This window comes from Dipteris shenzhenensis, chromosome 1, assembly GCF_047967505.1.
Source record: "Dipteris shenzhenensis isolate YYH24624 ecotype China chromosome 1, Dip_SZ_1.0, whole genome shotgun sequence".
In the NCBI taxonomy this organism is placed as follows: domain Eukaryota; kingdom Viridiplantae; phylum Streptophyta; class Polypodiopsida; order Gleicheniales; family Dipteridaceae; genus Dipteris; species Dipteris shenzhenensis.
In genome coordinates, this window is record NC_141596.1 from 70,192,693 (window position 1) to 70,312,012 (window position 119,320).

At 41.6% G+C, this 119,320-nt stretch overlaps 2 protein-coding genes across 3 annotated transcripts; one reads left to right on the forward strand and one right to left on the reverse strand.

The window, feature by feature from the left end:
- The first annotated feature begins 3,344 nt into the window (after positions 1 to 3,344).
- LOC147906302 (Nucleotide/sugar transporter family protein) lies at positions 3,345 to 25,252 on the forward strand. 2 transcript variants are annotated; one of them, XM_087377838.1, is made up of 13 exons: positions 3,345 to 4,183; positions 4,282 to 4,451; positions 4,592 to 4,677; positions 8,399 to 8,448; positions 8,579 to 8,646; positions 8,847 to 8,971; positions 9,429 to 9,441; positions 9,575 to 9,759; positions 9,960 to 10,046; positions 23,878 to 23,972; positions 24,160 to 24,302; positions 24,418 to 24,482; positions 24,807 to 25,252. In XM_087377838.1, the coding sequence occupies exons 1-11, from the start codon at positions 3,510 to 3,512 to the stop codon at positions 24,275 to 24,277; spliced, it is 1,671 nt and encodes a 556-aa protein (XP_087233964.1). In that variant the 5' UTR covers positions 3,345 to 3,509; the 3' UTR covers positions 24,278 to 24,302; positions 24,418 to 24,482; positions 24,807 to 25,252. The 2 variants fall into 2 exon arrangements, with proteins under 2 accessions (XP_087233964.1, XP_087233960.1); XM_087377834.1 differs by having other exon boundaries at positions 24,819 to 25,247.
- Positions 25,253 to 39,803: 14,551 nt separating this feature from the next.
- PECT1 (phosphorylethanolamine cytidylyltransferase 1) lies at positions 39,804 to 76,876 on the reverse strand. The gene is made up of 9 exons (XM_087377848.1): positions 76,296 to 76,876; positions 75,635 to 75,870; positions 70,748 to 70,929; positions 62,151 to 62,222; positions 58,631 to 58,698; positions 58,359 to 58,479; positions 58,150 to 58,215; positions 40,317 to 40,439; positions 39,804 to 40,050 (listed from the first exon to the last, which is right to left on the reverse strand). The coding sequence occupies exons 1-9, from the start codon at positions 76,658 to 76,660 to the stop codon at positions 39,979 to 39,981; spliced, it is 1,305 nt and encodes a 434-aa protein (XP_087233974.1). The 5' UTR covers positions 76,661 to 76,876; the 3' UTR covers positions 39,804 to 39,978.
- Between the last annotated feature and the right edge of the window lie 42,444 nt (positions 76,877 to 119,320).

Sequence of the window (119,320 nt, forward strand, 5' to 3'; positions counted from 1 at the left end):
AGCAAGCAATAGTTGCCTCTACAAGTCAATACGGAGTCTCTGTCATCGAACGGAACAGGGAAAAGCTCAAAAAACGACTTTTTTTTTGAAAGCTCTTAACAGGCTCTCAAAACCACTTCACAAAGCCAAAGTGACTTTTCCAAAGGTTCCTCCAAGGTCTCTGCATACTCGGATGCAAGTAAAGTCACCCACAAAGCTTCCCACAAAGCTTCTCCTTCCTCCCACAGAGCTATTGAGCTTCAAGCATTCACGCACGCTCAGCTGGATCATCCGGGCTCTGATACCAGTTGAGAGTGCTCTCAACGGAAGCAAGAACGGAAGAAGGAGAGAGAGAGATAGAGAGCCACACAAGTTTGGTGGGTGCAGAACCACCCTAATCTTCTTTTTCATTCATTTATATATGTGTTTGAGTATTGTACATAACCGGGGTAAAGGCACAGTGACCTTTAACCCCCACAGATGTCAAGACAATTTTCTTGCATGGGGATCTGCATGAGGAAATTTACATGGTATAGCCGGAAGGCTTTGAAGAAAAGGGCAAAGAGAATTTGGTTTACAAGCTAAAAAAGAGTCTCTATGGCCTTAAGTAAGCACCTAGAGAATGGTAACAGAAGTTTGATGCTTTCATTTGGTCCTAGGGTTTCAGAAGAAGTGAGATTGACTAATGCCTCTACACTAAAAGGGCTAAGGATAAGAGCCTGATACTCTTGGCACTTTATGTGGATGATATGCTATTGGCTAGCAAGAATACTTATGAGCTAGATACATTGAAGGCCAAGTTGCATGAGGCCTTTGACATTAAGGATTTGGGACTTGCAGGTCATATTCTTGGTATACGCATCACACGTGACCGGAGGGAAACTCCTTTGGCTTTCATAGAAGGAGTATGTTACAAAAGTATTGCAGTATTTCAAAATGGAGGGGGGGGAGGCTGTAAGTACTCCATTTCCTCCATATGTGAAAGTGATTCAGGCAGATAGTCCCAAATGAGATGAGGAGAGGGTCATGATGGCCAAGGTTCCTTATGCATCAGAGGTTGGGAGTCTTATGTATGCTATGATAGCTCTATGATAGCTACTAGATCGGACATTGCATTGTAGTGGGAGTTGTTAGCCGATATATGACTAATCTAGGAAAGAGTTGTTGGGAGGCAGTTAAGTGCATCATGAGGTATATGAAGAGTACCAAGAAGATGTGCATCTACTTTGGCAGAGGAGAGATGTGTGTACTTGGGTACACAGATTCAAACTATGCAAGGCATATGGATAGCAAGAGATCCACTTCTGGTTATGTATTCATCTTTGTAGGTGGTGCAGTGTCATGGATGTTTCACGCATAGAAGTGTGTTGCTTTGTCTACCATAGAAGTCGAGTATGTTGCAGCCATAGAGGGTTGCAAGGAGGCTATATGGCATGATCAGCTAGTGGGAGATTTGGGGATTCATACAGGTGTACCCACATTGCATAGTGATTCTATGAGTGCTATTCAACTAGCACATTCAACTAGCACGGAATCCGGTCTTTCATGCAAAGACCAAACACATTGAGTTTAGCTACCATTTCATCAGGGAGGTACTTCTCACAGCGCTTGTTAAGGTTCATAGAGATGATAACCCTGCACATATGTTGACAAAGAGTCTACCCTAGTCAGCAGTTTGAGTATTGTCATGTATTGATGGCCATTGGATAGTATGCTCACTGGCTGTTCTCCCTTAAAGGCATATTGGCTTTTAATTGGGAGGTTGTGGGGGTTAAAGGCCAATGTGCCTTAACCCCAGTTATGTACAATACTCAAACACACACACACACACACACACACACACACACATACACACATATGGATGACATAGAAGATTAGGGTGATCTGCACCCACCAAAAACTTGTGTGGCTCTCTTATGTCTGTCTCTCTCTCTCTCTATCTTCGTCTCTCTATTTGTCTATCTCTCTCACCCTCTTCCGTTCTGCTTCCATTGAGAGCGCTCTCATAAACAATAACTTATTTATGAGCCATTCACAGTTTCACAGTACAAGTGAGTTTGTACTTACACATGCATATCTTAATCTTTGAGACAAGCATGTGACTACTAGTAGGACCAACCAGATATCTATCGTCGAATATACAAACAACGTGAGCCATGTACTTCTACTCCACACACCTCATGACTTGCAGCTATGGAAATGACCCATCCTTGGAGGGCGGAGTATGTGCACTGATGAGCATGGATAGGGCCCCTCCATCCAACAGTGTGTTCTGCCCTCCCACAAAATGTGATACCCATGCATGCTTGAGCACCGCAAAATGCAGATCCATCGGCAAAAGAACGACACCCCAGGCAGCTTTCATGTTGCCTTGCTTATTGCACTACAGGGTTGAGCCGAGGCAAGAAACAACCCAATCCGGTTATGATCGGACCACCCGCTCTAGAATGCACCCATCCAGAGCAACTGACAACCCCCAAGATCAAATCCTTGAGGCGTTGGAACCACTCGGGGTCTATCACACAAGGTTCACCACCCTCTATAGTCGTAAAAGCCATAATGTTGTTCGTGAGTGATAGGAGGCACCCACACAATCTTTGATTCATGTAGGACTAAAACAATGGTACGATACTAGGAGCACACTCATTCGAGGTTGGAGGTTTGTGCTTGAGCGCAAGCAATAGTGGGGTTGGGGGGCGCACATGCACAAGGGGGAGAATTGTGCACATGCATGCAAGGGGGGAAGGGGATGGCCATTCTGCATATGCACACAAGCGACAAGGGGCACATGCACACAATGGGGGGGAGTGGGAGTTTTGGGATGGGGTTGGTGGAGAGCAACAAAAAAGAGCACATGAATCCATTTTCTAAGAACTATGCCAAAAGGGCAAAGAGGCCATTGGAACTTCCAAAGCATTCATTGATTTTCCAAGCAGTGGGGAATACAGAGAGAATTATCTTTACCTAAAATGCAATAAAAAATGGTGCACCAAAAAAATAATAATTAAAAACATGATGGTGCTATGTGCAACAAGGTGAATACTTAATAGTATTCAACAGGCCTTCCCAAAGTGACAGAGAGAGAAATTGAGGGGGGAGAGAGAGAGAGAGAGAGGAATATTAAAAAACAAAAAAGATTTCGTGCATGACAAAGAAGTAATGAGACGTATTGAGAGTTCTAGAGAAAAGTAATGAGGATTGTCAATTATCATAAGGGAAACCAAACAACGGTCCAATCACAAACAAAAGGACATTGAATGAAGCAGTATGTGGACCAATGAGCTTATGATGACATAGTTGGGAACAAAGGTTGAGATTCCACATAGAAATGGGGATTTTTTAAAGGCATGCAAGAGTCGCGTTTCACAATTGTTATGGGTTCAAGGCATTTAAAAAGAGATTATTATAGGGCATTCAATGTTGTGAACTTGTGGTCAAACAAAGCAGCTGAGCACTGTTAAGTAACAGATTCAAGATCGCAATTGAAGAGCTTCATTGATATCACCTCTTTCCTCAAGTTATCGTCGGCCATGACCAGTGTCGACGATCCTTCCGACGAGTATCCTTTCTTGGATGGGGAGCTTTCTTTCTCTCGTTGGCGTTCCAACGGCATCTCTTTGCCTCCCCCTCAAAGTATCCAGGTCGCTGAAGAATCTACCGTCGATTTTCAGTCGCAATTCGCACATCCGGTGCAGCAGGCAGAGTCCGGCAACAGTTTTATATCTGAGGATAGAGAGGGAAGTAACCTCAACGACAGGAGAGGCGTCAATCTGACAATTCTTCCCAAGCTTCTCTCGCCCGATCAGATTCGCAAGAAGTTTCTCGCACCTACGACGGCATCAGAACCTTCAGGGCTGAATTGGGAGTTTCCTGTTTCGGGTGGAGTGTTAGTGTCTGATGATGAGTTTGAGAGGGACTTCGGATTTGGATCCACAGCTCAAGAGCGATCCAATCTAAGTAAACAGGAAAGAATATTTGGAAAGGCGAGTATGAAAACTAGCGCAGAATTGCATCTTAGAGAGCACATAGGCAGGAGCTCTTCGCTAGACGACAGAGAGAGCTGCGGATCTAGCGAGATGTCGCTTCAAGACTTGGTAGAACGGCAGGAGCACGACGTTATTCCTACAGGACCGCTCTTCACTACCTTACTCAGGACTATAACTCTTATTTTGATATGGTACCTTTTCAGTACCGGTCTCACCATGTGAGTACGTGTTCCCATTTTAGGCAGTCTTTCCAAAATCGCTCTTCCACGTCTTTCTAACACCGTGCTTAAATTAAATCTACACTTTATCATATCAGATACAACAAAAAACTTTTAGGAGCAAAGTTGTGGGACTTTCCAGCTCCTTTATTGATGAACACAATCCATTTTGCTTTGCAAGCGGTTGTGTCATCACTTATATTGCGGTTTTGCTGTCCATCACTGCGGCCAACAACCCAGATCTCCTGGAAAGATTATTTTATCAGAGGTAATGATTTCATTAATCGTGTTGCCCCAGTCCAAGAGCAAAGGGAGTGGGACGAAGGATGAATGAAGTTCTTTTGACTGTCAATGATATCTGCTTCCACACATGATCGATGTTTTGATCAAAATCTTGCGCTCTTACAGTGGTTCCAACTGCAATCGCAACAGCATTGGACATTGACTTGACCAACGCTTCGTTGGTGTTCATCTCAATCTCGTTCGAGACAATGGTGAGTCGTTAGCAATTGCTTGCAAGGGCAACAAAGAGTGCATGTGTACACATCTTTTCACATTGGACGTCACCTTCACATTTACTTAGGTATGCTTGTGCGTAGGAATGTAGACAATCTCTATGTTTATTCCCTCCCCTGGAATCCTCTCCCTATAAACCAAGGTTTATCGCAGCTGCGAGGTGTTTGAGTTATTTTCTTCAACCAACTGTCCATGAGCGTCGGAGAAACCTATTGAAAGAGAGGCCAATATCTGAGTATATTTATGTTGGATTTTAATGAGTCAGTGTGAGTTGTACAAGTCCAGGTTTTTCAATTGCTTTCGGAGTGTAGAAGAGTAGAGCACACTGGGCTCAGGTTGAACGTTTGATTATTACGAATAGGAAAGCTTGTTTTATAAGCTTTTTTGTTATACCGATAAAAATGCTAGATGCAAAGTTCTAAGTGTAGATACATTTGGTCTTTACTGGCTGAATCGGAAAATTAAGCCTTTGAGTTGAAACAGCAACAGTGCACAAAAGTTTAGATGCCAGAGGTGTGTATTTTTGGCTAGGGATTCATTATTCTAAAAAAGCATTGGTATTTCTCTGGACAGTACTTGTGCTATATTCTTTGCAAACTTAAAAAAAAAAAACTTTTGACTTTTGAAATCATCTGCTGTGTTCTACGTAATACTCTCTACATCTTTGGGATTTTGACTTTTGTATGTTCAAATCATTGAAGACACGGTGCTCATGAGGACATCTAAGCAGTTTTTTTTCCAATTTTAGCTTTGTTTCATGACCTCTTCTGCAAGGGCTCTCTCTGTTTGTGCCCGTTTCTGTCACACTCTTTCTCTACTACTTTTTCTTCTTTACATGTACATGTATGTACAGAGATCTGCAGGGAAAGAAAGCATATAAATATATTTTGAAGACAGAAAGCAAATAAGCAAATAGTAAACAGTAGGCCATAGCAGCACCTTTCTCAGGCACATCAATGTGTATATTCCAGAGACTCGCAAATTTTGCAGGGAAGAAATTTATCATTTGAGAAACACCATCATGAATCTAGGAAGAAAACATAGAATTAAGAGGGTACAACATTGAATTTAGAGGAGATTTCAAATGCATTGGATGCATTAGAGGGAAAAAGTAAATATGGGGTACACAAAAGTGGAGAATTTGAACAGAAATTAAGGAACCAGACAGCAGAAGAGGCCAAGATGTAGACAATAAGCTGCAAGACCCTAGAGGAGGAGCTGACTTGAATATCTGGCCAAACTGGAATGGAGGAGGAACGTAAACAAAGAAAGAGTTGCCAGTCTCAAGATTGTAGGCTTAGAAGAAAAAATAAAAGAGAATCTTGATGAGACATTGAGATGCATAGTGGATTCTTTCGCAAGACCATGCACATCATCTAGGTTTAGTGGCAAAAAGCAAAAAGCATTTAGGGTGGGAGGGCATCTCATAGAGAAGCGTCAGGCCATTCAAGCAAACAAAAGGTCTTAAAGGATAGACAACATCTTAAGGGGCAAACTTCAGGTAAGCAAAGATGTAATGAAGAGCCAACGCGTTTAAAAAGGGCAAGACTAAAGAAGGTCGGCAAGATGGTGTACTTTGAAGGTTAAAGCTGGAGATAGTGCAGAAAGATGGCATATACAGCCATGTTTCCAGTTGTATGCACTAAAACAAAGATTATTTTTTATCTTAAAAAAAACAAAGATTATATTTTTCTCTAATGACCTTGACCTGCACCTTAGTCTGCTTTGATTGATAAAAGTTATTTGTAGAAGATTGATTGGTGATGGATCCTTTGTTGCTTTTTTTAGCTATCTTTGGTAAGGTTTTTGTCTCATCTGTGCACAATAGTTGGGTACAATTTAGCTATTTCTAGTTCCTGCCTGTAAAGGTGTGATATTCTCTTCAAATGGGAGTCGTACTGCTTTGCTTGTTCATTCCAAAAGATTCCAATGGTCAGATTCTTGATCCATCTGTTTATTCTTTCATAGAGTGTGTTGCTTGTGTACTGATTGCACCACGGTTCGCTGGCCCTAAGGTGCATGGATAAGCTGACAAGTTATAATTTAAGGGACAAACACTGATGTATTATCTTTGTTCATTCAAGCATCGGGCTACCTTTGGTAGCTGATCATGTAAGCAGAAATACCATAGCGTGTAGCCAAGGTATGCAAGCCAAAGCTTATGATGTTCGTGAATAAACTTGGGCACTTTATCTATTCTGATTTTTAAAATAAGAACCACTTTTTTTTCCTATCTATTTGGATTCAAATTATTGTCAACGAACAGAAGTAAAACTAGAGATTGTAGCTAGTTAGTACAATCAGCCATCTCTTCCAGTCACAGCCATACATGCTACAGGGTTGAGAATAACTGCACGACGGTTTTTGCTCTGTAGGAGAATCATGCGCCATGTTTGTTGATCAATAGCTTGGCGCCAAAGGAGTCCCTGGGGATGTATGCATTGCATGAAGGGTGGTTTGTGAGGGCAAAAGCTGCTCATTAAGTCTGAGCATTTCCTGGATCTGTCCACAATGTTGTGTTGGAAAGGTCACCTCCCCATCTGTAAGCCCCCATATGATGAGAGCGTGGGGGAGGGAGACCTAGGGCAGGACATGCCCAGAGGAAAGAACACAGAGAGGGGGCTGCCACATGGGCAGCATCTCACAAGGTTAGGACAGCAAAAGGGGCTGCCACATGGGCAGCAAACAGGCTGCCATGTGGGCAGCACACAGCAGGCTGACAGAGGAGCATCATGGCAAGCCAAAAGGCGCCGGCAAAGGGCAGGTCATGGCCCTGTAAAAGAGGCGCACACGTGGCGGCAAGGGCAGACTGGAGGCGCCTGCGTGGCGGGCTGTCTGGCAGGGCAGGGCAGACCAGCATACCAGGTCGGCCACATGGAGGCATGATGGAGCAGCAAAGGAGGCTGCTAGTAGGCAGGGACCTAGCTTAATATAGGGATGAGCCCTTGCCTTGAGAGGAGGGCCATAGCTCTAGCGTTGTGGACCAAGGGCCCTCGTAATGAGAGCCCTTTAAGAGCGGTTTTCCAGCAGACTGGTTGGCCTGTTTGGGTCGGCCAGAATGATGCTGCTGGTCGGTTTTTTGCCAAGCCCTTGGGCCTATAAAAGGCAGGCCTTGTGGCCTCATTTCACATCCTCTGGAGCAGCACTTCAGGGAGTAGGAAGCAGCAGCAGAGCAGCACCAGTTGGGTCTATGACCAGGAGGTGAACTGGGCTGAGGAGCTGCAGACTTAGCTCACAGAGGGCTGCCTACCTAGGCTGACACACAGGGCAGCAAGGTTGAGAAGATCATTCTGGACGGAAAGTCTACAGACGCTCATGGTGGAGCACGCGGCTCGAGTCTAGAGATAGCCGTCAGATAGGAGGAGTACCTTGTGGTAAGATCAGAGGACCACACCATTGGTGGGACTCTGGATCTATCTCTTTTGTATTGTGTCCATAGCTTTGGACGGAAATATATTATTTGGGTGTTTTCTCTATCTGGCTGATTCATTGTCTATTGATGAGTCTGCACATGTATCCTATGCACATAAGTTTAAAAAGTTTGTGATTCCACACCCCACACCAACTGTGTGAGCTCTTGGGCTATTCTATCAGTCTTCTGCTGTGCATACCCTCGGTTGGGTGATTTCTAACATGTTGTACCGCTAGGCGATTTTTCCAGTCATTGTGTAAAATTGATGATCTGCTGTTTCTTTGCAGGGCAAATCTGCTGCTCCTGTCTTTCTCCTATTGTTCGCATTTGCCTTCAAGTGAGTCGTTTTCATGCTGTTGTAATAAGAATCTCTTCTTTGCCAATGATTCCAAGTATAGTCTTGTGAAGCTGCAGATTCATCTGCTGTGTTATGTATGTGGTCTGTGGCTTTGGCTTTTGTTGGGCAGGTTGGAGACTCCCAGCTTAAAATTGTTTGGCATTATTGTTATTATTTCAAGTGGGGTCTTGCTGACTGGTAATGGGGTAAATTTTGATTCAACCTATTCCATTGCATTCAAGTGTACTTCTTAGGTTAGATTTTCAAAATCCAGCAATGGTCCTTGCAGTGGGGTTTGCTATTGTCGGTATATTATACATTTCTGTGTGATGATATTTCATGTGCAGAGGACAAGGAACCAGGATGGATCTACATTAAATTATTGTTTTTGCATACAGGATTAGGATCTCTATCACATCTAAAGGCAGAGGAAAGAAAGTTCGAGCTGTTTGGTTTTATACTTGTCATACTTGCTGCAGTCATGTCAGGGTTTCGGTGGACTGTGACACAAATCTTATTGCAGGTTGCACACTAGAATTTTCTGTACTTTCATAGCTGTCTTTTGTGTCCCTTTCAAGTCTCTTTGTCCTCGCTCATGATTACAACTAGAATCTTCTCTTCTCAGTATACCTCCAGAGCTGTTTTTTGGGGAGCCTGTTTAATTTCTTTTGTCTACATGCAGAAACTTGTATGTAAATTAATTAGTTCAGCTGTTGTCATCTGGGTGAGAGAAGAAATACACAACTCATTTCTTTCCAAAATAGCTGAGAGGTTCAAACTTCATATTGTCCAAAAACCAAACAAGCAGCATGAAGGACGATGCCATTTTTCTTTATCTATGATTTTTTGGCAGTTAATGCTGAGGTGCTTCAGGATGCTTTTATAAGTATAATGTCAACAGGCGTTTAATTTTTACTAATATGTTCATTTCGAGGCTTCGTGTGATCTATAAAATTGGAGGTTCTTGGGGATGGTGACAGAAAAGGGAGTTTGGTAAGCCATACATCAGTTTACATTTGGTTTCTGCGATGTGGCTATAACTTGTCCCAATAATAATATTACGGCTGTGATAAGGCTGTTCACATGAACTAATTGAGGACTGGATTTCTTTTGATGTTTTTTGCAGGTTTGGACAATCCTTTGGCTGTTATGAGTCATCTTGCTCCTGTTATGGCAATCTGTACTGCTGGTTTCTCTCTTGCTTCCGAACCTCTACACAAGCTTGCTGAGCACCCTTTTTTTGATACATATCATGATGCGGTTGTAAGCTCCTTGTTGTTGCTCCTTGGTGGAACTTTGGCTTTCTTCATGGTACCTCTCTTTTCCACAACTGTCTTTTTAGATGTGTATGAATCTGTACTCGTCCCTATGATGGCTCAAAATTTAGGAGTCCGATTAACTTGGTTAAATCTGTAGGTTAAGTGAGTCAAGACATTGGCAGTTTTCGTTTTTTATTTGTTTGAAGCACTCGCTTTTAATTGAAGTTATTTTGCCCTCAATGCACACTGCAGGTCCTGGCAGAATACTTTCTTATCTCGAAAACAAGTGCAGTTACACTAACAGTTGCAGGGGTTGTCAAAGAGGTGGTCACGATCGTGGTGAGACTTCAGACAATATTTAGCTGATGAGTTGTTTTGGAATGGATTGGGTGTCGTACATTGTGCATCATCATCATCTGAGAATCTCAGATGCATCTTTGTGCAGCTGCTTAGTAAACGTGATGCCCTTTTTACCAATCATCTAGGTTCAATCAGTTTTTAATTGGATTCAACTTTCTGTTCATGTTTATAGACAGTAATGGAATTGATGATGACATATCCTTGATTAACGTAATAAACACACTGTTCTACATCAGCAGCTCTTAATTTGCTTAACATCGCTATACATGAGCTCAAGCAGGTCTGGAGGACGGCAGCTAAGGTATAACCTGCTGAACTTTGATGATGTTCTCAAAGACTCCTGCAAAACAGCTCCACGCTTAATTGCAAGAGGCGGTAGGTGAACGGAATGTTTGGGCTGCAGGAAATGATTGAACACAATTTTTTTTTGTGGCACTTTAGATTGCTGCGTGGGAAACCTCAAAACGAGGTAAAAACCCACCATGAAGTACAAAAAAGAAAAGTACAAAAGTAACACCTATCTAGAAGAGACAGGAGGTGGAGAGAACAAGAACCCAAAAGGAAAAGGAGGAAAATATGAAATTACATGCCTCCAGGTGCGACATAAAGACAATATCCTCCAATGCGATCCCTTGTTGTACCAGAAACCATTGAGTGAAGCAGTCGTGCCATCAATAAAATGCAATTTCTTTTGACCCTTGTGATTCTGTTTGACATAAGCAGGAAGACAGAACCATTGTTTTACCGGGTCAAAAACTTGCTGCAGCATAGGATGCATATCCTCAAGTGAATAAGTGCTTTTGTGATGAGAAACTACCTGAGTATCTTGCTCTCTCAAATCCACATTTGGTAGCATCATCAACTATATCCAAAAGAGAGATGTCCACCTGCAGCTCAAAAGACTGTGACTCAGTAATCAGACAGGCTAGCTGAGACTCAACTCCAATTAGAGGAGACCGCTGAACTAAAGAGGGATCCTGGGTATCAGAAGCATAAACTAGAAGGTGTGGAAACATTGAAAGAAGATTCAGGCATAAGTGTATCCCGCATGGGATAGACAAAGAGCTCTTCACCTTGGCAGATTGACATGAGTTTGAGGGGCAGCTCTGAGCAAAATGACCAATTTGTCCTTGTCTACTCTTTAGCACGGATTTGGGAAGGAAGCAAATGCGAAATAGATGTGCCAAACCATATTCAATATCCAAAGATGAAGGTACAGGCCATAAAATGCAAATTCCATGCCAAAGACTAAAAAATACCACTTTGGAAGATGCTGTACTCTCCTCAGAAGAGCTGCAAATATGCAGGAGGAGAGTACTAGCAAGGCCTTCAGAGTGACCTAGACATGACAATAACGTAGGAATTCTGAGCTGGTTCGAAAAAGGGATCCCAAGGCATAATGTAAGCAAAATAGCCAGCATCATGTACCCTTTCCATGCTGACCAATTGATAGACCATGTCCACAATTGATACAACGAGCATAATAAAAACCCTTGCCAAGGGAGAAAAAAAGGTCCAATTTATTTATGTTGAAAATGGGGAGAGGGTGAGAGACACTCAATCACAGGTTAGAGACGAGCTGAGGCACGAACTGATGTTGATAGATTGTGTAATCATAGCAAGTACATGGCCTCATTTATAGGCTGGGCAAGCCTTATCTTCCCACACTGACACCTCATAGATGAGGTCACACACAAGAGAATCTAGATCCTATAATCTAGGGGAGGAATCACACCTACCACATGAGGTGGCACAAGTGGCCTCAAGACTCTTCACACTCACACAACTGTAGGACACTCCTAGGACTCTAGGACCACACACACTAGGACTCCGATTCCAACAAACCCCCCTTCGGAGCTAGGGTGAGAAACTATGACATCATCCAGACTGTGCATCCCAGGCAATCTCAGAGGCAATCTCAGAGGCTAACAGCTGAGCATAATTCAGAGGTTGAACCAAGCACTCTCATGATCAGAGACTCAAATCTGAGCATGGATGCATGACCAACTCATAGGTCTAGGGAGTACACCAACATCCTGGAACTTGGCCAGGCCTGATAAAGGAAAGACATAACAACCCCCTGTCTCCTAACTGGGTACATGGAAATAAGTGGAGCCTTTTATAGGACAAGGCACACAAAATGACAAATTATTACATCATTTTAGGGGGACTACCCAAGGTAGAGTACCTAACACACATGACTCTAGAAAGCCCACTCTTCATCTATCACCTCATGGAGGGATAGACCAGAAACAGCAACAATGCAGGCTTGTTCCTCGCTCCGCAACCAGATTGGCATGTTCTTTGGCTTGTACCTTTGCCATCTTCTTGAAGCAACAATCCTCTGGATGGCCAAGCTTCTGACAGTAATTACATTTAAGAGGTTTTCCTTTCTTCTTGGGCTTATTCTTGAGAAAGAATGCTTTGCCAGATTCAAAGGAAGATTCTGCTTTCTCTGTAAGTCTACGGTCCTCATCAATGAGATGAGCTACCATATCTTTAAAGCTCATATTGCGGCTGACTCTTAGGACAGCAAGGATCTCATTGTACTTGGAAATGTCTTCAATACTTGAGAGAAGTACATCAACTTGATCATCATCTTCAACAATGGCTCGGATGGCAGATAATTGTTGGAGAATTGACCCAAGATTGCTCAAGTGTTCATTGAGGGTTTCAGTTTCCTTCGTCTTGAGCTTGAAGAGTTTTTGTTTGAGAAAGACTTTGGAATTATTGATCTTATTTCCAAACAAATTCTCTAATTTTTCCCAAATGTCATTTGCAGTCTTATCAAAATCCACATGGTGGATAAGGTTGTCAGCTAAAGCTAGGCCAATGATAGCCATTGCTTTATCATTTTGGTTCTCCCACCAACTGATTCTAGCATCATCACTTTGGGGTTTTGGCTCCTTGCCATTGGTGATATTCCATATGCCTTCTCGCATAAGAAGAAGCCGGAGTTTCGTCTGCCAAGTTGGGAAATTGCTCCCTGAAAATTTCTCGATGAACGAGGAGTTTGGGAAGGTCTTAGCTGTTATTACAGCCAGTGTCTAAATCCCTTACAATGTTTACTCAAATTTTGCAAAAAAAGCCCCAAATTTTACATAGTAGAAGCTTCAATTATGCCAAAGGAAGTCGCGGGATAGAAAAGCCCTAAATTTTTGGGTTAGGGTTGCTGCAAAATTAGGGTTTGCAGAAAATTGGGGCTTTTCAAAATTTCCTAGAGCATAGTGTTCAAGCAATACTAGGGAAGCTTCAGACCATAAAAGCCCCAACAAATTCACCCAAAATGAGGCAAAATTCTTGAAAAGCGCAATTTAGGGCTTCGGGCTCAGAAATGGGCTTCAAGGTCGGGCCGAATCCCCTCCAAATGTGGCGGCGATTTTGACACGGGCAGCTGTGATTGAGTTGTGGCAGCTGAAAGACGACTCCCGGGCAGCAAGATACTTCATGGAAAGCCCAGGTTCGATCAGCCATTCTCGTGATGCCATTCTCTTCCAGAAATATATGCGCCTCATAAAACAAGCTGCGTAGAGAGGTGACGTACGTGCAGCATAACTCCGAGTTCACAGCAGGGAAATGGACCGGGCAGTCAAGCTGAGCAAAGGCGGAATTGTTTGCTAAGGCGTGGGCAACACAGATCAGCACGGAACCAACATAGGATGGTCTTCGATGTAGATTGAGGAAGCGTGAACTGCAAACCAGAAGAGCTGCGTTGACGTGCGAGTCGATGGCCACGACCCTCACAAAGTCGTCAATCGTCGGTAGATGCAAGACGCCGCCAAATCATCGCACTTGTTACAAGACACGGATCTCGACACCTTTGCAGGAGCTGTCGCAGGTCATTGGGGCAGAATGCTGCTGCTAGAGATTGCGCAGATCAGGGGCGGAAGGAGGAGAGCTGAGAGGCGGCAGCAGCAATGGGCAGAACTGAAGCGGCCATCTGGACAGCAACGTGGAGATGGCGAAAGAGTGGCCGAGCGGAAGAGAGAGGTAGCGGGTAGAGGAGTTAGTAGGAAAGAGGTAGTATCAGCGTGGGTAGGATTACTGCCGCGACTTCGGTATTCTTGAGGTTGATGGCGCAACAAACAACATCAACTCGATGAACAACATGGAGCTGCTCAATCGAAGAGGAATGCCATCAAGCAGGAGCTTCAACCTGGCTCTGATACCAACTGTTGAAAATGGGGAGAGGGTGAGAGACACTCAATCACAGGTTAGAGACAAGAGCTGAGGCACGAACTGATGTTGATAGATTGTGTAATCATAGCAAGTACATGGCCTCATTTATAGGCTGGCAAGCCTTATCTTCCCACACTGACACCTCATAGATGAGGTCACACACAAGAGAATCTAGATCCTATAATCTAGGTGAGGAATCACACCTACCACATGAGGTGGCACAAGTGGCCTCAAGACTCTTCACACACACAACTGTAGGACACTCCTAGGACTCTAGGACCACACACACTAGGACTCCGATTCGAACAATTTATTCCAATGGTTGCTGTCAACCAAGCTCGTAACATAGAGGTAGTCATAATTTGCACCATAAAATAGAGGCAGATACCATGCTGTTGCATCAGAAGAGATTTAGGAGGGACAAAGACAAACTAGAATTCTGAGTTTGGAAGACGGACTCCTCACAGAGATGATATAGGAGATCTAGCTGCAGAGACGATGAAGGAAAACTCACGATATCAAAATCTTGCGTCTTATTAGGTTGAGTAGAAGCAAAAAACTGATCGGTCCTCTTCTTTTTGCGAGAATGTTGCAAAAAAGATAGTCGGATTTGATGCAATTGACAGGAGAGTAAAAGGAGCATGAGGGTCAAGCGAAACAGGAGAGGACAAATTTATGGAAACAGAAGGAAGTGGGAGGTTTGAGACAGGCTTAGACGAATTAATAGAGTCTCTAGGAGCATGTGGGTTCGTAGTAAGGCTTGTAGACATAGGTGCTGATGAAGAAGGGGACGAAAGAAGCAACGAAGTAGTGTCATCATCCGGCGCCATCTTGAAACCCACACTCACACTCAACATGCACACACGTACGCCCGCGCACACATTTTTTTTAAGTAATATCCAGTGCTGTATTTATATGCTCATAAATTTACAAGATGGGAAGTCTCCAAAAATGGAGAGTATCCTAAAGATCAGAAACATAAAAAGAAAAGCTCTATGCAAGAAGCATGAATATCACCCTCATGGCAGGCATCATATAAGGATTGCCACAATGAGGCTCGGAAATATTCATATGACTTGTGAATCTGCCGACCTAAGTATGCCAAATTATGCGCACTCCAGATTGTCCAAAGAGCCCAATATCTCACCCAAGAGAGAAATAGTGAGTATTGAGACAAAGGCCTCATAAATCTGCCAAATAGCCAAAAATGTTTCCCAAATCTGTGACTCGGGAAACGGAGCCGAAGATGATATGAAATTCTCCCGAGGAGGTTCCTAGAACACGGGCAGTGCCAAAGTAAATGAGGGACAGTCTCTGAACGAGCCTAACATCTTAAACATGTGGATGGTACAATGGGACGTTTGGCAAGTGTGACTCCCACTGACAATGTGCCTGTCATGCATCTCCAAAGAAAAAGTCTTTGTTTCAAAGGCATTTTACACTTCCATAATATCTGAAGATTCGTCCGCCACCATGAGAGGGGCTTCCTGATATGCCACAGAGTATTAGCATATTGCTGAATCCATGGAGCAGGCTGAAGAAGCGTGTAGGCTTTGATGGAGGTCAAGGCAGGTAGAGGAACAGGATGAGAGCATGTAGCAGAGGGTTGCAATTGCCAATCCAATAGCCTGTCTGTGTCAGCCACAGGGGGAACAGGTAGAAAAGGATGTAACAAATCAGCAATTTTCTTCCATATCGACCTATGGTGCATTCCCAATGCATAGGAAGCAGTGGCCTGAGGAAAGGATAAAGCATAGCCCTGATTATCCACCACATCATGTATGTATCTAATTCCCAATTTCATGAGATTGTATGCCCGAACAGGTTCCTGTAAAGCGAGTGGAATGTCAAAGATGGCACTCCAATGAATACTTTCTTTCCTCATTGAGTTTGTTCCCGAGCAATTATCAAGAGCCCATTTGACCTTAGAAAGTACTTGTTTCCAGTCAAGAATCAGAGCAGTAGAGAAAGGACAGCAAGGTATCTTCCCTACAAATCTCCCAATGACAACCTCCCAATGATCAGTAGTCCAATGACCATAAGCAGAAGTTCTCATGTTGACACACATGGATGCTATCATACAAGTCCATGGCTGTTGTTGGCGGAAAAAAGTATGGAGCATAGTCGCCTTTCTTGCAAGTACATGATATCTTATATTGAGGATATTAAGTCCACCATTCATCCTAGGAGAGCACACCATTTCCATCTTCATCAGTCTCAATGCTTTCACAGCAGTTTTTGTCCTCCATAACATTTCCATAGCTTGAGACATAAAGGCTGAAATGTCTCTGGAGGACCAATGCAACAAAGGCAAAAAGAACTAGACATAGGACATTACAATGGACTGTACTCTTCTGAGCCTGACATGAAGTGGCCAAGTGTAAATTTTCCAGTATTCTAGTTTATGTTGAAGTCTTTGGAAGAGTAAACTGCATTTGCTATCTTTGGACCAAAGCCCAGCTTTGTCATGATTTGAGAGATAAATCCCATTGAGCAGTGTCAAATGCCTTAGCAATATCTACCTGCAATACGAGCACATCTTGATGCGAGTACTTAGCATATTCAATTGCAGTCAATGCATTGGAGATATTGTCATGGATTTGTCTTCGCGGCACAAACCCATACTGATGAGGATGAAGGCCGGCATTCAGTATCCCGTGAAGCCTATACACAATCATTTTGGCAATGAGTTTGTAAACTACAAGCATCAAAGTAATAGGCCTCCAATATGACATATGGTCACACAGATGTTTTTTGGGTACAAGTTTGACTATGCCATGCTTCCAAGAGTGTGGTAACTGATTTTCTTGCCAGGCGACATTGATCATTTGCAAGAGGACATCTTTCAAATCATCCCAAAAAGAAATATAAAATTCCACCGCAAGGGCATCCCAGCCAGGGGACTTGTATTTGCTGAGGTGGAACAATGCATTATCAAGTTTTGTATCAGTAAAAGGTCTCTCCAAGGTAAGAGCATCATCCATTTCCACTATTTCAGAAACATATTGGAGGAATTCAGTCCTCGCATCAGTCATTTGATTTGATGGGGAACCAGGAGCAGAGAACAATTTCTAGAAATAATTTTGGCATTCATCTTGGAGATCAGAGAAAGAGTGCGTCCAAGAGCCATCTAGCTTCCTTACCCTTAGACATGAGTTTTTCTTTCTAGTAGCATGCAGGCCCTGGAAAAAGGCTTTTGATGAGCAGCCCTTATCCATGAGGGGCTTCATTCTTGCTCTAATCTGCCATTTGTGCAATTTCCTCTGATCATTAGCAGTTAATTTAATCCGGGCATGTGAAAGGGAATCATTTTCCGATTCAGAGAGAGGCCTTAAATGTGAAAATTCAGTCAATTGTTGTGCTGTCCTTTTTGCCCATTTAACCTCATTCCTCCATTTAGTCATATGCTAGTTTCCATACTCCCTAATGACATTCTGTATACGAGAGACAAAGCTGTCCCAAGCATAATCTATGTCCTCCTGGGCATGCAAAGGCAAGGGATGAATTGCAAATCTGATCATTTGCTGGAAATAGTGATGTCGGAAATAAGCCTGATTAACATGCAACAATCTACTGGAAAGGGGTGGCAAATCATCCAGTGGCATACCAAGGTGCAGATTCATCCATAATGGGGTATGATCTGACAAACCCAATGAGAAATCTATGAGGAGATGAGGGCTAAAATCTGCATATTGTTGTGGGTAAAACAAATACCATCTGTCAAGCCTTGCCCAGTATGTAGTAAGTGCATTATGATGAAAAGTATATCCAAGCACTGACCCTTGGAGAAGCAGCCGTAAATCTTCAGCCTGCACAGAAAGAAGCATGCTATCCCATTTCTGCCTTTCCAATGATAGCATATGAGATCTTGAAGTAGTGTTATTATCTCTTGGCAGAGGGGAATTATTAAAATCTCCACAGATGAATGCATTAGATCTCCATGGATATTTGCTTAAAGAATCCCGTAAAGAAGCCCTCATGGCAGAGGTCTGGGAGGCATAGACTGAGGCAAACTCAAGAATATCACCATTGATATTACATTGTATGACCATCCATCTGCCACTGCTGTCATTGAAGGCTAACTGAGGCTCCAGCTCATGTCTAACCATTATGCATATACCTGAGTAGGTAGTGGTACCAGCATAGTATATGTCATAACCGCCAAAATAATCATGATGACCAACCTTAGAGTGTTGATTATGCTCTTGCAAACAAACAATATCTGGCTGCATTTTATGTACATAATTCCAAAAAAGCCTCCACTTTGAGACATTGCAAAGGCTCTGTACATTGTATGTAAAGCACTTAAGTGTTTGATGCATGAAAGAGGTATATACAGTAAAGTATAAGTATAGAACAAGATGTAAGAGAGGCAAAGCCTCTGCCTGCATGGGCTGCGTTCCCTCATGATCCATGAAAGAGATAGCATTCTCCCCTTCTTCAGAATCACATATAGGGATGCACTATGGACTCTATGGAAGGAGGGCACGGGAAAGACTGGTTTGTACGGAAATACGGATAGGCTGTACGGACGCACGGAAGGGTCTTCAAGGAAAAGTACGACAATGCAAAAAGGTACGGGGCTGCTTACGGAGCTGCGCGGAGGACAACCAAACCTTACGTAGGTGTTCGTACTGACGTATGGAAACCGTACGGCGACCGCACAGATGTACGAACGGAAAGGGAGGCTACGCGGGATCCCTGGCGAGGCTGAACAGCATAGCTCCTCTTCTCTTCACGTGCACACACACTACGCCCGCGCGCGCGCACACACACACAAAGACATTTTCACTTTAAAAAAAAAGTGAAATCCATTTGTCATTATATTACAAAAACATACCCATGGAAAGGGCCAACTACTTACAAGCATCAGAAGATATCATTCTATGACAAGAAGGCAAGACTATCTAGATCCAACGCATGAAGACAATAATAAAATGATTTGCCATATGGATGCCCAGAAGAACTGATATTTAGTGAGGGAGGGATCATTGTTACGGTCCTTCCATAGAGTCCATAGTGCCCAGTAGTATAACGAACCCAATAAAAAAGATCATACCCTAGGGGCCTTGCTGGTTGAAAACCTTCAATATGACCTAAAAGAAAGTCCCACTGAGTAGGCTGCTAGTAACCAAAAGCAGGGGTGGTGATTTGTAGAAGCAAAAGCGCATCATAGCAGCCCAAGGGTGATCACCATGTAAGAATTGTAGCATCATTTTCCCCTTATGAGCAAGAATATGCACATGAATATTAAGAATATTCGGCCCCCCATGCAACTTTGGCGAACATAACTGCTGTATTGGAAGCATGTGTAAGCTTTTCCTTCCATGTTTGGACGCCAGAAAATTTCCATGTGTAAGCTAAGTGCGCAGACAATTTCCCCCGGCCATAAAAGACAATGTCAGTCTTTAGAATGCAAAGGCAACAAGCAAGATTTCTGAACATTCACATGAAGGCCAGCAGCCAGCCCATACAAAGAGAGGGCTTGCATAAGTGAGGAAAGGTCTCTCTCAGTATTCTGTGGCATGAAAAAGGAATCATTTGCATATGCCTAAGCAATCGTAGGGCGACTTCAGGAATCTCCAAACCATGTAACATGTTAGTCGCCACCAAATGATCCATATATTGAAGCATGGGATGCGTGGCTATTGCATACAAAATATCACTAAGAGGACAGCCCTGGCGGACTGAACAACGGAGGGTCCAAGATTCAGAGAGATCCCCCAACAGTATGCAAGCAGCTTTGCTGTCACTATAGAGCCAATAGACAATATGCTGCATTTTTTGACCAAAACCCAAGGCTTGCATGGTCTGCGCACTAAAATTCCATTGGATTGTGTCAAAAGCCTTGGCAATGTCAACTTGCAACAAGAGGACATCCTGCTCCGTGTACGTGGCATATTCGACACCACACACACACATGCACAGAGGTCTCGAGAGATCTAATTGCAATCAAGTAGCGGCTCTAGGATGTCATTGGCAAATTGCAATAAGAGAGGCCTAACAACATCAAGAAATGGCTGCTATTTAATTTCTTGAATTCAAGGCTTTGGTAGAAAATAATGTTGCAAGAGATGTTGACCTTGCTTCCTCCCCCGGCTAGCTCTTGCTCCCCCTCCGAGCTTGTCTGCTACCCTTCTCTTCCTCGTCCATGTGCATCCTGTCCTCTTCCGCTAGCCTTCCTGTTGCCCTTGACCTTCACTTGCTGCTGGCCTATCTTCCCCCTTCCACTCCAGCAGCATATCTTCCCCCTTCCACTCCTGCTCATCCGCCTCTCACCATTGTCTTCTTTGGTGTCCCCATCCTCCCCCTGTTTGAGTTCTTTCGCCAGCCCTTTGTCTAGCTAGCCAACCCCCAAGGGCTACCCCAAAGCACTCTGGGCTAGCTTGGTTAGGGGTTTCTTGGGCTGTTTGTGGACTAGCTCGTCCACAAACTGTTTCTTGGGCTGTTTGTGGACTAGCTCGTCCCCTCTACCACTTCTTCCTGTTCAAATCCCCTTGAAGGGCAGCCCCTTCCTTCGGCTCCTCCTAGCCCTTGCATTGCCAATTGGGCAGCTTGGCCGCTTCATGGCTATAGCCCCTTGAAGCTATTAGAGATTGCTCCCTCACATGTGAGCCCCATGATGAGGAGGTCAACGAGGCAAGTGAGATTATATTTAGTCTTCAGAGTGAAGCTGAAGTAAGAAAAAAGTAAAGCAGAAGTATGAGGAGGCACTTGCTCTTCTCAGCGATGCCAAATGACGAAGCCATATTTTGGTCTTCATACAAAAGCCAAACTATGTAGGTTTCCCGAACTTTGTTTCGGAAGGTAGGAGCCTTGTATTGGATCCGGAGAACATATAAACCTATACACATTTTAAAGACGAATCAGGCATTGATTTGGGGATGACTATTTTGCTTAAGTCAAGAGCTAATCACCCTCATCCTAATTGCCAAAGAAAAATCAGGCACCAGTCAGGGACTAGAGCGATCCCCAAATCGTAGGTTGGCAGCGAGGGGAGCTTGCTTTTTATAAATAGTGGCAGATGTGTGATAGTCGGGGTTGGCTTAAGTTGGCTAGAGTTTAGAGAGACAAAGCTTAGCAGCGTAACATAGTCGTGTAAGTTGTCTTCTAGAGCCAAGAAGAAGAGGATTGGAGCGATGTGCTAGAAGTCTTACTGTGAGAGTCCTTGGTAAGGCGAATTGCAGTAGCTCAGGGAGTTGTGAAGTTGAGCGAGCACACAATTTCCTATAGAGTCAGTGTAGCTCCTTGATAGATGTAGAACTCTTCCGGCCTTTTTTTTTAAAAAGGCAGAGAAATTTGTATTTATATTAACAAAAAAGATTTATATAATGCTGCTCCATAAAAGCCAGGAGGGTCTAAAAAAAAGTGATCTGGTAACATCCAAAACAGCCCTGTAGCATATCTATGTATGACATATGCCAGGAAACTCAAAATCACCAAGAAAAAGAAGTCTTCATTGAGTTTCTTCCTTGACGGGTAAAGAGGGGGGATGGCTTGGTTCTGTAATCCCTGCATAAATGCTTTGCAACTATTGAAGGTCGTGTGATGTTCATCCAATTCTTCCTGCAGATGTGCCAGAGCATCATTGAAGTTGAAAATATCCTGGTCAACGAGCAACTTAGCAATGTACAGGCATATTAGTAGACAGCAATATGAATTACTCATTTCTCAAAAAGGGAGATATTTCTGCTGAACCATTGAGAAAATTATCAATAGCATTGACAGACTCATCTTTAAACTGAAAAAGCATTTTTGGCAATCCAAATAAATCATAAAGCATGAGCTCTTAGAACAAACCAGGTAGCATATGGCATTTGGATTGAATCCCCCAGAAAAATTACTTTCCAATTTATTGGTTCACCCCCCCCCCCCCTCCCCCCCCCCAGGCGCGTCTCCACCTTGGGCAGCCCCTCCTCTCCTCCTCCTTTTGCCCAAGTCTGCAAACCCCCCCCCCCCCCCCTCCTTTCAGCTGAATTGAATTGAGTAGTAGTAAGGGGGGGCTGTTCAATAGGATGTCCGTTATGAGCGGCTTCCCAGCTTAGGGGGCTCCCTTCAAAAACAGTCAATTTATCAGCAAATTCAGCTTGGGAAAGGGAGACAAAGATAAGGACAATGAAATTGAAAAACACAAGAAGGAAGAGAAGAATCACCAGAAGCAGCTGAAGCTCAAGGATGTAAACAGGTGCCGGACTTAGAGTGGATAGCACTGCTTTGCATAAGAACTCCACCACAACAGCCTCCACCTCAGCTATATCCTCCACAGGGGGCTCGATATCGACCTCCTCTCCTGCGACCACAAATTTAGCACCAGATTTGTCATTCACGTCATCATCATCTTCAGAGATGACATACACAGGCCCACTCTACTCGTTCTTTTTCTCACCCCTCCCTCTCAGCCAGCCACCTCTTCCAAGTTCCGCCTTAGACTGGTATCACCTCGCCTCTACCTTAGTCATCATTGTACCTCACCCAGCTTATTCAGTCACCATCGACTGCTCAGCCTCACCGTTCTACATTTGTACCACGTCCCTTTCAGTTTTAGATCCCTCGAGGACCCGAGTTTCCATGAGCCGATCCACCGGATGCTTGGGAGTCTCTCCTCATCGAGGTGCACAATATTCAAGCCTGTGAGGTGTAGCTGACCCATTTCGCACAGGAGCAGGCCCGCTTCACTCAGGATGAGGTTCATGTAGGAGCAGATTGGGGTCATTCTGGAGCAGGCTGGGCTCATTCAGGGGCTCAGATAGGATATTCACAGCGTTAGAAAAAGGTTACTGCCTTACATACCGCCTCAGGGAGTACTACAATGGTGGAGGCACAGATTGCTAGCATGCAATTTGTAATCGAGGAGACATCTAGATGGGTGGATGTGGCCAAACGAGAGCCTGCAAAGGCAATTGTCTCAGCCACTCTCATGGAGCAGCAGAGGGCCAGTAAGGTCCTCAACATCAGAGTTTGTGGGGTCCCTCGCTCTGAAGCGACACTGATAGATGACACGGTCACTTTTGTGGCTACCACCTTGGGGGTTGCAGAGCACGTGGTCGAGAGAGCCTGACGAGTGGGGAGAGACTCCAACTGAGAGAAGCCCCTCTTAGATTCCACGATGCTTAGACTCAACTGGCAGCATTACGCCATTGGTCGGTCCTACGGGACCACTTGTCAATCTCCATGGATGAGGCACAAGTTGTTGGCATTTCTTTATCAATTTGTCTGCCCTTACATAATGTGTTTCCATATCTGTGTTAGTTGCGTCATCATGATTTTTTTGGGGGAATCATGTATCATTGTGGTCATTGGTGTGCTTGGTTTTCTGAATTTCATTTGGGTCGTGTAGTACAAGATTGTTCTGAGCTAAGTTCAAGCTCGAATTGAATACTATTTAACTTGTCTTCTCTCCTTGTGCTATCAAAACCATCATCGGCAGCAGTTGGCTGTATTCCATCTGCTGAGCCCAAAAGATCATAGAGCATATCTTCATTTTGTGTAGTGATTTAGCAAAGAAGTGTGGATCTCTAACCTGTTTTACGAAAATTTTCTGAGCTTCTGGTGCTGTTCTATGTTGATTGACTTAAATGAAAGTTTTTGTGATGGTCACAAGTTTGTGCTCATAGAGTGTTTTATAAATCAGGTGGCAGTCATTTTCCTTGGCGACCAATTTACAACTGTGAAGGCAGTGGGACTTGTTGTCATTATGATCGGTGTTAGTTGGTTCAATTGGTTCAAGTAAGATGGATCGATAACTCCTTATTCTCTTTAATCTTCTCTGTATGTGTCGTGATTGTGCAGTCGTTTTGGTGTTTCAAAGATCTTATCAAATCATTGCTCGTTAGCTGGAGTTTATGAGCTTCGATGAAGCAAGAATAAAGTCCTGAGATTGTCATTCTTGTTGTGTTCTATTTTGTGCTAACAGGTATCGAAAGTTGAGGGACAGCAAACATATGCACGAAGTTGAGGGTGAAAAAATTCCTGTCCGCTATGTACCTTTGACTGACAAAAGCAAGGATGGTGAAGAAATGCATTCTTTTTAATCAAGGGAGTCCTTGAAGGATTGAGGTACTGTCTTAGTCCACCTCCTTGAAATATAAGATTGTGTAGAGGCTTTAAAAGAGTTTTCGATTCAGACAAATTTCTAAGAATTTCTACTGGAATCCTTCATTTATTTTTCCAGCATTGCTTCCCAAAGGAGCTGGCTTGCTGTTTTAAAAGTTTCTTTTGATGTCCTTTTACAACTTGGTAAGCGTCAAACCCCAGCTTTTGGTTCTTCTAGTCCACCAAATATAATTATATTGGTGTGCAGTTCTCAAATGCTTTTAAGGATAAAGATGTAAAGACAGTGCTCTTTCTAGGCATGCAGACTATTAGGATGAATCTGTGCTATGTGCGACTGGCATTCTGTGTCTTTATTAGAGTATCATAATAGTATTTTGTTTTGATGTACAGGTCTGTTACGTGTATTACCTGAAGAATGCCTGCCTTTATCAAGTCACATAGATATATTCACTTGTTGATGAAAATAACCATTATTTTGCCCAATTTGGAATTTAATATTGATTGTAGACTGTCTTGCAGTTGTATCTGTATTCTGATTCCAGCTCCATGGGAATGTAAAGTCCCTCTCAAGCTTAGGGCACATGCAGCCAATATTCAACTGGCCTCTCATGCCAGTCAATGCCAGATATTCCAGTTATTGCAGTTGTGGGCAGAAATTGCATATTATTATGATTGGCTTGAATAGAGAGAAAAAATCACAAAAGCTTGATTGATTTTTGTATGTAGACATTTTTTAGTGCGGCCAGAAAAAATGTGGCATTTTTGTGGAAAGGTCGGGGAAACAAAAATCAACGAGAAATTCAGTCAAACTTTTATTCTTTATCGGTTTCATATCACGATTGCTTGTGTAGTTCCAGGAGATTATTTTCTCTTGCAAATTTTGAATATTGTTCTTCTATGTTGGTGCCAGAAAACTTTTTAGAGTCTTCTGATTACCAATTGAGTCTATCTTTCTTGCGCTCATTATATGGCCTATGTTGTGGAGTGTATTAGATCTTCTTAATGGACTGGAACAGTGAACACTTTGTTAATAGAACGGATGTAAAGCCATAAGTTTAATTTTAATACTGCAGTGCACTGGCAGAAGAGGAACCAGCGATGAAGTATGCATACGATTGGATATGGGCTTTGATGATAATTTCAATAGGAATTATGATTAGTGGGTGAGTTTATTGAAGCATCGTTATGTTCTAAAGTTTATAGCTGCAGAACGTGGCATGTTGGGGCTGTGCATAGGAAGTACACAAAATCAAAGAATGAACAGTCAAAAGTCTTTAACTTTTACAAAAGAACTTGAAAATGCAAACATCCATAGGTATAGATCATCCCCCCAACAATCAAAATCTTGGGACATTTTCATATTGATGTTCGAAACTGATTCATAGTTGAGTATGTTCTCACAGTCCTTAGCACATGCAATTTTGAAGGACTTTCAAATGGCCATTGCATATATCATGGCGCTTGATGTAGAAATACCTACCATGAAGTGAAATGGCTTTTCAAAATATTAGCCCACGATGCACAAGCCTTTAATGATGCTTCAAAAAGAACCTCATGTCTTGAGATCCTGGAAGTCAACCTTTTTTTTCAATATGCCCCTAGGGTGTCTTTGTAATGCTAATCAAGTGTCGAACTCCATTTAATTGTGTCAAATTTTAGAATACGAATGAAGGGATGGAGAGTGTCAAACAAGCATTTAGGGGACCATTGTGGTGAATTGGCAATTTTTGAAGTGTGAATTTTGAGGAAGAGAGATTGTTTGAGGATCTTTAATGTGCCATGAGGTGAAATGGCTCCCATAACACACAAGCCTTTAATGACGCTTCAAAAAGATCATGCCTCAAGTTCTTGCAAGTCGGCTTTATTTTTCAATATGCTACACCTACAAAACATCAACAAAAGCATTTATTACATGGACTTGCAGCGCACTCGAGAGATTAAGTCTCTTTATTCATGTGATACCAACGAAAGTACAAAGCCTATTTCATACAATGTCACATCCAAAGGGATTAACCTAAGAACATAAGAAGTAGAGTATTAAGGTATAATTCCAAATGGGCTTGCACTTTGTTTGTTTTAGTAAACAAACTATCCAAGGCACCATCTTTCAAAGGACATTTCACACCAGTCTTTGCAAACAATTTGCTACTTTTCAAGTTGAATCGAATAGCTGATTGAAAAATTTGTTGACTTCTAGCTATTTTGACTCTCCATGTCTACCCGTGCACACCTCTATAAGAGCTGATAGACTCCTCCATGATTAACAAGTGTCCACCTACACCTATCTCTCATCATCCACCACCATTTAAAAATGCACATTAAAAATCCTCAAATGAATTACAACACAATCTCTCTTCCTCAAATTACACACTTTCAAAATTGCCAATTCACTACATTTAGTCCCCTAAATGCTTATTTGACACTCTCCAACCGTTCATCCGTGTTCTAAGATTTGACAAAATTACAAAGACTCCATATTGTGACCTAAAGTGGCTAAATATTGATTTTCATGTTTTGTAATCTTGGATAAATCTAAAATGATGATAGAGTGTCCTTTTCTTAATGCATCCGTGGTTCTTAGCTCATGTGTAAATGATATGAAAGCATTTGAATTTGGTGTATGTGCAAATCATCATGTTTTAAAATGATAAGTCCATAAATTAATTCATTAAACACGTTATCATGCAATCATGCATATCCTTGTTAAATTAGGAAAAATCATGCACGCATGCGCAAGTGCACGCATGTATTGATTGTTACATAGTATAGGGTACTTTGCCAAAGTTGTAATGGTAAGACTTGTGGTTAGAGTGTTGAGTCGTAACATCATCATATTGCACATTGGATGCAATATAAACTTGTTTCTCGGGAGAACATAATGCTCTTTGCATGTGACTGATGAAACATGTGCCATTTATGCATGACAGGAGCTCACATGATCCCTTCTAGAATAATAGACATTGGTATGTGCGAAGTTGTAGTACAAATATGTCTATATTATCTTTTTTTGGATAACGGATAAGGTACATGCATGTGTGTCCTTGTGGATGTGATAAAGCTCTATGATTATGATCTTGGTACACATATGGTAAAATATGTTGCATGAGTTGTAAGCATTTCATTGTGTTGATTAAAGTTAAGGATGAATGACCATCCTTTAGAACGGGTAGAAGTGGTTGAAATATGCCCTTGATTTGTGGCAATGACGACTATTAATGACGGTGATTGCAATTATTTATGTTCTTTCATGGGCACATACTCGCTCAATTTTATTTTATTCCTATTTGTTTTGTATTTGTTTTGGCCCATGGAGGCTAATTAACCTATGTTTGTGCATGGATTTTTTAATTTTGTGTGTAGGTTAATCTTTTAAGCCTATGTCTAAGAGGGGTACACATTATATTGAAATTCAAGAAGGAATTTGAACCCATAATCTTGTGTTCCACACACTTGAGCTCTACCACTAAGCTATAGAGTAGTATAACTACTCTAAAGATAACTATAATATTGTAAATGGCCCTCCTCCCCTTCCCCCTTTTGCATGTCCCTTTCTCTTTAATGCCCCTTTCATAAGCGGTTCCTCTACCCCTCCCCAATCTCACTTAGCTCCTTCTTTAATGCCCCCTATGCTCCATTATTCTTCAATTGAAACTCCTCCCCTCCCCCTTTATCCCTTAGTTCAATCATGGCCCTACCCTCTTCCCTTTCACCCCTCTTCTTTTCTCCACAACTAATTAATAGGAATTTCCCATTTTTCAATGTCAAGGGGGACGTACCTGCTTGGCATTAAGAAAGTGCCGACATTATTTTTTCTTGTTACCAAAGGCTCATGCCTTTGTTCGGAATTATCTTAACTTGCCACTATTCGACCAATCTCTTCTTGGAGAAGTCTCACCTCAACTAGTGGTGGTGACGCAAACATGTGTATAATGGGAATATGGTTTTTTTCTTGGAAAGTCACCCAAATGAGTGGCGATGTTAAATTGGATAGTAACTAAGGTGAGGGCAGCCTACGTACGATCTTTTTTTTTTTTTAATTACTTGTTCATTACTCCTATAAAATGCTTATTGTTGGTAGGATCAAGTTGCTAAGGACATGCGTATGGTATACTTCTATTGTTTATGGACTTATTCATATCCTTTCTTTCCCACATAATAGTGCATGGCATTGAAGAATGTGGCCACTACTCAAATACAAGGGGAATTATGCATCCCCAAATACATGAGACTATGAATAGGCAATGCTTGCTTCATGGACCTACTTTGACTATTGCTTTATTGTTTTACTTTAGCAAAGATGTGGGGCCCAAAGCTAGACACTAGGTATGAATGGTCCATAAACTTAGACTTTTGCCTATGAGGAGAGTCGTTTCTTAAAAGACTTGTAACCATACAGATGAGACCAGAATCATGCATGGGTGATGCATTCTCTTTAAACTACAATCACTTATTACATTTTTCTCTTGATGATTGAGCAAAGCCATAAAGAGTTGTGGTCGTAACCATATGCATTCTAAGGATGGGGTATTATCGCTTATGTATTGTTTTTATAAGATCGTGGATGATATTGAAGGCATTGATACCCGAGTACCAACTCTACAAGCTACTACTAACTCTACAAGCTACGAGTAAGCTACTACCTTTACTCACAGGTTGGTACATGATAATACTATAAGGTCTACTACATGATGGACCATGAAAATTTTAAAGTAAAAATTTTAAGTCCACAATGATAGTTACCATTATTGGTTGCTTGTGCTAGCTAGTGGTCATATATAATTCCTTAATGACTTCATTCAAAACTGAGGATCAATAGGGTGCTTGTGCCCCTTTGTGGATGGTCATATGGTGTATGCAATGTAAAGCAATACACTTTTTCTTTTGTTTTTTAAGTTTTATTTTCTTTCACTTTTTCAATTTTCACATAAAGTGGTCAAGATTTAAGTGCCATAAAAGCACATTGGTGGAAGCACATTTGGAGATTCAATATGTGCATTCTTGGGACCGGAGTTTGCAAAAACATCCAGCACAACAAGACTGCCTTTAATCCCACTCCTCATTTACAGGCACATTTGAACATGCTTCTCCCCCTAATTTTGATCACACTTCGGCACAACAATGCCACCCCTCCTCCCTCCTAGGGTTTTCAAATGCACTTCATCCCCCCATCACCATCGAGACTTGATTTTGCAGGATAGGAACCATCTCCAAAAAGCAATATCGGCCATCTGCAAGCCAGGTTACTAAATGGCCACTATCTCAAAGAAGAGATGAAAGGTACACCTTCGCCTCTCTCTCTCTCTCTCTCTCTCTCCATTATTGCTATGAAGTAACAAACTCTTGCTGCATTGTTGCTATGAAGTAAATATTTTCTGTATGTTTGATTAATTTATTTTTCAATAGCTTGCATTCAATGCACACACCAAACATATAGTTTCCTCATAGTAAGACACAATTCTACCAACCCAAGGAGGGTTTCCATAATGAGTAAAGGTTGAGTTTGGTCAGGAAAAATCCACGTTATTTGACAAACACACAATCCTATATTGGGCAGGGTAAGGTTCAGTTAAGGACTTTGAGGCCAATTTGTATAAGGAGATGGTATGGTTGCACCAGGACATGTATTTGTGACCACCCTCAAACAATGAAGTCTCCATTGTTCTTGCACATGATTTTGCATTGAAGCACTGCAGAATGGCACAGTGTCCTTCCAAGAAGGATAATTGCACGATGGCATCAATAGAATTAGTAGAGAGATTGTTAGAGGTAGTTCAACGATGCATTAAATAATATTTAACATCTAGTAGGAGACAACAATATGATTTTTAGAGTTAAGAGGGTCCACCAGCTGGTTGTAGCACATCGGATTGGTTTTAGCCAATCACAGTGAGTTTTTGTAAATTCATAGGTTTTTTATATACCCTTACAATTTGTTGGATAAGACAGAGATGTACATTAAGACTAGCGAGAAGATATTTGAGCATTGCAAGCTATAGTATGTCAAAAGACTCAAATATAAGAATGTGTGTTGCTAAAAAACAAACATAGACTTTGGCCTATCCTGGCAAGATTTGAATGACCTAAGATGTGGTCATGTTGGCTTATTGCTTCATGGTGATAGATTGCATCAAAATACTAAAATAGATTTAATTGTTATCTATATAGAGTCATACACTATGCAAGAAAAGTATAAAAATAAAGAATGACTCCATTATAGTTGAATAATGCATACATTACTTTATCACTTCTTAGAATATTAGGATGAGCTCTATTTTAGTTAATGTTACTACATAGAGTCATACTCTCTTATGGATTCATCTTGATATATAATAACATTATGAAATGAATGGTTTATGTGATAAAGTAGAGTATGACTCCATTACACTCAAATAAATAGATATTGTAAGTTCATCGGATTCTCAAAATGTTTTCATCTTAATATATAATAACTTCATGGAGTCAATGGTTTTTATGCATCTCAAGGACATTGAATAATGTGTGACTTTTCTTGTACAAGGTGATATCACAAGTGACACAGGTGGGAAAAAGGATGTTACCATTGAGTTGGATGTCAATAATATTATCACTCTATTGCTAGGTCTTTAGCTATTCAATCAGATTCTTATGAAACTATTTTTCATTCTCTTCAGATTGCAATACATTGTCAGGAATGGGCTCCTCTCATAAGCCTATTGACATTGATCAACGAAACCATCATGAAGATTCACAAAATTTGGCACTTGACAAAGAGGATTGGGCAGGAGGTTCTTTGATTCTGGATTTGGAGGAGATTGTTGAAAAGGAGCTCTAGGAGTCCACTATATTGCAAGAAAATTCCTATAGCTCCATTGAGGACTCCTTAGCCTTGGAACAAGTAAGCAAAAATTTTCAAAAGAAGTGAAAGAATGCCAACATTGCACAAAGGAAGAGCATGCATGAATGCAAGCATTGAAGAAACATTATATATATTTGTAGATATAGTCTTTCTTGCAAGACATAAGATTATGTAAGAAGCAAGAAAGATTATATATATTTGTATATATAATTTATAGAAGAAGCAAGAAAGAGGCGTCCTTGGCCTTGTAATCGCTAAGCAAAGAAGTTCCAAAAATTGGAAGAATGTTAGCATTGCACATAGGGAAGAAGGTGCATGACTGAAAGATTACATGTATTATTTTTAATTACATCAATCAAAATAAGATATTGCAATATTTTCAAACCACAACCTCCTCTCATGAGGGGAAAAGAAAGCAATCATATTTTGTAATTATTGGATGAAGATTTCACTTATCTGCATGTACTTGTTTGTAGTTTGCAATAGAAGAAATTAAAGGGGGTGTAAAATATCATTAACAATAGTTTAGTTATAGGACAATAAAGTGTCCTAAGCCATAAAAATGTCCAGCTGGCCATGTTTGAGAAATCTGCACACTGAGAGACCTCAACAACAGAAGCGGAATGGAAGAGAGTGAGAGAGAGGGAGAGCCAGAAGAGAGAGCCACACAAGTTTTGGTGGGTGCAGAACACCCTAATCTTTTATGTCATCCATATATATATGTGTTTGAGTATTGTACATAACCGGGGTTAAGGCACAGTGATGCGCGAGACATCCACGACACTGCACCACCTGCAAAGGTGAACACACAACCAGAAGTGGATCTCCTGGTATCCACATGCCCTGCATAGTCAGAATCTATGTATCCAAGTACACGCATCTCTCTTCTAGCAAAGCAAATGCACATCTCCTTGTTACCCTTCATGTACCTCATGATGCACTTAACTGCCTCCCAATGCCTCTTTCATGGATTAGCCATATATAGGCTAGGCTAACAACTCCCACTGCAAATGCAATGTCCGATCTAGTAGCTATCATAGCATACATAAGACTTCCAACCGCGCTGATGCATAAGGAACCTTGGCCATCATGGCCCTCTCCTCATTTGATTTGGGACTATCTGCCTGACTCATTTTCACATATGGAGGCAATGGAGTACTTACTACCTTCCCCCCCTCCATATTGAAATGTTGCAACACTTTTGTAACATGCTCCTTCTGTGAAAGCCAAAGGAGTTTCCTACTCTAGTCACGCGTGATGTGCATACCAAGTATATGACCTGTAGGTCCCAAATCCTTCATGTCAAAGGCCTCATGCAACTTGGCCTTCAATGCATCTAGCTCATAAGCATTCTTGCTAGCCAATAGCATATCATCCACATAAAGTGCCAACGTCTATCAATAAAGCATCCCACAAGGCAATCTGGGCCTATCAGTGCATCCCAAAAAGGATTGCAATGCCTCAAAATGGCTTGTAAAGCATCCAATGCAAACCACGAATGAGCACACATGGCTCAGACTGCAACCAGAGTGATTTGTATAAGATATATCCAAAAATCATGGCCCCACGGCAATGATCGTAAGTGAAAATAGAACATGAGATGCCTCAAAACATGGGAGTCATTGCATAATTGGACTCAGCAAGACAATCTACAAATATCTCTCTTCTGCTGGGACTCCAAAATCCCAACTGATGAATGGGAAATGGGGATTTAACCCTTGCAATCGACCTATAATCCAAAAATCAAAGGTTTGAACCTTTGAATAGATTTTTTGATAGAGAAAAAGACGATTCGATGCCTCAGAGAGACAAAACTTCTCCAAATCTCCACGAAATCACGCAAGAGCTGGCAGGTAAGGGTTTATGGGCCTCTAGAATGCAATGGAATAGACGATTTTGAAAACTTTGGTCCCAATCATCGGGTCCCAACACACAGACCAAAAAACTTTTTTGCACAAATAGACTTGTTTGTAAACACTACCAAAGTGTCAATGCCGCCTCCCTCCCGCATCCTCTCCTCCCTGCCTCCTTCCACCCCTCCCTTGCCTCCTCTCGCCTGCAGACCGCCCCTCCCCACCATCCCCTTTTGCCGTCCCCGCCTCCTCCCTCCGATAGCCTCTGCCTCCACCTCGTTCCTCCATGCCTCCCTTCCATTGCCTCGCCTCGTCTCGCCCCTTCCAGACCCGCCTTCTCCTCCCACTTCCCTCTCTCCGCCGGCTCCTTCTGCCCATCCACCTCCTTGCCACCTCCTTCCACCTACCCTCGCCCGCATCCTCTCGCCTCCCTGCCTCCATTCCTCCTCCACCCTGCCTCCATCCGATCTCTCCCCTCCGCCCTCTTCTCCCCCATCCCCTCTTCACCCCCTTTTGCCTTTTCCTCTTTGAGGGCTCTCCCTGTCCATTGGTAGCCAACTGCAAAGGTGTGTACCTGTTCCGTTGCCGTAGTTGGCCCGTGTGTTTTTTCCTTCCCTTTGGGCAACGGTGAGTGGTTTGTTTGTCTTTTTGGAAGATTTTCTTGGTGGTGACCCTTGGTCTAGCCAGAGGGGCTCTATGGTAGCACCCTCGAATCCCACAACTGTTAAGATTCTTCTTTCCCCAATCGACAAGCAACATGTGAAGCATGCAGTCTGGTCACTTTAGGACAAGGCACTCGTGGGCAGAATTGTGGGCCTCACTCCTACAAGGAGACAGGGTGCGAGAGTGGATCCAGGCAAGCTTGGCACTAGAGGGTGACCACATTCACGAGGTCACCATCTACGAAAGAGGAGTATTCCTCATCCAGCTAAGCTCCCCACCGACACTACCTCGACACTCATGGAGCAGAGCCCCATCCTCCTTGGCTCGCACCTGGTGTACCTCTTTCCTTCGTATCATGGCTTTACAATGGAGGACATGGACACGACACACCATGTTCCTCGTTTTCTGATTACGCTCTGCTTCCCAGGGCTCCCAAAGGAGTATCAATCCATCCTCCCCTCCATTGGTCGGGCATTTGGCACCGTGCTCGAGTCCGCCAAATTCAACCGCTTCAGTGGTAGCAGATGACGCGGTCCCTAGGATCAAACTGGTGGTTGAGAGTCCATAGTCCCTTCCAGAGTTGATCCTACTAGAGACCCTCAAACGGGGCACACTTCGCCAACGAGTGGATATTTTTAGGTTACCAGGTGAGTGTCTTTGTTGTTGCAGATAGATGGATCACCTAGCCGGAGATTTCCCTCGTAAGCCAAGGCTGATCCCCTTCCCCCCCCACCCCTACAAAGTAGATAGAGTCAGCAAGCCAGAGCCCCAGACAGGAGCAACAAGAGTCTTAGACCCCCTGAGTGACCCCCTCAAAAGGGGACTAGACCTAGGTTAAAAAGAAAAAGAAACCAAGCAAACAAGCCCACAAGCATCGCAGGTAGAGGACTAGACACAGAGGGAGAGATAGGGATTTTTGAGCGAGCCCTTATGTGGAGATCCACCTCCCCCAACAGAAGGGGCCACTTCCCAGCTAGAGGATCTTGCCGTGACGGAGGTTTAGCATCTGCACTCACCCTTGCATCAACAGTGAGCCCTAGGAGCTCCTGACGCTGCAATGGTGGAAGTTGTGGATGTTAGCCCGACAGCAGCTGAGGAGGAGCGAGTCTAGAGCCCTAGGAGCCTGATGAGCAGAGTAGTAGGGGGGGCCTGTGGTTGCCCCTACTCCCCCCCGCCCCCCTCCCCCTCTAAATCATGCTCTCTCTCCACTTCCCCCCCTCCCTCCACATGGGCTCCACGACCATGCTCGTAGTCAACCGCAATACCTGACCCTTCAATAGGTCTACACCTAGATCATCTAGGTGACCCTCAACAAAGCTTGTCATTACCCAAACACATGTAAAATGACTATCACTTGGTCAACTAAAATGTTCAAGGTGTCATGCTTGGACAATTGAGGCATCCAAGGTAGCATAGGATATGTTCTCAACTTCTTGAGAGTCCAAGTACACTTTCAAAATTCTTACCCTAAGAAACTAGGTCAATCAAAGTTTCCATTATAGCAATGAACCTGGTCATGCCTATGTACTCAAAATCAAAGACATCAGCAATCAATCCTAGAGAAGATTGTGAGACCATTAGAGATGGTCAAGTCATCCTCAATGGACTAGGTGAAGGATATGAGAACCTAGTGTAGATTATTGCTATTCAAAACCAAGTTCCATCACTTGAAGAAATACAATCAATGTTATTTGGTGACAAAGTTAGCACGCAAGCCATTCTAGTAAGGAAAAGTAAATCCAATGAGCTAGTATTTGCAACCTCAAACATAGGTAGAGGTAAAGGTAGATCATCACAAAGAAGGGGATATCAACATTAAAATTAGCATCAACATCAACAACATAATCATGGAAATCATAAGCGTTAGTATCCAAGAAAGAATCGTTCAAATAGGGAGAATTTTCAAGGAAGAGAAAATGCAGCCAGTAAATGTCAAACATACATGTCAAACATACACTGCAACTCCTTTCAATAATTTTGCACATTATGAAAGATATTGCCCAAGGAAGTAATATGACCAGAGGTATCTACATTAGCAATAGAGAAAACTTCTATGAAAGAGGAAATCATCATGGCAGAAATCAAAATACTTGAGGGTGTGCAAAAGACCATGCACATCAAGTTCCATGGTACATTGATAGTGGCGCATTATCTCATATGACAAGACATTAAGAATGCTTTACAATCCATTACAAGGAGCCAAAAATATTATCTACACTACAAATTACACACCGAATCCTATTTAAGGGAAAGGAATAGTCCCTATAAACAATTTTCTTAAAATGAAAGATATACTTTATGTACCTAAACTTAGCAAGAATCTTTTGTTAGTTGGACAAATGATAGAACATGACTATAGAATCATCTTTGACAAAGATGAATGTACAATCTCAAGACAAAACTAGAGGAAATCACGTAGTCGCGATGAAAGAAGGACGCTGATTAAGAATGCCTGCTTCAGTACTAGACTTGCATCCCATGTTAACTCAACATCAACTTTCAGCAGTATGGCACAAGAGATATGGACATGTCAGGTTCAGAAGTTTGAAGCAATTGAGAAACTAGAATATTATCATCAACATTCCGAAACTCCAATTTCTTGGAAAATTTTGTGGTTCATCAAACAATCAAGAGCCAACTTTGGAAGAAGCACTCTAGAGCAAGAGATACTCATGATTTAATTGCTAGAGATGTTTGGGGTTATGTAGAAACCCCAACATAAATGACACATACAAGGTTGATGAAGAAGAGCAAGAATTGTGAAGAAGAAGGCCACTAATTGAGGTGATCTATAAGAGAATGCAAACCACCGCCCAAGTTGGCATGTATTCCAAAAGGCAAAGCAATTGAAGTTGAAACCACAATTTATGCTCTTATGACTACCATCATGGCTATAGAAGAAGAGCTAGTGTATGCAGTTGATACGCCAAAATGGCAAACTATGAAGAGCTAGTGTATGTAGTTAACAGGCTAAAATGGCAAACTATGATGAATGAGGAAATTGACACTTTGTACAAAACAACAGTTGGAATTACGTAACTGCAACTTGGAAAGAAGGCAATTGCAAACAACTATATTTACAAAGTCAAATACAATCTAGATGGCAGTATTGAGATATACAAAAGCGAGACTATTGCAAAAGGTTTTCATAGCAATATGAAATACCAACAAGATTTCATAAGATTTTTTGTCTCTCTATCCACACTAAAGAGATGGAATGTGTATCAACTAGATGTAAAAAATACTTTTCTAAATAACTACTTAGACAAAGAAGACGTCATGTTCAAGTCCTTCATTCCCATGAATCATTCCTACATCGCTCTTGCAAGGATAAAACCATGGTTTTCACCAATGCAATGATTGTAGAAATTTCCATCCCTTCATCACGAGTGTTCATACTATTGTGGAGGCTCCTTTAACAACACTCTATCACAATGCAAGAGGGTGCAACTATCATTGGATATCAATAAATTTGTGCGATGACATACGATTCAGGAGGCAAAGATTGGAGTGTAGAACTTTCTTTGACCAAAAGCCATATGTCGATAATTTTCAAGGTTTTTTACGAAGATAAGAATGCCTTCGAATGAATTGCAATGATAAAATTTCTTTCTTTGGCAAGAGTACTCTTGGATCATAAAAAGAGAAGCATTCTTAGACTTGACTCGAGGAAAGTATTTCACTCAAAGATGGGGAAAGGTTATTTATTGAAGAGGTGAATCAAATAACAAATTAGCGTGTACATGGAGGCAAAATTGTGGTTGCATTTTCGTGTGATGAAATAAGATTCGAACATTTCTCCTCGATATGTTCAGATATTTTCGAGTTAGATACTTTGAGCTCTATAAAATGATCCACAAATGCATCCTTGAAGATTTCATAAGAGAGGCTTTAACTCATCAAAAAATCGAAAAATGTAAAATGCTTTCTTTCACAAACTAAAAATTAGAATGGGAAAAAATAGTTTGGAAAGGGTTCAAAGAAAACTTGTCCCCCCTTTGCATTTAATGGTTCCTATCTAATGTAGTTGAATTTGTCAAATATATCACCAACCAATAAGCAACAAATAAAAAGACCATAGAACCGACTGCATTTACAAGATTTGATACTAGAGAAGGATACGGAAAAGAATCTACCGTCTGAGTGTATAGAACCAACTGCATCAATAAGATTTGATATTAGAGAAGGATATGGAAAAGAAACCGCCGTCTGAGTGTGTAGAGCATTATCCAAAGTTAATTAATGTGCCCAAATCATCAAAAAACAACCATTTTGCAATTGGCAAAGATTGGAGAAGATAACTTCGTTAAGGTACTCATCATGTCTTACACTTGTAATCATAAAAGGAGTCAAATGCACAAGGAAACTTTGAACATTATAGAGGCTTGGTAGACATATGAAAAGATAATATACCAAATGACAAAGAGAGAACAAAAAGGAAACCAATAAGAACATAGATGGTACAGTAATTTAGCAATGATAACCAAAAACACACTAACCAAGACGTTATTTATGCCTTTTAGAACAACTTTGGCACAAAAGAACAAGCTTTGGCACAAAAAAACAAGAGTCAAATGCACAAGGAAACTTTGAACATTGTAGAGGCTTGGTAGACATGAAAAGATAATATACCAAATGACAAAGAGAGAACAAAAAGGAAACCAATAAGAACATAGATGGTTCATTAATTTAGCAATGATAACCAAAAACACACCAACCAAGACATTATTTATGCCTTTTAGAACAACTTTGGCCCAGAAGAACAAGCTGATGCTTTGCAAACACCATGTGATGTCAAGCAACTAAAAGCAATTCATCATCGAAACAGCTAGACCGGTTATATTGGTGTTTCATCATACATGACATTATGCAAAAAATGCTTTGGGGCCTTAAAGCTTGTAAAGATGTAAATCCGACGACTTTTGCAGCTAATAACACACCAAATTCAGCTAGAGGAAAGAAATTATTTCAATGGAAATGTCGAGATGAAAAAGGCACCCATAAAGCCAAACTAGAAACAAACAAAGAAGACACCTATGCACCATAGCTAAATCAAGCCTATAGGTTATTAGCTTCACTCATCCTAGCCAACCAATGAAATATTATCAAATTGAACCAAAATGCATGTGCTAGTATGCACCATCCAAATGAGCAAATGAAAAAAAATAGTAAGATCAAGCCCTGGGAAAGGAACACAGTCTTTTCATGAACTCATAAAATAAATCAGGCCTCCAAAAAATGACATTAAGAATAAATTAATATTTTGTGATCATGAGAGTTTGCAAATGAGTTGCAACTTACATTATTGCAACGTATAAAGGGTATTCCTTTTGCACTTCTATATGGCAATAGATTGATATAGCAAAAAGCAACGGCAAAGACTAAAAAGGTGAACAAAGGCAGCATGCAAACTTTTGAAATCAAGGAGCTTGGAATGCCATACTATCATTTGACAACAAAATTCCGACACCCCACAACTTCAGGTCACAATAGACAACAATCTTGTGACCTAAAGTTGTAAGGTATCAGAATTTGCAAGGGAAAAAACTGGTGGTACAATCAATAGGGAGCAATATGAATCTACAAGCATATAATAAGTATGCAATAATTATCACAATGAATGTGGAGAGTGAATTTCCAGGTAACTTTTGCAACGACCTTCAGACCAAATTTCTCCAATGCAGAAATATAAAAGCAAATGGCACCAATATTATGATTTGTAAGCCCCGACTTCAAGCTCTGAGCTATACTGGTACTTTTTCCCTACACATGCTTCCTGCCTATCAACATCCTACAAAATGGCAGAAAGAACAAGCATCCTCCATTGACAAGATTGCAGTTCATAGCCATTTTCCAACCTACCAAATCTGCTTCATAGTAATTTCAAGGTAAACCTTGGACCAAGATCATTGAATTTCTTTGGTGGAGAATGCTGCAAGAAAGCATAAAACGTTTTGTGCATGGCAATCACAAGACCACACTTTCTTGCAGAACAACCTAGATAAAACACTCCACTTCTCTCCTGCATAAAAAGGATTGTAAGCCATGTTTCTGCATTAAAAGCTCAAAAATCGGGAGCGCACATTAAGGTGGCCTGACAACCATTGTACTCAGGAGGCTAGAGCAATGACTGCTTTGACATTTGGAGATCAATTATACAAACTATGCGTCTCATTAAAAAATCAGAATAATAAGCCCTCAATGGTAAAGCGACCTTGCAAGGACAAGATCTAAATATGTTACATTTTCCCGAACACGTACGAGGGAGGATCTCAACATCCTCAGGTGTATCTTTTCTATATGTATGACTACATTGTCATCCAATTCGTCAATCATCTGCAACGTAAGTTTTGCCCTCGTAATATTTCTTCTCACTCTCGACCTTTTTCTCATTCCTTTTCTGAATAAGCAAAAACAATCACGTCAGCAATTGATCAAAATCGAGCCTCAATGATAAAGACCATAAGAAATTGGTTCTCGTAAACACTATGAGACAATTGAGACACCATTTCAATCGAATTTCTTATTCATATTGGGATGCGTGGGCAAGAAGAACTGCATCATCTAGATCCCACGTCCCCCCAAAGTAAAGTAGATGGATGGGTCCTCGTCAGTTTGGCGTGGGGTGTGTGCACACATTTTTAGTAGATAAGGAAAACTCAAAACCTTGTAAGCTTCATGATTTGCAACAATTCTTTTAATGATAGTTGTTGTCGTGATATCCCTTGGACTCTCGATGACTCTGAAGATGCCCAGTTCTTTCGCTGCTCTGTAAGGATCATTTTCTCCCTGGATAGCCACAAAAATATCCTTTAGCAGTGTCCCCCCACAGCATTAATAATCATTGCATGAGATAGCATTATTTTTTTTTAATAGACACCAGGGGGAGCCAAAAAAAAAGCAGAGGACTGAAGGAGTTATTTGGAAGAGGGGCCAGCAGGAGGGAAAGAGATGTGTATGGTCCCTGTGCCAGCTTCCTTGTCCCCTGGTCCTCCTACTACTCCAAAAGATCATGCTACCGAAGAGAGGAGTATTCAGCTGATGGGTGCAGGAGACAAATTCATGGCCCACAGGACAATTTGCTAGCTAAAGATCTACTACGTTGTTGAACTAAGCACAATGATTACCTTATAGAACATCTTAATACTAAGATAGTTGCAAATCCTCTACTTTCTGGATCTTCTAGCAGCTCTTTCACATCCACAGACCTCTTTGAATCATTGGCAATCTCTCTCAGCTGGTTGCTCCTAATCATAACTTCAGTATATATTTATTTTTCAAACAAAGGTCATCAAAATATGAATTTTAACATAACTTTCCAGGAATTCTTGAGACTTTTTATATAGTAGCATTTAAATCTCACCTCGTATACGATTTTCTACAGTGTCCTAAATCTTATTTCCCCTTTAATCGTACAGGCTTGCCTTCGTGTTTACCTTCTATGTCATGTGGCAGCGCCTCATCCTGACCAGAAATCATCCTCAAGATAGCTTTGCATGAGATTGAAATCATTTCCACAACTGTCAGTTTTTCCCCTTTCCCCCATGCTTTCTACTGTACAAAGCCTCTAGGATTCCACAAGTTTTTTGACCAACATTTTCTATATCTGACTCTGAATAAGTAAGAGTTTTCTTGAGCACTAGTGCTTTGTGAAGTCATACTCAAGATGAAGGAAAATCCAACCCCAACACAGGTTGGGGAGCGATAGCAAGACCCTTAAGAGCAAGCTCACATGTTAACGAGCTCATCTTCATTACCTATTGGGGTGACCGGCATTCTTTGCTCCAGTTGCTTCAAGACATCTGACAGATGCTACATCAACTTCTGTGAGAGAATAGAACCCTGGTTACTGTAGCAAACTCTCACAGTTCCAAGGAAATCTCACTCTCTCGGATCTCACTCAACACAAGATGATGCACCGCAGGGTAAAGTGCATAAGAGATAGAGGCAGGAAAGAACTCAGTAAATGTCATCCACAAAAGAGGGAAGACCTCCCCAAATGTTTACAGCATCAAACAAGCTGCTGGGCTTTGGACAGACAACAGAACTGCACAAAACTGAGTATAAGTAGAGTTGAACTCTTCTCTACGTTGCCGATAGAAAGGGCTTCAGTGTGAGTGAGACAGCACGACCCAAAAGGCCCTTACCAGATCCGCCTTTTGGCAGATTTGCTTGGTCTATTAATAAGACCCATAGCAGCCATAAAATGGCGTCCCCCTATTATCAACAGATCCATCAAACAGTCTTAGATCTGAGTATTTATCATCACCTGCAGATCCTATTTCCAAAAATGTGTGAGCAATATTTCTCACCTCCACATGCTAACCTGGTCCACTTCTCCTATGTCCTCATTATATGGGGGCTCACAGGTGGGACAGTGGTTCCCTACACCCCGTCTCACTGACTAACCATGGGCCTGCACCTGTCTATCAAAGAGCTTCTCCATCTGCTCTAATGGAAGATGCCTGGGCGGAAAAGAGGGTGACTGTTAGTTGCATCCAAACGCCAGCAAGAAATGCTAGCCACAAGTGGTTTAGTGTTGGTCACATGGAGAAGAACACAGCCAAATACTTCTTTCTATCCACCAATCAATTTAGTCCCAAACTCCATTGAGTTACTACATCTGTGCAACCTTCCATTTGAAATCAATTTATAATTTCCAGAAAATACTTTCCTTGAGAGAGAAAAATATTGTCATAATCCTGAAAATAATGAAGAAAGTCCTATCAAACTCCTTCAAAAGAACTGCCTTTTTAATTTTCTTATTGAGATCACCCATTGTGATCGATCGTCCACATGTAGAATCACAACCATTCTCCTGCCCCCTCTGAATGCAGGTGCAGATTGGTGTCTAGCAAACTACGAGAAAGGACAATCTTTGTGAGGTAGTCGTCGATGTGTTAGTACCATGCCCTAGGGGCTTGTTTAATCCCAAAGTAAGCCTTGTTTTAGCCTACATACCATCTTTATCTTGGCTTGAAAGCCCTGTGGTTGTTCCACATAGAATCCCTCCACCAAGTCTCCCATTAAAAAAAGCAAACTTAATGTCCATGTGATAGATAGGCCACGGATGGTCCAATGCTATAAGCATCCGAATGATCGCCATACGAGCTGTGTGGACAAAAATATCCTCATAATCAAGTGCAAAATCCCCCTTAGCTGTCCTAAGCTAGCTTAGGCCTCAATCTAAACTATACTTGATGTTGGACAACTTTATATTAAAGGGGAATTTTAGATGGAGGCCACAAATCAATTAAGTAAAGCAACATGGATAAGAGTATAATACCTCTAAGGGTCTTCAATCCTCATAGAAGAAATTTTAGAAGTTCGCCGCTAGCATTCTTGTGTTTAACGAACCTATCGACCCTCAACCTGTAAGGGTCCATCTTTAATCCTTGTAGAGACAAATTCAGAAGTTCATTTACTCGCATTCTTGTGTTTAATAAAACTATCTACCCTCAGCCTTGTTGGTTCCTTGCAGTCAATCAAGAGGAATGGCTGCATCAATTTGTAAGGTGTGTCTACAATTGCATCGTAAACCCTACGTGATGATGTGATGCTCCCATGAAGCCAACTCTTTGAATACACTCCTTGTGTCTCCTGTCGAGGTCAACACTCTCTCATCTAGACCATTGCATGTATCCTGAATAGCTCAGTGTATGATCTACATCACCAACAAAGTACTCAATCCACATAATGGGTTCTATGTTACTCGTCTTTGAGTTTCGGAAACACCGATGTCATCTGCTGCCAACCTCTAGTAATCACTGTCAAGAGGAATCTGGTGTAAGCTTTGTGAAAATCTATCTTTTATTCAATACCAAAGCATTACCTTTAAAGAAAGGCAGCCTAAATGTGGTAAGTGAAAATTCCTTCCAACGCTCATTGTCTAGAAGGAATCCTCCAATCACCACGTATCTAGTAAGGCTATGCACAGAATATCAGGAATGATGTTAAGGATACCTTCATGTCTAGGCAAAATGATCATGCTCCATACTATTTTGGCCCACATGTCATTTATGCCATCAAAACCACACCTATGATTATGTTGTTTTACTTGAAAAATATCACAAGCTTCTAAGAATAAATGCCATGCAAATTTGAATAACGTAAACTCCTGACAAAAATCTCCATAACTGGAACAACGACTAAGTAAATATATGGTTTCGAAGCCCTTCTATGTTGAGAAACCATGCTCAACATCATGTGATCATATGTGCATAGCACTGACCCAATAGAGTGCTATAAAGAAAAGGATTAGATGCCCTAACCCTAACCCTAAAAGGGTTTGTATATATTCTATATCTTCAACTGAATCTAGTGTACAACTAGTTAGTCATTTGTGGTAGCTGTGCTCTCTCACCTCATCTCCACTTTACTCCTCTCCCCTCTTCATATTTTGTCATGGTATCAGAGCATAGTTTTGCCTTCTGCTGAGGCGTCATCCTTCTTGTGAGAGATCGATCGAGAGATTGAATGATTGAGAGCTTACCCCATCCACTTCCGTTGAGTGAAGGATTTTTGTTCTTCTTAGAGAGATTTCCATCCATGTGACATTGAGAGATTTCCATCCATTAGATTCATTGTTCTTTGACAGATCTATTGTTATAGATTTATGTTTTCATTGAGAGAAATTTTGCTCTCATATCCTCTTTTAAGAGAGAGATATGGACCTGCTTTAGTCAGAGAGAGAAATATGGACTCTACAACTCAGGCTAGCCTTGCATAGACAAAGCCTCACCTTTACTTACATCTCCACAAAGCCACAGAGCCAAAGCGCTTCAACGACCTTGCCAACGAAACCAGCCGACTAACGACCTGCAGGCTTGAGCTCCCACGTAGCTAACGATCCTCCAAAACTCCAAAGCTCCTCACAGCCAACAGCTCCTCTAAGCCACCTCCAAGGTCCTCGACTACAACTGAGCGGCCAAAGCCAAGCATCATCGACTATTGCAGACGACTCCCACGAGACTCCATAGCAAGCCAGTTGACAGCAACCAACCTGGGCTCATGCAGCTAGCCGCCTTCATCACGGACTGCAACGAACTGAACAAGCACTAATGCAACCTCTCTCGGAACGATCCTCCAACCAGAACTGCCATGCTCAGCTGACAACGCTCCAACACAAGCTACACCAGCATGCATCTTCGACGACAGGCCAACACCAGCTCTCCAACTGCACAACGTCTCCGTCTCCATCTCCAAGCCTTCAGCACCAGATGCCTCCATCAACGGACTCACGGTCTCGTCAAAGGTGCATGCACAGCGACCGCATTGAGATGACCTACCAACATCTACAAGGGCAACTTCTACATCCCAACCACGAGCTCTATAGCCACCGCCTCCATAGTTCGCTCCATGCCTAGCTCCACAGCTTCAACGACAACACCGACGTGCAGCTAAGTCTTCTACACCATCAATGAGCCTCTCCAAGAGACTACCCTCTAGTAGCGGCGACTAAGGCAAACGAGCCACTGTCCAACCGCCTCCTATGTGCTCTCCAACCATCTCTGGCCGCCCACAGACGCGCGAGCTAGCCGCCTCCATAACCAGGAATGTGTTTCCAACAACACCCCTAGCCTCACAACGTAGCCAACTCCGTCAGTCTCCATCTACGCTCCTGCAAGTCGAACGCGGCTCCTTTCATCTCCATGGCTGATTACGTCGCCATCCCCGTTAACGAAATCTTCTACAAATTCCGATGAATCTCCACAGAGTCTATCCACCCTTATCTCCAAGGGTGTGGTTAAAAAAAGAGACGTGGCGCACTGTTTACCACTCCAGGGTCACCTCACCTAGACTTGGTCAAAAAGGTACCACGTACCACCCTATCTACCACCTCAACAAGTGCCACGTCAACACCTCGAGTCCCATCTGCCACATCATTGGCCACGTCATCAACGACATGTCACTGATCACGTCATCCACGACACATCATCAACCACGTTATCCACGTCACATCATCAATTACGTCAACTACAGTCAATGCAACTTCATCAACTAACTCATCAGTGCCCAATCAGCATTGTCACATCATCATTGCCACATGGCATTGTCCCCTGCCAGACACACAAACCCCTTTGCAGGCACATTATTCACACTGCATGTGAACCCATCTGCCACCTCAACACAAAGCTTCACAAGCACACCCCTTGCTAGGCACAGTCACTGCATGTGACCCCCTGAGTGCCACATCATCACTGAGCACATTTGCACCCTTTTTTCCCTCCACCTAGAACAAATCATATCTCTTTGATCCAGGAAGAATTTGAGAGTGATCCCAAAAGAAAAAACGCTCGATTTTTCGTGCTCTACGCACTCGTCACATCACGCAAGTTTCACATACTTTTTAGCCTCGCGACGCTCCCAAAAGAAAAAATGCTCAATTTTTAGTGCTCTACGCGCTCGTCACATCACACCATCTTCACACACTTTTGAGCCTCACCGACAAATTCACTTTCTTCACGCACATCAACCTCTACATCGATGCATCTGACCCAACACCTAAAACAAACAAAGAAAATGAATTATTTACTGCTTTTTCATCGCTCTCGACAGTTGATCTACGCGCTCATCACATCATGCAAGTTTCACACTCTTTTGAGCCTGGCCAACAAATTCACTTCCTTCACGCACATCAACCTCTACATCGACGCATCTGACCCAGCACCTAAAACGAACAAAGAAAATGAATTATTTGTTGATTTTTCATCGCTCTACGGTTGGTCTAGATCTAGTTCAAAGTAGATTAGATCATCCATAGCGGAGAGAACTCCAAAGCAGCCAATCGAAGCCATGTCAAAAAATTCCTAAATATTTTCTACTCAAAGTCAATCCCAAGGCTCACATGCGATTTCACATCATCACATTATCTAAAACCTGACGTTCCACGATTCAGTGAGTAGTCTTCATAGTGTTCAAACCGATTGTTCAATGAATAGATAGCACATGACTTGATTTCACATAAACATGCCATTATTGTAAAGCCTATTTGGCTATTTTCCGGCATTGTGCACATCATTTCAAGCCTTGTAAAGCCTCTTGGCTATTCCTAGCATCATTTGCCACAAGTCTTGTAACAGATTGGATTATATATTGCAGTTCTATCTTCACTGACTGTTCAGATTTCACTTGATACAATCACTGTTTTGCAATTGATTCAAACAGTGATTTTTCAGACACTTTGAGTACATTTCTTACACCATGTCTACGACTTCTAGAGGCATTTGCTAAGCTAGACAACTGCAATTACAGCACATGGAAATACTGAATGAAGACCATTCTTGTACTTCAAGACAAATGGGAGTATGTCGATGGATCTACACCTAGACCATTGGATGGTCCAACCATCGGTAGCTCTACTCCACCTATTGTCACATCACCAGCAACAAGATCTCCAGCTACACTAACAATGACTGCACCAGTAGAGCAAATCATGTCATTACCCGAGCACAAGCAGAATGTGATAAGAAAAACAAGTATGCATATTCTCTGATCAAGCAGAATGTACAAGATGTCATGCTAGGACAACTTAACACAGTCAAGACATCAAAAGAAGCATGAGATATGTTCGCAGCTCTCTATGAGTCCAAGAACACTTCCAGGATTCTCACACTGAGAAACCGGATCAACCAAAGTTTCCGCAACAGCAATGAAATCGATCATGCTTACGCACTCAGGATCAAGGATTACAACAATCAACTCGCAGCAGCAAAATTCTCACACTGAGAAACCAGATCAACCAAAGTTTTCGCAACAGCAATGAAATCGGTCATGCTTACGCACTCAGGATCAAGGATTACAACAATCAACTCGCAGCAGCAGGAGAGACCATGAATCCCGCAAAAATGGTTCAAGTCATCCTGAATGGACTAGGAGAGGGATATGAGAATCTAGTCTAGAGTATTGCCATCCAACGCAAGCCATTCGCGCACGCAAAGGTCATTCCAATGATCAAGACCCAAGCCATTCACGCACGCAAAGGTCATTCCAATGATTAAGCATTCACAGCTTCACATTCCAATGATTAAGCATTCACAGCTTCACATTCCAATGATCAAGAACCAAGCCATTCACGCACGCAAAGGTCATTCCAATGATTAAGCATTCACAGCTTCAGATAGAAGCAGAGACAGAGACAGACAAAGGCAGAGGTAGATCATTGTAGCGAAGTGATCATCATCAACAACAAAGTCAACATCAAAGTCAAAATCAGCATCAGCAACATCAGCATCAACAAAGAGGAAATCATTCCAATCAAAAAAGATTTCAAGGACGAGGGAATGCATCCACCAACGTGTCAAACATTCAATGCAATTACTATCATAAGATTGGACACTATGAAAGAGATTACCGCAAGAAGCAATACGACCAAGGCGATCAATGCAGCGACAATCGAGAGAATTTTCGAGAAATATCAGCATCAACTAAAAGAAAATCATTCCACTCGAGGAAGATTTCAAGGACAAGAGAATGCATCCACCAACGTGTCAAACATTCAGTGCAATTACTCTCATAAGTTTGGACACTATGAAAGAGATTACCGCAAGTAGTACGACCAAGACGGTTAATCCAGCAACAATCGAGAGAATTTACGAGGAAGAGGAAATCATCGTGATGGACATTCAAGTCACAGTCATATTATGCCAATGAACCTGAGAATATGTTCCTTACAAGCGAGGATATGCAAAAGACTGAGACAGTCTATATTGACATTGATTGCAATTCAAATGGGAAATACAGTTATCAAGTCGACCAAGCGGATCAAGATCCTTGGTACATCGACAACAATGTATCATCTCATATGACAAAACATCAGGAATGGTTCACAAAGATGTAACCATTCGAAGGACAAAAGACCGTTCTCTACATTGCAGATAACACACCGAATCCAGTTCAAGGGAAAGGCATTGTCCCTATGAACAATTTCACTAGTACGAAATGATTGGTGAAAGATGTACTCTATGTTAACAAAGCCAAAACGTGTGTTTTGATTTGGGCGAAACAAAGGTTTCGTTGAGAGTATTTCGTCTTATTTTCAAATCTTCCGTCTGTTTCGCGTTTCAAGGTTTCGAAAAGGACGAAACGAGCTTTCATGCGACTATGCTTCAAACCATGTGGTACATTGTGCAAGTGGCATACCTTTGACTTCAAAACCAAGAGGCTGAGAAAGATAAATCTCCTTTTACAAATCTCCATGAAGGTAGACAGTTTTGATGTCAAGCTGCTACACTTGTCAATGATGATGGGCTGCTATGGCAAGACGTACCTAATGGTAGTAATGAGTGACGGGGTGCATATATTTTCTCAAAATCAATACCTTGCTGTTGACCATAGTCTTTTGCAGCAAAGCAAGCTCTGTAGCGGTCAACACTAACATCGACCCAATTTGTATATCCATATTGTGCCTGTAACACGCTTGCCTTTAGGCAAGTCACACAACTTCCAAGTGCCATTTAATGAATTGAATCTAGTTTGGATTTCATAGCATCCATCCAATATTTGCTCTCAAAAGCACCCTTGTGACATAGTAGTTAAGGTAGCAATCAATACAACCTCCACTCAGTGTCCCTGCAAGTGACATGAGTCTGCCCTCGTGCGATCAGACAGAGACTCAACTTGTTTACTATCGCTTAATGCGTCTTACGAACCATCTAAGCATGATCAATGTGAGGCAATCAGGCTGAAAATCAGATCCATTTTTTTTGTTGTAAAGCACATGCTTGTGGCTGAGTTGGAGTCACCACAAACTTGTCAGAATCTCATGCAAACTTGAACAAGGGAAGCAAGGTATCAAAGACATCGGAAGCAACAATGGTTGGCTATTTTCAAAACTCCAGTGACGGCATGACAGAGTTTTCAGCAAAGAGATCATCTCTGCTGATGATAACCTTGCTTGTGCTAGGTTGGCATAATTGATACCCTCCGATTTCTAAGTTATAACCAATAAAAATGCATTTAATCATCCTGTTCACAAGCTTACGTCATAGCTGAGACAAAATTGTGCATATGCAAGCATCAATCTGGCGAATACTCCAGCACAATACCAAATGCTCAACCAATGGAGGGGAGGATGGCTCTATATTCCTTTAGGAGCGTAACCGAAAAACAAAAAACATGGTGTGTGATGTCCATGTCCTCCACTATAAAGCCATGGTACCAAGGGAAGAGGTACACCATATACGGGCCAAGAAGAATGGGGCTCTGCTCCACAAGTGTCCAAGCAGTATCAAGAGGGCTCGGTTGGATGAGGAAGACCATAGTTGCCAGTCGAAACAATAACGGAAGAAACGAAAGAAACGGAGTTTCCAACCCCCACCAAAACGAAAACGGAAGAAACGGCAATATGATACAATTTATGTATAAAAATTTATTTTTTATGCATAATATAATTATCAATAGAGTGTAAATCATACATAATACAATTATCTATAATTAAACATCATGCATGCTTCTATGATTCTAAATTCCTATGATGATTGGTCTATCTCGTATCATCTATTATCCATGAATGATGCTTCAAGAATCAACATGTGTCATGAACTAAGTTCTAAGTTCCAAGTTCTAACAAGTTTAAAGTTATCACAATCCGAAGTTTGAGAGGGAGGGTGGAGAGGTGAGAGGGAGCCTGGAGGATGGAGAGGTAAGAAAGAATGGAGAGGTAGAAGGAGGATGGGGAGATGAAAGAGGATGGAGAGGTAGAAGGAGCCGGAGGAGGAGGATGAGAGGTAAAAGGAGGATGGAGAGGTAAGAGAGGAGAGGTAGTGGAGGGATGGAGAGCAGGCTAAGGATGGAGAGCAACTGCCAACTTGCAGGATGGAGAGGATGGAGAGCAGGCTGCAGCCTATAGGGTGGAGGGCAACCTGCAGAATGGAGCGATGGAGAGGAGAGCAGGCTGCGGGTGCCATGGCCCAGGAATCAAAGATGGAGAGGCTGGAGAGCAGCAGGATGGAGAGCAGTAGCACACGAGACGACAGAAACGACGACAAGAGGAGACGAATCAACAAAAAACGTTTTAATTAAAAGAGGGAAAAAAACAATTTAATCAAAAGAGAGCCAACCACCCCCAACTAAACAGCAACAACAACAAAACAACCCCCCCTACGCAAAACCACCAAAAAAAAAGAAGAAAAAAAAGGTATTACGAAACGGCGGTTCTTCAAGGAACGCCATTTCCGTTTCGCCGTTTTCATTTTCTGGCAAGAAACGGCCGTTTCTTGCAACTATGAGGAAGACGCCTCTTCCATACATAGTGACCTCCTAAATGCAGTCACCCTCTAGTGCCAAGCTTGCTTGGATCCACTCTCGCACCCGTCGCCTTTTGGGTGTGAGACCCACAATTCTACCCACGATCGCCTTGTCTTAGAGGGACTGAACTACTTGCTGTACCTGTTGCTTGTCGACTGAAGAAAGAAGGACCTTAACGACTGTGGGATTCGAGGGTGCTACCATAGAGCCCCATTGGCCAGACCAATGGTCACCACCAAGATCTTCCTCCTCCTAACAAACACAAATGCTCATGTTGCAAAGAAAGAAGAGGAATGAAGGAGATGAAGGGGGGGGGGGGGGGGGGGGAGGGGGGCGGGGGGGATGAGGAAGAGGAGATGAGGCAAGAAGGGATGGAGAAAGCGGGAGGAGGAGGCTAGAAGGGAGGCGAGAAAGAAGCAGGGAGGCAACGGGGGGAGGCAAGGCGAAGATAGCAACGGGAGGGAGTCGGGAATGGAGACACAGAAAGGGCGGGAAGGAGGTAGAGCAGGAGACGGAGGGGCGACGGAGATGGACGCAAGGAAGGAAACGGAGGTGAAGGCGGGGAGAGAGGTGAAGGCAGGATGGATGTGAAGACATGATGGAGGTAGGATGGAGGTGGGGAAGGAGGCGGAGGCGAGGGATGGCGGGAAGGGTGGAGGCGGAAGGGGCTAAGGGGAGGAGAGAGAAGGCGGGAAGGGTGGGCAACGGGAGCAGCTGTAGGCTATATCATGGACTATCCATAGATGCCACTTATACCTTGGTATGAACCTTGTAGGCCTAGTTATAGTCAGTTATGACTATTGGTACAGTTAGTTTATGTACCATCTAGGTTAACGTGCTGAATTGATCCGGAGACTTCTCTTTGAGCCCTTCCCTCCTCATTTGGCATCCCTTTGCCTCGCGCTACGAGTTTCCTTCCATTGGATCTCTCTCTCTCCATTTCTACGTGCTCTCCTCCTCGTGGGAGCACTTCTTTTGCTGTAATTCTCATTACCACCTCTCATTTGCTCGCTTTCAAAGCCTGTCATTGCTGTACATCATTGGGTAAGCCGTTGTTGCATTGGCTCTTTCCAATTTCTGCTTCATTTGCATTTTGGAAAGGCTTCGTGTTGTCTTTGGGGATTTTTCTTGCAACAGGTACACCCTGGGACAGCAGAGTCTTTTACAGGCATAAGCTTTGAAGCTTGGGCAGATTTTTGGTACTCTGAGAGGTTGCCTTTCTCTCATTTGCTTTGCCAGTTAATGCACTTGTCTTGTATTTCAGCACCATGTCTGGTGGCAAAGATGATTCGTTTGGGCTGATCGGGGCCGATGACAAGCTTGATGGCACCAATTACCCCATGTGGTCATGCATGATGGTGTAGGCCATCTCTTGGTGGTTCTAGCGATGCCCTATAGGCCATGGTATGTGTCTTGTAGGCATAAATATAGGCACTTATAGTGTTAGTGCCTTTTAGGCCACATAGGACACTTAGTCCTATGTGACACCTAGGACACTTAGTCCTAGGTCTAGGTACAAGTACTTTGTATGCTTCATATTTTTATCTATTCTAGTTGACGTGACGGCTAAGACTCTATCGACTCTTTGCCACCTGCACTCTCTCTTTCTATTCACCGATCCTACAAATGGGACATGTTTTAGTTGCCAAGAGTCTATCGCATATTGTTTCAGATTCTGAGGCCAGACCTACACGCACTGTTACTGGTGCTACACCTACAGCCTCTGCTTCTTCAGGTGATGGGTCTTCAAGTGATGGTTCTAGTGCTACTGCTAGGACACATGCACCTCCTGCTCCAGGTGCTTTGCCTCCTTCACAGGAGCAAATTCAGTGGGATGGTCGTGATGCCAAAGCACATGCCTTGATTGCTCTTTCAGTGAAACGGGTTATTATCCCTCATATTCGGTCTTGCAAGACAGCTAAGCAAGCATGGGATCAGCTTGCATCTTTGTATCAGGTCCGAAATGAGGCGAGGGTTGCCTATCTCCACAAGCAGTTGAAAGATTTAAAGCTTGATGACGGTGGTATGGTACTAGCAAGCACATCACTTCTTGCAGGAAGTTATTCAGCTCATTGGAGCTTCCATCTAAGGGGGGCAGTGTCACATGTGCCAATAATGCATCATATACTGTGAAAGGTATTGGGCAAGTTGCTCTTACTTCTGTCTTTGGTGGTATTGTCACTCTAGAGCATGTGCTTTATGTTCCAGGCCTTCGTAAGAACCTCATTTCTATTTCAGCCATTGCTACATATGGCTTTCAGGTTCTTTTTTATAGTGTGAGGTGTGCAGTGTATGATGCTACACATGCCTTTACCATGGTTTTGACTAGCACATTGTCTAGACGTCTTTATCAACTTGATGCTTATGACAGATTTTCTGATGATGATGCTGCACTTGCCAATGCACATGCCTTTGCTATTAATTCTACCATGGCAGATACTCATTTGTGGCATGAGAGGTTTGGACACCTTAATTTTGGAGCCCTAGTGAAGTTATATAAGGAAGATATGATTGTGGATCTTCCCAAAATGCATATGCCTACCAAACATGTTTGTGAACCATGCTTACTTGGTAAGATGCACCGTGCTGTGTTTCCCAAGGATGGGAGAGTTGGTGCTTCACGCAAGCTTTATCTGGTTCATAGTGATGTTTGTGGATCCATGAGGGTTGCAACTCTTGGGGGATTCTACTATTCTGTTACTTTTATTGATGATTTCACCAGGTACACTTGGATTTTCGCATTGAAATCAAACTCTTATGTTTCTTCATGCTTCAAGCACTTTATTGCCTTGGCCGAGAATGAGAGTGGGCTGCACATTGCTCACATTAATACAGACAGGGGGGGGTGAATACATGTCGAAGGAGTTTCTATTTTTTTGGCTTCCCGTGGCATTAATCATCAATGCACGGTGCCTTATACTCCTCAACAGAATCCCGTGGCTGAGCGGAAGAATAGATCAATGATGGGAATGGCCAAATGCATGTTGAAAGGCAAACATTTGCCTAATAAGTTGTGGTTGGATGCGGTCATGTGGGGAAATTACATCTTGAATAGATGTTCTACAAAGGCATTGCAGACTATCACACCTTATGAGGCTTGGATGGGTCGTAAGCCTCGCATTTCTCACATGAGGACTTTCGGATGCCTAGCTTATGCTCATGTGCCTTCACAAAAACGCACTAAGTTGGATGATAAAGCTGTTAAATGAATTTTTCTTGGGTATAGTTCACAGAGCAGGGGCTATAAGCTATATCAGCCCCGCACGGGCAAGTGTTTTGTCAGCCGGGATGTTGTGTTTGATGAATCTTCCACTATACCTTTGCTGGACTGGTAAAAACAGCCCGTTGTTGATGCCCTAGACATATTTGACAGCTTGATGCATTTGTTTACATCCGATGCTCGGGATGATGTTCCATCTGAGGTTGTACCTCCTCCATCTCTTGTTCATTTGCAGCCACATGTGCAGCCAGAAATTCAGCCTGATATGCCTATCATTGATCAGGATCATTTGCACAAGGCTCTTGACCAAGAAAGAGCAGAAATTCAGGAGCCCAAAAAGGCACCCCGTTGGCTCCTTGACACATTAAAAGACAGCAAACAAGATACTCCTCTGCCAGCCCGTACGAGAAGAGCCCTTATGTCATCAAGACGCCTTTCAGAATGATTGTTGGATGAAGGCCATGCAAGCTGAATTGGATTCTATCCATCACAACGACACTTGGGAGTTGTGTGATTTGCCTTATGGCAAGAATGCCATTGGAACTAAGTGAGTTTACAAGATCAAATGGAAAGTTAATAGTTCAGTGGACCGTTACAAAGCCCGTCTTGTTGCTAAGGGCTATGCTCAACAGCATGGCATTGACTTTGAGGAGACTTTTGCTCCCACTTTCAGGATCACTACCATTCGCATTGTTATTGCCTTTGCTGCCCACTTTCATTGGCAGATACATCAGCTTGATATTAAGACAGCTTTCCTTCCTGGGCATTTACAGGAAGAAGTCTATGTTTCCCAACCTCCTGATAGGACCCTTAGTCTAGTTAGGACAGTTAGCCCTAGGGTTTTGTTATGTTGGCTCTCCCTTGAGCCTCCACACTTCAGTTTTACAGCAATCTATTACAGCATCTCGTTTTTCTCCATTGTGCTTTCATTTTTTAGCTTCCATTGCTTCCAACACCCAACAGCAGCCAGGGAGCAACGGGAGCTAGATCGCTCGAGCATCAAGCTGTCTCCTCAAAAGCATAGACTATAGGCTTGCCATGACAAGGTTATTCCGTTATAACAAACCATTATTTAGGAAAGAAAAACCGCAAACTGAACATGAAATATATACTAATAAGCTAAATAGTGCCTACTTGAACATAAGTAAAGAAAATCATGTTTTCACAAGCTTGCAATCTTCTTTCATATTATCCAGCACTCATATACACCCACATTAGTACCAACCCAGAATGGTAAATTAATCACACAAAGATAAGAGTAGAAAATCATGTTTTCACAAGCTTGCAATCTTCTTTCATATTATCCAGCACTCATATACACCCACATTAGTACCAACCCAGAATGGTAAATTAATCACATTTTGGCCTTCGTTATCATTTTGGCGAATCCAACCTTTTATGGACATGTGCACCTACACCGTATATGAGTGAGGAACACAACCGGTTCGCCCTATTCTAACCATGCCTAAACATTCTCATTGCACAGGACACATTTATCTACTAAGTGAAATCTGTCCAACTTAGTTTAACCAAGTTTGGCAACGTCACCTGAAGCTCATTTGGGTTGATCTTGGTAACCAAGTTCATGTTAGAAGTCATTGATCCACTTGTGAGGCCCCATATGAGGAGGACAAACGGTAAGGGTTACCTAGGGTTAGGTATTGTGCACCTCTCTGCGATGGATTGGAGGACTGGCTGCATGTGATGATGAAACAAGAGAGCCATGATGGTTCGGGACAAATATGCGTGGTAGAGGACAACCTAACAAGCATGAAGACTATTACTGACTGGGCCTATTTATAGGCCTGGCAGTAGACACCTCCATCAACAACTGATCGCATAAATTCGGCCAAATCCCGTTGGTAAACATGGCAGATCCAGCAGCAACTGATCGCAGGTAAAGCAGGAGCTAAATTCGGCCATCTTTTTTGCAAGGCTCCAGGCCCTCCCCACTGCCTATACATAGCCTCCTTTCCTCCACACTCTATTGAAACACTGAGGCCTTCGCCAAATAGGCAGCTTGGACCTGAGAAGTGTGTAGAACCATTCTATCGCTGAGGGCCTAGCATTGGAATCATACTGTCACAAGCACCCCTGCATTTGGGTGCAAGGTGACACACTGGCTACATCGACAAGTGTGTAATAGTTCCCTAGTAGGAGATTTTGCCATATGATGTGACCCCTTTGTGAAGGGACAGTCAGGCACAAGCTACATAAGTCAGTCTCTAAGCCTTAGGTCAAGTCAGACAGTCAAGTCTTGTTCACTAGTACCCACTGGAGAACAGTAGGATGGTATTTCCATCGTAGAGTTTAGTTATAGGTTAGGAGCCCCAAAGGGGGCCCAAAGGCTGATCAGGATGACCCACGGCAAGTAGGGAAGGCAGCCTGCAAAGGCTGCCCAAATGGTTCCCTGGCAAATGAACGAGGGGGGGGGTTTATAGGATGGAGCTGAGCCAACCAGGCTGTAAAACAGCCAACTGAGTTGGCTATTTGCAGTAGGCTGGTTGGCCCAGCCAGCCCTATATAAGGGCCCCTTGCCAGCCCTCTTTTCCTCATTCAGTCCTCTCTCCTTCAGCCCTCCTACATATCCACTCCAGCCCCTTCAGCCCTCCTACATATCCACTCCTACATTGTCAGTGTAGACAGCATCAAGGTCTTAGTATCGGTCGGCGTTGCCTCTCAAGTCTTTGCGTCTGCTATAAGTGTGCACAATGTACTCTTCAAAAGCGTGTTTCTGTGCTCTCTCGAAGACCAAGCCATGCCAGCAACAACCACAACCAATTCAGGTGCACCGTTGTGCTCTAGGTGTGGAGTGGATCATCTTTACAAGTAGAGCTACCACCGACCCTAAAGCCAGCATTGATTTGATGGGTGTAGAAAGAGGCCACGTGTCTTTGGTATCCTTGAATGTGAGAACAAGGGCCTAGGCAAGAACCTTTAGTAAGGAACTTTGTAAGCAGGCAAAAAGAGATAAGGCTAGTACATCTCGGCCTCGAGAGGCAACCGACAAGGGTGCAGTTAAAGTGGAAAAGGTTTCTGATAAGGCGATCATCCAAAATGGGATGGATGAGGGCACAGCCACCTCGTCCACCTCATCCTCCTCTAGTCATACTCCCTCTATCGATAGCCAGTTAACTGTGATTACACAATCAGATTATGGTTGCATGTTACACATACTTGATTGCAGTTTTGCCCAGCACCTCTGCTCGATGTGTTCAGCTCTTTTGTGGGCAGGTTTTCGTGGATGAATAAAGTCTTAGTTCTCCTTCTCTTCTCTCTTGATGTACAATCTCTGAGTGAGGTTTTCAATTTGTGAGTGCATACATGTTTCAAAAGAGTTTCCTACATCTGTCTGAGAGGTTATGAGTTCTCCTTGTCTTCTCTCTGCTGTACATTCTCTAAGTGAGGTTTTCAATTTGCGTGTGCACAAGTGCTTGGAAAGAGTTTCCTGAGGTTCAGCAATTAGGCCTCTACTTCTAACAGTTCAACCATTCAACATGTTTAAGTTTTGCTATTTAGTCACGAAAGGGAGTTATATAAGGCCAATTTAATATATGGTTTGACTACTTCGGATAACATGGTTGACCAAAGTTAGATTTTCTTGATTCTTTGTATAGTTTACATGCTTCTGTCAATATTAATCATAGTACCTAAACTCTAAAGGTCAAATTCATCTATCTTCTAAAATAGTATTATAGTAGAAAACAAATCGACATTAAGAGCTAGCAAAATGCTACGAGCGCCATACGTGTCCTCAATACCAAACAGTCTTCATAACAGCTTGGACCAGCCAGCCATACAACTTGAGAGTCACAGCAAGGAGCTTTCAAGATACAAGAGCGGGATTTCAGATGGAAGAAAGGAGATAAGTAAATAACATAAAATTAATGATTTCAAAACGGAAATAGTATCAAAATGCCCTTAAAAGCTCGCATTGATCAAAAGTCTTGAAACATTCTACTGGACTAGAAACTGTGTATCATGTCTTTGAAACAAGCAGGACAGAGAGAAGAATGCTAAGAAATTACTTACATTCACTAAATCCCCATTTTCAGCCACTGTACCATGAACTACTAACGAGATATTGAAAGTTGTTATCTGTAGTAACAGTCAACAATTCAAAACGAGGACATTTTAAACCTTAACATTACGTAAATCTTGAAATTTGTTTGGCTATCAAAGCATTGCGCGAAAAAGATCTGCATAAAATGGAGAGAGGATAGGAATGGGAGAAGATATACCATATCATTTGTGATGAACCAAGGTGCACCAATTATGACTTCATCCACATAGCGACAAGCTAGCACGCTTAAACTACGCTCGTGCAGATTCATGATGGGATGGTGAGGTCCCCTGTTGCCACTGTGGCCATTCATACCATATCAAAGCTATCAAACTATGAAAAGCTTACATCATCTGCAAATTTTCTGATTGTGAAAGTGGAATGACACAACGAGTAACAGCACCCGGGGACAAAAAGAACAAGAATCGTCATCAGACATCCAGATTATACCTGACAGTCTGATCAGTATGAATGCCAACTAGTAAAAAATCACCAAGCTCCCTAGCCCGGCGCAGTATCTGCAAGAAACTATCACCTTCAATTTGGAAGGTCCACGACCAAATTACGCACTACAAAAAACAAACCATCCTTCCCCAACAATAATGAAGCAAACAAACAGGATACACTAAAGGCAACAGTAACTGCTTTCTCTAGAGTGAGGTTGTGATAGACAGACACTGAAAAAGCAGAAAACCTGCACCTTTGGTTCTTAAAATGGCCAAGTCTGCAGAGCAATCCAAAACAGCAGAAATTCAAAGTTCGAACTGTAAACCCTTTATAATACATGACAGACAGTCATATCAATTCCGTCAGCATTACAATTTCATCTACATTATACTGTTGACCAGCTCCTACAGCATACAACAGAACTTGAGGTTATCATTCAAGGCCTCTAATATGCCTAAATTAAAGGTGCAAATTTAGTAGCAGTCAGTGAAAGGCACCCCTGCTTAATCGATAAGTTTCTTATTGTACACAAAAAGAGGGAACCCCTCAAGCATTCTAACAGCAGGATAACGAAAAGATAGTATGGAGATGATGCATGTGAACCCTTTGGCATAATAAAAGCAGCAAGTGCATGCTTAACGATAAGCCAATGCATAACCAACCTAAAACAAGAAAAGATAAAATATTGCAATCATGATTCATGGATCACATGGAGGCCCCTTTGACAGGCCAAGATTCCAGCTTTGCAAAGAATTCATTTCATATTATGTGAAGAATTGAGGCAAAAGCTACTGTAAGGAAGTCGAGAGTCCGATCCCTCCATGTCATATAAGTCACATACAAAAACTTGACAAATAAACTTTTGTCTCGGAAGAAGAAAAAAACTACAGCTCTTCCCTCCCATGTAAATACTCCATCATTAAGCTCAGCATCCCAAATAAGTCAAGAACTCTGTTTCTGATGCTTCCATGTAACTGGCACTTCCGGACTTCCCAATTTGCTTCCTTGTCTACAAAGCTCAAAAAACTTCGCATCTATCTTTTTAGTATCTAAAATCGACAACTTGTGAAACAAGCTTTCCTATTCATGACTTCAAACATTCCACATCTATCTTAGTATATAAACTCGTAAAATCAAATGCTTCAAGCAAAATTGAAGTGCACTTCTCTTCTACACTCGGTGTTCTAAAAACTTTAAAACTCCCACCGAATCATACAAAACTTAAATCTACTCCTTCAGCCTCTCTCAACTCAAATCTACTGGAACATGAGCCTCTCTCAATAGTTCTCTCCAAAGCTTATAGATCGTTGGTAGGATGGCCTTGAAGCAATAACTGCAATTACTTTGGAACATTTATTAGAGAAGCCTTACAAAGCAGTTCCAATGAATTTAAGTTCCTTAGGGCTTTTATGAAACTTCAAAGCTGTGAAAATATCTAGATGAATCCAAGAACATATACCTAGATGACACCGTGGATATTTTGGCCGCGAGGGATTGGCCTAGAGGAAGTGTCTACTTCCTAGAATTCCCTACTAGCCGCGGGGTCTGGCTTGGAGGAAGCGTCAACTTTCTAGAAGTCCCTAGTTCAACTTATAGAGCACCCACTAGGCCCAAGTGTTGGGGCAAGGCAAGGCTAGGAGGGGTCTAAAGGTTGGACCCAAGGAAAACCAATGTTTCATTAGTTTGAGAAGGTTAGGACTTTAATGTGGGGGCAAAACAATGTTCCATTGGTTTGGAAGGGTTAGAATTTAATGAGGAGCCACATGGCAATTCCTCATGCAAGCCCCTTTCTCTCCTTTCAAGGTATACGGGATTTTTGACGTGATTTTTGCTGCTCCACGTTTCCCAAGGTTACCTGCTCCATGCTTTGGCTTATTTTGATGCATTTTAAAGTCCCTTCTTCTCTCTCCTCCTTGGCACGCATCCCAAGGTGCTCCCTTTGCTGTTGCACAAACTCTACTCCAAGCTGTACGGCTGACTTATGCTGCATTTCAGCCCATTTTTGCTGCTGGCAGATGCATTTCAAGCCTTGAGGCTGTTTGAGCATTTGTTTTGGACTTGTGGAATGCATTGCCACTCTTGGTTGGACACAGTTGTGAGAAATGCCTTAGCAGTTGGGTACTAGCGGGTCACTGGAATTGGGTGCGTTTTGAAGCCAAGTGTTGGCTTGTGCAGTGGACTGCTAGTGTAGCAGAGTGCAAGGGTGAGCCCTTGGTGAAAGAACAATATTTTCCATTGCCAGAGGAATTAAGTAAATACCGAAAGGGGCGCCAAGGTATTTGGTGTGGTGTCCCGTGTTGGGTTTCATTGAGCAGGGGCACTCTAGCCTCCATCCAAATTCTTTTCAAAGTTGTTTCTAAGTGGTTTTATGCTTAATGCAGTGGTTGAAAGATATGCAATGTGGCTGTAAATGACGTGGTTGCTAATCTAGTTACAGTTTACTGCCCTTTAGTTCACTCAAGGCCGGTTTCAAGTCATGTCTCTCATAGAAGACATGAGGCCCCGAAAGAGAAAGCCAAGCAACTGAACCCCATATGAATAAAAGAACTAAAAATCATGGATCATGGCATCTCCCTCCATATATTTTCATTATTTGGATGTGTTGGCCACAACAGCAGAGAATTGGTAGACTCTTGAAACCTTGTTTGGAGTTCGTATGAAACACCAATTCTAACAAATTCCACAATTTATTTAAAAAGCAGCTAACCCATATCAATAAAGAATTTGCATTCACTGTGGATAGGCCTAACTCTTACTTGCGATAGAGCATCCCATTTCTGTGGCCAGACAACCATGAGATCTAGGGGTGCCATTACTGCCTTTTTACACAGTTACTCTGTACGCAATCAATAGATATGCAAGACCCTTATTGATTGCCTCAGCTTTTCAATACTAGAGTTTGGGCATTCGCATGCCAGCTGTCTTATCAAGCCAAGGCTCGCCAAAGGAGACTAACGAGCAGGAAACTCGTAAGTCCATTCAACACTTAGTACACTTACTTGTAAAAAAGAAATCGGTAAAGTACCAAGTTCACATCCCACACAGCCAGCATTTGTGAGACTCACATATCAAGTGAAAAAGTATGGCACCAGCTTAACAGTCTGCCTGGGTACCATTTATGGGACTCATTCATCAAGTGAGCAAGGACTGTACCAAGTTGGATGTGATTACTTTTCCATATTTTATGCAATGGTTAAAAATCAAGACAGTTTAACACTTTTTGCCTGCTTGAACCTTGGCATACCCCTAAATGCACCCATGATCCAATCAAGCTAAAGGGAAAACAGCATATAGAAAACTACAGTAAAGCAGTCAATTGGGAGGAAGAAACTTTCAAGAGTAAATCTAAAAAGGAGATAACAATGAAAGTCACAAAACCAGAACAGGAGTTGAAGCTGCTTCCAAACTTCAAGAAGTGCCTATAAATTCCGCCGTGCATTACAAAAATGCCTACAAAGACATCAAACTTTCTTTCTCCATTGCACACAAGAAGCATAAAAATAGTCTTAAGTCAATAATATACTTCCACATGCCCTGCATGAAAAAGATCGAAAGCTCCATCCATGTAAACTATCCGAGCATCTGGTCCAGGACCCTGCATCCAGTGCAGCCATTGCTGAGACATAACGAAAAAATGTATGCCATGAAGAGCCAAAATGATACAGCACCAAAAATCAATCATATCATAAGATGCTATATTTTAGAGCCAAAAGAAAAAAACCACCACTTAGGACAGTTAGTGATTTACAGTTAGTCCATTACGGCAGGGTCTACATGTACTGTATTTATGTAGATGAATCCAGGAACATGCCCAAAATCATCCTCTAAAAATACAACACAGTGTCACTTTCAATCTCATGACAGTCGCTCGAGGTTGAAGAGCATAAATTCCACCACGTATAGTAAGGACTAGCTACTATGACATCCCCACCGATGTCATCAGCACCCAATGATGGTGTCAACCATAGTATGAGCATATGCTCTCTCACATACAAATTCACACACCCAGACACACTTGATCATCCATTTATACAAAGGTCTTCATACTGAGTTTCTGTCACCACTCCGGAGGTGAATGGCAGACTCAGCTGTGACAAAGGCTAGCACTAAAGGAGAAGGCTAATCACAAAGTAGTCCACATTCTGTTCATTCAAGATACAACTGCTTGTGACAACTATATGGCTGAAGAATGGAGCCGATCCAACGCATGATGTGAGAGTGGCTTTTGGTTATATGGTTCAACCATTCGCCCCGGTTCAGGGACTAGAACTATAGCAGCTCAGTTCAGCTCCTGTGACAGCTTGTGGAGCTTCCGTGAGCAGTATACTACAAGCTCAATCTACTGCTCGCAACTAGTTTCCAACTCCCAGCCACCAGTCCCGCGACTAAGGTTTCAACTCTTTGTAGCTCTCATAGAACTTTTCGCTTGTCCCACGCTGCTCGTTAGCTCTTGCCTCAAGCGCATGTCCTGCATCAGTCTTCCAGCATTTTTGAGTTCGTATGCCCTCATTCCATTGTCCAACGCTGCTGTAAACTAGTGCAAACATGTGTGACACCTTGGTGCTTTATTCCAACTTGCAATCTTTATCTCTAAAGCTGTCCGTACAGCCATACAGCCATCCATACACTTGACTGCGCCACCCTGTTATCTATCGATACGACGACTTTGCAAGTGCTTTGCAATTTGCCTTCATTTTTTGGGGGTTTCTACTCAGTATGGCATCACATTGTCATCAAATTTAAACATTACAGTTCACATTTGAGGCTTTTGGTCACCTTTGCTCAAATTGCAAGTAGTTTTGCAGTTTTGCAATGACATTAACTGGCACAGTCACATTTGGGGAATTTCTTGGATTTGGGACATTTGCTCTCTCCACAATTTGCAGCTTTTCTTGAGTTTGCCCTCTTTTAGCACATTTGCCGTCTCCAAATTTAGAGGCGTTTGCCAAAATTGCAGTGTTTTTGCTCTCAGATTGCCTGGTAAGGCCTTGTCCTTCAATTTCTCATATTCTGCTTGCAAGAAATTGGGGCTTTTGCTCACGTTGCCTTGCATTAGCCCTTGTGTATTAGGGACTTAATTTTCCAGTACATTGCAGTGAATTTGTGCAGACATTTGGGGCAGCCATTGTGCAAGTTTTGGTGGACAGACACTGGTAGATTTGCAGTCCGTCTATATCTGTAGGCAAATTTTGGGGACGCATTATTGCATTTGGCTCAGAGTTGAGCAGCCTATTTAGCATCCACATTTGCACAGTTTTTGCGGCCATTTTGACTCGACTTTGCATACTTAAAGTCAAATATTGAGCAGTGAGCCCGTTGCACTGATAGCCTTGATGCTGACAGCTGCAAAGCACTTTCTTTTTGGGGATTTTACAATGGCCAACAATGACTTATTTGCAATGGTCTCCGCCGAGAACAAGCTTGATGGCACCAACTATCCCATGTGGTTGTATATGGTGCACGACTTGTTGGTATCCAAGAATTTCTAGGGTATTGTTACTAGATCCGAGACCAAACATGTCTCTCAGGCACAAGCGCCATCTACCCCTACCACCACTATAGGTGATACTACTACTACTACTTCTAGATCCACTACCATTGCCCCATGCCGGATCAAGTCCGCTGAGATCAAAGGGATGCACAGGCATATGCCTTGATTGCAATGTCTAGCAAGAGCATTATTATGCCTCACATTCAGTCTTGCAAGAGAGCCAAGACTGCATGGGCAAATTCGAAATGAGGCCAGGGTTGCCATTTTGCACAAGCAGTTGGATGGATTAAGGGGACAGAATGGATGCATATCTCACAAAGGTCGAGAACACCTTATCAATGTCGATGAGATTGTACCAAATTCTCAGTTGGTGTGCACCACATTGGATGATCTACTTGATTCTGTATCAAGGCTTTGCTATGACGTTGAGGTTAGTGACCATGAGCAACACCAACCATTACACCTTCAATCAGCTTATTTCCCTACTCTTGCAAGAGGAGTAGAGTCGTCAAAACCGGGTTGCTTCCATTAATGCAGATCAGGCCTTTGCCACAGATAATAAAGGCAAAGGCAAGGGGGACAAGAATTTTAGCAAGCCCAAGCCTTATTCTGGTATCTCATCCTCTTCTACCCCGACCGATGGAAAGAAGAAAGACCTTTCACCCATGCATGCACCTTTTAAACATGTCTGTGAGTGTTGCTTCTTAGGCAAGATGTATCAATTCTCATTTCCAAAAGATGAGACTATTGGTGCATATTGATGTGTGCAATTTGATATGGACAGCATCACAAGGGGGCTATTTATACTTCTAGATGACTTCACCACATACTTGGTTTATCCTTTGAAGTCCAAGTCTCATGTCTTCTCTTGTTTCACAATGGAACATTGGTTTGCCCCTCACATTAAAATCCTAACCCCTTCTAACCAATGAAACATTGGTTTCCTTGGGCCTAACTTTAAGACCCCTCTAAACCTTGCCTTGCCCCTAGCAAGTAGGCCTAGTGTGTGCACCTAGGGACTTCTGGGAAGTGCCTCTTCCCCTGGGCTAGCCCCCTAAGCCAAAGTAAGTCACGGTTCATAACTTCACGTCCCCGTGACACTCCTCCTTGTAGTTTATCTTGCTTCCATTGCTCCCGCATACAACTGTTTCTTGATTCTACACATGGAGATATGGTTGGAAGTAACTTCGATTCATTAGCTACCTAACCTACTTTTCAAATCACCTTATGAGGGGCCCATAAAATATGTAAGCCAACTTGCGATTAGTACTGCCCTTTAGATAGCTTCAAGTATACCTTCTTGCCATCTTCAAATTCAACACATCTCTGTTTAGCATTCTTTCATCCTTTATTGTACAGTGACCACTTTTCATTTCGCTTGTTCAAACAATTCCCCCGTTTCTGTCAACATTTCCTGCAAAAAAGGAGTCGAGATCCCGATTCCCTATGCTAATGGGTAATTTAGGTGTGTAGCTCTATCAATTCTCTAGGAGTTACTAAACTATCTCCAGCTCAAAGTTTTCTCCTAGAGTATACTCACGTAAAAAATAGAATAACCTTGAGATTAAAAGGGAGTTCTAACTTATAAGCTGCATCAGTTATCTTTCAAATGAGGCCGAAAAGGACCGCAACACTAGTGGGAAATCCTTGGATGTTTCCAATCCCTAAAGTCTTTGGAATTATAAGGTTAGCATTCTCCGTTTAGCATTCTCTTTCATCCTTTATTGTACAATGGCCGTTTCGCTTGTTCAAACAATTCCCCCGTTTCTGTCAACATTTCCTACAAAAAAGGAGTGGATATCCCAATTCCCTATGCTAATGGGTAATTTAGGCGTGTAGCTCTATCAATTCTCTAGGAGTTACTAAACTATCTCCAACTCGAAGTTTTCTCCTAGAGTATACTCACGTAAAAAATAGAATGACCTTGAGATTAGAAGGGAGTTCTAACTTATAAGCTTCATTAGTTATCTTTTAAATGAGGCCGAAAAGGACCGCAACACTAGTGGGAAATCCTTGGATGTTTCCAATCCCTAAAGTCTTTGGAATTATAAGGTTATACCCACATGCCTTCCTTAGGATCCTAGGGGATCATTTCTAATCCGCATAAAACTTTGCTCTATCTTGCGCACTTTTGATAGAATCTTTAGCTTGTACTAACATCTCTTAATGTCAGCCAAGAAATCTTTAGCGATATGTACGTTCATATTCTTAAAACCCATGGTAATCAGTCCCTACATAAACATAAGTGGACTATATCCTATAGCTGAATGTTTAGCACTGTTATAGGCAAATTCCATTATTGGAATTGCCTCTGCCAATACAGCACATGGTTTGAGCAGGGTTGGTGAAGTTAATATGCTGCATTTTTTGATTTCTTTAAAAAGGCCAATGTAAGACTAATACGCATTTTGGACAAATCTAGCAAGAAGTCAGTGATGGTGGCTCTAGAGTGGATAAGGATTCTCAAGAGACAAAGAATATTACTTTTGAGAATGAGGCTAGAAACCATAATACAATCCAAAATAGACTATTATTCCGTGTGGAAAATGTGTATACCTGAAAGGGATCACATAAAGATAGAGATTTCATACGAATGTCATGACAATCCTAGTGCAAGTCAGCCTGGTATACAAAGGACCTATGACAAAACCTTATCGGATGAAAGTAAAGGACTGTGGTAAAGTTTCAACAATGCCAGAGTCAAGATTGGAGACATGTTGCATCATCCACAGATTCCCAATGCTAAATGGAAAAGTATATCTATAAATTTTGTCAAAGGGCTAACCCAAACAAATAGAGGACAGGATGCATCTTGGGTAGTAGTTCATCAACTCACCAAACGTGTGCAATCTATACCTACTAGGACATATCAGAATTAGCACAGCAATTTATACATCAACTTTTAGACTTTAGGGTTTGCTTGGTGACACAGTCATTGACTCGACTCAACGTTTAGTGGACATTTCTGGCAAGCAGTTTTTGAGAAATATGGTGAACCAAGTTATAGAGGAGATGAACGACTTTAATAGAACAGCTACATATAGGTACTAAAGATGTGATTGAAGTGTTATTTCCATTGGCAGTTGAAAGCACTTCAAAGCAGACAGCAGAAGATCAGAATATTCAGCCTGCACATGCTGATGCACAATGGCTTACTGTCAGCCCTACATGCTGACGAGGGTGGCCTATGTGACTGCCCTAAAATCAATCAAGAAGGATATGCACATGCTGCCCACATGGCATCCCTAATCTATCCCCCTTCATCCAATCCTATTATGTATGCCATCCTCCCCCATGTCCTCCTCATATGGGGACTCTGTCAGAGAAGAGTTGCTTGTTGTAGCCAACCCCCACGTAGGGGGAAGAGATAGATTGAGATCACACGTTGTCACTCCAAGAACGAACTCACGAACTCACTCGCATGCATGCATGTGAGAAAAGAAACTTCAGATTAGAAACTATCCAATATAGAAGTTCACTGTCAAATTGTTGCATTGGCAAGAGATTAAGGAAGATAGTTAAGGGCATATAGGCAAAGCCCATTAGTGATGCCAAGAAAATTGGTGATTGGAAGATAACTGACACAAATTGAAGTGAGGAACACAAGCACGGTATTGCAACCCAATGGTCAGCTCCACTCATTGCAAATGAAAGAGATGCAGTCTCCACTCATCTAACCAAGAGGTGAAATTATGAAGCAGCTTCCAGTCATTGGTAAGAGATGAGAGGATTAAAACCTCTGTTTTGAAACCAGTATATATATCTACATGAATCCAGAAATTGGCCAAATTCATCCTCTGAAAACACAACACGTAGGACAGTTTCAACCTCATGAGAGTCACAAGGTTGAAAACGATGAGCTCCATCATTACATCCCCACCAACGTCATGAATACCATTTTATAAGCATATGCCCTCATACATACATACCACACATCCACACATACTTGAGCATCCACTTATACAAAGATCTTCATATTGAGTTTCTACCAGCACCCCAACGTGAAGGGTCTGCAGACTCAACCCTGACAAAGGCTGACAATAAACAAGACGGCTAATCAAAAAGTGGTCCACCTCTTCATCATTGAAGCAACAACTGCATGTGAAGACTATAAAATTTCATATTAGTCTCTCCCAAACAAGCATTTCTAAGCAAAAAATGCTTAGACAATCTAGCTAATAGGGAAGTGCAATACCTAAGATAGAAAGATTTGTCATGCCTACTATATAAGAGATGATTGGGATGCTCTATCAACAACAGCAGATTTAGAACATGGAGGATTAGATAATGGTTAATAGCAAGGAAAAATTCAAAAAGTCAAACATTACACAGTTGTGTTGCCTATTATGTGTCCATGCACTTCGGAAATGTGAGTTTCTAAAGGCAACAGTGAATCAGTTATCAAAAATACCACACCTATTGAGCTGTAGCAACCAACCACATGGTCAGTCTACCTCATAGACTTTGTATTTGCAACATCACAACCAAAGCTCACTCCCAAACCACAATAAGGAATGATGGGAAGGCCACCAGTAACTTGGCGTTTGCAATCTAACGTGCAAGTTGGATCTCTGGAAAAGGGATGCACCAGAAGTACTATCCTAACAAACATCAAGAGCTCTGAAAACCTGCAAATGGTGATGATTATTGAGCAATCCAAAACAAGGAAACCTCCACACAAAATCAGCTGCAGCTGTGCACAACGTATAAAAAACTTAGCATGCAAATACTGCCATGAAGTGGTGGTGTAACTAGATGCTACCCTAGAATAACTGAAAAACAGAAATGTGCACTTTCAACCCTTCAAAAGAATCAATGGGTGATCATTGATTCTTATCAGCATATACAAAACCCATAAAACTTTGAAGCCTTAGGAGAGCTCAATTTAGAAGACCCTACTTGAATGTCTACCCCATTTTGCGTCCTGCAATAATGCATTTAGGATATGTCCAAACATTTTTTGCAGATACTCTCTAGAGCTTTAATGCAAAACCTTCAAGCGGTTACAGATTTGCCCCTCAGCTCTTAGGCCCTTTAGTGCAAAACCTTCAAGAGGTTACAGATTTGCCCCTCAGCTTTTAAGCCCTTTAGCCACATCTACAATAAGAACACTTTATTTTTTGCTTTAAATTGCTCGTCTTTCTCCCAGCTGTTACACCCTGTGCACAGTCTCTCTTCTACACAAGTTTCTACCTCCCTTCTACTTGCCTCAGACTTTCTCCACGATTAAAAAGCAATGCTTGAGACACTCGACAAGAGTTTAATAATCTCTAGTAAACACTAAGCCATCATCATCTATAGCCCTGTTCTGCATGCAATTTGCTTCACCTGAGTTGATAACTTGTTTAAATCCCCAAAAATCAATGTAAGCAATGTGTCACACACATAAGCAGGGCAGTTTAACTATGACATTCCATTCTTTCGTGAAAATAGGTCTGGTAGCGCTTAAAAGACAGAATGTTAAATTTTTGGTTAAGCACCAAATGACTGACATTCGATACCTAAGCACCAAGGACTGAATCTATCACTGTCGAAATGAGACTCCAAGATAGGTCAAAGCCATCGAAAATTTGATGTCCAACACAGTACAAGAACTAGCGGTCCAACAATGTGGTCACAACTTACTCCCCAAGCATCTAAGAACTAATCCAGTACATTCATAAGATCCAGCTTGGAATGCCAACAGCCCTTTGCTAGTCAGTTCAATAATGATTGATGGATTAGCCAGCATTCTTGTCACTTTTTTAAATATTTGCTTGAAAAGCATTCTCAACAACCATTGCTCATTCAATTCCATTACTTTCTAAGGAAAAAGTAAAACCCAAGGGAAACGGTGAATCTTCCCAGCTAGGCAACTACAAAGCATAGTTGCAAGCATATACCTAGATGAATCCAGGAACATTCCCAAACTCATCCTCTAAAAACACAACATAGTGCAGTTTCAATCTCACGATAGTCACTCATAAGATTGAAAACCATAAACTCCATCACGCATAGCAAGGACTAGCTACTATGACATCCCCACTGACGTCATCAGCGCCCAACAGTGGGTGTAGACCATAGCATAATTGCAAGCAAATGAAAATGGTTTCTTTCAAAGAAAATGTTGTAAATCGTTTTTATCACAGGTGGTGTTGGGACAAGCATGAGCTCAAAAATACCTCCCTTGTTCTAATAACTTTAGGGGCTCCACAAATATAAACAGAAGTTAAATTTCAAAATTTCAGGCATGAAAATTCGCAACCACCATCAATCATCATGATTAATCGAGACTTGATGGGGCTCCTAGAGCTCAATTAAAAGCCTAGAGCCACAGCTGTACAGCAGGATCAGCTGGACGACAGATGGAATCATCAGACCAAATATCCAGACTCAGATTTTGGAGACCTTGGGTGCTAGAGCTTTTTAAAAACGTTTTGAAAATTTTGCTTCATGAACCAGAAGGATTTAAATGTTGAAGGTATCAAATTATATGCATTTTCTAGAGCAAATTAAATGCAAGGAAACCATAGAAACTTTCAGATTCACCTCACATCCTAGTCATGTGCACACAACCACATCAGTGCAATGAGAGACCACAATAATTTCGCATATTTAATTTCATGTGCTTACTTCTTTTTAGCACATACCTTGCCATTTGAAAATTGTACAATTCGTCTCGAAGTAGGCAGGAAATGAGAGATCCTTGTTGCACTTGGTACACTACCACTCTCTGCCTTATTACTATGTCCGTGACTAAATTGCCGTTGTAAAGATGCATGATTTTGATTCTCATTACTAGGTCGATCCCTCACACAAAGGAGCATCCGCCCTGCAAAACCTCCAATAAAGCCTATATCAGTACATACATCTCTCTCTCTCTCTCTCTCTATGTATGTAAGGTTTTGTATTGTTTCAGGTCCCATATGCCGATTTTTGGTCTTCAGAGGACGATAATATATTCTTCTTCTTCTTCTTCTTCTTCTTCTTCTTCTTCTTCTCTCTCTCTCTCTCTCTCTCTCTCTCTCTCGGCCGCTCATAATAAAGTTCACGACTGCCATGGATAGATCCACGTTCATGAGTACGAGAAGGGACGAAGATATACCTTGATGATGATCTCACGTTATTGCAGCAGGAACATCGGAAGGAGGGATGATATGAGTTATGGCAGCAAGAGGGGAGGGAAAATGGGCTGTTGGTGACCTGTTCCAGCCTCCTTTTGGCTCATCTTCTTGCTGGTCGGCCCATTCTCCAAGGCTCTGCTGCTACCCGAGGCATTTTCCAGCCATTTCATCACGGGAAGTTATATTTCTGGTGCTGCTGTAGCATAGGCGACCTTTTGTTTGGGCATCTGCTGCTGTTATTCGTCGGCACATCTACAGCCTCTTCTCCAAAATTCGGAACTGTTTCAAGGCCTTTGTTGTACCACCTTCACAAGTGTGAATTTTGCTGACATCTGGGGCATCTGCTTCAGCCGGTTTTGGCATTTAGAGCGTGCATTTGCAATTCCAAGCTCCTACAGCAGCATTTCGGGATTTGCATCTGCATTTTGGATACCTATATTAGCCGACTTAGGCTTTTGGCACTTGTTGGAGCATAAATAGCTGCCGACTTAGGCTTTTCAGAGCTGCTACAACATTTTGCAGACCGACTTTTACATTGGGGAGCCTGCTACAACATTACATTCATCGATTTTGGAGTTTGGAGATCGTTGCTGCTGTTTGGAGGCCTTTTCTGAAGTTCTTTTGCCCTCATTTTCTGTTCTAACACCTCGGGCTACGAGCTTCTCACACCTCGCTGCTGCTGTAATCAAATTTGAGGTGTCTTCTCACTTGTAGGGGCATGTATTCTTGCTGAAACATCATATTTCAGCTTCTCCCAGCCCTCTCATTTGCCATTTTCTGTGCCTTTCACTTCTCCTACAAGGCTGATAATTTGTGCCCACATTTGGAGCTCTTTCTTTGCTGCATTTTTGGGCCTACATCATTTGCAGGTACCCCTTGTGACAGCCACACATTTGCAGTGAAAAGCTTTGAAGCTTGTGCAAAAATTTGGGAGAGTGCCCTTCTCTCATTTGCTTTGTCAAATTGGTGCCTTTGCCTTGCATTTTTGGCACTATGGCTAGCAGCAAAGATGATCTGTTTGGGATGCTTGGGGCTGATGACAAGCTTGATGGCACCAATTACCCCATGTGGTCATACATTATGGGGCATATGTTGGCTGCCAAGAATCTATGGCACATTGTTTCAGGTTATGAGGCCAGACCTACACGTAATGCAGCTGCTAGTGCTCCACCTTCTGCCTCTGGTACTACTTCAGGTGATGGGTCTTCAGGTGATGGGTCTAATGCTACTTCTAGAGCAGCTGCACCTACTACTACAGGTACTTTGTCTCCTACACAGGAGCAGATTCAGTGGGATGGTCGTGATGCCAAAGCACATGCCTTGATTGCTCTTTCAGTCAAAAGGGTTATTATCCCTCATATCCGGTCTTGCAAGACAGCTAAGCAAGCATGGGATCAGCTTGCATCCTTATATCAGGTGTGGAATGAGATAAGGGTTGCCTATCTCAAATACCTGAGCATCACCACACATATCTGAGCATCCGTTTATACAAAGGTCTTTTTGAGTTTCTGTCAGCACTCTAAACGTGAAGGGCAGACTCAGCCGTGACAAAGGGTAGCCCTAAAGGAAAAGGCTATTTAAAAGTAGGCCACATTATCTTCCTTCAAGCTATAACTTCTTGTGAAGACTATAGTATTTCATTTTAGTAACTCCCAACACATTTCTAAGCAAAAAACAAGCTTAGGGAAGATAGCTGAAAGGGCAACACACCACTTAAGATAGAAAGAATTTGTCGCAATATCAGCAAGCCACAACATGGATTAAAACTTTGAGAAGTGATATCTGCATGTTTACTTATACGGCAAGAATATGTATACGGCTGTAGACTATACTATTTTGCTGAGTACAGAGGCTGGCAAATAGTTGGCTGTAAGCTGGCCACAACCGACTGTGCTCAAGAGAGAGAAGAGGAGGGCAGAATAAGCTATAATTTGTAGTGGGTAGAGCAGATAGGGGTCCTACTATGGGACCAGGGAAGAAGGCTCACAGCAAAGGAGCTCTAGGAAATGGGAAAGAGAGCTGCAAATAAATGCAGCCTCTCCTCCTTTTATAGCCCCTTGTAAGGGCTGGGCCTCCCAGGAAATACGAGCAAGTTTTCCCATCAAAGAATGTCTTCTCATTTCTTTCATGCTCATAAATGCTCATAAACGTTGCAACATCAGTTTAGATTCTGTAAATTTGATTGGTTCCAAATACCGGTTCTCAACTGGGTGTGATCTTTTTCCCTCATAGAGTTATTCAATGGGGTGTGATCTTTCCCCTTCATAATGGTAATTCTCAAGTTGTAAAATACTAATGCGCATGACCCCTACACTAAGGGTTTACCCTCACGTGCTAGACTCTAGAGCATGTAACTGAACAGTAGGAAAAACATGTGCATACTATTTGGTACTCATCCTAGATTTTAGAATTTGAATGTGGGAGTACCTGGGCCCAAGGCGCCTATTTATAGTGGAGGAGGTGCTGGTCTGTCCAACCTGTGGCCGACCGGCACGCCAAGATGACAGACTTGCCTGCACAGCCAACCCTAGTAGGGCCACTGATCCACTGGTTGGGCGACCATACGTGGGGCTGACCCCACCATCTAACCAGAACTTGTCAGGTCTGTTCAGCCCCTGGCTGACCTCAGGTTGGACCAGTTCTAGGCCCCTATAAATTACTCAAGAGCCACCCCAAACCTTGGCTACCTAGCTCATATGGCTGGGTCTAGTATGCTGCCCACATGGCAGCCATATGTGCTGCCCGCATGGCAGCCAGGATGGTGCCCACATCTACTCAAGGGTGGCAGCCTGTCCTGCTCTCACATCTACCTCCACACAATGCCCATGAGCCCTGCCTGACACCCTTGTTTGCTGCAGGTGTCACACCCTCTCATGCTCCTCATATGGGGTCTCACTGTGGGGTTTTGACCCTGATTCTCTAACACCACCTCTCAATGTTGCGGGGGAGATTGGACCTAGTTTGTCACCCCTCTTCACAATGTGTATCCACATGCTTGGTAAATGTTTATTGTTATTTTTTAATTATTTGTACTTATTTTACAATCTAGGAATTTTTAAATATATTGCCCAGGTGAGTACTCCCCTCTAGAAGCCACTGGAGCCCCACAGAAAGGCACATGAACTGGAGCCTCACAGAAAGGCACATGACAGGAAGGAGAGAGTTTAGCAGGGCAGGGACAGTGAGGCTGCCACTTTCAGTAGTTGTCTACGAGAGCATTTTGCTGCAGGGGTGAGGTCCTTGAAGGACACTTTTGCATTAGGTTTTCTCCATATCTGTACATACATTACGTATGCTGCCTATATGCTGTATACTTCTCCAGATCTGTGGATGTGTTCTTTGATCTACTTGTCTGCACCTGTCTAGTGGTGAGATCTTGAGTATAGAAGATCATGGAAACATTCCACTGCAGGGTTTAGGCTGTAGCAAGCTAGGCTCTATATTCTGACATTGTGCTCAGTCTTTTCGTCCTGAATAGGAGCTATCTACTGTCTTTTTGTGCTAAATAGTTCCTGCTGCTGTGTTGCCTAGTTGGTGCCTTAACCTCGCACCCATTACTTCCCACAACTTGCAAATAATTAAGCAAAACCATTTTCAATTGACTACTGTCGTCTAGAAGGCTATGAGTGGCATGCAATATAGATGATCCAGGTTCCACCTTGTTGTAATCGTGTTTCACGATTGAAAACCAATGCATGTTTCCTACTGATATCCAGTGGATGTATGCTTTCTCTCACCCAAAGGCTCCATATGCTAATGCTGGCACATATATCTTCATTTCTCTTTTGTGATACACATTCACTTTTAACCTCGAAGTCAGAGGAACAATTGCTGGAAAAAAAATTTGCACATTAAGATATAAGAATCGTCCATAACCTCACAGTTTGACAAGTGAAGTGGATCGTTGTTGCATCTACCAAAACCCGAATAGGGACATCTCTCTATCCTATGCACTGTGTGCTTGCTAAATTTTAAGCTTCCAATAATATCTTATGAATGTCTTCTATGTGAGGTTTGAAAATCTCGGCGATCAATTCAGTTAAAGGGTCGAAACATATTTGGAGGCTTGCCAATTGACACAGAGAAACAAAGACATACACAAAAAGTCAAGTACACATTGATCAAACTCAGTGCGTTATGTATCTAGAAATTCAAACTCACCAATGTAAAAGCAGCCGCACTTCCAACCTCGCTAACAGTCGACTATTCAAAAGATAAAGCACACACATGATAAGGCATCGTTATACGACATCCCTACCGACATCATCAGCACCCATCAATGAGAGGGTAGACCATGCATGCAAACATATCCATGCAACCACGCACATATTAGCATCCATTTATACAAGAGTCCAGTCCTCTGAAGCTCGAAGTAAAAAGAATTACATACTATACAGTACAGAAGTTACGTACCAACAATGTCAGTGCTGGAAACGCCTTCAGTCCGCTTGATCTGTTTATACCGACCAGCCTTCTTTGCAAGCTCATAAGCATCACTACCGTCAGGAAGCAAGCATGGGTCATCTCCATGGATGATGTAATCTATATTGAATTCCGTGAACAATTTCCTCATGAAACCTTCGTTAATTGCATAGGGTGCATCAGGTATGACCTCGTCTACCCACTTCACACCACTGACCATCACCATTCTGCATACCACAAACCATTACCTTGAGTTTGAAATTCCGTCAGGCTTCGAGCTGGAAAACACAAACCACGTTGGAATGCGCCGATCTAACAACAAACAACGGTGCAACAAGTGTGCCGATCTATGCAATATTGAAGCCAAGGAGTAATGGCTTGGGTTTTGATGTTGCAATGCTCACCTGTGCTTCTAAAATAAGAGCTACAACGGAAATTAAGAAAACACACGCTTCTGCCGCACCATGACGCTTCCAGCCAAAACAGTCGGTACATATGGCCTCGTGAAGTGGTCAGAAGTCGAAATCGCACGACAAAGCACTCGATTGCATGTCTAATTTCTGTAAGGTAGGTTATGTCACGTATTTTAATCCTTTGGTTTCTTCCTTCGAAGAAAGGAATATCAGACGAAGGCCTACGCACGAAAAGATACCTTTCGTCCAGAGACATCACGGGAGGCCCCTTGTTTGCAATGATTTCCTGATCGCTCACAACTCCCACGACCAACTCGTCACCAAGAGCGCGGGCTTGTCGGAGTGCGTTCGCATGGCCGTAATGCATCATGTCGAAGCAACCATCCATGTATACTCGCACTTTCTTCTTCTCATTTTTTTTCTTGGAAAAAATGCTCATTGCGGGAAGAATCGAAGGCAACGCAGGCACAGGAAGTGCGTCGATGCCCAAAAATCGGGAAGAAAGACCAAGAAGAGCTGCAGTGAGCAAAAAACCGCCGACGATCCTATGAACATAAGGTGCGTAGGAGGAAGCGGATTTGTTGTCATCCCCGAAAGTTCCCATGGTCGGATGAATCGATGAAGGCGATGAGTGTTGTGGAGGAAGGATTTGCGAGGGAGAGTTCAGAAATGCACAAGGAAAGTTAGCCAAACGACCGACAGAGTCGCATTCCTCATGTGTTGACACCTCCTCCTTGTTTACATTTTTACACAAAATGGCTTGACCTAAACGACCGCTTTCCCACCACGATGCCCGACCTCAGTCGCGTACGCGGTCCACCTTTAATGCGTACGTGTGTGTGGCACCGTGTGTGCGTATCCGTGTGTTTCTATATTACGTCATGCAGTTTCCACGAATGTGGCAATCTTCAGCAAACCACCTTGTCCTGGTTTGCATATCCGGTCTAGTCGAAAGATAGTATTGGTTGGTTTTTGGAGGCCTCAGTCACACTTACTCTTCCCTATATTTATGAACTAGTTCTGTACCTGTGCTTTGCATGGGTATTAAATGCCCCAGAGAATTGAGGTTGGTGATTTTGAGTGGAGGGCCTCAACTTGCAAGAAATATGAGTAAATGGACCAGTCTCTACGACGGGCTCTTCTCTCTCCTCTCTCTCTCTTAGCCACGTGGAGCCCTTCTTTTCCTAGAACCTTCCCTATTAGAAAATATAAATAAATATAAAAGAGATAGAGAAGAGATAGAGATTGAGATAAAGAAGAGAAGGCACAAGTGCACGTAGGCACTATCTCCTAATATGTCCCGCATTAGTTTCCCATCCCACGTAGAGATAGATTAAGCTAGGTTAGACGATGTTAATTCATTGAGACAGATTAATCTAAGCTGTAAGGTAAGCTGATGCACTGTCTTTTTCCTTCTAGCTCCTTCGATGATCATGCCCGTTGCAAAAATATCTCCCCCTCTCTCCTTCGGTGCTCTCTTCCTCCACTCCTCCCTACGCTCACTCCTCCTTGTGCTCTCCTCCCTACGCTCCTTCCTCTACTCCTCCTTGTGCTCCTCCAATACTCCTTGCACTCTCTCAACCACCTGCTTAATCGCTCCTCCTTGCTTCAACTGTTGGTAGTATGTTGTATGGGCGCGGGAGCCTAGCGAGCAGGGAGAGAAGCAATAGGAGAGGCTGGATGGTGGGGAGAGGGAGAGAGAGGTTGGGTGCTGAGTTGTGGGGAGAGTGAGGGGGGGAGGGAAATGTTGGGGTAGAGGCCAATGGCCTAGTATATACCCCTTTGTACCATACATACATAATAAGAGCTTACCTTGACCTGGGTGAGTTAGCACCCACAATTTTCGATGTTCTCCTTTTCTTTGTTGCTCTGCGATAAGACCTCCTCTCCATCAATTGGTATTAGAGCTTGGTTGAGCGAAGCCAACAAGGAGGCTGTAGCATTGCAGTGTTGATGTGCCAAGAGCCCGAACTTGTTGCGTGGAGTCTCCTACTACCCATGGGCTGCCCCTGGGAGCTGTATTTTGACATATACTAGCTCGTTCTTACTATGTCAACCTTATATATCAGGTTGCCTTGACTGTTCCAACAATCTATTGCCTTGTTTGAGCGGGGGAGAAGGAATATTATCCATCTATGGTAAAAAACGATCTGCTGCTCTGCAATTTCAGCCACTGGAAGTTGCTTTTTTTGGGCCCGAAAGCAAAAACGTCTTTTGCTTGTAGCGGACTCTAGTTGATCAAAGGCGGCTAGTATATTCAGATTTCAATTAGGTTTATGCCTTCAAGTTGATGCATATCAAATTGACTAAAAGTGATTGCTTACAATTGATGCATTTTGAGCCTTTGTTTAGCTAAGAAAGTAAGTAGTCTTTTTCCAAAGTTGTCTTATATCCTAGGAAGGGATTATTTTTTATGAGTGCAATACTCTTCCCACTAAGGGAACTTTTTGGGCAATAATTTTCAGAATTGTTGGACTATTTCATTAGAGTTTATGCGTAAAATGCTTCAGGAAAAGTTGGTGATTGGCAGTTTGCAGTCTTGTGACAGTAGGTGGCTGTCTTCAGAAATGAATATAAGAGAATCCATGAGGAATTGTCTCCTGAGTTGAACTAAGAAGTTTTAGTTTTTTGGACAATCTACAATCTTGTTTTTGAAAGTGTTTCAATTCAAGATTTAAAGAAAAAGTTATAATGCCTGGTATGCCCATGATTTACAGTTTTGACAATTTATGACAACAGCTAGAAAAAGTGAGCAGGGGCCTGCATTTAGCAATAAATATCAAAAAATACATAATGAATTTTGACTTGTAATAAACTAGAAGTTTGTAGATCTATTAGTTCTCTACAACTTTGGTGTTACAGCAAAGGCAACCGAGTTACGGTTAGGAACATATTGACAGTTCAAGACAGGCCAAAACTGTTGCAGACTGTTATTACGGCAGTAAAAGTTTGCAGGTGGTGGTTTCCAACAGCAAATATAAGGAAATCTGTAAGGATTTTGGACTTGCTATAAACTAAGAAGTTGTAGAGTTTTTTAGAAGCTACATTTCTTCTGTTTACACTTTTTGCATCAAAGCTACCGTGCAAAAGCTATTGGCTAGTTTTTGGATGCCCTAAGGTCACTTATAGTAGAACATGTATTTGTGACAGTGACAGTGGCTGTTGTCATTGCAGTCGATATTTTTTGGGCTTGAGTTTGGTACATTGGTGCAGTGTATCTTGGTTGTTCTGTCATCCATTGTGATGGCTTCGGCATTAGAGAAAGCATTGTTTAACATTGAGAAGTTGGATGGCATAAACTTCTCCTATTGGAAGGAGCAAATCTACAATGTTCTGGTGCAAAAGAAGCAAGTAAAGCCTATAAAACGCAAAGGCATAAAGCAGGATTGGGAATATGATGAAGAGTGAAAGGAATTGGATGGCTTGCATGCTCCACGATTATGCTCACACTTTCAAAATCGGTGTATTTCAATGTGAAAGATATTGCAGGTGGTGCCTATGGTGTGTGGACAAAGTTGCATGACCTTTATGAGAAGCAGAGTGCCGCTTGTCAAGTGTATTACCTGAAGAAACTCATAGATCTTCGCATGGAAGAAGGAACTTCCATGTCTAGCCATTTAACTGAGTTTAACACAATTTTCAGTCAACTTTCAGCTCAAAAATTTACCTTTGATGACTCAGTTAAGGCAATGTTCTTATTGGTCACCCTTCCTGAAAGTTGGAACACTTTTAGGACTGCTATGAGCAATTCAGCCCGTGCAGGAGGCCTGACAAGTAGTGATGTTGAAAGTAGCCTTCTCACTGAGGAGATAAATAGAAAGAACAATGCTGGAACTAAAAGTTCAAGTGCTCTCAATGTGAGAGGGAGGTCATATTCCAGGGGGAAATACCACGACAAAAATACAAGCAAGTCTAGAAACAAATCTAAATGAAAATCCCATGCCAAAAAGGATTTGGAATGCTTCTATTGTGGGAAGGAAGGCCATTTCAAAAAGGATTGCTACAAATGGAAGAATGATAAAGGCAAAGGCAAAGCTAATGTGCAGCCCAAGAAGGAAGAGAAATCCACGGTCAATATAGAGGAAGTGAATGCCATAAGTAATAATAGTGATGAGGGTGACATTCTTTATGCCTCTATGTTTGAGCATGCTTTTCTTGTGACTACTGATGATACATTGTCACAGAATTGGATACAAGACTCAAGAGCATCTTTCCATGTCACTCCACATAGGGAGTGGTTTACCATTTATGATGCAGGAACGAAAGGAACTGTGAGACTTGGAAACAATTATCCATGTGACATTGTTGGAGTGGGAGATATCCACTTGTCTCTTCCTAATGGTTCTACATTTGTACTCAAGAATATTAGGCATGTTCCAAATCTGAAAAAGAGCTTGATAAGTACAGGACAGCTTGATGATGATGGCTATCATGTGTTTTTTGGCAACAATACATGGAAAATTAGCAAAGGGTCACTTGTAATTGCTAGAGTTTTCAAGCATGGAACGTTGTACTCAATGCATGTGTCAGGCATAAGAGATAATGTAATCAATGTGACCGAGCAACCATCCATCTCTTTGTGGCATCATCGTTTGGGACACATGAGCATGACAGGAATGAAGATACTTTCTGGTTTGCAGTATGTTCCCGTGTGTAACTTTTCAGATTTTAGCATGTGTGAGCATTGCATGTATGGGAAGCAAACATGGTCTTCATATAAATAATCTTTGGGCAAGAAGAGGCTTGAACCATTAGAGTTGGTTCACAGTGATGTGTGTGGACCTATGCCTACTATCTCATTGGGTGGTGCTTCTTACTTTGCTACTTTCATTGATGATGCTACACGAAAAGTGTGGGTCTATCCTCTTTGGAAGAAGAGTGATGTCTTTGATGCATTTCAAAAGTTCTTAGCATTTGCTGAAAATCAGTCGGGCAAGAAGCTCAAATGCTTGCGCACTGATAATGGAGGAAAGTATACCTCTCATGCATTTAAGAATTTTTGTGAGCTACGTGGCATCAAGCGGGAGTTGACTACTCCTGAGAATCCTTCTCAGAATAGGATTGCTAAGAAGATGAATAGAACTATTCAAGAAAGGAACATAAGCATGCTTTCTAATTCCGATCTACCTCATGGCTTTTGGGCTGAGTCTATCAAGACAGCAATACATCTTATCAATAGATCGTCTAGCAAGGCACTAGATGGGAAAGTGCCAGAAGAGGTTTGGTTAGGCAAGCCACCATCTTATGGGCATCTTCGTGTATTTGGCTATGAAGCTTATGTTCATATCCCTAAGGAAAAACGCAGCAAGCTTGATCCAAAGTCAAGGAAGTGCATTTTTCTTGGATATGGTGATTCAAGCGAGATGGGATACCGATTGTGGGATCCAGAGGCCAGGAAGATAGTACGCAGCCATGATATTATCTTTAATGAGGACAAGATGCACAAGAAGCTAGAAAAGATTGTTGAGATACACAGAGTGGTGTTTCAAGAGGATGGACAACCACCATATGAGAGGCATGCACAACCTGTTCCACATGATGCAAGGCATGGACAGCCCATAGATGGTGAGGTGGGAGAGCCACATCTAGGTGGACAACCTCAGGTTATGCAGGAAAATCAGTTGGGACAACAAGATCCTCATAGTGAGCAAGTTGAGACATTCCGCCTCATGACCTCCACAGAGATATGCTCCATCTCTAGATTGTCATGTTGACAGATTGTGGTGAGCCTTCATGCTTTGAGGATGCTACGTCTAGGAATCACAAGCATAAGTGGGAGAAGGCTATGTAGTTAGAGATGTATTCTTTGATGAAGAATTCTACTTGGGATTTGGTTTATTTGCCCAAAGGAAAGCATGCATTGCCATGCAAATGGGTTTACAAGCTAAAGATGTCTCCAACTGATGCATTGCCTAAGTATAAGGCAAGGTTGGTAGCCAAGATTTTTAAGCAGGAGAAGGGTATTGACTTCGATGAGATCTTTTCCCCAGTGGTGAAGATGACTACTCTTCATATAGTGCTTGCATTGGTTGCCAGAGAGGACATGGAGCTTATCCAAATGGATGTAAAAATAGCTTTTCTACATGGAGACCTTCATGAGAATATCTATATGGAGCAGCCAGAGGGGTTTATTGTGCTAGGCAAAGAACGGATGGTATGCAAGCTTTAGAAAAGTCTTTATGACCTGAAGCAGGCTCCTTGGGAGTGGTACCATAAGTTTGATGCATTTATGCAATCCCAAGGGAACACATGAAGTAAGACAGATCATTGCCTCTACACAAAAAAGGCATCAGATGGCAGCCTTCTTATTTTCATTTTATATGTTGATGACATGCTTATTGCTAGGAAATCTACTTTGGATGTGGATGCCTTGAAGAAAAGGTTGCAGAACATGTGCATCTTCTTTGGGAGGAAGGACACATCTGTTGTTGGATATGCAAATGCTGATTTTGCAGGGAATGTAGACACTAGGAGGTCTACTACAGGATATGTTTTCTCATTCACTGGAGGTGCAATTTCATGGGTCTCTCATTTGCACCCATGTACGGCTTTGTCTACCACTGAGACAGAGTATGTTGCAGCCACTAAGGCATGCAAGGAAGTTATATGGCTTACTCGTCTAGTGGGAGACTTAAGCATTGCAGGAGAGGTTCTAGTTTTGCACTATGATAGTGAGAGTGCTATCCAGTTGTCATGGAATCCTTTCTTTCATGCAAAGACAAAGCATATTGATGTGAAGTATCACTTCATTAGAGAGGTGATTGAGGACAAGCGCATCCAGCTTGTCAAGGTTCACATAGATGAGAACCTTGCAAATCTTCTTATAAAGAGTCTTTCCTTAGAGCGGTTTGCACATTGCAGAGTATTGATGGGTGTCGGATGACATTACGATGCCCATCTTCTCCCTTAAAGGCACATTGGCCTTTAAGTGGGAGGCTGTTGGGGTAAAGGTCAATGGCCTAGTATATACCCCTTCATACCATACATACATAATAAGAGCTTACCTTGATCTGGGTGAGTTAGCACCCACAATTTTCGGTGTTCTCCTTTTCTTTGTTGCTCTCTGATAAGACCTCTCCATCAGGAAAGGCTGAGTGGAGGAAGAGGGAGCGAGTGAATGCAAGGCGAGAGGTCGGGAGAGGGAGAGGGGGGGCTGAGCATAGGAGAGGTTTGAGTGTAGGAGAGGGAGTGTTGAGCGGTGCAGAGAGGGGGTGTTGAGCCCTTAAGGGGAGGGAGAGGAGTGGGAGTGCTGGAGGAGTGCAGAGAGTAGGTGTTGGGCCGATGAGCGGAGGGAGAGATGGGGAGGAGAGCATAGGATAGGAACTTAGGTTAATAAATATTAATTTGCCCTTGAACTTAGGTTAATAAACTTAATTAAGCTGGTTAATAAACTTAATTAAGCTGTCCTCGTGAACTAATTAATTGGATTTTATTTTTGGAGAGCCAATATGTCATTGATAGTATAATGGTAAAGGAAGCACTTTTGGATGTAAAAGAGAAAGCAAACCATTTTTGAAAGGGTATTAGGCTACTAAAAGACAAACTATTTTTGAAAGGGTATTAGGCTACTAAAAGACAAATTCTTTTAGATTTGAAACACACAAGTTGATATTATTATTATTTAATTACACATTATAATTCACAAAGGAGTTTCAATCCTTTAAAATAGCCACTCCCTCTAAGGAGGCAGTGCTAACTAAGCTCCAAAGCATGGATAACCTTCTGCCTAAAATTATGCCAAAATATGGAGAGAGGAGAGAAGAGACTACAAACGGAGGAGAGAGCACACAACTAGAGAACCGACCATAAATGACTAGATGTATACTAGATTAGTACAAATAATGAATCTATATAAACCCCTTGTGGTTAACCTTTTTCCTAATGGGTCTCCTAATCCAAAAAATTCATTATCTACTCATTCAAGCATTAGATTTCCATGATATTTGTTCCAGCACATTTGTAATTTTGTGTTTCAATTGTCTCCAAATTCAAAAATTGCATTCAATCTACAAAACTTAATCGGTTTGCAAGATTGGCTGAAAAAAATAATGGGTAATCTAGTCAAAACTTTAGCCTAAGTTTAACCCTAATCTATTTAAGTTAATCTAATTATATATTAATAACCTTTCCTTCCCCTCCTCCTCGTCACCCTCTACTTAGCCTAGCCGCTCCTCCACCTCTGCCTAGCCTCTGTGTGTGTGTGTGTAGGAGCCATTGGAAAAGCAACAATTGGCCCCTCAAACAATAAAGCACCAATTGGAGCAATTATTGTCCGAAGCAAGGTTGCTACAAAGGGTGGGTCGCCGGAGTAAATCCTAAATCCATCAATCTACAAACAACCGAATTGAGTTCTAAATGCTTCTGAAGTACAATGGTTCTTCGAGGGAGGCTTTGTGATCTGTCTGCTGGTTTGATCATATGTAGCTGTTGAGGTTGGGACTAGGGACGCGAAGGGTAGGGGAGGGATGGCGAAGGAGGAGCAGTAGTAGTTGCAGGGAAGAGATGAAGAAGCTCAAGAGTGTAAGCTGAGCGAAGCTGCGGCGATTACGAAGTAAAGTTGGCGGAGGTGAATTGGCACACCATCTCTATATACCGCTTGCACAGGGCAGGGAAAGAATTCCAGAAGCAGTCGAGGGGGGACACGTGGCAAATTATGCCTCCTCCCATTTATCCCTCCCCTCCCCCCCCCCCCTTTCACCCCTCTACCATTTTTCTCCAATAAGGCCCCCTTGCAACGGTGAACCTTTTTCCTTTCTAGCATTTTATATGCTAGTGCAATATCCACAATATGTGACATGATGTTGAGATTTATTCTCAACACTTTCCCTCGAGATCATGAAATAGGCCCTCCCTCAAGATTAATTCTTGGTATTCTCAACATTTTCCCTCAAGATCATGAGTAGTTGATAGGCCCTCCCTCGAGATTATGATTCTAGGGTTTGAAGAAGGATTGCCTGCCCTTCCTCTAAGTTCAACCAAGAGCTTATTAGTGTTTCTCAAAAAGCTATTTTCTACAACATTATACAATGTTATAGTTTGATATCTCCATTGATGCTCTCTCACATTAATATGCTTTGTCCTTAAGTGATATAGTCCCACCAAGGCTTGCAATGTTATCATAATATTTTTTGTCGGATAACTAGAGGTAGCACCTTGTGCTAAAACATGTTCTATGGACACGTTAAAAGTAAACACAAAGCTCACACATTCTACACACACAGTGTCTAGGGAGGGAAGAGAGACTAGTTATTCACTATACAAGTGTACACGAGGTGTACACTTCCTTCTACTAATAAAAGGAAATTTGATACCTGAACCATAACGTAGGTCGCTCTAAGTCCATAAGAAACATTTACACTCAAACTTAAGCTACTTCTAGAGTTCTCTATATTCTAACCATCCACCCCATGTATATAACATATACACATATAGCCCACCATATGTACATGAATGACCATGCCAACGCGGCCTTTACTTCAACAATTTTGTTATTAGATGGTCTCTATATATCACATTAAGATATATAATTTTCAGTTGAATTCTCAAAGACTCTTATGAATAAACCTATTACCTTGTCCTTGGACAAACAATGAACTAGTTGGACAATTCTTCTTCCACCTAATGTCAGATTAAGTGGTAGCAGATGCTGATATTCTTTGACCTTTCATGATCTATTGGATTCTTGGGCAATGCAATGGTAGTCTAGTTAACCATCTTGGACTATATCAAGATTCTCCAAGAGCTTTCAAAGCCAATTTGCTTCACATGCACACGAGGTAAGAGAGATGTACTGAACATTTCCTCTGTACATAGTGCCATAATGGTTTGCTTCTCACTAGGTGCACATACAATGAGAATTCAACATAAGTGTGTATCTTGAAATAGACTTGTACTTGGAGCCACCTCCTTAATCATCACAAACCCATACTAGTTGTAGTTCTGCATATGGGTTCTCTTATAAATATGCCAGCCTATAATTTGGGACTTTAGAACAATATAAATATGAATTTGTACAATTGAATATATTATGATCTTACAATAGGGGGGATACATATATATGTATATCTAAAATTCACCTCACTCCATTCCAATGGTGGATGGATGGCTTTGCCATAAACAGGCTCACAAGTTCTACTACATAGGAAATATAAGTTGTCACATCAATGTCATCAAATAGACAATCTTACCAACTACTTAATTCCCAAAAAAATAATAAAAATTCACATTCATTTTCATTACCACACCAGGTCTCCTCTCTTTTGTACTTCTCTCCTACGTGTTGCTCAATGTCTTTTTGCCACTCAAGCATGTTGTTGCAATGAGTTTTACCTCCTCCTTTTTCAAGTTGCAAGACTAGTGGGTTTCAATGCTACCATATGGATTGTATTTAACCTCATATACCCATTTATTTTCAATGGTGGTTTTTCCTAGGCGAAAAAGCATACATTCCCAAATTTAGTATTTATACAAAGCATCTATTTACTCATTCATTGGTTTTTGTCATTCTAGAGTCTCAACTACATCTTTAAAAAAATGGTTCTTTTATTTGCATGATAGTCGTCAACAAAGCATAATTTGTGCTTTCAACTTATATAGCTTTCCTTTTTTGGGCATAAGACAACTTGTTGGTTTTCTCCTCTATCTGATAGATCTTGTGAGTTCTTAATTTTCTACTTGTTCTTCTGTATGTTTTCATCACACTTCACTATCTTATTTTCTATCATTTCTTGTCATGTCGATGTTTTCTATTCTAAACCCTATAAAATATCTCTTGAGATTATGGGTTTTCTACTAATTGGATCTTACAACTCGTAGGATTTTCTATTAGTTGGATCTTACAACTCGTAGGCTTTTCTATTAATTGGATCTTACAACTCATAAGCTTTGCTTTCTTTATTATAATCGACCATAATATATTTTATTGATTTCACATTAGTTTCCTTATGTGATCATCACATATATGAATCCAAAAACTGTGAGATGCCCAATTTTGGCATTATAGAGGTTTTGTTGATAGCTTGTTCAATAAGTATTTTGTTGTATTGATAGATTCTATCCAATACTCATTTAGCAAATGTTTTTCATTAAGCATTACTCTAGCACAATCTCTTAGTCCTATGTTCTTTCTTTTTGCAACAACTACACTATGTTCTTATGTGTCAAGATAAGTAAATTGTTTTTAAATTCCATCATCTTTAGTTTCCTTACGTGATCATCACATATATGAATCCAAAAACTATGAGATGCCCAATTTTCGGTGTTTTTACTTATAGAGGTTTTGTTGATAGCTTGTTTAATAAGTATTTTGTTGTACTGATAGATTCTATCCAATACTCATTTAGCAAATGTTTTCCCCATTAAGCATTACTCTAGCATAACCTCTTGGTCCTATGTTCTTTCTTTCTACAACAACTACACTATGTGTTGAGAGACCACGCTCAACATCATGATGTGCATAGCACTAACACATATAGAGTGCTTTAAAGGAACGGGTTAGATGCCCTAACCCTAACCATCGATGGGTTTGTATCTATTATACATTTTCAACTAAATCTAGTATATAGTTAGTCATTTGTGCTGTGCTCCCTAGCTGTGCCCCTTCTCCTCATCTCCACTCTTCTCCTCTCCCCTCTTCATATTTTGTCATGGTATCAGAGCTCCCTTGCCTTCCGCTGAGGCATTGCAATCCATATGAGAGAGTGTGATTGATTGAGAAATCGAGAGATTGAGTGTTCTCTTCCATTGAGAGAACTTCAACTTTCTTGATGAAAGATTTCCGTCCATTTCTGTTCATAGTTCTACTCCGAGTTCGAGAGAAAGATAGGGAGAGTTTTTGATATTTCCGAGAGGAAATCTATCTTTGAGAGATTCATATGAGAGAGACACTTCTTCTTCAATTTCTACTTTGAGTGAGAGAATGAGAGAGTCCTAGTTTGAGGAAGAGAATGTATTTTGAGGAAGAAGACTCCTTTCAAATGTTGTACTCTTTTCTTAGCTGAGCTTCCTTGACTTCCTCCACGGTTCTCAGATCTCCAAGTTGCAACGCTGAGTTGAGGACTACAGGCGACTAGAGATGAAGCTGCAACCAAAGACTTCTCCATAGCACGAGCTTTCTACGTTCTATACGGGCTCCTTACCTCACACAATGTGCAAGCGCCCTCAACGTCCAGGCTCTTCAAAGAGCCTCGCATCCCATCTGCACCTTGACCTCCACGATGGAGGGGCAACTCCAACGACCTGCATGCAAATGGTTCGACGCCATCGATGCCTCTACGAGGAGTGCCTGCGTCTTCCACAGCACCATCCATGGGCGACCCTGCTGCACACGACGGTCCAACACCTTGACTAAGCTCCTCTAGCTACACACCTTTGCAAACGGCTCCACCCAACTCCTCACCATTACGACTGGTAGCACTCGGTACTCTGCAAATGACCCGACTGCAGATCCAGCAAGTCCTAGTACAAACGATGTCTCGCCCATGATCTCCTACAATGGACTACGCTCCAAAGCTCTTCCTCGCCTTCAACAATCAGCACATTGTCTAGTAGATGCCTCAGCGATCGCCTCTAGTCCACGAACAGTGAGATGTCTTCATCCACACCACGCTTGAGTCCAACAGCAAGCCCTACAACTTCTCACTCCTAGCTGTCGACCACAACGCCAGCAGCTCCATAGCCAACAACCATCCCAACGCCATAGCCAGCTAAGGTGGCTCTACCTAAGAGCTTCTCTCCAACAGTGCCAGGCCATCGACCATCAGAAGCTTGACCTACGACCAACAAGGAGCTCTGGCCTCCGTGCCTACAACAAGCACGAGCCTCTCCATCATGCATGCAATGATCTCCTCAGTAATTCCGTCACCTCAGCAATTCCGTCAAATAGAATCTTCTAAAGGTTTCGACGAATCTCCATAGATTCCATCATGCCCTATCTTCTATTTGGTTGGTCCTCAAGTCGACACATGGCAGCAACGTCAAAAATCACAATTGGGCTGCCTTTTTATCTACAATTGCTGTTTCGCACTCCAAGATTGACGCTTCAGCCTGCAAGAAACATTAATCAACAAAAGAGGACATCAATGAGGTCGATAGGTGATATGCAGCCCTGTGATAATGAAGATTCTTGTTTGAGAAAATTCAAAGAAGCAGCTTGTTCCACTAGAGCCCAAGAGCTTGGAGGTAGCCAAGCCATTGCATATTTGTGACACACAATCTGCGTATGAGAGAAGCTGGCCTGTGATTTCAGCAATGAGATATTTGTCATCCCAAAGGAGCTCAAACGTCATCAAAGGATTTTTGTCAGATTCCATTTCTTCTGGTGGTGCATCAGAGTTTTGGAGCAAATCTGTTTCGACTTCCATTCAATTCTGGTTTGAGGGGTACCTTCGCATTGAGGCAAATGGACAAACTCCAATGACCTTAAGAGATCCAATTTCAAAGTGCAGAGAATCGTGATAAGGAAAGATGTCATCAAAGTTATGCAGTCTATGGATAGTTATGAACAAAGGAGTTTCATCAATCGCAGTTTCTTGAATTTGGTAATATGGCATGATTCGGCAGCACCTATTCGATCTGAATCGGAATTCTGGTTGGTTCGAACGACTTACCAATTTACAACATACAATGTCGCATGACTATCTCCCTCAACGTTGCTTTGAAACGGACATTGCAAAATAGTTGGGCGCTTGGACATCAAAGTTCGTGATCAAAAGACTGCAAAAATCTGTTATTTCAAGGTTCAAGATGAAGAAATTGATCTTTGAAAGTGATGGATGAGTTCCAAGGAGAAATCTCAGTCTTGCTGTAGCAAAATCAAGTGATTGGAGTAGAAGGAAGGTGGTTATGAGGCAATTGATGATCTTGCCCACACTCTAATTTTTAGCATGAAGAATTACAGTCTTGCTCTAGTCCTATCTATTATTCTCATGGCTCAAAAGCATCCTGAGTCTGTTGCTTGAGAGGTCGCAAGAAGTGGTGTTGGTTCAAATCTGGTTCTCTCCGGCCCTTCTTGATGGAAACATGGAAAAGGATGATTTTCATGGAGAGCGAATTAACACCATTATCTTCTCGGTGGCCTACTCTATCCAGACAAAAAGATTGTTCTTTGCTACAACAAAGGCCATTGTCATGAATTTCGGGACAAAGAATTGAAGATAAGCCAAGAGGTGTCGACAAATGTCAGTTTCGCATACGAATCATCGGTAAATTTTGGTTTCAACTTGAGCAGCTAGCCGATGAGTGAAGTTGCAATGATTGCAAGACGTAAATGTGGTTATAGATGGAGCCTAAAGCACCTACAACGATTGTGGCAATGGAGCGAAAGAGAGATTTCTATCTGCAATGGCTTTATGGTTCATTGGTATCAGAATCGCCTTAATCTTTGTGAAAGACATCTGAGTAAATTACATTTCGCAAATATGATTCCACATAATGGTTGATTTTCATGGGGAGGCCAGACCCTCTTGATTATTTTCAATAGACATTGCTGTGGACAATATTGCAAAATCATTCAAAAGAGGAGTATAGTCTGCGTAGTATAGCAGCAGCCTGTGTTGTGTTGGAGATTTCCAAAGCTCAGTCTAGCTCTAGAGCAATCGGGGCACGCAATGTATGGAGCAAATTGCAACTAAAGTAGCAACAGTCCAATCAGACTTCAATCAAAAGCAAGAAGAAGCAAATTTGCTTTATAAAAAATGCGCCATTTCTTGCAAAAGAAATCCGGGCTGAGTTGATAGTCATTTTTGTCAGCTATTTCGGATTGAAGTCTTTGCCATCGATCCATCATCCAAAGGAGAAGCTATCCTTGGAGGGTGTTGCTGAAGCATCATCCATGCTTGTTTAGAAGCAACCTACGAAGCCATGAAGCATGATAAGCAAAAATCGTGTAGCACTAGAAAGAAAGCAGTGAGCCCCGGCTAGGTTGTGCATAAAAGAAAGCCACAAACAAGCATGAAAGAGGACTTGGCTTGTTCCTGTGATGATTTGGCTAGCAAAGGAGAGATTGCAGCTCTAGGTAAATTCAGCCAGTCATGAAGAAAGATAATAAATCTAGAAGTATGCCCCAATAGAAGACCAATAAAGTGGAGCAAAATTTCCCCAAGGTTCATAGAAGACAATCAAGCAAAGTTCATATTGCAAAATTCTAAATCCCTAGCAATTTGAAGCATAAGCTTGCAACAACCTAGTAGAGATCACAGCCATGGGTGTAAGCATGTGGAGTAGCAAATTTTGCATCAAGCAATAATGAAGGACTCCCATTCAGCAAGATTGAATCTTAAAACTATTGGCTCATGACAAGGAGATAGATTGCTATGAAGATTGTAGCTTTTGCTAGATGATTTGAAGTGTAAGATGGGGTCCCAACTCAGGAGCAAAGGGATTACATCAATTTTGAAAGTGTGATCTATTTTTATTCTAAACAATTGACAAAATCTAATTTTGGGTTACAATATGAAGTGCAAACAATCTAAACAAGTTGAAGTGTCATCAAAGGTACAATTATCTCTATTGTTTTCTGATTTCTGATCATGGCAAAGTCTAAGCAGAAGAGTCATAGCAAGCAATGTCATTTATGTGGAAGTGTTGATCATGGTCCAAAAGATTGCTATATGTATTTATGCAAGCATTGCATGCAATATGGGCATCAAAGGAAGTATAGCACTGATCTTTTGGAGCAAAAGTTCTATAAAATATTTCCAGCTTTATGTGAAGAAAAAGCAATCCGAAAAGTCACAAAGCTCTTGGATAAGCTTTCAGAATATTCAGTTTTGCTTAATAATGCAAAGAATTGGTATGCCAAATTTCATAAAGATGATTGCAGATCTTTTCAATATATTGTTGATGTCTTGGCACTTTAAGAAAGAGTTCAAATTTTGCAGACCGAATATTCTCATGAGGAAGATAATGATTGTGATTCCAATTTAGATTCTGAAGATGATTCCAAAGATGAGCAAGGTATTTGTTGTGTTTATTCAGATATTTCAGTTTATAATCAAATTACTGATGTTTCAAATCAGATCAGATCAAAAAGTCATTCCAAACAGTCCGAAAGCAGTTTCAAACATTCTAAAAGCAAGTATGGACAGCCAAAGAAGTCAAGTATTTGTGAGGATTATGCAATGCCAATCAGTTCTGGGTATTTTCATAGACAAGTGGAGCAACATGATGATGATCTATCAAGTAATGAAAAGGATGATAAACATGATTTCTTTCTAACAAAGGATGATGAGAATATTGAAGATTCATATGATGATTGTGCATGCTATGCATTTGCACCAACTTTTGCTATTGATGTGATGTGGAAGCAAGAGAAGGTCAATTCGAATGCATTCTTTGAGGAGCCTAACTATAGAAGCCCTTACAATAAAGAAGGTTTGGGATATGTTTCTAATTCTGAAACAAGTCAAAGTAATGAAGTTGATATTGTTTTTGATAGTCATGCAATTGATTATTTGAAGATCTCATCTTTCATGTATGATGATGATGATAGAGCTCTTGAGGAGTATGCAAAAAGCTCAAGTCTGAATGTTTTTTCTATGTTCAATGAGAAAATGGATAAACAACCAAAGATAAAAGAGTACCAAAGGTTTGATGTCAATGTTGAGGATAATGGTTTATCTTATGATGTGTATGAGGTTGATGTTCCTATTAATGAGCATATGTGTTAAGAAGGTGCAATTATTTGGCAATTTCTATTGTCCTTTGAGGATGAGTATGCCTTGTTGGAAGGATTTGTTCAAGCACAAAGCCAACGGGAAGGAGTTGAGAAGGTAGTGATGCAAGGAGGAGAAGAAGAAGAGCAGCCCGAGAGCCAAAGAAGCCAAGAGGAGCCCTCTCTATCCCTAAACCTCACACTAAAAAGACCTGATGGTTTGCAAGATGCTGATGTACTTGAATCCATAAGAGGTATGGCACAATGCATGATGCTAATGACTGTATTTGCAAATTGTCAAGTAGCTTAATAAGGTTGAGTTGAAGCAAAAGAATCCTAACATACAACAACATGACGTCATGGATGAGGTGTTATGCTTCAATGATAAGCATATGAATGATGAAGTGGTGGATCAGTCCTACTTTCTCTTGAAGATGAAGATGATGTATCTAATCAGGTTCATGCTTTAATATATACACACACTATGCAAGAAAGAAAAGAATCATGCAGTCCATGTCTATGTCAGGAGGAAATTCAGCTTTCATTTTGAGTGACCTAAAGATGGATTCTTCTCAAGTGGTATTATGTATTACAAGAAAAATGTATGGACATAAATCTCATCAACTTGGATCGTATTTTGAATATAAATTGGGTGTGTTTAAGTCTATGCCAAAAAGCAGGCCTAGTTGGGAGTAATAGTGCAATCTACCGGTTGACAGTTTTGAGAAGCTTCAAAATCATGTCAAATGGACTAATTTGACTGATGTTAGATGGCTGAGAGTTAGTCATGTATATGGTTTATGCCCACCTAAAACAATTTTTGATTTGGATAAGTCTAACCCATTCATCCGAGTGCGTTTTTTTAGCAAGAAAGTTGATTTTCTACATTCCACAAGTGACAATGCATGGCAAAGTGATGATCCAATTGAGGAAGAGGTAAATAAAGAAAAGAAGTCAGATGAAGATAAATCTGAAGACCAACTCTTTCAATATTTCAAAATGCAAATAAGTTCATTTCAATCATTGGGTAAAGAAAATGTTTTCAGTCTTTGGCAAGATGCAAGTGTAAGAGTACAATGTGAAAAATCAAATGCAAATGCAACAAAAATAAAAATAAAAAATGAGACTGCTAATGTTGATGTTGATGATGAAGAAATGTGAAAGGTGAAAGATGAGGGTAAGTGGAAGAGCCCAAACCAGATCCAAAAGAGCCCAAAAAGAAGCCAGAGCCAGAGGAGTTCCAAAATCACCTCTACTTCATACCACAAATATGTAGACACTTGGTAGTGTTCAAGGTCAAAATATACAACAAATGAAAGCTTGGAATCATGAAAAACAACAAACAAAAATTCAGCAAACGGTTTGGAAGTATGTTCGACAATAGAAAGCAGTTTTGGCATGTTTCGGACAGTCTGAAAGTCCGATTATCAATCTAATTTCAAAGAGAGGAGTTTTAGAAAGTCTAAATGATAGAAAAGATGTAATTTTTGTGTTCTTTAATTCAGCATATGTTGTTCAAACAGCCTTGATAATTCAGTCCAAAATTCAGAATGTTTAAATGTGGTGGATTTCATTTCGAAATCAGAATTTAGTCATTGAAATCAATGAAATTTAGAATTCAGATTTTTAGTGGTGGTTTGATGAATGGAATTTAATTCAGATTTTTCAAAGACAAATGAATGATTTCTTTGAGGACTCTACATCGACATATGTTGTGGATGCTGGAGCTTCATTCGCATTCTTATTTGCGTGATCGGAGTGATATATCCATTTTGTGCCAATGGAATGTGAACATACTTATTCATGAATGGTTCTAATTATTCATTTTGTATGACCTTGCATGGATGACATTATATTTGATGGGTTCCCAGGCCTGGCATGTTGCCATAAAATGGTAGCACTGTATTTACACTCACATAATGATGATATGCACTATAGCTTACCTTTATTTTACTGCATAATAATCTCTTTCTTTTGGAGATTAGTGGATAGCTATGTATGGGGGTGGTTTGAACCTTGGTATTGCACCAAAATCTTCACTCTACTAACCGCATGGTCTGGGATTGATGTGATGTTTACATCACGAACGGGGTCTACTAACTTCCATTAGATTGAACCTAAAAATAAATCGGTGGGTTTGAGTCTTGGAATTTTTCAAATTCCAACCACCAGGTGTGCCAGTGTGAGAGGATAACTAGGCACCTAGAATAAGGTTAGTGAATAGTCACATGGGGGGATGTGAAGGGGTGTGAATGGACCCTTGAGGTTTCAACTACCTATAACTTCCCTTAGTCTTCTATCTTGAGGTACTCAATCATGGATTGCACATATGCAGAATTACAATGATTCCTCTACTTGTATTTTTGAGTTTTTGAAATTCTATTCCAGTTTCGAAGTTTCGAATGAGGAAAGACTCGTTATCACATTTGAGTTCCTGTAATCTAATAGGTTGAATTCTGGAATAAGTATCTACCTATTACAACGAGTCCAAGAACACTTCTAGGATTCTCACACTAAGAAACCAAATCAACTAGAGTTTTTACAACAGTAGCAAAACCGATCATGATTATATACACAGGATTAAAGATTACAACAATCAACTCACAGAAGCAGGAGAGACTATGAATCCAGTAGAAATGGTTCACGTTATCTTGAATGGACTAGGAGAGCGATACGAGAATCTAGTCTAGAATAGTATTGCCATTCAACGATAAATTATGACACTAGAAGAACTCTAGTCAATTTTACTTGGTGAAGAACTCAGGACTCAGGCCATTCATGCACACAAAGGTCATTCCAATGATCAAGCATTCACAGCTTTAGAGAGAAGCAATGGTAGAGGTAGATCATTTCAAAGAAATAGTCATCATCAGCAACAAAATCATCATCAAAGTCAGAATCAACATCAGCCAACCAACAAAGAGGAAATCATTCCAATCAAGGAAGATTCCAAGGATGAGGGAATGCATCCACTATGTCAAGTGTAACTACTATCATAAGTTTGGACACTATGAAAGAGATTGCCGCAAGAAGCAGTACGACCAAGACCATCAATCTAGTAGCAACAAATCGAGAGAATTTCCACACCAGAGGAAATCATCGTGGTGGATATTCTAGTCATACTCATTATGCAAATGAACATGGAAATATGTTTCTTGCAAACGAGGAAATGTAGAAGACTGATATAGTGTATCTAGACAAGTGTATCTAGACACTGATTGCAATTCAAAAGAGGATTTCGGCTACTATCAAGTCGACCAAGTAGATCAAGATTCTTGGTACATCGATAGCGGTGCATCATTTCATATAAAAAAGCATCAAGAATGGTTTGGAGTGATGATGAAACCATTAAAAGGTCAAAAGAATGTCATCTACATAGTAGATAATACATCGAATCCAGTTCAAGGGACATGCATTATCCCTATGAACAAATTCATTAGTATGAAAGGATTGGTAAAAGATGTACTCTATGTTTCGAAGCTCAACAAGAACCTCTTGTCTAGTAAGCCAAATGACGGAACACAACTACCAAATCACCTTCGATGGAGATGAATGCACTATCACAGACAAATGTAGAGGATTTCAGCTAGTAGGAAAAGGAGTCAAGGAAGGATGCTTGTTTAGAATGCTAGCTATAGTACTAGATTTGCATGCCATGTAAGCTCAACCACAACAGATTCCACTATCCACAAAATGGCACAAGAGATATGGACATCTCAATTCCAAAAGCTTGATAGATCTCAAGAATGAGAATATGGCAATTGGGATTCCTAAGCTACAATTTCTTGGAAAAGTTTGCAAAGCATGCTGCTTTGGCAAACAAAAACGAATCATTTTTTGTAGAAGCACCTCTCGAGCACGAGGTATTCTTGATTTAATACATACAGATGTATGAGGTTACGCCCAGACCCACAACATCAATGGTTCACTTTACTACTTGACTTTCATCGACGATTACACAGATATTGTTGAGTCTATTTTCCGAAAGAGAAATCTGAAGTGTTTTTCAGATTTCAAGAATTCAAAGCCATGGTAGAAAACCAGACAGGCAGAAAGATCAAAGTCATGAGATTGGATAGAGGAGGTGAATACATGTCTTCAGCATTCATGAACTTTTGCAGAAGTCATAGCATTCAAAGACAATCCACTTATGCAGATACTCCTCAGCAGAATGCAAGAGCTGAAAGGAAGAATGATGCTTTAGCAGACAATGCTAGAGTAATGCTTAGTGAGAAGTATCTTCTGAATCAATATTGGGCAGAAGCAATGGCCACTACAAACTACTTGCTTAATTAGGTTTCGACCGAACCAATTCAGGGTATGACACCTTATGAAGCATTCACTAGGACACAAGCCATGCATTGGGCATCTCCCCATATTTGGTTACATAGCATATGCCCACATACATGACGACCATTACCAAAAATTGGGTGCGAAGTCATGTAAATGCATCATGGTTGGCTAAGTGAAGAAAAAAAAGCATACAAGTTGTATGATCCCATCAACTACAAGGTCATTATCTCTAGAGATGTAATCTTTGATGAGGAATCAGAATGGAAAACCTCAAATATATAGGAGATAGACACACCCATTACTCAGTTGTCTACATAAAAGTTTGATAAAGAAGAGTAAGTAGAAACACCCCGAGAAGAACCATAACAACTCAAACGGTCTACTAGGGAAAGCAAAACACCAACCAGATTGACATATGCTCAGAAAGACAAAGCAATTCAGGTTGAAACCACCAATTATGCTCTTATGACTACCATCATGTGACTACATAAGAGCCAGTGTACTTCGAAGACACAGTTGACAAGCCAGAATGGTAAACTGCAATGAATGAAGAAATGGATGCTTTGTACAATAATAATACTTGGGAATTATGCGACCTTCCACCAGGAAAGAAGGCCATAGCAAGCAAAAGGATGTACAAAGTGAAGTACAATCCAGATGGAAGTATTTAAAGATACAAAGCCAAATTAGTTGCAAAAGGATTTGCATAGCGATCTGGTCAGGATTATGATGAGACTTATGTTCCAGTAGCAAAGATGGATTCCATACAGTTCTTGATATTACTAGCAACACTCAGTAGATGGAATGTGTACCAGCTCGATGTCAAGAGTGCATTTCTTAATAGTTACCTAGACAAGGAAGTCTACATGCAACAACCACTAGGTTATGTTGAACCAGGATAGCAAAATCAGGTTTGCCATCTCAAGAAGAGTCTCTACGGCTTAAAGCAAGCACCCAAAAGTTGGTATAGCAAAATCAACAAGTATTTTGTTGATCTGGGATACATGAAGTCCAATGCAGATCATACTCTCTACTACAAAGTTCAAGGGGAAGACATTACTATTGCACTTTTGTATGTAGATGATCTGATTGTGACCAAAAGTAAGGATAGCTTTATCAAGAAATTAAAACAAGGCTTATCTAGAGAGTTTGACACAAAAGATCTTGGACTTATGAACTATTCTCTTGGAATTGAGTTCTAGAGAGATTTAGATAGCACCTTCATAAGTCAGCTTAAATATGTTAACAGTCTCTTGAAGAAGTTTCATATGGCAGATTGCAAGATTGCAACCACTCCCATGGAATGGAGTTTGAAACTTACTAAAGATTCGAAAAAGCCTACAGTCAATGGCAGGTACTATAGGCAGCTCATTGGATCTCTTATATATCTGACTATCACATGGCCATATATTTGTTATGCAGTAAGTTCACTTGCACAGTTTATGTCAAATCTAAAACAATCTCACTGGAATGTAGCCAAAAGAGTCTCGAGATACATGAGAGGTTTGGGATAGAATATAGAAAAAGTCATCCAAGGTTGCATGGATACCATGACAGTGACTATGCCGAAGATCATGAGACCAGGAGATCGACACAGAGATATGCATTTTTCCTTGGTCAAGGTGCTATATCATGGTTGTTAAATAAATAGCCAACTATTTCTTTGTCTTCGACTGAAGCATAATATAGGGCACTGACCATAGGTGCGTGTGAGGCTAAGACTATTGTCAAAAATAGACTACTTTGATGAATCAAAGCCAACAACAATATACTGTGATAATCAATCAACTCAAGCATTGGCCAAGAATCTAGCATATCACTCCAAGACAAAGCACATTGATGTGAGAGAGCACTTCATCAGAGAAAGAGTGTTACTTGGTGGCATCACACTGCAACATTGTGATAGCAAAGAGAATGTTGCATACATCTTTACCAAACCACTCCATAAAGAGCTTTTTGAGAAACACCAACAAGCTCTTGGTTTGACACAGAGGAAGGACATTCCCATTAAAGGGGTGTGATGGAATGTAATGCTCAGTCCTTCTTTGATTCTTTAGAATCGTCATCTTGAGGGAAGGCCTACTTCATGATGTTGATCTTGAGGAAAGGTGTTGAGAGACCACACTCAATATCATGTGATTATGTGTGCATAGCACTAACAAATATAGATTGCTATAAAGGAAAATGTTAGATGCCCTAACCCTAACCCTAAATGGGTTTGTATATTTTCTACATTTTCAACTAAATCTAGTGTATAGTTAGTCATTTGTGGTGTGCTCTCTAGCTGTGCCCTCTCTCCTCATCTCCACTCTTCTCCTCTCACCTCTTCATATTTTGTCACTATGTTCTTATGTGTCAAGATAAGTAAATTGTTTTTAAATTCCATCATCTTTGCAAAAAGTTCATTAATGTTGTGGAGATATGTTTGCCACCTCTATCTAATCTAGCTTAAATTTTCTAGCAATTTGGTTTTCCACTATGGCTTTGAATTCTCTGAATCTATTAAAGAGTTTACACTTTGTTTTGAAAAAATACAATAAATAGCATCTATTGAAATCATCAATGAACTTTACATGATTAAGGGAACCATTTATGGGACACTTATGATTGTGGCTTATGTGTAACCCCAAACATCAAAGTGTATTGTCAATAATACCTCTTGATCTAGTTGTGCTTCTACCAAAAGTGGTTGTAACTTGCTTTCCCAAGGAATATGCATCACAAAGTTTTCAAAGATATCTAAGTTTTGGGATTCTAGTTTCTATGGAATTTTTGCTACCGCTCGGATGGGAAGTCACATTGTGTCGAATGGGACATTTGTTTGAAACTCTTATCAGAAAAGGACACCTTGTCAATATTATTGAGAACCCTACTTGCTTGGAATACCTTGATACCGTGGCTGCTCTCACAATGAACTATGATAAAAAAGGTTCGATCTCATATGAAGAGGATGCTAACATAGAGATGGCCATGTATGATGAGAGCAAGAAATGGTTTGATGCACCTGAGTCCACATACCATACATCTTTGACCCTTTCCTCATGCGAAATGGAATTCAACATATGCTGAATTACAAAGACATTTTCTTCTCTCTCTCTTTGCCCTAGTAGGATACAACACACTAAGTGAGACAGTAGTGTGATGACCTACTATCTACCCAAAAAGGACTACTAATTTTTTAGAAGTGTTAATTAAGGAGTGGAAAAAGAGTATGAGAAGTGCTTGAGTAAGACATGTGATTTTGGAGCAATGGGAGCTGTTGGTTTTGCTAGTAACTAGGGGGAAAATGAGTTTATAATGATAGCCAAAATAGGGATGGAGAAGGAATTGGCCTAACCTGGGAATTGTTTGGGGTGTAAGACTTCTTAGAAAGAAGAAAAAGTCAAAAGAGAGAATATTTCTCAGAGATCAATGAAGTGAGTCAAAAGGCAACACCATAGTGACATAGATGTAATAAGTGCAACCATACAAAGATGCTTGGGATGAGGGAGAGGGAGCCAAAAGAGGGTCATTGAGAGCTTTCAATTGGAGCAAAACATCCCATGAAAATTACTAAAAGAGAAAAGGACACAAGTTAGAGAAAGGAGTCAAGCAAGCAAAAATGGCCTTAATCGGTGTACTATTTATCCTAAAAGGTACAAATATGGTAGGCATGAAAATTATGGATGTGGAGGTACATGTGTATGACTTGCGTGAAAGTGGGGCCTTCATCTAGATTGAAGATGAGCTCATGGTGCATATTAAGATGCCATTCGTCGAGTTTTGGGAACTACTCCATAATGTCCCATAACAAAATGATCAAGAGGAAAAAAAAAAGGTCGAAGCGACCACCGCTGGATCAAGAATTTCGATGTACTTGCCATTATAATCCTTCATCTGTATAGTAAGGCCGTAGGCGATAGCAATGATTTGGGGATATTTGAAGCGAGGAAAATTGCAAATTACGTTTGGATCATTCTCCCGCATTTCTTTAAAGAGACTCCACTTCCAACCTATGAGGCACATGCATATAAGTAGGATGGAAGTAGCAGGAACAGTGCCCACATTCTAGTAGTAGAGCTGGCCCAAAGGAATTTGCCATGTAGGCTATAACCCACCAGACTTCTGCATTGGTATGGGGCACTACATGGGGATTTGGGTCTATAACTCCTTAATCTTTGGGCTTGCTGGTGGGTTACCATGTTTGGAAGGTATGCTTGATAAAGGCCATTCAGGCTTGTACCTCCATAATGTCAACAGCTTTAAGATCAAAGCTTTGAAGTTTTCCTTTCCACAAGATTAAGTTGTTCCTATCCTCGAATGGGTGGCACTTCTAAAGGATGCGGTACCTCTTTGGATTATCTATTGAAGTCTTATGTGCTTGATCCTCTCCACCCATTGGGAAGCAGTTCAACTCTATGGTGGTGCTTGCTCCCTTAGCTATCTGTATTCAAAGGATAAAGCATATGCAAGGTTCACAGAGTAGCTGAGTTCATTCTGTACATCAATCCCATTTTGTGGAGGAGGGCACTGTGTATTTTGTCATGGGAGGAGAGCAGTGAAGAAATTTGTTTAGAGAGGTTAGGAAGATGTTGATGAGACTAAGTGCTTTGGCCAATCGGGTCATCAAAGTTGAAAAGATCATCATAAAGTTACTCGGCCTGTGACCCGGGCTACTCTGCCCCTTGATGCTACTGTTGATGTTGTTCTTATGCCAGATCCTACCGCTGCACTGACACTCATGTGGCCATGAGGGAGGGGGTGACCACATGCAGTACTGTTAAAGGCATTATGAGACCCTATTGACCTATGGCTGTGGCCTTTTATTTAGCTTGCTCTAGCTTATGTTGCTCCCAAATAGAGGTAGCTCTTACCTCCTCTTGCTACCTACGATAGCATTCTTGCTCTTCGACCATTGATGTGACTAGAGCTAGGACTGGCAAGATCCTCCTTGTTGTACAATGTGCCCCCTTATAGTGGTTAGTGGGGCTATGCTTGGTCTTCATAATGTGTTTGATCGGCGGCATGAATAGCATTGGATTTCCAATTTTCTATCGGGGCTTATGGCTTTGAATATCCATTTTCTTGTTGAAATAATCTACCCAATTAGTCTTGAACTATGCGAGATTGAGGAGTCGGAGGAGTAGATTGGCCACTACCATGTTATGGTGGTCTGGCATCTCTAGCTTCGTAAGGAACCATAGCACACAATCTAGCTTGACATAGCTAGGTCATTGATGTCATCAAATGGAATTCTTCCCTTGTGGCATCTGCCATCCCAACAATCGACCAACCGGACTAGCTTCTACTCTAGATGACAAACCTTTATGAATGAATGGCTTAATAAGCATGGGTGTTGACTTTGTATTAACATGGACTTAAGTAGCACAAAACATGTGTGTGGAGTAGTGGCGGCAAAGCTCTGCTTGTACTTGCATACGGCTAGGAAACATGCATGTTCTACATGCAAGTTCTACATACGATTTCTACATGCAACATGCAACTCCTACATGCAACATGCAGGTTCTACGTACGATTCCTATATGCAGTTCCTACATGCAACTCCTTTATGCAACTTCTACATGCAACTCCTACATGCAACATGCAGGTTCTAGATATGATTCCTACATGTAGTTCTTACATGCAACATGCAACTTCTACATGCGCATCCTAGATGCAAGTTCTACATGTAGAGAGATAAAGTCTTACAATTCCTACATGCAGAGAGAGAAGCTCTCCAACTTGTATAAATATCCCATAATGGAATGAAGCCCACATTCTTAGGGGCATTATATTGAGTTCTATTTTGGTGTTCTATGCAATTGTCTCCAAGTGTCCATGATCCCTTGCACTCCACGTCCAAAAGCATGTCCTAATCTTGCCTCCTACTCCCCCCTCCTCCATCCTTGCAACTCCTCCTCTCCCTCTCCTCCTCCCTTCTCCTCTCTCTCCCCCACCCCCATGCTCTTAACCTTCTTCCTCTCCTACTCTCCACCATGCACTCTAGTCTAGACCTTGGGACCCTTCTCAACCTTGGAACCTCTTTTAGACCCTGGAACTTCCTTCTAACCTTGAACTCCTTCTCAACCTTGGGACCTCTTCTAAATATTGGAACCCCCTTCTAACCCTCACCCCTTTTGAACCCTAAAACTCTTTCTATACCTTCAAACCCCAAATCCTTCATCACCGTGACCATGCTGATGCACGTTCCTTTCATTCAAGCATGTGTAATTTTCTTGAGCCTACATCTCTCACCAAAATATGACCCAAGGTCCTAAGCTACACTTATACTACAAATGACAACACCAATATCTATAGGTGACAAAAAGCCTCGAAACCTTGCACACTCTGAACACCCTACTCTTCCCATGGAAGCCGTGGGAATGAGCTTACATTTGGCACTGTTCTCGGGGAGACTAACATCTTAAGTAACAAGTAGACATACAAAAATATGTATGAAGAACAAACCACCATGAACTATCATGGACATATCACTCAAGGACTAGGAGAGTAAAAATAATTTCCAACCCTAGCAAAAGATAAGTACCCCATTTTGCTAGGACCCCAAGCAACGACCTTTGGTTACTAGCTTAAGAAAAATTTATTTCTTAAAAATCAGTCACTTAATGAAAAATCAGGCCATCTTATGAACATCAATGTGTAGAGCTCAAAATTTTGAACATTCTTCTTCTTATAGAAGAGCGATCCGAGCAATCATGAAAAGTTATGGGCATGGGAAGGTTCTAAGGTTTAACCCTAATCCTAAACCCCTCCCACCTCCAATCCTCTAAAAACCCTCTCCACCCCCTCATTCTTATTCTTCCACATCTAGCCTCCATCCTCTTTCACATTCCGAGCCCTACGCAAGACCCTCCTCCCTCTCCATTGAACACCACCTTACTCCCATCCTCATCATCGAGTTTGCTTCAAGACCTTCTCGCATCGATAACCTAGCCATCCACTCACTGTCCATTCGCTCTCAACAATCCCATTACATCAACAAAGATTTGGGAGAGCATTGTAGGTGATCATCTTCTCCTCCCTTACAAATTTCATCAAGTCTTTTGTCACACCATCCCCCCCCCCCCTTCCTTGCCCCCTTCCACCCCACCCCACCCCCCCCTCCCTTCACCAGCACCAGCCCACTCCAACCCCCCCAACCACCCCTCTCTTGCCTCCAACCCCCCACTCCGCCCTCCATCCCTTCCCCTAGGTTTTGACATTTTGCGAGTAAAATCTTTGGCGAGTTTTTCAAGTATTTTTATGTGTGAATTCAATAGCTAGTGGCTAGTTATAATTCTTGCACATCACCATGCAAGTATAAATATTAATAAAACCAAGAAACATATTTCATAAACATAAAAAACACTCAATGGAAACCATAGAGCTAGTTCTATTAGAGGACAAGATCTCGTCATAAATACCTTGGATCAATAGATCACCGTTAACCTACAAAGGCAAGCAAGTAGTAGCCAAGCATCATTGCATTCGTGGTTGAGCCAAGCATAAATAGGTTGAAACAATAGCTTGCCATAGTGAGCTATAAAGAGAAGGTGCGAAAGACTTTTTTCCCAAATGGCATTTTGGGGTTTCATCTAAAGGTACACATGTTTACAATTGTTTTCAAGGTTTTTGGGCCTTTTGAGCTCATTTCTGGTGTCAAAGAGGTCAAATTGTGCATGTATCAAAAGTTTGGCTTTTTTCCCAAGGAATTTATACCCCCTTGGCAACATAATTTAAGTTTTGTTTTGTTCCATCATGAGTCACAAAAAGCACTAGTGCCATAGCAAGATGGTGTAACTCAATGTAAAAACCATGGAAAAAGAAGGGAACCTACAATGATAATGACCAATGCACTAGATTTGATGATGATATCTTGGATAGTCTAATAATAGAGAATTCATACATGTGCACACACGCACACAAATACTTCCTTCTCGGAGGGACAGGACCCACTTCAAGGATGGATATCTACCCTCAACCGTACATAATCATACCCTTAAACTCCCACTTATAGAGGATAAAAACAAGGATGCATATGTAGAGATACCCCTATACAACCCTAGACGATGTTTGAATAAAAGGACGGCTCTATGTGATTAAAAGAAAATGAGGGGGCAAATATTCAAAGATGAAGGAAAAGAACCACGCCCTCTACCTAGATTGAATAAGTCCTACTAGGGAAAGATATATTGGGAAAAATAACATGCTTAGATATAGATATAGTGCACACATAATATTTTTGATGGGAAAGAGAAAGGGGTAAAAATTCAACTATGGAGAGGAGGATGAAGGGATTAATGTCATTCACTGAAAATCCTTCACCATGAGGAACATTATGAGCCAATATGTCATAATTAGCATATTACGGGGGATTTGGAAAATATAGGGTACATAGTGACCTTGCCAGTGGCAACTTTAATGACCCTCGTCCTTGCTCCTAAAAATGGTCCACAAACCAAAGTGCATTGAACTTGGCACCTTTGGATTTAGACTTCACTATTAAACTCAATAATTAGAGAAGTGTGCTAGAAGTGAGAAGTAGCACAAATGAGGAGCCCTCAAAATACTTATACCCTGGCGTGATAGCGTGACCTACTATATTAGTCAAATCTGTCGGAGAGAGATGCACCTCGATTGCAGAGCAAGCCTGAGGCAAGGCAAGCTGGGAGCCACAATTCAAGAAACTATTAGTAAGAAGCGATAGTGAGTGGTGGATAGGAAGGAGGGCTACTGATAGGCAAACGGATTTAGACTACCTGCTTGGATCTATGGAGAGCATACAGGTTGAAACTCATCCCACTCCAAACTCGGCATTATACATGCTAGCTTGAGAGATGCACCACCTCAAAATACTCGCTCCAACTTATGCGCCCACCTCAAACGACTAGCCACCACGGTAGAGCATAAAGTCTCCTGTGTGACAAATATACCACCCTTGTGTAAGCATTCATGATCATAGCCCCTTTAGAATGCAGGCCGTGGCTTCTTGTGAAGCTTCCCATCATAAAATGAAGGTGATTGAGAGCCTACGACGATCGCCTGATATGCATTTCTTCTCTGTGTCTTAGTTGTGGATTTGGATTTTTGAGTAATTGTGGGGCTTGGGTCCAGACTGGAATAGGATTCAGCCTCAGAGCTGGTGGTTCTTGTGCAAGTGTTAGTGCAGCTGGATTGTTGAGGTTGGGGCGGGTTGTTGCACATGTTGAAGATGTAAATATTTACATCATGTCCACCAAATGCGCAGATGTGCCATCACAACCTTAGTGGTGGATTGGCTTATGCATTGATCTTGGCTCTTAGGATGGGACATTCATTTGCTGTATGATTGGCCATGTAATGTGGACACCATATATTTTATCACTTTGGATAAGTCAGAGGTGACAGCTAAACTATTCCATGGCCTGCACCATTTCTTCTCTTAGCATCATGGTCATGACCTCTAGGCAATCTTCATTAGATGTGTCTAGAGGGGAGGCTATGTGGAATGTAGTGACGATAGAGAGGGTTGAAGGGGTGTGAGGGGGGTAGTGGTAGGGAGGGTGTGAGAACAGGGTATAGGAGGAGCACCAAGGAGCGGTTGGGTGCAGGGAGGTGGCAAGCAATGCAAAATCGCCACATGGGTGGGCGTCATCACCACGCGATCGAGTGCTCTGGGCATTAGAGGGAGTGGGCAAGGCGGTGCCTAGCTCACGGGCACCATTACCCTTATACTGGCAGTTGTTGCCACCTCAAGGTGGGCCGCTGTTGTGGCAGGCCATTGTAAGCAAGCAAGCACTAGGCGGCACCCCCCACTATCGATTGCTAGCCAATGTTTTGCTATCGCCATTATCGAACGAATCTGTTCAGTCATTGCCACATAGGCAGTTGGTCTCTTGGTCGTGCATGGAGGAGAGAGAGAGAGAGAGAGGGGGGGGGCACAGGGGGTGGTTGGGGAGGTGGGAAGGGGGCTAGGCATTTTGCAAGTAATTTTTTTGGAGTCTTGCAAGTTTTTATTAAATTTTTTCTATAGCTCATGACATGCCATTAAAGATCATATGGTGTAGAACTCTTACAAACCACCTTGATCCCTAGCTACAAGGATTGATTTGACTCAACCATAATGATTTTTTTTAATGGGAAAATTGGTTGTGTGCGCAAGACCTTGAGAAAACATAGTTTGTAGAGAACATCCCAAGTTTCCTTCACCAAGTCTTGTTCCTTGAAAGAAACAGAGTCAATATTCGCACAAGGTGTGGAACGCTAGTAGGATCATAAATAAGATCGGCTCCAATGCTGTCAAACCAGTCAGTCAGTCTGAACATCAGTAGCCATAAAAGTAAGACTTTCCAACAAGACTTTGTTCATATCATTCATGAACCTCTCAATATTTGGTTGTAAAGAAAACAAAAAGCATGAACAATAAATGATGTGTCCCATTACACCTTTGGTACACATGATTTGTTTAAGATTTAAGTAGTGTTTGCTATCAATGGATAATGATTCTCTTAGATGATGGAAGTAATTATGACAACTAGTTTGCTAACCTAGTTAAAGCTAGGAAATAGCTATTGAAGGAGATGTGCATTAGTAGAGATTTTTTACGAGAAGAGAGCCATATGAGTTTAGGTAAAACTTGGAGGTATGACTGACACATTCATTGATGTATAAGAGCACAAATTTACTTTTGAGAACCAATGGAAGACCATTACCTTAAAAGTGGAAGAGATATATATCCTATTCAACTCATATCCCACACTAAAGTAAAAATGGTGAGGTGTAGCAAAGTGAGTTATAGGTTGATTTACTTAAGGGATGTGAAATGTAAATAGCACATAGGAGTGTTAGTTCAACATCTACAGTTTTTGAAGAGTTTGATGATAGGTTGGGGAAGGATGATCACCATGAGTTTCCTATTCCTAGACCACACTATCATATCATTAAGCTCATTCTAGGATCCTCACCATCATGTAGAGCACCTCTAGGATGAACAAGATGGAATTGGAAGAAGTTGAGAAGCAAGTTTTCAACTTACTTGAGAAAGGATTGATTTGGCTATGTAACTCACATTTTTGGATCCCAATTCTTGTAGCTGTTTTATACTTTTCATGCAATTTTGTTGGTGCTTTACCTACATACTCAAACTCTTCCTTAATTCTATAATGTTCTTTTTCTATTATTTACCCTGACTCTTTTGTCTTTTCACTGTGCAAAAGGGGTTATTGTCTTGTCTTCTCCCACCCCCCCCACACACACACATGCACATGCACACACGCACACGCGTGCACACACACACATGCACGCCCGCACGTGCATGCACACACACACATAAAATCATAATACATGTACCCACACATGCATATGGGTTTAAGATTTAGAAAATTTTCATTCATAGACCATAGAGAGCCATCAATCTTTTCTTCTGAGCTGGTAGAAGTTATGGTGGAATAAAACCATCTTCTGTCTTTCAAATGAAAAGTGGACACATTGGATGATGCCCTTCCTTTAGCTTCTGGTTCTAAGTGTATACCCAAGCTAATTGAACCTCCCTAAAGTGAGTCTAATAGTAAGCTTGGAGTTCATAACTTTGAGGGTTATGGGTTCAAGCCCCATCATGCATAGGGACACCTTGTTCACATGATATGGTCATGTGATAGGGGCTTTAGGTCCTGAAATCTTAAGGTTGTCCCTTGAGGAGGAGGCTCACATTGCAATTGAGACTTGCTATTATTAGCTCGCAAATAAAGTCTTAAGGTTGTCCCCTAAGGAGGAGGCTCACATTGCAATTGAGACTTGTTTCCTTAGCTCGCAAATATCCTCCATTTTACATAGGAGGATCCCTTGAGTTGGCTCCATCCAACGTATACATGGCTAAACTTGGGAAGGGAAGACACCTCCCTTTATATGGGTCCCATCCAACCAATACATGGATAATATTGGAAGGGAAGACGTCCCCTTTTGTGGTCTCCTAGGTGTGTGAGTTTCTCTTGTTAAAAAGAAAATGGTTATGCACACTTTTAAATTTTTTTTGTTATTGGTAGCCCAGACTAAGTTCTAGGTATAGAAGCACAAGATTAAAGCTATGTTTTTTTGTTGTTTTTCATAGATGACTAATCTTTCTAAAAGAAAACCTCTATTAAACCATGAAAAGAGATTGAACCAATGACTCCCAAACTATGACATTCAAAGTAAGATGACTAATCTTGAAAAGCCTTGATTGATGTCTGCTTTCCCATAGAGACCTTAGCGATGAGTTGAGAAAAAATTATTTTGTCTCTTGTATGCAATGTAGATACTATGTCATGGTAAAATGGAGTGAAATGCAATCTCACCATGCAAGCATGCAAACTAAAGCTAACATTTTCACTCCAACACATGCCAAATCTCTCACCACAAAATCCATTAGCTCATAAGTAACAAGGGGTGGTTTTATTGGGGGAAAACTTTTAGGTGAGGGGTTTTGTAAATACTCCTTTAACACATGTGAATACTCCTTGAGCCTACACCACACCATAAGTGCTAATCTATACAATAAGGACTAACATGATCTCATCACCCTCCAATAGTGATGACAAAGGTGACGACGATGATGAGACCGGTGATGATGGTGCTATTGTTGAGATGATGCTGATGGTGATGATGATGATGATGATAATGATGATGATGATGATGATGATGATGATGATGATGTGATGATGGTGATGGTGATGATGATGATGGTGATAATGTTGGGCATCTCCATGTGTAGCATCTTTGTGTTTGTGAGGGAATATTACAAAATGAATTCATGGATAGGATCAAAGCTAGACAAATACATACATACATGACATGCATATAAATACGTATGTATGTACATACATACATACACACATATATATGGGCTTGAACATGTGCATTGCCTATGTCGACATGATGATCATGTGCCATTCTCTTTCTTATACAAGCATTTCACATTTTTTCCATGTCAATCCTAGTGATGCTAATACCAATACCATTGATGGGACCTTTACTATAATCATAGATGGTAAACAATTGAAGTAATATGAGCTCCAGATTAATGAGTATTAACAAGTATAGTAATAGTTTAGTCAAAGAGTAACCATTGAAGTCACCAAGTATCCAACATGAAAGAGTAGGAAAGCATTCGAACTATTTCTTGGGCTTGAATCTTAAGCAAAGCAACACCTTCCCACTATGATCATACTACTAATAGTAGGGACTTAAGGCTTCACAATTGCAACCACATAGAACTCATCCATATATGGGATTATTTGATCTTGTTGTTTTTTAGAGTGACTGGTGAAAAGAAAATATGACAAAGTGTTGAGAAACATTTAAGGCCTTAATTTGCAAATCCATGCCATAGAGATTCTTGTCAACTACTTGGAAGGATGAAAGTCAATCCTCTTTCTTCCTTTCTTAAAGAATCTTGTCCAATAGCTGCTATAGTCTCGAAACACCTTGCATCATTCATGGTTCGTCCATCCACATTGATTCTGTAATAGACCTTGAGTTTCTAGACTACAGACAATTCAAAATCAAAAGAGAATCTTAATGAGAAAAGAAGTACCAAATCTGGAAAGAGAAGCGCCCAAAATGAAGTAACAAGAAGGAAGAAAACATCTTGCTCCAAAGAGCTTGAAAGTTTTGAAATAATGAAAATGAAATGGGAGGAGGAAAATGCATGTAGAGAATGGAAATAATGAGAGTTTAACGTGAACATTCATCCCATGATAGGGAGCACAGAGAAAGAAGCTTCTTGCTCAAAAGACATGAAGAGGATTTCAATCAGGAAAGTGTGAAATGGCACTCAGAAATGACAGAGAAGGAAGAGCCAAGGGTTTAACAGGTCAAGTACCATTACAACTACTCAAAATGCATCCAGATAATATTGTTTCTTGTCCAGGTATGGCTCTTACAATTCTTGTAGCTAGGCAATTAGTTAATCACAGAGAGTTGACGAGTGTGGCAGTTGGATGGAAGGATTTGGTTGAGAGACTTGGTTTACAGCTTTAGTTGCCATTCAAATACATGATGGGAGAGTTGAGGCCCCATAAGTGGGAGGGCTTCATTAGACATTGGTCTATTAAATAAAGAAATAGAAAAGTCAAGCCACTTCTAATATTATATTGCCCTCCACTAAGTAGTATTATGTGCATTTTAATTCACCTTATCCTTTCATGACACCAGGTGAAGGGCTCTCTTATAAAGCCCATGTTTTATTCCAATTTTTTCGTAATGAGGATAAGCAACTCAAGACCCCTTCCTTGTCTTTAGTTGCCACATCACTTGTCTCGTTAGTTTTTAATCAATAGCTTACCACCTCTTGTTTAGTCACTAGGCAGGTCAACCACCTTGCTTGTTTAGAGTCAATGGTTAACCACCTCTCTTGTTTGGGTCAACGAATAATCACCTCATCAGTCTTCAATCCACAACCAGCCAGCTCATTGGCTTGGCCAATAGTTAGTTAGCTCATTGGTTTGGATCAAGAGCCAATCACCATGGTGGTTTTGAGCTCCCACTCCCAACCTCCATGGTAGAATAAACTCATCCAACAAGTAGTGCCTTGGAGCGCTTTCCAACCACCAAATGATGGACCAAAAAAATTATGCATACCCATTTTATAGGCTATTTATTGTAGCAGGCCTACATACAAAAATGCGCAGACCGCCGACCCAAATCACCTTTGTATGTTTTCAAATTCAAGCAGCTTGTTGGGACATACATGTTTTGCACCCTTTAATTCTCTGAGTTGCAACATCAACCAAAGCTCTAGCATTTGCTAGAGCCTTGTCTAGCCTTTAGGAATGGGTTTGAGGAGATTTGCCACCACTGGCTTGGGAGAAGCAATGGTCCCTCTATTTCACTATGTGTGACCATAGGCCATTCATGTCGCTCAAACATTCACACTTCCTCTCAAGCTATCTGCCTTCGCTCAATAGCACACACACACTTCCACTAATAACACATCACTAAGATGTTGGATCATGGCTAAGCAGCAAGATGGGAGTGGAACAACCAAAAGAACTCTTGTATTTTATTCATGAGAGAAGGCTAATATATAGGCACTTGATACATACATGAGAGCCAAGCTCCACTAATTTCTCCATTGATTTCTCAATCAGCATCTCTCAATCATACCACACTCCTAAATTCACTCATTCACACCTAAAACTGACACATCATCAGTCACACCTACACACACTCACTCATGTGATCACACTCACAACCACATACCTTGTAATCCTTGGTATTGACCCAATACATCAATTTGTCCTAGCATATCCCCCCCACAAATTGATGACCTCAACCCTAGCAATAGTCCATGGTAAACTTCATGGCTTGCCCACCACCTCTAGTGACAACACTCATGATCCCAACCTGGCACTCACTATAATTTGCATCAGCAGTAGACTTATTTAGGCCTCCTCAGCCCAACATGATCTCACTCTGACTTTGGTCTCTTGGTTTAGAATTGGAAGACTTGACAATGACTATGCATGGGGAATTCCCATGGGTCTAACAAGGTAAAACCTCAAAGATAAGTCTAACAATCATTTAAGGCGGACATCCCAGGGCAGAGAACCCTTATTGACCACACACACAAACAACTAAGTTGAAGATGTGGGGAAATTCCCCCCCTTGATGGCAATCTTTTTTTGGCGATGTTTCCAAGCCACCATTGTAACCGAGTCAAAAACTTGCTTGTCCATTGGATTGTATTTGATGTCAATGAAGCAAAGCTTTCCTTCTAGGCAAGGTCTTACCACATGGGCAATGTCTAATGCCTTAAAAGGTTTGACAAATAGACTCAAGCAAGTGGAACTTGAGAACATATTCTTCAAGAGCACAATCATCATGTCATCCCCATATAGATGCAAAGAAGTTGCATACATCATAAGATATGTTGCATAGACCACTAAGTCATATCCATAAATGCAAAGTAAAATGACACCCATGAGTTACATAACTCAGTTCTAATGTTCAAGAAGAGTCAATATACGGAGGTATCCAACATGGGAAGTCTCAACAAAGACACATGAGATGCTTTGATACCATGACGTGTCAGCAGGGATCATAGTGTTTGACAAACTTGACTTCATATGCGAAGAGCGTTGGCCACCACAATCTGACTTGTAATACTTTATGGGGCATAAGCTCTCGTGCAAGGTGGCCTCCAACAATTCTCAAATGAGCGTCCTCTACAAATTCATCTTCCTAGAGGTATCGATGCATAATGCCATCTTTTCCCGCCCGATAGAGTTGTTCGACTATCAATCCATATAGGGCTACATCCTTGATCAAATTTCTAGCCCTAGATTCTTTGTCAAGTGTCTTGTTCTGAGGAAATTCATTGGTAAAGAAGTGTGAGATTTCCTATGCCCACTCCGGAAACAAGTCAATCACGGATAACAGGGCATTTAGAAGATCGTCTTCCACTCCTATCTTCCACTCCTATTGTAGGTTCTCCATTGGGTATTTGGGACATATGATCAGCCATGAAGTGCATGCATGCCTTCCTGACCACCAACGTGAAATCAAATTCTAGGAGAATGAGCATCCACTACGTGATGCAATCAGTCATGAATGGTTTATTGACTAAGCAAAGGAGATCCTAATGGTCGAGGAAGAAGTTTGCTAACAAGTAATAACTGCATACACCATGGCTAGTCCTTCACGTTTAGTTGTGGTGTAGTACATCTTGACATCATTCAACTGGTGATTAGCAAAGTATATTGGATAGTAAACTCATCAAGCTATGCTAATACACACCCTATCATCTACCTTGTATGTACACAAATATGCCCAAGATCACTTGTATACATCTTGTATTTCAAAACATTGACATTCTTATGTCCAGTGAAATACGATCAAAAATTTGTACAAGGGCCAGGCAATTTCAACATACTTGTAAATAAACCTACGATAGTAGCCCGTATGCTCGGTAAATCGTTGTACACCCTTTGCATTCGTGGGTGGGGGTAATTCTAAAAAAAGTTTGATATCATTAAAGTCTATGGAAATTCCATTTTTGGATACTACATGCCCGAGAATAACCCCGTGCTTTACCCAAAGCTGGCATTTCGAGGGGTTGATGGAGATTTGGTAGAGACGACATCTTTTGAATGCGAATCTCAAATACTTGAGATGATCCTCCCATTTGGAATGGACACACATGTCAATCCAAGAAAACCTCTAGAAAGTCTAAGAGGTACTCATTGAAGGTCGTTATCATCAACCTTTGGAAAATTGCAGGAGCGTTAGTAAGTCCAAAGATCATTACTTTTGAGGCCTAAACTCCCCATTCCATGGCAAATGCAATTTTATGTTGATCTTGTGGTGTGATTGTATCTTAAGAACCCATCTAAGAATTTGTATGCTTCTTTGCCTGTGACTCTTTCCAGGACATGCTTCGTGTGAAGGGTAGTGGCGGGTAATGATCCTCACGAGTTGCAGCATTTAATTTCTTGAGATCGATGCATACTCTAACCTTGCCATTCTTTTTCAGCACTGTGACAATGGGAGACACCTAATCGGTATGCTCGATCCCATAAATGAACCCTACGTCGATTTGCTTTTGTATTTCTTCATGGACAATCATCGCATATTTTGGGTTCATCGGATAGGGTCGTTGCCACACCGGTCTAATGTCATCCATCGTAGGGATGGTACATTGTACAACTTTGGGTGGGGAACACCCTTCATATTCGTATACTTCAAGGCAAAATAGTCTTAAAACTCATGTAGTAAAGCAAGGAAGTCATGTTCTTGCTCGGGGGTCAAATCATCGGTTACGTAGACGGGCTTAGGGTTCACCTTCCTTAGCTAGATCCACCTCCTTGACCTTGGCAGGCTTGTCATACCCATATAGTCGTCGTGCTTAGCCGACCTTTTGGGCCTATTTGAGGAGTATCTTACAGTCCTGTACCATATAATCCTTGAAATGCTTTGGCACCTGTCATCGCAGATTGATTTCTTCCTCCTCACCATCCTCTTCCACGGCTTTTGGAGCGGTTTACTTTCTATTGGAGGGCCTTAATTCTATCCAACATGGTTCCCCAACCAGATGAGAACTCGTGATGTGCCGTGACAACACCCACATACCTCAGCCAGTGAAGATATGTCTTCACATTTTGCACTCCACTGGTGCCCTTGCAATATTTAACATACTCAAAGGAACTACCATCCCAGGCACCTTGGGATCATAAGCCACCATCTTGGTTCTTATTTTCTCGATGGCATCGATGTTTGCTAGGATTTTAAAAGCACTCAGGTTCTAGCAATGGAGCATACCAGTGCTCATCTCGATCCTCTCCCATGTCCTTCTCGTTGCAAGCTTGGAACACATTGATGGGTGGGTGTAGTTCATTGGGTTGTGTCTGATTTGGTCACAAATAGATTGCGGGTCATGGGGTGGGCTTTCCAAGTTTGGAGGTCGACCCTTACAATTTGCTCATCCTTGTGCAGATAAATCCTATTCAAGGCCGAGTTATGGACAAGACTTGCGGCATGCATAAAGGGTCTTCCCAAGATGACATTATAGCCATCTAGTTGCCTGTGGAAGTCCATCACCACAAACCAGACCTGATAAGTGAGACCGAATGTCTTTATCTTTATTTCCTTAAGGACAGCCCCACTAGTGGCCAAGCCGTAGCTAGTTTTACAATTAGGTTAGTGCTTTGCATTTCAGGCTTCCCCATCTTGCCCAGCAATGTTTTGTAACAATGCTCACACTCACTCTACCATCCAATATTGGTGTGGCCTTCTTATTTTGGCAGAAGATCGGGATGATAGCATTTGTGTCATCAGTCTCAAAATATTGACCCAAGTTGTTGACTGGTATCTTCAACAAATTCGGCACTTCTGCTTGCTCGAGGGCCCCGCCTCTTATGGGCTAACCATCTGTCCATTCATCCAATCAGAGAGATCTCTCCAGAGGATGGGATCCCCTCTTCACAGGGCTACTATGGGCACTTTTATCTCTATGGACAAGACGACAGCAAGCCCAACAACATCCTTGGGTCGGCCAATCGGTGCTAAGCCTTCTAAATGTGGTTCTTCAAGCTCATAAAAGGATGCGGGGTCCTCATCTTCAAAGCTATTAGTGTCAGAGCTTTATCACAATTTTCATGCCTCTACATCACCAATCACTGCCAAAGGCTCTCTCTATGAAGACCCTTTTGTCCATCCTCAACCACTTGTTTGGCTTGGTTCCCAAAGAGGACCACCATAGAAATACCACACTACATATCTTTCCTTCTTAGTGGTTCAGATATTTAGTATACATGTTTATATTTATCTTGGGTACAGATGCTTACTTAGTGGATGCACCCATTCAACTCATTGTATCTAGGTTTTCAATGTCATAGGCCCTATAGAGCTTTGAAAGACTTTAATAAAAACTCTCTTTCTTTGTTTCTTACCTCTTCCCTCTTTTTTCTTTCACTTACCTTCTCTCTCTTTCTCTCTTCTATTCTTTTACAAAACCTCTCACAAGCTCACCCCATCATAAAAAGTAATATATCTTGAGGTCCAAACCTTGGAATGAGGCTCCTCATTAAAAAATAGAGAGCAAAAAAATATATACACAATATCAAACTAGAAAATACACAAAATGAAGCCTTAATGGAAGGCCATATGAGCTTTGATACCATGACAAAGTACATAAGTGGAAACGAGTCGTACACACACAAATATGGAGAGATGAGGGTCATCCAAAAAGGGACATAAATAGCTAGAAAGACAACTGTATCCTATATCATAAAAGGTATAATAGTGAAGCAAAGAAGAGAACATAGCAAAGTGGATATGGTGACAGGATAAGGAGGATGGATCAAATGCCTCTGGGTTTGGAGATTCTTGCAGAGGTTAATGACTAAATGCATCAACATCCCAAGGCCATGTTATGATAATAAAATGCCAATGGGTTTGATGATGACAAGATTCTTACAGAGATTCAAGAGTACATGCATCAACATCCCAAGGTTGTGTTATAGTATAGGTTCTAGAATAGTGCCTAGGGAGCAAGAGGATCCACTTGTTTTGAGAACCAGGCTAGTGAGATGTCTAGCCTTGGTGGGAAGAAAGCTAGGAGGAGTACAGAAGGTTCGGTGGACTCGGTAGATACTATGTTTGAGGCCCTTATAATGCTTCCTCAACAACCGAAACAATTAATCAAGTCTCCCAAATGTTGTAGACTACCAACTAACTTCAAATCCAGCCTCCAAGGAAATGAAGAAGTAGGTGCTACTTAATTTTGGACATGGCAATACATGTTAGATTAAGAATATATTTTCTTTCAACTTTTTAGGACACCGCAAGACATACAATGTATCTCTGGACACCATCATACATACAATGTATCTTTTTTTGGTGCCAATGCATTTTATAACCCATTTTCACACAAACAAATAGATAGACATATGTAAAAGACAAGATGTAGCCTGCACAATATCAAAACTGAAAGAGGGGAAAGGAAGCATAATTAAGTAGGGCATATCCTCTAAAGTCTATTTAAAAATGTACTTCTCATTTATGGAATTATTGTTTAGCCATGCTTCTATATGATTATCTATAAGAAAATTGAATGTGGTGATGAGAGAAGTGATGAAGCAAATTACGAAATAAAAAGAGACTTTGAAGTTTACATTCATGTGGGTTACTAAGGGGTTGGATTGCAAAATTCAATGACCACATGTCAAAGGTCGAGAAAATATTGGGTTTAAAAAAGTGGATGCTTGAAAATAGATTATATGTTCTACAAATATACATACATAATAAGGAATAGCTCAACTTGAAGGTTAAAAGCCATACATGCCACACTTGTCATACATGTTGCCATACACATCATACATGCAAAGGTGTCCCTGCTTAGTGTTACAAGCCTACATAAGATCAAAGCAGTTAAGTGCATCATCAAAAATCCATGCTATGCATATGATATAATCATGGTATTCCATGTGATTGTGCCCCTCTTTTACTACGTCTCAAACATGTTTCAAGCTTCCTTCGGTCTCTTTTCTTGCAATAAAAGATCAGCCATGTTGTCTCTTTCTTTTCGCATCCATACTAGTTTGTTGTTGATATTTTTGTAGTGTTGTGGGACCCATATCTGTACAAAGAAATTATATTTTCCAAGTTGAGAGTTTCAGCTCTCAAGTGCTCAATTCCAATCTCTACAATAGCTAACTCAATTGCTATTGACTGTTGCAAATGAGATCTCCCTTGGCGACTTTGCAAGCAAGTAGCTTAATAGCATTTATTGTGACTCTATCCTCTTCAAGTGCCATGCTGGATCTCTTGGCTCATTCCTAGATAAGAACATGTTGTGAAGAATGCAACATGTGCCCATCATCATGACACTCATGCAAAGATCAACCTCCATTTTTTAAAGCAATATCCTAAATCTTGATTTCAACCTCCCAAAAGCTACCTCCATTCAGATGAGACTAGAACTCAATGCATACCCGAAGGCTCAAGGTCCTCTTATTCTTTTGACATGGACAAATTAACCAAGGCTTCAACGGCACAAGGGTTATTATGCAATGAGTCAACAACAAAGAAGAATGGAAAACCATTCACATGGTTATACAACAAACTTAGTCATATTGAAGATAGGTGCTCAAGAAAATGGGCAAATAACAATCAAAGGAGCACATAGATCCAGTAGCAAAATAAGATGAAGAGGACAAAGCTAGACATTGAGTTGGACTCAAGGAAAAAGTCTTGTCTGTTGCATATTGTAAGCTATCCCTTCAAGGGAGGAAGTAGATACTGATTGGGCTTCCAAGTGAGTCAAATGTACTCTGCCTTGGTAGTCCCCCAAAACGATTGAAATAAATTGTCTTTTGTTTCATAAAAGGCTCCACCGATCCTTTCATGTGTCTGCTTACAGCAATGTGGTGTTTTCTCGGTAGAATGATGTAAGTTGTCATGTTAGCATCATTGTGTTCTTTTGTACCACAGGATAGCAATCTTTAGACCAAATCACCACGGCTGTTGAAGCATTTTCTTTGGACGCTCCACCTTTGCTCCAAAGTAGGGGCTTTGTTGGGGTTTGGAGCCTTGTATGTGAATCCACTCTTAGGTGTGGAGACGATACCTACCACTATCTTGTGTGTGTGTGTTGGGGGGGCGTATCCTATGGGTCAAAAGATAAGGCTCTAGGCCTATATAAGCATGTATTGGAATATAATCAAGTATTTTTGTTTGGCCTCCCATGGAGTCTTGCATCTCTATCCAAGAAGTATGGGTCCATGTCTTTTGTTGCCATAAGAAGAATAATTGAATGTAAACTGCTTGTAATTGTCATAGTTTACACTGTGTAGACTAAGATGTATGATAGTCTGCACATGTAGATTT

What these genes read in the sequence shown, in the direction of transcription:
- PECT1 (XM_087377848.1), bottom strand. Translation starts at nt 76,660, where the DNA reads ATGGGAACTTTCGGGGATGACAACAAATCCGCTTCCTCCTACGCACCT. An exon ending in GGTTCATCACAAATGATATG is followed by an intron (nt 58,216 to 58,358) that starts GTATATCTTCTC and finishes CTGTTACTACAG; the next exon opens with ATAACAACTTTCAATATCTC. An exon ending in AAAATGGGGATTTAGTGAAT is followed by an intron (nt 40,440 to 58,149) that starts GTAAGTAATTTC and finishes GTGGCTATCCAG; the next exon opens with GGAGAAAATGATCCTTACAG.
- LOC147906302 (XM_087377838.1), top strand. Translation starts at nt 3,510, where the DNA reads ATGACCAGTGTCGACGATCCTTCCGACGAGTATCCTTTCTTGGATGGG. An exon ending in TTGTTCGCATTTGCCTTCAA is followed by an intron (nt 8,449 to 8,578) that starts GTGAGTCGTTTT and finishes TTTGTTGGGCAG; the next exon opens with GTTGGAGACTCCCAGCTTAA. An exon ending in AGTTGGTTCAATTGGTTCAA is followed by an intron (nt 23,973 to 24,159) that starts GTAAGATGGATC and finishes TTGTGCTAACAG; the next exon opens with GTATCGAAAGTTGAGGGACA.